At 34.1% G+C, this 128,797-nt stretch overlaps 10 protein-coding genes across 11 annotated transcripts; 5 read left to right on the top strand and 5 right to left on the bottom strand.

Moving 5' to 3' along the window:
- Positions 1 to 18,929: 18,929 nt before the first annotated feature.
- LOC108219612 (transcription factor TEOSINTE BRANCHED 1) lies at positions 18,930 to 21,066 on the bottom strand. The gene is made up of 2 exons (XM_017393134.2): positions 19,393 to 21,066; positions 18,930 to 19,270 (listed from the first exon to the last, which is right to left on the bottom strand). Exon 1 carries the CDS (start codon positions 20,432 to 20,434, stop codon positions 19,394 to 19,396), a length of 1,041 nt encoding a protein of 346 aa, XP_017248623.1. The 5' UTR covers positions 20,435 to 21,066; the 3' UTR covers positions 18,930 to 19,270; position 19,393.
- A 10,374-nt stretch (positions 21,067 to 31,440) lies between these two features.
- LOC108215743 (uncharacterized) lies at positions 31,441 to 38,636 on the top strand. Its single transcript, XM_017388301.2, has 14 exons — positions 31,441 to 31,733; positions 32,845 to 32,935; positions 33,051 to 33,135; positions 33,426 to 33,510; positions 34,915 to 34,984; positions 35,305 to 35,374; positions 36,262 to 36,307; positions 36,418 to 36,664; positions 36,754 to 36,959; positions 37,088 to 37,162; positions 37,608 to 37,677; positions 37,793 to 37,873; positions 38,106 to 38,185; positions 38,282 to 38,636. Exons 1-14 carry the CDS (start codon positions 31,618 to 31,620, stop codon positions 38,358 to 38,360), a joined length of 1,401 nt encoding a protein of 466 aa, XP_017243790.1. The 5' UTR covers positions 31,441 to 31,617; the 3' UTR covers positions 38,361 to 38,636.
- A 4,115-nt stretch (positions 38,637 to 42,751) lies between these two features.
- Positions 42,752 to 47,710, top strand: LOC108219596 (uncharacterized). 2 transcript variants are annotated; one of them, XR_001806591.2, is made up of 5 exons: positions 42,752 to 43,028; positions 43,421 to 45,070; positions 45,731 to 45,923; positions 47,000 to 47,359; positions 47,454 to 47,710. XR_001806591.2 is itself a non-coding variant. In XM_064091936.1 (4 exons), the coding sequence occupies exons 2-4, from the start codon at positions 43,536 to 43,538 to the stop codon at positions 47,210 to 47,212; spliced, it is 1,941 nt and encodes a 646-aa protein (XP_063948006.1). In that variant the 5' UTR covers positions 42,890 to 43,028; positions 43,438 to 43,535; the 3' UTR covers positions 47,213 to 47,359. The 2 variants fall into 2 exon arrangements, 1 of the variants encoding a protein (XP_063948006.1); XM_064091936.1 differs by lacking the exon at positions 47,454 to 47,710 and having other exon boundaries at positions 42,890 to 43,028; positions 43,438 to 45,070.
- Positions 47,711 to 61,686: 13,976 nt separating this feature from the next.
- On the top strand, positions 61,687 to 63,296 carry LOC108217929 (protein PLANT CADMIUM RESISTANCE 4). The gene is made up of 4 exons (XM_017390840.2): positions 61,687 to 62,178; positions 62,475 to 62,546; positions 62,652 to 62,864; positions 63,004 to 63,296. Exons 1-4 carry the CDS (start codon positions 61,749 to 61,751, stop codon positions 63,081 to 63,083), a joined length of 795 nt encoding a protein of 264 aa, XP_017246329.1. The 5' UTR covers positions 61,687 to 61,748; the 3' UTR covers positions 63,084 to 63,296.
- A 327-nt stretch (positions 63,297 to 63,623) lies between these two features.
- On the bottom strand, positions 63,624 to 68,040 carry LOC108216040 (aluminum-activated malate transporter 9). The gene is made up of 6 exons (XM_017388697.2): positions 67,563 to 68,040; positions 66,386 to 66,523; positions 66,012 to 66,281; positions 65,648 to 65,784; positions 65,419 to 65,565; positions 63,624 to 64,446 (listed from the first exon to the last, which is right to left on the bottom strand). Exons 1-6 carry the CDS (start codon positions 67,933 to 67,935, stop codon positions 63,781 to 63,783), a joined length of 1,731 nt encoding a protein of 576 aa, XP_017244186.1. The 5' UTR covers positions 67,936 to 68,040; the 3' UTR covers positions 63,624 to 63,780.
- A 25,737-nt stretch (positions 68,041 to 93,777) lies between these two features.
- LOC135152431 (pollen-specific leucine-rich repeat extensin-like protein 3) lies at positions 93,778 to 97,814 on the bottom strand. Its single transcript, XM_064092740.1, has 2 exons — positions 97,510 to 97,814; positions 93,778 to 95,073 (listed from the first exon to the last, which is right to left on the bottom strand). Exon 2 carries the CDS (start codon positions 94,598 to 94,600, stop codon positions 93,950 to 93,952), a length of 651 nt encoding a protein of 216 aa, XP_063948810.1. The 5' UTR covers positions 94,601 to 95,073; positions 97,510 to 97,814; the 3' UTR covers positions 93,778 to 93,949.
- A 6,033-nt stretch (positions 97,815 to 103,847) lies between these two features.
- Positions 103,848 to 105,906, top strand: LOC108216126 (zinc finger protein CONSTANS-LIKE 16). The gene is made up of 2 exons (XM_017388805.2): positions 103,848 to 105,102; positions 105,368 to 105,906. Exons 1-2 carry the CDS (start codon positions 104,017 to 104,019, stop codon positions 105,608 to 105,610), a joined length of 1,329 nt encoding a protein of 442 aa, XP_017244294.1. The 5' UTR covers positions 103,848 to 104,016; the 3' UTR covers positions 105,611 to 105,906.
- A 1,805-nt stretch (positions 105,907 to 107,711) lies between these two features.
- Positions 107,712 to 112,014, bottom strand: LOC108216418 (NADH dehydrogenase [ubiquinone] 1 beta subcomplex subunit 10-A). Its single transcript, XM_017389174.2, has 3 exons — positions 111,596 to 112,014; positions 111,473 to 111,505; positions 107,712 to 107,948 (listed from the first exon to the last, which is right to left on the bottom strand). Exons 1-2 carry the CDS (start codon positions 111,876 to 111,878, stop codon positions 111,483 to 111,485), a joined length of 306 nt encoding a protein of 101 aa, XP_017244663.1. The 5' UTR covers positions 111,879 to 112,014; the 3' UTR covers positions 107,712 to 107,948; positions 111,473 to 111,482.
- A 5,449-nt stretch (positions 112,015 to 117,463) lies between these two features.
- LOC108216327 (uncharacterized) lies at positions 117,464 to 119,418 on the bottom strand. The gene is made up of 4 exons (XM_017389064.2): positions 119,274 to 119,418; positions 119,003 to 119,175; positions 118,843 to 118,906; positions 117,464 to 118,089 (listed from the first exon to the last, which is right to left on the bottom strand). Exons 2-4 carry the CDS (start codon positions 119,137 to 119,139, stop codon positions 117,811 to 117,813), a joined length of 480 nt encoding a protein of 159 aa, XP_017244553.1. The 5' UTR covers positions 119,140 to 119,175; positions 119,274 to 119,418; the 3' UTR covers positions 117,464 to 117,810.
- A 3,494-nt stretch (positions 119,419 to 122,912) lies between these two features.
- LOC108216434 (cleavage stimulating factor 64) lies at positions 122,913 to 128,462 on the top strand. The gene is made up of 7 exons (XM_017389195.2): positions 122,913 to 123,076; positions 123,176 to 123,253; positions 124,919 to 124,957; positions 125,047 to 125,595; positions 125,676 to 125,759; positions 127,854 to 128,018; positions 128,132 to 128,462. The coding sequence occupies exons 1-7, from the start codon at positions 122,984 to 122,986 to the stop codon at positions 128,255 to 128,257; spliced, it is 1,134 nt and encodes a 377-aa protein (XP_017244684.1). The 5' UTR covers positions 122,913 to 122,983; the 3' UTR covers positions 128,258 to 128,462.
- Positions 128,463 to 128,797: the final 335 nt, after the last annotated feature.

Here is a 128,797-nt window from a genome sequence, read left to right as displayed (position 1 = left end):
CAAGCATGCCATATATTTTTCCTTGACTTTGTGACATAGGAATATCTGAACCCAGATTTCATGTTTAGTACGGCCATCTACCATAGATTGGATGTTTGATTTTTCTCTGGTTTTAATTCTCATATTTTATCTGAACTCGTGGAGCTGTCGTTCACATTACATGTATATACCAGGAAAAAGGATAGACACAAGACTTTAGCCGTCCCACTTGAACATAATAATTTTATGTACTTTTTTTCTACAAATCTAGATTTATAACTGAAAATTTGTAAAATAATGATTTTAAGTCCCGTTTACTTAACTGAAAAAGTTGATCTATATATATATAATTTTCGACTCTTCCACTTATTCAAAAATTTGGTATAAATATAAGTTCAGGCAAAGGCGAAAAAAAAAATTGATTCAAACAGCACGAGGATAGTAAAATATTTATGGCAGTGATTTATGTGCACAGTTTTTGTTCAGGATTGTGTTACTGCAGCGACATCTTCTTGCTGTTTGTTTGACAGGTTACATCTTCTCATTTACTACTACCTTGTTTTCTGGAAAACAATGCAGGAGTATAATATTCTTCATATATCCAAGTTTCCAATAAAGTTGACGTATGTGATTACGGTTTTTCTATGGTGTGCCCATGAGCACACACTAAGCACAAAAATTTATGAATTTAGATGGTTTCTATTGGCTTAGCTTCTTTAATAATAGTGGACCCCCCCTGCAGTTGCAACAACCACACCAATCAAAACTCTCCAATTTTATAAATGTTAGTGCTTAGCATGTGCCCATGGGCACACACTAGATAAACCCATGTGATTATATTTTCATATACTCCTGTATTCATCTGACACGTGTATACAGTAGTATTACTATTTTAATTATATTTTAACCTAATATTCAGTCACACAGACTCTTTGCTGTCTTGTCGACTAGACATTATAAATCTAATAAATATTGTAATGTATTTAATTTTCTTTTTAGTTGAGCAAAAATAAGGAAATTTATTGTCTAAATACAAAATTTGGGAAGCTATTTAGCAAAAAAAATAATTTGGGAAGCTGATAGGACGGTGCTTGGCCATGCATACTGATCAGTTCTTCCAGCATAAAAATGGAGGCAACATACCGTGGCTCCAAAAGAAAGGTACGAGCTTGTTGTTATCATCTACATGTATGCATCTTTAGTTTCAAACTTAATTTGTTGGTAATATAACTTTGTTGGTAATATAACTTTTCTGTTAAATATTGATCACAACACAAATATATAAATATATAGTGCACACATTTATACTTGTTCATGAACAGATCATTAGTATACTTGTGCAGAAGAATAGTTTAATGATGAAGGGTGCCAGTAGTACTGAAGGACATCTAGACGTTACGATCGTATCTACCGTAGATTAGACGTTAATCAAATACAAAAACAAGCGCGAAAGTAAAGAAAACAAAAAATTAACGTGGAAACCCTCAAGAGAGGGAAAAATCATAAATCCACCAATATAAATGTATTACAAAATTGAAGTCGCTTCCTCGCTTAACACTCTTGTATACAAACAACTCAACTTTTGTGCATCTCTCACATAATTCTTTAACTTTTACGATACATAAAACTCATGCAAATAACTATATTTATAGGCAACATAAATATTCTAATCCTAATTTACTTCAAATCCTATTTATCATAATTACCATCTTTATACCTTCTCAAATTAGGATTAACTTATTTAGTAATTCGGGACAGACCTTCACAAATTCTCCCTCGACTTGAATTTCCTAAAACTTCAACTGAATTCGAGAATATATCTTACCTGTTTCTCGGTCTTCATATTCGTGACTCCACCATCTAAACAATAGATGTTCTTCTTGCTCATCATCCCTCGAAGAATCAAACTCTTTCCTTTATACACCTTGTAACTTCGCCCTCGCCCAACGAATTTGTACTCTCGTGATGCCAACACGCTCAAAGACTACAGATTTTTTGATGCATTTGGTATATATACCGTATTAAGAGCTTCCTCTTAATTATCATCATGGAGTTTAAGATAAATAGTTCCAACTCCTTGAACCTCATCTTTTCATTATTCCCCATAACGATATTACCAAGATCTTCATCTGTGCATAAAGCTTCACACGTCGCTCGATCCCTACATACGTGCACAAAATCAGTATAGTCCATCACCCATTATGATTTTTTAATCATCGAATCAGGAATGATATTGGCACTCGCCATAAAAAAACTCTTCATCCTCAATCACATGTGTAGAGTGCGCATCATCAACTTTGTTTTTTTTTCTTTCACCTCTTTAAAAGATCTCAAGTATTATCTAAAGTTTGGACAGAACATCTGCATATCACCCATTTCATCACAATAATTGTTGGAAATTCTGATTATTATAACAACATAGAGGCAGTTATATATCATATTAAACAAGCCAAGGCCAAGCAAGTTTAAACAAAACGCGAAGGTAAAACACATGCATATCAGTGACTGTAAGACAAGAGGAAGGAGAGAAATTGTACCAGTAGCCATAGCCTGAGGCAACGACATGTACAACACAAAAATGACAAGAACAGCTGAGTCGTCAGGCCTTATACGAAGACCTGACTGCTCTTGAAGAGAATATTGCCCCCACCTGCTGCACCGGGGATGCTTGCAACACCTCCTCCAGGATAAAACAGCTCAGAGCTTTGAACTACAGCACCTTCGAAGCTCAACAACGACTAACTCCTCACTCGCCAGAAAACCAACTTCTGAACTGACTGTGTTTGGGAGAGAAAGTAGAGAGGAAGAAGAGAATGTAGGTGTGGTGTGTAAAACTCAGCAACTTAGTCCTCTATTTATACTAGAGGCTAAGTGTAACTGACCACCCAAATTTAATATAAGAATTTAAGCTGCACATTAAAAATAAATCGTAACAGCTGATTTATTATAATGTAACAGCTGATATATATTAATCCACACATTAAACCAGCCGTTTTATATATATATATTTTAATTTCTGAATATATCATCAGTTACAAGTCCAGGTTCATTGTATCTGACTTAGCCCACAATTGTATAATCCGACCCAGTCCAATTGAGCCCAACAGACACAACCCAGCCCAACTGATAAATAAATTCTAATTAAAATATTATATTAAACCAATACGAAATAAAATTCCCCGCCCAGGTCGCCTCGCGTACGCGAGACGCCGAGACATTCGCCCAAATCGCCCTTCGACCCGTCCCGTCCCGTCCCGTGACGTGACGTGCCGAGCCGAGGCGTGGCGGGGCGGGGCGGCGGCGGCGGCGCGCGCGTGGGCTCGTGAGAACACCACGCACCATAACACACCTTAGTAGTTATGCACTACCCATGTGTGTTATACTATATAAAGCCAACACCCCCCTTTATTTCTTTCAATGTGGGACAAACAACATTCTCTTTCAAGCTCTTTCAAGCCACTAACTTCAACTTCATTTCTCTTATGGATTTCCTTAAGAAAATTCTTAAACCCATACATGAAAGTTTAAGTTCTAATATCTAGAAACAACTTCCAATCATTAGATTATGGAATTAACAACAAGAACATAATAAAATTATGAACTTAAAACACCATTTTCTAACAATCCCCCACAAATCCATACAGAAATGCGTTTCAGGTTTCTTATCATGACTTGTTTTTCAGAGTCGGTACCCTTCCGGGTTTGAACCCTCCTAAGTTCTCTACTTCAATGGCTACCGGATTCAGATGGAATGTTTCACCTTGAATCTTAATCCGTTGGGTGTAACCACTTTCCATAGACAACGACAAATCAACGGCTATGGAGCCAATCTACGGCTTTGAGACATTAATGGTCATGTCTCGATCCTGTTCGTCGAATGCTTCAAGGAATAACCCTTTCCTCTAATTGCGACCACACAATTACATTCGCTTAGCTGGGCATCTCTAGAGATATACTGCTAATATCTCGTCTAACGACTTGATCCCATTCAGAGTTTGTAACACTCTTACTATCTTAGCAGTCACAGTACCTTCTAGGTTTACAGGGGATAGACTCAGATACATAAGTATCATCTATGTAGCAAAGGTACTACCAATTCACCCTTACAGCTTGTTATTACCACATTGAATACACTTCGAGGGATCTCCTCTCATGTGTATTGGGTTCCCACTGTTGATGAATTATGATGGGTTGACAGTCCCATCCCCAACCTTGACTTAAGGACTACTGCAGGTTCCAGTCCTTTAGTCAAAGGATCAGCTATATTATTCTGAGTTCCTATGAACTCTATAGCTATAATCCTGTCAGACACTAACCCCCTTATAGACTTAAGTCTAACTTGGATGTGTCTCTTTGTTTTAGCATTATGCTTTTTACTGCTAATCTTGTCAATAGTTGTTCGACTATCACAATGAATAGCAATCGCAGGAAGCGGTCTGCTTACTACTGGTAACGTGGACATAAGCCCATGTAGCCATTCAGCCTCCGTCCCAGTGGCATCAAGTGCACACAACTCAGCCTCAAACGTCGACCGAGTCACAATAGTCTGTCTAGTCGACTTCCAGGATACTGCTCCACCCGCAAGGGTAAACACATATCCAGTCACTCCATTGGAACCAGACTTCTTAGCTATCCAACTTGCATCACTGTACCCTTCAAGTACACCAGGAAACCTCCTGTAGTGTAAACTAAGGTACATTGTGCCTTTCAGATATCTAAGTACTCTATCAAGAGCATCCCAATGAGTTCTGTTTGGACAGCTTGTATATCTAGCCAACTTAGACACAGAATATGAGATATCTGGTCTAGTACAGTTAGCAAGATACTGCAAGCTCCCAATAATCTGAGAATATCTTAACTGAGACACAGGAACTCCAGAAGTATTCTTGACAAGGGCAACTTTAGGATCATAGGGTGTACTAGCGATTCTACACTGTGAATAACCATATTTCTCAAGTATAGATTTCTCTATATAATGAGATTGAGTCAAGGTTATTCCTTCAGTTGACTGAATCAGTTTGATTCCAAGAATCACACTAGCCTCCCCCATATCCTTCATTTCAAAGTGCCTTTTTAAGAATGCTTTTGTCTCGTTAATAATCTCAATATTGGTTCCAAACAATAAGATGTCATCCACATATAGGCATAAGATGACATACTCACTGCCTTTAACTTTGATGTAGACACACTTATCGCTTTCATTAACTTTAAAACTGAATGGCAATACAGTATCATCAAACTTTTTATGCCAATCCCTGGGAGCTTGTTTCAAGCCATAGATGGACTTGATTAACTTACATACTTTCCTTTCATTGCCAGATGCAACAAATCCCTCAGGCTGATCCATATAAATCTCCTCTTCAAGATCACCATGAAGAAAAGCCGTCTTTACATCCATCTGATGGATGATAAGACCATGGACCGAAGCCAATGCTATAAGCATACGGATTGTTACCATCCTAGCAACCGGAGAGTATGTGTCAAAGTAATCAATTCCTTCCTTTTGCTTAAACCCTTTTGCCACCAGTCTAGCTTTGTACTTATCTATTGAGCCGTCAGGGTTTAACTTCCTCTTGAAGACCCACTTGCACCCAATAGTAGAGCACCCAGGAGGGAGATCAACCAACTCCCATGTTCCATTAGAAACAATAGAGTCAATTTCACTCTTTACAGCACCCTTCCAATGTCTAGACTCCGAAGAGTCCATAGCCTGTCGGAAAGTTAAAGGTTCGTCCTCGACATTGTAAGTGATAAAATCACTTCCAAAATCCTTAACTACCTTTGCACGCTTACTTCTCCTTGGTTCCTCTACTTCATTAGGAGTAGAACTACTACCAGGTTCCGCCCCCACATTTGTCATCTTTTCCACATGATCGGGAATAGAACTTGATGTGTGAGTGGGATCCTTATCATAGGTCTCTTGAGGTATACCAGTCTTCATAGGGTAGACATCCTCAAAGAATGTAGCATCACGAAATTCAACTATCGTGTTAGCCACTATACCATCTATGTCAGATTTTATTACTAAAAATCTCATAGCTGTAGTGGTCTCAGGATAGCCCAGAAAGATACAATCAACAGTCTTTGGTCCTAGTTTCTTTCTCTTGTGTTCAGGGACAAGTACCTTAGCAAGGCACCCCCACACACGAAGATACTTAAGACTAGTCATCCTGCCTTTCCATAACTCTAAAGGTGTCTTATCCATGTGTTTCAGAGGAACTCTATTCAAAATATGGCAAGCCGTATTTAGAGCCTCTCCCCACATGTATTTAGGCAACCCAGAGTTAATTAGCATACTATTAATCATATCTTTAAATGTTCTGTTCTTTCGCTCAGCGACCCCATTAGACTCAGGTGTGTATGGTGGAGTAACTTCATGAACTATACCATTGTTTTCACAAAATTCATTAAAGGAGTTACTTGTATACTCACCACCTCTGTCAGATCTCAAACGTTTAAGTACCTTACTAGTTTGTTTTTCTACTTCAGTTTTATATATAATGAATTTACTAAGTGCTTCATCCTTATGTTTAAGTAAATAAACATAACAATATCTACTACTATCATCTATAAAGGTAATGAAGTATCTAAACTGGTCCTTAGTCAACACACCACCAAATTCACAAATATCAGTGTGTACTAAATCTAACAAGTCTGAATCCCTAACAATGTTATGAAAAGGTTTCCTTATTTGTTTAGCTGACACACATACTTGACATTTAGAATTCTTTTCTATGGTATGTTTTGGAATCAACTCTAAGTTCATCATATTCTTAAGAGCACCAAAGTTTAAGTGACCTAGTCTAGCATGCCATAAACTTGAGGATTCAACACAATTCACAGAAGGAAGAATAACATTATTTAATGTACCCAAAACGGGTTCAGCATTAATTACAAATAAACCATTTGACAAGTAACCCTTGCCAAAAAATGTACCAGTGTGAATAAGAACTACTTTATTACATTTGAAGGAAATTTCAAAGCCATTGGAAACTAAACAGCTTCCACTTATTATATTTCTACGCATGTCGGGAACATAATGCACTCTAGTTAGGGATAGAATACGTCCAGAAGGGAACTTCAGATCCACGTTTCCTATTCCATGTACTTGAGCAGCACTAGCATTCCCCATCGTCACTGTCAAGCTATGACTCTGTTGATAAGATACAAATAAACTAATATCAGCACAAATATGCACATTAGCTCCAGTATCTATCAACCATTCATTTGACAGATAGGTAGAAAATAATACAGGGTTGTAGGAAACATACCGGTCTGCGTTGGTTTCAGAAGCCGTGGCCTCACCAACAACCATGTTCACTACAGGCCCACTTGTAGTTGCAAGCACAGCATTCGCTTGTGCTACCACCTCAGCCTTCTTCGCCTTCTTTGTAGGGCAGTCCTTACTCCAGTGCCCAACCTGCCCACAAGACCAACACGGTTTGTTTGCCTTGGGTTTCTTGGCCTTGTCCTTGTCACTCTTAGGTTTATTAGCGCTAACTTTCTTAGCCACACCCTTCCTTTTCTGTCCTACAGTAGCTACATTTACCTTCGAGCTCCCGGCCTCAGTTGGCATCACATGTCCTTGTTTGGACTTGTGTTGTTCTTGAACCGAGATGTCCAGCATAAGGTTGGTCCAGGTGATCTCTCCTTTCTGTCTTTTCAGGGAGAGAGAGAACTCCTCCCAAGACTTCGGAAGCTTTTCAATCACACTCATAACCTTGAACTTTTCAGGGAGGTCCATTCCGGACTCCTTCAAAGCATGCACTATCATCTCGAATTCATGCACTTGCTCAGTCATGGACTTGTTGTCCACCAGCTTGAATTCAAGGAACTTAGCCACAGAATACTTCTCAAGACCCTGAGAGTCAGTATTATGTGTCTGGTCCAGCTTCTCCCATAAGAGTTTTGCAGAATAGGCATCAGAGGAATACACATCAAACAATGTGTTAGTGAGAGCAGCCAGAATGGCCGCCCTGGCCACACCATCCTTCTCAGCCCACTTCGCAAAGCCCTTTACAGTTTCAGCTTTCTCTTGATCCACCACTGGTTTCTCATACTCCACAACAGGCCACAGACCCTTTACAGTCAACCACAATTTCATTCTTTTCTGCCAGCGAGAAAAGCCTACACCACCATTGAACTTCTCTGGCAAGCCAGTTAATTCAACGGCTTGTGGAAAACTGTAAGTGGTCCAATCAATGGCCACCACAGATGCACCAGAACCACTACCACCACCAACAACGGGAACCTCAGTTTCACTCGACATTATGCTAAATAATATATAACAAATATTCTCTTCAAGAATGTTGGAAATTCTGATTATTATAACAACATAGAGGCAGTTATATATCATATTAAACAAGCCAAGGCCAAGCAAGTTTAAACAAAACGCGAAGGTAAAACACATGCATATCAGTGACTGTAAGACAAGAGGAAGGAGAGAAATTGTACCAGTAGCCATAGCCTGAGGCAACGACATGTACAACACAAAAATGACAAGAACAGCTGAGTCGTCAGGCCTTATACGAAGACCTGACTGCTCTTGAAGAGAATATTGCCCCCACCTGCTGCACTGGGGATGCTTGCAACACCTCCTCCAGGATAAAACAGCTCAGAGCTTTGAACTACAGCACCTTCGAAGCTCAACAACGACTAACTCCTCACTCGCCAGAAAACCAACTTCTGAACTGACTGTGTTTGGGAGAGAAAGTAGAGAGGAAGAAGAGAATGTAGGTGTGGTGTGTAAAACTCAGCAACTTAGTCCTCTATTTATACTAGAGGCTAAGTGTAACTGACCACCCAAATTTAATATAAGAATTTAAGCTGCACATTAAAAATAAATCGTAACAGCTGATTTATTATAATGTAACAGCTGATATATATTAATCCACACATTAAACCAGCCGTTTTATATATATATATTTTAATTTCTGAATATATCATCAGTTACAAGTCCAGGTTCATTGTATCTGACTTAGCCCACAATTGTATAATCCGACCCAGTCCAATTGAGCCCAACAGACACAACCCAGCCCAACTGATAAATAAATTCTAATTAAAATATTATATTAAACCAATACGAAATAAAATTCCCCGCCCAGGTCGCCTCGCGTACGCGAGACGCCGAGACATTCGCCCAAATCGCCCTTCGACCCGACCCGTCCCGTCCCGTGACGTGACGTGCCGAGCCGAGCCGAGCCGAGGCGTGGCGGGGCGGGGCGGCGGCGGCGGCGCGCGCGTGGGCTCGTGAGAACACCACGCACCATAACACACCTTAGTAGTTATGCACTACCCATGTGTGTTATACTATATAAAGCCAACACCCCCCTTTATTTCTTTCAATGTGGGACAAACAACATTCTCTTTCAAGCTCTTTCAAGCCACTAACTTCAACTTCATTTCTCTTATGGATTTCCTTAAGAAAATTCTTAAACCCATACATGAAAGTTTAAGTTCTAATATCTAGAAACAACTTCCAATCATTAGATTATGGAATTAACAACAAGAACATAATAAAATTATGAACTTAAAACACCATTTTCTAACAATAATAGCACTCAACAATGCTCATATCCTTCTTATACAGTCGAAATTTACTTCTTCCTTGTGGGTCATTGCGCGTGCAACTCCTCCCTCTTTCACCTTGTTACGACTAAAATTATCTCACTACTTTGAGAAATAACATGCTTTGTCATCCTCTAATTACACATTATCAAGTTCAAGAGACGTCCTCCCTGCTAAAAAGGTCTTCTTGAAATATTTGAAGAACTTCGGTAATGATAACAACAATAAGAGAGCTTGTTCCTCGTCTTTCATCGGCTCATCAATATTCGCCAGATGACATACTAGCTGATTAAAACAACTAATGTGATCATGGAGATTACCTTTTTATCCAGTTTTAACGTGTACAACTCCATCTTCAAATTAAGTCGGTTGGTCAACGACTTCGAAGCGTTTATGCTTGTTAACTTGTCCCATATCTCCTTTGGAGTCGCCTCCTTCAACAAGTTATATCTCATATTGAGTATATAAATATAATTCTTGATTTTTTTATATTAGACTTGCATTTGAATTTGTATTAAGAAAACATGGTTATGATGTAACCAAATTCTTATAGGAATATATTATTTGGAGGCAGTTGTTTTGTGGAGTGGACTAATATTTATTTATAGGACTTTTAGTTCACCCATTAATTAATCACGAATCTAATATATTTTTAATTAGGATTGGGTCTTAAGTATGAGCCTTCCACATGAACAAGTCTAGGTCTAACTAATGTGACATTAATAGGAAGACAACATCAGAACTAAGAGAAGAAAAGAAAACAACCACTTCGAGCAGTTGAATAATGTGACTATTTGTTAAAGATATACATAGTGATAGACTAGCAATTACTGGAGAACAGCCAACTGAAATGGGCGTTAATGCTTTAAAAAACTATTATATAAGTTTTATATGATGAAAATACTCAATATGAAAACATATGTATAATTCTTAAATTATCACAACTGTTGGATTACGATGAATGGAAGGTCATGATGCAAGACTCCTATATACTCCAAACAATTATGGTCTCCATAAAACTTAAGCCGATATAATATATATACATATATAGTTATATGTGAGAGATTAGTAGTAATAAAATCATAGAAATTAGAATATTCAATTTAACATCTCAAATCCTTTTACACGCACTCAAGCACTAACAAAATTAATTGAGAAATCAGTTTACAAGGATTAAAGATTAATTGAGAAATCAGTTTACAAGGATAGAGGCTTGAAAATTATTAATTAATTTGGAATGAAAAGAGAAACATGCTAAGTTTTATAAGGAGTATAAGGACGAAGAGAGAGACGAGAGAATAGTGTGTGAGAGACATAAGATGATGATTGTGGTGTGCGCGCGTGTATTCTATGCGTGTTTGTGTCTATATGGTTGTGGCTGCAAAACCATCACTGCAGCGGTGCTGGAGGTAGAGGGAGAGAGAGACGTAGAAGGAAAAGAAAACAAGGAAGAGATGGATGAGAAAGATAGGAACGATGGGAGAGAGAGAGAAATCAAATGAGAAGGATACGGGAGAGGAAGATAGGATCAATGAGTATTGGTAGACTTAAATATCATAGTTTGATTGATTATATTATCGATAACAATTTTAATAAATAATACAATTTAGGGTGTGGGTTTTTTGCGTTATTATACTTTTGTGTTTGTGTTTTATGTTAGAAGACAAGTCTCGTGTTTTATCTCTGACAAGTTCTATGAGATCTAGGTTTGTGATAGATGAGGTTTAAGGAAAATTTGAAATTCAATTAATATGGCATAGTATAATGTACGATTTGCTGACAAGAAGCTTAGGAAAATGGGAAGATAGTAAGTTACGTGCAGTGTGAGGGTTATCTCTTGCACCATGGATCATCATGAATTTCTTGAGAAGTTGTTTCTCAAGAAGATTTGTTTCGGACTAGAGTTGGAAGAAAATGGAAGGGATCATGTACTATTTTAATGGATAAATCAACTAGATAAATTATTTGGATGATACCAGTGATGTACTTCTAGAGAGGTCAGAGAATCGAGAAAGTAAGGCTCAAGTGACTCGTCGGATGGAAGGGCATGCACTCGTGTTGATGCATGTGATTTTGTAGATGAATATACAGTTGATAAAAAAAAAATAGATTGAAGTCACTAAGTGAAGATTAATGACACTCAGAATTTGTAAGAATGAAACTAGTCGATTCTTATTCGAGGGGATCAGGTATCGGCGAATGGCTGTTTTTGTCTTAATGCCGACCGCTGATTTGATTATATCATATTGTATTCGACAGAAAGGGAGGATTATTAAGTATCGGCCCATTAAAATGATACAATGGACTTGGGTGATCCAAGATATATATGGGTAATAATTGTATGTTTGTATAATTGTTATTATAACATCCCAAACCCGCAACTAGTTGCATACCGGACCCAACAACGTCCCACCACAATTCAGCCCAATAGTGCTAGCAAATTGGTATACATTAGTTATTTGCTTGTGCTTATAAAGGCCCAAATACTCTTTTATATAACCGATGTGGGATGTTACAAACACCCCCTCTTATATGGTCGACGTCCTCGTCGAGTTACAATCAAACTTACGAAACCCGGGCAGTGCCTTGACACTTCCGGCCGTGTAGAGGTCTGATACCATTTATAACATCCCAAACCCGCAACTAGATGCATACCGGACCCAACAACCCACCACAAGTCGGCCCAAAAGTGCTAGCAAATTGGTATACGTTAGTTATTTACTTGTACTTATAAAGGCTCAAATACTCTTTTATCTAACCGATGTGGGATGTTACAGTTATACAATATATATTTTCTTAAAAAAGTAAGTGAAAGATCGTTGGATGTCAACCTACTATGAATGGGATAGTTAGTTGAATTTAAAATATACATATAATATTGATAATGAAATAATATGAATCATTTAAATATACTAAAATGAACTCAATATTGATCATTATCATTGATATGAAACAAAAGTTTTTAGGCGTCGGTTAAATAGAAAAACTGACGCAGTTGGTCTAGTCAGAATAACTTAATGCGTCGGTTAAAGTTAAAACCGACGCTATTGAGTAGTATAAGCCATGGTTCTTCATAGGACCGACGCTGTAAGTGCGACGCTAAAAATCTATTTTGTACTAGTGTAGAAATTACGATTAGAAATGTCATGTGCTTCGTTTCAATAATTTTATATAAAATTGGTTCTGCCTTTGATAATTTTACATGACATGATATATAAGATATAGTATATAAGTGTAACATCATAATCATTTATCGAAGTTATTGTGTTTGAAAATACTTGGACTAGTGTGTGTGTATATATGTTTCAGCTTATTTCGAATGTGACACCAGAGTCAATTCTTGAGAGGTGGGGTTATGAACCAGCTGGCAGATCAGCTATATGAGACTCTAAACTATAATTTTGAGTAATATGTTCAAAAATTTACTCCAACCGAGTCCCTGCTCATACCCTTAACGTTAGGATCCATTTTCCATTCCCTTATAAATAGGTAATCCCTAAATCATTCCTCATTTACTTTTAATGATTAAATATTCAACTCATCTTTTGCACACTCTTTCTCATTTTTTTTGTTATCTTATTGTTAAAAAAATTTTAATTTAATATTATAATAATAATATGGAAGACAAATAGGGATCATTGTTGGAGTTATCAATCAATATAAAATCTCTATTGTTTAGAAATTGAATTATTTATTATATATTTAGGAAACCTCTTTAGAACCGTGCTTGAAATGCAGTAAATATATAGAAGATTGCAGCGCCTATAATCTCTGCTCGTATTCCTTTCATGGAGGAACCACCTCACAAAAATTGAAGGCGAAATCTTGGAGTTATGAGTAAGAATATTCCTATATTTATGCAATAAAACCAAACTAAACGTGCTCTCCTTAAGTATATCTATGCAATGCCGTGTCCAAATCGTTCTCTCCTTGTACCCACGTGATAATCCCAATAAACTGGCAGCGAACGTTAAAGTCCAATAAAACGGCCTCCTAAAAAATCAAACATTTATACATTACTCCCTCCGTCTCAATTTATAACTTCATTTTGGAATAAACACATATTAAGAAAAAAGTTGGTTAGATAGAATTTTATCTCATGTATCATTATTTAATGCATTGATAAGTGAGGATATAGTTGAGTTTCAAAAAAATTACAATAAATATAGGGATTTAGTGCATTGAGAAATGAGAATAATGTTGAGTTCAAAAAAATCACAATTAATATATATGTAGATAAATTTGTATTGAAAGAAGAGAGGGAGAAGTATTTTGGGACAATTTTTTTTTCCAAGACCTATAAATTGAGACGGAAGGAGTAACACAGAATTAAACAAGTATTAATTTGCCGTGTCCATTCGGGCCATTTAGATGAAACCAAGTGTGTTGTCTTATCCCGGAGAGGAGCTATCAAGATAACTTTACTCTTTCTCACAATAAAGTTACTTTCCTAGCCATATAATTTATTGCTAGTTCTCTGCAAGTTCCTTAGGGTTCTCTCATACCCAAGTGAAAAGTGAAAAATGTTTCCTCTAAAATGATAAGATAAACTGTCTTTTACACACACACACTGATCCTTACAAGTCTCTCAAGAGTTGCACAATGAAGAACTAGATAAGATATTAGTATTTATTAATTCTCATTCTTGTAGGGTTCTTATCTATCATTATTTTGATATCATTCTCTTCAGGTTCTTTTAGTTCATAACAGATCTGTGTTCATCGTTTCTACAAAGAATTTCTCTGATCCCTCTAGTTAGGGTTCTTTATTGTGTACTCATCTAGTCTGCCTAGGGCCGGGTTCTTGTTGATATAAGCATAGATGTGTTAGTCAGATGTTCAACTGCAGAGGGAATGAGTAGTTGCTCACAGGGAGTTCAGATTCACAACTCAAACCAAATAACTCAATGACATTATATAGGTCAGATCTGTATACATGAAAATATGAAACATTCTTGCTCTATATTCTTCCTTTTTCTTTTGTGTTTGTGGGATAAGATTGAGAACCCTACAAATCTGTGCCCTAAGCTCTAGATATTCAGTTATTAAATGGGGAATTGGAGATGTAAATCAAGATAGCTCACATAGATATATAATGTATATAATGTATATGTATGTGATTACATATCTTCATGTGCAATATAAATCTGGGTCTGAGATTTAATTAAATTAAGGGTTCATAGATGTTATAACAGCTAAGGTAGTAGCCTATGGTATTTAGCTCTATAAAGTCATGTACTATGTTTTGGAACTAACTAATTTATTCTACTTGAAGTTATAAAAAATTATGTAAGTACTTAATACGTGATCTCAGACCGGATGATCATCATGACCTGCTCACCATTGCATTAATTTATTCAGGGTTTCAGCTTTTTTATAGATAATTAGTGCTAATAGAGTGATTTGCGATGTGTTGGAGTATTGTGGTTAAATTGATAGAGTGGATTGTATTGGGGATGGAGGATATAACTGTATGTTGGTGGGCTTTTTCATGTAACATGGACATATTGTTGGCCGTGTGGGCTGAATGACCAAACCGGCACCGATTTGTTTTTAGATTTGTCCAAAAAAGCCCTGTACTAATAAAAAATTTGTTTAAATAAATTTTCTTTGTTTCCATGACGTGGAATTTGGTTGACACCCGTGCAACACATATGATTAATTGTTCTTGAAACACATATGTGGAATTTGGTCCACTAGTTTTGAGCTATTATGAAACCAGAGAAACTACTACTATTATTTGAGCTTTATATTTGGGACCTTAAATTGTTAGTTCGACATAAGCAATTCTTTTACAAGAGCCATGCATTTACCAGTCTTAAGCTAAGCAACAGTTCATATGAGCTGCAGTCATGAAATCCATCGGTTTCAGAGGCAGTTCCTTTAGCTAGATATGTTATACTTAAACGAAATTGCTAGTTAGGAGTTTTTCTTTTCACGCTTTACTCTGTAATATGGATAAGAATATGGTGTCAACCACTAAACCACTCCATAGCATCTACTCGTGTTTCGCAGGACATTCACACACGATTTCTTGTAATCCATTTTCCATATTGTACTGTTGCTGGTTTTCATATGATGTGAAATCCAAATTGACTAAAATTCTAAGACCTTTTCTTCTAGACTGCTAATATACTTGATCAAAGACATCATTAGAGATTGATTGACAAACTAACCTAGCTCTTGATTCCGTCATTCTCCACCTTGGACCTAGAAATGGATCATAATCTCTTGCTCGTAATGCACAGCATATGATGGCATCGCTTCTACAATGTAATGCCGCGCACAGTAGGTCGTTATGCTTCTACAAACAAATCTGTACGGAGCCAATAATATCATCCCAAACATATGTATATCCACAAATTTTCAGTCTATGTTTGTCCATTAAAGTCCCATCTGTCTCATCCAAAAAGAAGGTGCCTTCCCTTTACGATTGAGGAGCCTTGTCCGTCCCTGTTGGCTACCTCATGCACTAAAGTTTCAGAAAAGATGCCTAAATCATTATGCATAAGAGAGCATGAATTGATATTTTACTTTTATTCGAAAGGTATAATGGATATCTACAAAACTATCTGTCAAAATAAACACCAACCAAGTTTGTAAGTTCATCTTCCAATTACAAAGATGATAGATGCACTACCAATTTGACTAGACTGGTTTTGCATACCCTTATTGGTGCAAATAATTGAGGTAAGCGGATCACAATCCTTAGTTGAATCAATAGATAGGTCTCTCGATCAGTTCTTGTATGATAGTCATGTCTGTAGTTTATCTGAAATCCTAACTTGACAGTCGTTTTATGTTTCTAGTATTACTTCATCCGAAATGACCTTGTTTGAGATGGTGGACAACTCAAATAAAGTTAGACTTGGGAGATAAACTTTATGAATTTGATCTATATTGCCAGAACAGAGGGAGCTCCGTGAAAATTTTGATCATAGACTAACTCAATGATTTTAAGAGATATTTATCCTTGAAGGAAAATTTTAAAGGTCAATATTAAGCAGAACCTGGTCAACTAAGTTCCTAAACATAGTCTTTTTCTGTTCCTCATTTAATATAACTGTAATTGTCTAGAAGTTATGCTGTTGCAATTAACTTCTCATCATAATCTACAAGTCCCCGGATCAAGAGTTAATTTAACAAAGAACTATTGGTTTCTGCATAATGTGGAAAACAAAAATTACAGCACTGCTATTACTGAGGTAGGAGAAAGGGATACATATTGTCAGCCAGATCCGATACTACGATGTATTAAGTTCACAAACTTATCTTATTCATCACTATAATCTTATTTTTATTATAAATGAATTATTCTGTTAGTATACAAGTTTTTTTTTTTTTTTTTTTTTGAAAAGCGATAAATTGGAATTCATTAACATGTACGAGGTGAACTGGCAAATAATTTTTTTAGGAATGACATTGTTGTTATTAATTTTTTTACTTGCACATGGTATTTGACATTATTAATTTCAATGCACGCCTGATTTGAGAAAGTAAATTACCAGCATTATACAGGTTATGAGTATTGATTGATTTCAATTCTCATATACAGTTTTTACAAGTTCCTTACCTGCTACGTCTCTTTTCATTATTTCCCTTTTCAGAATATATGCAAGTCCAGTACCTTTTACATGTGTTTCAGCCAAGCAACTTAATCAATAACTGCAGATGCTTAACTCTCTACTGAAAGTTTGATGAAACAAAAGGAGGTAAGTGACTCTCGTCCCTATTAACACCCCTCTCTATATTCGGTGTAATTATATATAAATTCTCGTTGCTATTTTTTTATATACAACATAGTTAATTAACAAGCATCCTAAATTGAAGCAGTACTTTTAAAAATTCATGTGCATAAATGTCCTTTTTGTTTGCTTTTTATTAGATCAGAAAAGTACAGTTTTTCTTTCTCCCTTATCAATAATATTAGAACTTGAAGAAATGGGGGAGTCATCAAGAAGATCATAAATATAATCCTGTGATGCATTAAGCTCTGAAAGCCTAATTAACCGTCTGTCATGCAAATTCCGGTGCATGAATCTAATCCTCACACTCATAACCTACTTCACTTTTTTAAAGGCAGGAAGGTGCTCAGAATTACTTCTTTTTGAACATTAATGTGTGTAGCAATATTCTCATCTATCCAGTAAGTTGGGGAATTCTGATAGGCGACGAAGCACTCATATCTCGACACATACATAGATATTTGTTGTAGATATTGATTTAAAAAAAATGCCTGACAGGAACATAGAGGTACAAAGTGAGTGTCAAATCTTAGAGTAAAATGACTATTTGAAAGAACCGTGTATCCAGCAACAGAATAGCTAGGACGAATGCTTTCCACTACCGTTTAACATTCACAGAATGACAAATCGGTGAACTTGAGAATTACATTTACGTGATTGGATAAACGCAGTATTTGCAGATAAACATACTGTTTATATAACTTTAATTAATACAGAAACACTCATCTAAAAATTATGACTGTTTAATTTATAACTTCTAGTTTTCCCACTTCTGCAACTGGCGTATTGGCTTAAGAGCCTGTTGCATATATAGGGTAGAAACTGAGGCTATCACATAAAACGAGTTTACATTATTTTGCTCCAAAATGTTCAAAATTATGTTTTCTACCAGCACAATATCAGACTTAAGTATTTTGTATTTTTTTTTAAAAAGCTTTGGTTTTTGGGAATAAAATCACCAACATTTAAGATTTGAATCTACGTTACTACACAAGCACAATTCAGTATCAAAATATATATATTTAATATTAATTAAGGTATATAAAAACTTGTATCTAATCCATAATATCAAGATTGTAGTACTGACCAGGATTTGGCACTACAACTTTCTGTGGTGACCCCTACATGCAAAATCTGCATAGCAATTAGTTTTTAGTTTTCATCTCTATCTTACACTATTAACAGTACTTCATAACTAAGCTTTTTCTCCATATAAAGGTCCACAGATTTCTATAATTGTTTTGAATGATAATTAAGATTAATTAAGATGTTTTAGAAATCAATCTTGGTGCCTTTAATGGACTAGGTTGGTATATATTTCCTATAGTTCACAGCTTGTAACTGTTAGCTAGCTAAATTTAAGTCTTGAAAGCAAACCATATCTATTATCCTGGGGATCTACTCGACTTATTTCCATCTGATCATATCCGTTAGAATGCATCTACTTAATTAGTTGAAACAATTATTGAAAGTTGATATATGGAGCTTGTGATTCAAACGCTTTTGACACTAGTTTCTTTGTTCATTATATTACATATTCTTTTAACTAAAACTCATCAATGATATCATAATTCCATTATCCACACACAATATATAATACAAAAAAAAAAAAAAATACCATAATCCACAATGTGTACAATATTATGCATAAAAACTGTACATGAAATGATTATCATACATCAATTAGAGAGTTATACAAGATTATTAATAGTATATAATAAACAAGAGAAGCTTATGATCATTCTGAACCTGATTAACATTCATGGCTCAAGAAGCTAAATGGCATGAGACTGTAAACACAATTATTACAAACAGTTTCATTCTAAAGCACATATATAGATAGCATATATAATTAACATAACCTCTGCAGTTAAGCCATGTTCTCATCCATGATGAGCTACTCGGGAAAGGACTTGCAGATGATATACCTTCCATGACCAGATTATTACATCCATCAAATCGAAAGTCTGTGATGTGAAGCTGCAAAGAATTCAAAATCTATTCAATGCAAAAGATTTAAGATTATATTGCATAAGATATATATCTCATTATAAGAGTTAGTTTAGTTAAACAAATTAGCATGTTTTAAAATTCTAAAATACCTCACGAAAAATTCCAGAAGTTAATTTGCTGATGATAATTGAAGAGAGCCGATGGACTGCAGCTTCCAGTTTCTAAGTGAGTATTAGCATCACTAATATTAACAATATCCTCTCTAATTCCTTGACTTTGTAGCTGCAGCTTTCGAGCATTTGGCCTATTTCCAGCCTCGACTGGAAGTCGGTCACTATAGTTACTAGTGTTATTATGACTAGGAGCCCTCGGTTCCTCACCGGTTCCAAATGGCCTCCAACTCATTAAGCTGCCTGATTGTTGGACATCAAGCTGCTGCTGCTGCTGCCTTTTCTCCTTAGTTCTTTCCCTCGCTTTCTCTCTAGCCTTTTCCCTCGATTCCTTGGCACGAGGATGAAATGTAGGTTTTCTCACAGATCTAGTCCTCTTCTCCTTTCTGCCAGTGGAAGGCACCCCCTTATCAGAGCTCATAGTCCTCGGTATGGACTCGTCCATCCCAGACACGACATCACAATCTGAAGTCGACAAGGCACTCCCCGTGACTAAACTAGAGCCTTTGTTTATATGTGGAAACCTCTCAGCCAGTTCTTTGATGGCAATTTTCGAATGCTGAATCAGCCATTCCACAGTCTTACTAGCCTTATCAAAGCCCAGCAAATCCTGCAGCCAAAAAAACTTTCGAGCAACCTCAAGGGACAGCCTCATTCTCCGGTCCCTAGGCCCATGAGCCGTGTTGATCTTGCTGTGCCTATCTTTCTTACACATTTTCTTTCTCACAACTACCTGATCAGGTAGCTTCACATTGACATCAATTAGGCTAGGCTTCTCCGTGTTCCCGGTCACAGAAACATTATTCGTCTCTACCATGCCTTGATAATTAGTCTCGCATAAAATAGCCTGCAGATGCTGCGAGTAAATCGCCTCATCTTCGTAAAGATTAAACGGAGAAGACGAATGAAAGAAGCAAGATGAAGAGGAGGCCGAGAGATCTTGGATTCCTAGAGCCGAGTTAAAGTCATTCTCTGTAAAAGCAGGTGTATTTACACTTACATAGCCGTCTGATGGATACATACTATTAATTAGCTGTAATAATCTTTTAAAAGTTGCACTGTGAAAGGTACATTACAGCTCAAACATGTAACATGTTGATTCAAAGAACCCAACCAAACTATTTGAAAAAAGATCTGAGCTTGCATGCGTGAATGAGTACTAGCCGATAAAATTCTCCAGCTTTTTAAGGCGAAATAGGGTAGTGGTTGTACTCGTTGTGCCTGAGAGTGACCCACAAAACCCAAATGCACTGAATACTCAAATTTGAGAAATGGGTATGTTCACTTCATTGTATGCATGTGTGGTTGGGGAAGAAGAGATAATGAAGGACTAGGGCGATGAACTTAGCTGAAAAAATGGAGGCATGTTTTGTAAATATTTGCGGAATCTTGAGGTGCGGCATCTATTTAAGAAAAAGGATTATAAGCTGGTTTGGGACCATGAAAAAGAAAGACTCGGCTGTATCATGGGAAGTGAGTGGATAGGAAGCACTTGTTCAGTTGTTCTTGTGCCACTTCACGTGATGGCAGGCGACAACTTTGACAATGGAGTACAAAGCTTTTACTTTGATAGCAACCATTGCACTAGTTTGTTAATCATCATCACCATGAAATTACGACAACCAAAGCTTAATTCTTCGGCTCCCACGCTGTTTTGGAGGGACTGGCTGATCGATAAAGACCAGTGACACAATGATCTAATTGCATTTTCATCTCCATTTATAGTAGTATTTTGGTCCATCAATTTGCCACTATAGCCTTGGCTGTACAAAATTACAATTATAATTTAAATTGAATGAAAAATATGTATTGGACTTTTGCGAGGAAAAAAAGAAGAAGAAGAGGTCGTGATTAAGCCTAACTGAGCCGCTTAAAGTAGGTATTGTGTTATGCGTTTTCAAGTTTTGGTCCATGAAGATTAGCTTACTTGCATAATCTAATAGTTTGTACTATGTCGAATTTATTTGCATAAGCTGATATATGTTATAGATTTCAATGAAACGTGATACTTACACCTAAATTAAAAGTGTCGATTAAAAAGAGAATAAATAATCGTCCCCTCTAAACTAACCAACAAATGAATGAACGAACTTAGGAAACTCACTTTACGTGTTAAAAATTGTCGTTTTTCAACTTAGGAAAATCAAATGAGTTAGACCAACGATCCAAATATTCCTGGACTTTTTAAGGAGAAACTATGTTGTCCATACATTTGGTCGGAATACAATGAACATATATATGATGGCGGTTCTCTTGATTTGCACCGGTTAAACACGTACGGTTGGTTTTGCAGCAACCGATTAGCTTAGTATGCAATAGGACGAGGTACTTTAATTTTAATTTTGCTGAATTTAATCAAAGTAAATCAGCAATTTAATTGCCCAAAAGTTTATTTTTTCGAACGCAGCTCCGATATCTCGTCACTAAACTGTGGTTCAAAACCGACTACTCTCTGACGATCATTTATACGAATACAATGAACCAAAAAATAAATTGAAATACAAAAAATGCAAAATATGTTCTTTTCGTTCTTTTTTCCTGAGATTATTTCACGACTCCCCTTTAAGTCACACTAAGTTCATAGCTTCGCTCTACAAAATTTAGCAGTAACATTTTATGAGGATTTGGTAACTTAACAGTAACGCTTTCACTTTTGTAATACAAACATAATGTTACATGGTCTGCTTGTAGGCATGTATAACCCTAGAGACAAAGGACAATTATTTCACCCGAGGAGATAAAATTCAACAGTAGTGAGAGCAGGCCTGCCCTTTGTAGCCATGACCTAATTTTTCTTTTGACCAAGATTATTACTAGAGCTATATGCATGTCTCTTTCACTAAAAAGGGAAACCCTCTCACTTAACTTGTCTCTCTTTCCATGTCCACAATCCAAGCTCCAACTATTAACTACTAATCAACCACTGGGTTTTCTTCTATTATCTCTTGGTTTCTTTCTGATTATGCATATCTTGACATCAATATGACTCATGTGGTACTTAAAAGGGTGTATGCGCGGACACCTACATCGATCTTATAAGACTCAGAACCCAAAATTCAAGTCTAAACTAAGTTCTGATATCATATCAAATAACATAGTTACACTCTTATTCTTAATATAAGGGTATCTTATAAGAGCTTGGAATCCGAAACTCAAATTTAAATCGAGTTCGAGTTCTGATATCATGTCAAGTAATCGCTTGACTCATTTGAAAGCCTTAATAAAATCTTATATTAATTATTCTAACAAACACATAACAACCGATTAATAAGCGAGGTAAATATGTTACATGGTTGAGTGTTTCGGATGTCGATTTATGTGAACAAGGTTGGGGAAGCCACACATGCTTCTCCTGATTTTATCGATATACCGAGAACCTTTTAAACACGGAATAGATTCCGAACTGCCTATACATTCCATGGAGACTTTTCTCAACGCACCCACAGTTTATTTCCATATATACATGCTGCTCTTTCATCTCTCCAACTTGATAGTACACATAGACATCATTAATCTCTCATCCGTTTGTCTGATCCATATGCGTGCCCTAGACTTGTCAATACTTTAAGACAGCCTTCTCTTTCATTTATTATCACAACTTTACAAGCAAGGACCACAAGATACATGTACATATGTGTCTGATTGTGAGATGCTGCTAGGAAAATGAGATAAGTTTATGCAGATAGTGTGGATCCATCATGCCCATATAAGGGTGCGTGATAATGAGACCATAGAAACCCTAAATAGTGCTTTCATTTCACTTACTTTAATTTGTCCTCGCTACCTAGCGTGCTTTCTGTTCTTCAAACTTCATTTTCTATCAGGCTTAATTGTCATCCCCTCCATACATATCTAGACTTGATAAGAGCAAGCATGACTAATAGTAGAAACATTGCGGATTCGTTTATAATTCAGACTCGGATATTATATGGATATGAATTAGACTATCGTATATAGGGGATGAACCAACTTCCCTAAGTAGCATCTGTTTGGTGACATTGTAGTACGCTGCTTTATTCATGACCGTCTTCTTTTTGCCGTCGAATATGACTCATCAAGACTTAAAGGGTCATCTTCACAAGCCATTTTTAGGTTTCTTATTTCTGCAATTAATATTTAATATCGAAATTGCTCAAAAAAAAACTATTTAATATCGAAAAGCACTTGTTCTATGTGCTGTTACAAAAATAGATGATATAAAAATAAAAGAAATTTGCAAGGATTATTCATATTTTCAGATTTATTTTCAAAAATCCGATGAAATATGTATTATACGAGATTTAAAAACAATTGTTTTTATAATTACAATTGAAGTTTCATATATATATTATACGGTATATTTGGAGAAAAAATGACAACTGAGATGTTTTTGAAAAAAGTTTAAAACTAAATTAAAGAGTGACACACAAAATGCCTTCTAACTTGCCTTCCGCTATACTTACAAATCTTGTGTACACTATTTACAAAAACTTACCAGAAAAGTTCTCTCTATCAACTTATGGGTCCTCTCACTTTGAAAGATGATCTTAAGAGGTATGTGTAATTCATGTGTGTGTTTAGACATGGATGATCTAGTATGATTCGTGTGAAATAAAGGGCCTCAAGATAATATATCAATCACAAGTATTTGCGGTATAAATTTTCAATTCCTTTCAGAATTAATCACCTCATGATGTCATCCCCACAATATGTATAATCGGACCTGCTGTTTCAGCTGATTAAATTCTCCTATAAAACTCAATTTCATACAAAGTGCACAAAACCTTATCGTTATGGTATAAGCTCAAAAGGTCAAATAAGTAACGAAAATCTACACGTCTTTCCAAATGTGGTAAGGTATCTTTTAAGTGCCACAATTTGCAACTGGCCTCTGTGCTGTTCATACAAAGAAAAAACTATTCATGTCCACAAACGCTTCAAAACTTCCAAATTGCCTAGATTCCGGGTAATTACTTGAGTTTTCAATTAGGGCAGCTATGACAGGAAATGTGCCTAGCTAATTTAAACAGGGTAATGCCTGTTAGGTTCCTTTTAACCGCAGAGAGGACACATGTATAAAAAGTGTTTGAATTATCTTATCTTTCAAATAAATCCAATTTATTTTCAGAAAAAAATAGAAAAATATACTCCTTCCTAAAATTAATCCTTTATTTTTATCAAGCAATGAATATAAAACACTTTATATTTAAGACTTATTAAACACTTTTTAAATATTTATTTCTGGAAAAATACATAATCATAAAATTAAGCTTTTATTTTTATAAGCACTTCCCCGCCAAACAGTCACATAAATACATAAACAAAAAGCTCATGCCATTTATAATTCAAATGAAGGTCGCTGGACATGTCAAATGTCTTTATATAATATGCATGTTTTTGAACACATATAATCCTTCTGAGCTAGCTGTATAGATGGATAATTATGCAGTTTGATGATCTTTTGTAAATATGGAGTACAAGACGTTTTCCTGATCTTAAATCTTAATTCTCTGAGTATGCAATTGAGTACGGTGAAAATCGGATTTTAAGGTCCAGAAAATCATTTATTAAGACTTAAGAGTTATTAAGGGCTAGACAGAAGTTTCGAAATCAAAGCTAGGGTAAATGTAGCCGAGGATTTTTGTCGTTATTGTCTTATTTAATTGTCTACTTCTAGACGAATTATTCCAAAAGTGTGAAGATGATTGTATTCTTCTAGTTCTATGATCTAGAGAAGAACTTGATGTATTACTCATATAATTTATCATGGTGAATTGTTTGGGTGGACTACGGTCCCGTGGTTTTTACTCCTTACGTTGAGAGAGTTTTTCACATATAATTTTTGTTGTCTTGTGTATTGTTATTGTTATTGTTATTTTACTATTTTGTTTCATCGAAGGTCCGTGAAAGTAGGAATAAGTTTGTCCAACGAAGTTTAATTCCGCACGTAGTTGTTATCGTTGTGGTCACTTATCGCATCAGATTGACATAAGAGTTTGGTTGTTTTTTGAACAATTGTTTGAATTATGGAAACAAATACAAGTAGAATTGTTAATTTGAATGGTCCAAATTATTATGTTTGGAAGGAAATATTATCGACCTAATTTTGTTACAGAGACGCCTACAAATAAAATAGAGGTGGAGTGGACTATTTTGCATCGATGGGTTTGTGGGTATATACAATACTAGGTGAATGATAATTTTTTGAACCATATTAGTAGAGAGATTCATGCACGTACTTTGTGGAACAAGCTCAAGCAACTCTATGCTCGAAAGACGGGAAATAATAAGTTGTATTTGATTAAATAGTTGATGTCTCTAAGATATATATCAGGATGATCCAGTGATTCTTTCCAATCGACTTCTTTTATGATTTCATTGGAAATCATATAAAGACAATTTTTATTTAATATAGCTATTTGTGCAAGTATTTTACGATTAAGAAGCACCTGTTTCTTATATAGGGCATGTATTAATCTACTATAACTATAGGATACTCCCATTTCACAAATTACTGCGTTTATTCGAGTGATCCACAAACGGTGAAAATTTTGCTTTTGCTTATCCCTATCCCGAACTACGATTTCTAATCACTTGAATGCACACTCCAAGGAATTATGAATCAGCTTGCTGGAATGGGTATCAATTTTGAAGATGAGATACAATGATGTTGTCTTCTGGGTATTTTACCAGATTCTTCGGAGACATTTAGGATGTCTTTGTCGAACTCAGCTCGAGATGGTGTTATCGATATCGAACTAGCTAAGAGTAGTATTTTGAATGAGAATAGAGTAGTACTAGAGATAAGTATTCTAATGTTGAGTGCTATCATTGTGGTAAGAAGGGACATACGAACAAGTTCTATATTGTAGAAAATTGAAGCGAGAAAATAGAAAGAGTTCAGACAACAATCATACGAAAACTAACAATAGTAATGATAGTTATATGGTGATTGCTACAACTGATGAACATCTAATCTCTTATGATAGAGATATTTTAACCTCGCATAAGATGATTTGAGTTGGGCTATAATAGTGGTGCATGCTTCGTGTCATATTACGTCAAGAAGGGACTTCTTTATATCCTATACTTCTGATGATTTTGAAGATATTAAAATGGGTAACAATGACATATCAAAAGTTCTTAGCGTCGGGGATATATGTCTGAAATTTGACACGGGCATGAAGTTATTTTTTCATGATGTGAAGTACGTGCCAGATATGTAAATGAATTTATTTCAACAGGCCTTCTTGATGATGAAGGGTATGTTAGCAACTTTGGTAATGGTTAATGGAATCACACTTATGGGTCTTCAGTTGTTGAAAGCGGAAAGATTTGTCCAAAATTATATATGACACAAACTAAAATCTCTAATAGCAATATTGTCAACGCTGCGGAGAATGTTGATATGATTGATTTATGACATAAGAGACTTTCTCACATGACGGAAAAAAGAATGAATATGCTATCGAAGAAAAGGGTAATATCTGGTTTGACTGATATATATTTGAAAAGGTATTCTCACTGTGTGGTAGGTAAACAAAACATAATTTCTTTTAAGAGTTGTCCCCCTTCTCGTAGAGAGCATATACTTGACTAGGTGCATTACGATTTTTGTGGTCCCATACATGAAAACCCAAACTAATGATTTTTCATTATATTATGTTACATTCATCGATGATCAATTAAGGAAGTTGTAGGTTTATACTTTGAAGACTAAAAATGAAGTATTATATGTGTTTAAGCATTAATTTTCAGGTTTTAGTTGAGAGACAGACCAAGAAGAAACTGAAGTGTATCCGGACCGGTTGTCAATGTATCATGGACTTATTTCACATATTGTTTCAGCACCTTGATTATAGTTTCAATAACTTTGTTCAAATTATGTGGATAATATTTTGTAGATCCTGAAATTTTGAGTATTGTTATGTTAACTGACTGGTGCAAGTTTCCACTGTATGAAGCTAAAAAGGAGGATGCAGATTGCAAAAGCTCTAAATAAATGGCTTCTGTATATAATGGTTTGCTGGACATAGTGACTTTTAGAATAATAAGATTCCTCAGATGCCCTGTGATCTTATTTGTAACATAATACGAGTTGCATATGATTAGGACTGTAGTCAATACTTAAATTCAAAATAGGTATTTGGATTAACACTTTTCTTCCCGTCTATTAATATAGACTATAAATCCAATACACCCGTCCTTAAATTTGTCAATATTGTTGATTGCTTGGGCTGATTGCTGCTAGCATTTCTGTATAAAATGCTGAACTTAATGTTAGAAAATTTTAGCTACTTCTATATAATAATTTAGCTACTTTTGACCTGCTAGACAAGAAATTGTGTTTAAAAATAAATGCAACAGGCTCATATGCAGTCTTCTAATGTGCAATAGAGACAGATTTTGGGGGATTACAGCGAACGTACAATGGCTAATCCAAGTCCATCGGAGATTCAGCAACTGCGAACTGCAACAGTATCAGCACATGGTGGAGGCTGAGCAAGTAGTAGAATTTGAGTTCATCAACTCATGATATGATTGCATTTCAATATTCTTCCTTCTTATCTCAATAATCAATCTACCACTGCTAACCTGCATACCAAATTTTGGGGACTAATACTCCTTTGAGATTATCATCTCCAGTGCAGTGGACATGAAATATGCAAAGACTATTCATACACCATTAAATGAACCATGATATCTAAACTTAAGTTATAAAACATTGCAACCTCACTACAAATCCCCCAATCCCCATACCAATTTGTCCACACTCATAAATACATCATTTGATACAACAAATTGCTAAAAGAGAACAAGTGCTAAACTGGTTAGATTGTGGATTATATATATGCAGACCATTAGGTCAAGAAAAAGCTAATAATCAGGAAAGAAGTGAATATTTACTTTACACAATAACAAGAACATATGTTGTATAATTTCATAACAAAACAAAGACAATCATAAAATTAAATACAAAATGATCAATACCAGAACTAATAGAACTAATATGGACCAAGACATCTAAAAAGTTCATCAAAATCTCGAGCTGGACACAACCCAACAGTTACCATTCTCTAACCTGCATATCAAAGACCAAAAGTAAGCTCAAATAAAAACCATACCATACTTCTGCAAAAAGTAAAAGTAAAAGTATTTATTTCTGCAGAAAGTCTAATGAACACACATACTTAATTACTTCTGTCCACCATGTTTCTGCCACAAGTGCTCTACAAGGTCATTTTGGAGTTGAAGCACCTTTATCTCTAATTCGACGGTGAACTTACATGACTCCATGAAAGCGCTTGTTTGCTCACGAAAAATTGAGATGGATGGAGTTCCATCATATGCCTCATAATCACAATCTAAATTTTGAAGATCCCTTTTATCTTCAACAATCATGTTGTGCATAATTATACATGCCAACATAATATATGTTTGAGGGCGTTAATGTCTGAATAACGAACTAGTCCACAACCTATAGCAAATCTATTTTGAATTATCACGAAAGCACGTTCAACGTCTTTTCTTATGGACTCTTGCATTTGAACAAAATATTTTTTCCCCTTGAAGAGCTGATATTGTCTTGACAAAAGTTGGATACGGGGGATATATTCCGTCAGAAAGATAGTATCCCATAGTATAATCATGGTCATTGATGAATGACGCGGTGATTAAATACTGAGCTTCCATGACAGATGACATTGAGACTGTTTCTTTGGCGATTGGATTCTGCAAATTGGCCACAACAATAATCATTTCTTCCTCCTTGTCTTCTTCTTCAAGCAAATATGCAATGATGCCTTGAGGATCCATGATGAGAGAAGTCAATTTACAAAATGCTATGTGAACTGATGAAAATATTACGTTAAGATAATTGATAACTGACCGTCGCCGTTTGTAAATCTTCAGAATACATCACTGTAGTCTACCAAAATAAAACTTAGTTTTCACAAAATATTTTAATAATATATTTCTAATTCATTTACAAGTTTAATGATGTATCTTAATAGTGTCTTACGACAGTTTATTTCATTAATATCTTGAAGTTATTTGTTTTTTAGTTTGTGAATTATCAATATTAACATATAAATCAAGTTAGTGATATTACACATTATTAGTTATTATTTGATTTGTACAAATTTGAATTTGAATCATTGTTACAAACTTACAGTGACGCCCAATATGAATAAAATATGAAATAAAGAAAAGATCTAAAAAGTATTGTTAGAGTTTACACTCTTAATTTCGTATTAAATTGCTAAGAGTCACATTGTTTATACTCCCTCCGTGATCCCCTTTTACATGTCCATTTTGATTTTCAAGAATTCAAATTGACCAATTTTTAATTGAACATTATAAATTATTTGTACGTTATTTTTCAAATCTGAAAGTTGCATCCAAAAATATAAAATTACTTTCTAATGATATAATTTTTTTCCAATTACATGATACATGTAAATTTCAGTCAAAATATAGTTTAGTTTGACCGGTCAAAAGTGAAAATGAACATCTAAAAGAGAGGTATTATATTTAAGAAGCAATTAGGAATCTCTCGAAGATGCTCTAAGTTATTTTGTATTTAAGCATTTTTTAATATACATTTACCTTATTTTTGTTTTGATCAGCTTATTATTGCTTTAAGAAAATCGAAATCCTTATCCAATCGTTGAATGGAATTGGTTCAAGGAATCGAAGGTTCATTAAAATCAAATAAATATTTTATACTCGAATGATCAATCGGCTTACAAAAAGTTAATTTGAATAGATTGAAATCGGGTCGTGTTAATTCGGCCGGGTACATCCCTCCCACACATGATAGATTCATATTCAAGGATCAATTACATCCCATAAGTATGTAAAATATAATTTCCTATTAAAATAACATTAAAATTGTACTATGATATAACCATAAGCTGTCCTCACCTCAGGGCTGTCGGACTAAACAATGCTGCCACTGTCGCAAAAATAATACTGTGGAGTCTTTGTTTTGTACTACATCCCAAATATTTTTGGTTTTTGAAACTATTTGACATTGTTTAATAATATAAGAGTCTAACGGTGATTTGTTTTTTTAAATAAGATAATTTTAGGATAACAAAAAAATGAAAAAATTATACGCATTAACTTAATATAGCATAACATGTATAATATAGATATATAAGGATGTAATTTGACTTTAAAATAAATATTTAATTTTGAACTTATCTTGAAATAAAATTTTAACTATCATCAAAATATCAAATTCTGAAAAAATATTATGTAATTTGAAATTGCTTTTATGAATTCCCGACTTCCTACGAAAATTTAGACAAAGAAGGGGTTTCCATTAAAATATTGAAGAAATAAAAAGAAGACATTGAAACATAAATCTTGACCAAACAGAGCGTTACTTTTAGAGCTGTTTAACGAACCGAGCTGTTCGCGAACAAACTCGGCTCGGCTCGTTAAGAGCTCGTTCGGCTCGGCTCGTTAAGCTAACGAGCTCGAGCTCGAACACAAAAAATTGTTCGTTAAGAAAACGAGCTCGAGCCGAGCTTTTAGTATGTTCGGCTCGAGCTCGGCTCGAACTCGTTCGGCTCAAGCTCGGCTCGTTAAAGCTCGAAAAAAAGCAATATTTTCATAATAATTTCGTAATATATATATGCTATTGAACGCCGAATTCAACATATAATATATCAAATCAACCATGAGAATATCAACTATAATATGGTACCATCAAAACATACTAAAATTTTTATTTGGCTTGCTATTTTAAGAGTAAAGTAGCGGTTTGGCCTTATTTTTCTCTGGCTCGGCTCGGCTCGGCTCGACTCGACTCGGCTCGTATTTGTTCGTGAACAAGCTCGTGTTCGGCTCGTTAGTTATCGAACTCGAGCTCGAACACACTTTTTTGTTCGATAAGAAAGCTCGGCTCGGCTCGGTTCGATAGGAAAAAATTTAAAGCTCGGCTCGACTCGGTCAAAACTCGACTCGGCTCGGTTCGTGAACAACCCTAGTTACTTTGGCGTAAAGATTAAGTTTGAGATACAGCGAAATCAAAATCCGAACATAGCAAAAGCCATTAAATTGCTTTGTTTTTGTACGTAAACATTATCTCTAATGGAGCCCACCAACTTAAATTAAAAACCCGTTCTTTTACTTTTTTGCTCATCTCTTTGTTCATTCCCTTGAAAACCCAGATTAACAAGGCAATTATTTGTTGAATTTTGGAAGAATTGAATCATGAACTGGCGAGCAATTGCTGGGTCACTACAAATCTTGGGTGCCCATTTTTTTCTTTTCAGTTTTACTGTCTTGCTGGTTGCTAAGCTCGATCACTACGTCTTCTACTCTTGGTGGTGGGTATTTTTTTTCTTTTTCTGTTCATCTTATTTAAATATTAAATTTGCAATTGTTACATGAATATTTTTCAGTTATGTTTTGATTTTCATCTGGGTTTGTTTAATTGTTGGATATCAGTAATTTGATTCAGTTTTTCATTGAATTGATCGTAGATTAGTAAAGATATGTCAATTTTGTATGATGGTCTGTTGATTGTTTTACGTTTCAATACTATTACAGCTGAAATTGGATTGTGTAAGTGTCATTTTGGGAAGGAGAATGAAAATTCAATTTTTTCCTAATCATCTTTGTAACCTGTATGTTATGTTCTTTTTTATTAAGGATAAGGGGTAAAGAAATTTATGCAACTTTAGGTTCAAGATTAGTATCCTCATCATTCGATTTCAGTTTAGGCTCGAGTGGTTCTATTGTTTATCCTCATCGAGTGGTTCTATTGTTTATCCTCATCGAGTGGTTCTATTGTTTATTGAGCTTTCTACAACTGGAAGGCGGAAGCCACTATTTTCACTGCTTCTGTAATATTCATAGAAAGAGGAATTAAGTGGAATTATTTTTGGAAGGCATGTTTTGTATAATTTTGAAGAGGGTGGAAAGGGAGATGGGTAGTGTTAAATATTACACTAAATTCACTGCTTTTACATTTTAAATGCTGATATTTATAAGAAGAATTGTTGAGGAAGTACAAGATTTAAGGTTTTTCATTAAATATTATTGATTTTCATTAGTCTATATTATTGCTGAAACACAAAATACAGCACTTCCTATTGGCTCTATTTATGTAAAGTTGGATGGCCTGTTCCATTCTGTCAAGTGAATCTTGAAGTCGAATATTGTATGATTTCATTAGCTATATATATCTATACACATGGCTTTTTGGTTGCTACCGCAGTCAGTTATTTAGAGGTGAGGAGTCGTTGCTAGCTGAGTTCATTTAATAATGTCTGGCTAGATTCTCTGTCCGTGACTTGAATACTTGAACTTGCTATGCATATACTTTTCGGTGTCATATAATACAGCATCCAGCCTCTCTGCATATATTCTCAGTCCTGTACTCATCCCCCAACCCACAATCAGCACAGTTTTCATTTAGTTGTCGTTAATGTGCAGGATAATTTTCGTCCCACTTTGGCTATTCCATGCAGTTGTTGCTCGCGGAAGATTCTCATTACCTGCTCCCTCAGTTCCACATGATCGCCATGTATGGCATTTTGCCTCTCGACTCCTTTTTGGTTCTGATTTATTAAGCTGATGGATTATGGATTTGCCCACCGTACAACCAACATGATATAATTTGTTTTTTCCTCTTTTTCCAGTGGGCACCATGCCATGCCGTTGTTGCAACACCTTTGCTGATTGCATTCGAGCTTCTTCTCTGTATATATCTTGAGAGCTTGTATGGTATGCAAGGATCTATCATAGCGATGTTCTGTTCTAGCAGAGTTGATGATTTAGCAGTTTTAATCTTATTGTTCTTTTTGCTTGTCCGTGGTTCTTGTTTATTGTAATACTTGGCTCTGCTCCGAACTTAAAAATAAATTTGTCCCCGGATGAAAAACATATCACCACCAAATTATTCTGTTACAACCAGTATATCTTTACCATAATTGCATAAATATGTATTCCTGTGAAAAGTAATGTTTACCTTACCGACACCTTGTTTTTGCTAATTAACTATTTTCTTTTTGCAGTCAACAAATTTGCAGCTGTAAGCTTAAAGATTGTCTTTCTTCCGCTGTTAGCATTTGAGATAATTATCCTCATTGACAACTTCAGGTATCAATACTCACATAATTTACTCCTCGACTATGTTACTTAGTGTAGTCACAACACCTTTATATATCATATGGCGTGTTATCATAATCTATCCCAATCAGTTCTCACACTATTTATCCCCCGTTATCTTCTGATGGAAAAAGTTCATTCTGTTGAATACCATATTCGATTATGGATGATTAATAAAATAGTTTTTACCTGTGTATTATAGAAGTTACAAGAATCTTAATAGAAGATTTTTCGTACTCCCTCCGCCCCCTTTCACCTGTCTATTTCAAAAATAAAATTTGTCCCTTGGTAGATGTCCTTAACTTCATTCAGAACAAATATGTGTAGATTTCCAAATTAGAGCAACGTTTACTAGTTTCAAGGTTTGACTCAGCTTAGTTTTATCATCAGCTTTTAATGTAATAAATCAAGAGCATATATTGGAAAAAAATGATCTAACTACCGTTCTCTTAATATGCATAAAATTTTCATGAGAGACTTGTAAAATGGGATGGAGTTGGTAATTCATATATTGAATTTTGAGAGGCCAAACTATTAACTAGGGTTGACGCTTTTTTTTTTTTTACAAACAAATGATTTTATTAAGACGAAACGCTTAACGAGACAGATGCTAAAACCCAGCCGGGACAAATCCCCGAACTGTCAACTACAATCTGATTGTGAAACAAAGAACAAACTAAACAAGTAGTCGTTTTGTTTTCAGATCGCTTAACACATAGAATATTCATATTCTTTGATCTAAAAAGTATTACAATGATATCTCGAGCAATCCAACCTACATCAGTTATGAAACTAGTAGCATCGCAATTGACCTTCACATAAGCATCATCGGTAGCCCAATGTTCAGAACATTAGTCAATTCAACAGATCCTGGAGCACCAAACGTCACCAAATGTGGGTTGACGCTTGTTAATCTTAAAGATAAATTGCAATAGTTTCTTTTGGTAGTGGGAGTTCCTCACTGTAATTCTGTGCCTGGATGCTATCTATTTGTCTCATGATTTTACATGTTGGGCCTCGTTTTCTCTGAGTTTTATTTGATATTTTCATTTCTCATCTCCTTGAGAGCTTTGCTGGAAATTATGTGACATGCCTCCACTGAGATTGAAATCTCGACCCCTATTAGCGAAGAGGAGAGGGGTATATGTGAATAGTGAGTTTGTCTTTCGTGATAAATGTTTAAAGGAAAGATTTTTTGTATCTCATTTAAGTAAAGAAGCAGAAACAAATTATGAATAATATTAATGACAGTAATAGCAGAGATGGTCACGCTTCATGAGAACACATTGAGAAGATGTTGTTGTGGAGCAGTTATACTTAGTAAATCAGCCATTTAGTTTGAAATTTGTTTTACCTCATGGAAAACTTGAATTATTTATCTTCTGTTGTGTTCAGAATGTGCAAGGCTTTATTACCAGGTGACGATGATAGCATGAGCGATGAAGCAATATGGGAGACACTTCCGGTAAGAGTTCTCTAAACTAATTAATCATGAATTTTGCATGTCAATTCTTGTTCATGGATGATTTGCATTTCTGTTTTTCTACTTTCTTCTGTTTTGCTACTTTCTTTGTATCCTTTCCTTCCCTTTCTTTTTGTCATGCCACGCACAACTTAAATGGTTTTGAGGTCTATAATATGTACTACTACTATCTTATATGCCTACAAGTATCTTGACTACTTAAAATTAAGACTCATTTGCAATGCATTCTAAAATGAAATGTAACCTTTTAGGTATCAATAAGATAAACGCTGAACAACTCTGATTTTTTATTTTTTTTTTAGCATTTCTGGGTGGCCATCTCCATGGTTTTCTTTGTTGCGGCTACAGTCTTTACTCTCCTGAAGCTCAATGGTAACTCTCCCTTTTGATCCAGTAGTTTGCGCTGGATTTGTAATATTAGTGTATGGAATATTTTATTATGAGCCAAATCACATATTTCAGTTTAATTTATACTTTTGTTTGACTACAAAATCTATCATTCTTATTCTGTCACTCGTATCAGTTTTCTCCCTGTTTAATATTCTTGTTGTAACTGAACCAGTGATAGATCTGCATATATAGAAACTTGGAATGAAAACCGGTCTGAGAACTTGCTAGGGTCCACATTATAGTTTATAGATGAAGTACACATATAATATGGTAAATACAGATTTCTCTAGTTAGTATTGTGATAATATTTTAAGTGAATTAGTGAATGCAGTGTTTCGTTTCAGTTTTAAACTTTATTTGTTCAAACCTTTTGTATGTAAATATTATATTCTGTTCCATAAGGCTTGATGCAAAAACTGAACTTGTTTAGACTAGTAATATTACTGCACCTCACTGGTCAATTATAGGTCTCTAAAGTAGAAACTCACATATCGGGAAGTGAACACTGTACCAAGAGAAAGGACAGTGTATACAATATTTGTCATGTGACAAATAAATTACCTAGTATATTCTTTTTCTTGAAGTATATTATTTGAACAATATTTTGCTGAGTGGCCAATCCCTCTTCTCTTAATATAAGCTTCTCTTTTAAAAGATTTTATAAACCTGTGGTTTTTATGTAGAGCAAGGCATGAATCTTTTTCTTGATTAAAAAAAATGATCCTTCAGTTACAATTTTGGTTCCCTAATATTTATCTTTTTATTATACATCTAAAAAGTATGTTTGTACTTAAGTGCATAAATTTCCTTTGTAATTTTGACCTTTTACTTATGGGATGATCTGATGGCTTTTGTATTATATATTGCAGGTGATGTGGGTGCTCTAGGCTGGTGGGATCTATTTATAAATTTTGGGTACTCCTCAAATGCTATGAATGTCATGTTGATTTGGAAATTTCATTAGATATTCTCTTACTGTCCTGAGCAGAAATCAATGAGCACAAACTTTTTTCCCTATTTTGCAGAATTGCACAATGCTTTGCGTTTCTTGTTTGTACCAAGTGGTCCAATCCTATGATTCATAGAGCGTCATACACTCAGGAAGCCAGCTCATCTTCTTCTGCAATTCGGTACCTTGACTGGAACAGTGGCTTGGTGGTGCTTCCAGACGATCAGTCACAAGATGGAATTTGTACTCTGCCCGACATTGGGGGCCATATTATGAAGATTCCCATCATAGTTTTTCAAGTTCTTCTTTGTATGCATTTGGAGGTAATACCTGTGTTGTCATATGGCTGTCATCTGACATGATCTGTTCCTGGGATGAGATGCATTAACAGTTAAGTTATTTTGAGTTTCAGGGACAGCCTGCTGGTGCTAGAGATATCCCTCTTCCAGCTCTCTTCTCTCCTCTTTTTCTACTGCAAGGAGCTGGACTCCTCTTTGCCACCTCTAGATTTGTGGAGAGACTTGTACTTTTGCTGCGTGGTGGCACTGCTACTGGAAGATATTTTGTGTTTTCTTCTAAAGTTCAGGAATGCTTTGGTTTCCTGAATCACGGCTCCAGGTATATCTTGGTCATGCTTCCAGACTAACTGGAAAAAAAAAAAACTTTTACCTTGATTCTGACAGTTGGATGTGATGTTTGATATATATATATTAGTTTATTGACTTTCTGACCATATCTGCAATCAGGCTATTGGGTTGGTGGTCAATTGATGAAGGAAGTCGAGAAGAACATGCACGACTTTTCCAAAACGGGGCCTCTGGGTATGTACATATTGTAATTTAACCATCAAGATATCTTCACACTGCTTTAGTTATTTCTGGGTGTTCAAGCTTTTGATCTTCGGTCCTTGATCTGTGGATGTATGTCGTTGAATTAAAATTAAATATGTAACTTTTGTGGCTGAAAAACAGCTACAAGGAATATAAGAGACCCTAAACATAGAAGTATGTGCATTCTTTTGTTGGAAGATGAATGTCAATTATTATATGTTCTTTATTCAAGGCTTGCTTCTTGAAACTATGATATATTATTTACCAACTCCTCTATATGCATTTTCTTCTTAAGCGTCGCATATGTGCTTTAGCCTTTATGCCATTATATTTGGCTGAAGCTATATCCGTTATTAGGAGGTTCTGTTGTTACGTAATAAGGGGGTTCTGTTGTTGCATTTATTCTGATGTTCATGTGATTTCTGTACCTATGTAGTTATGACACTTTCTGTGGTTATCCGCCTGAAATAGTTAAGAAGATGCCCAAGAAGGACCTTGCTGAGGAGGTGATTGTAATATTTACTTAATGCCAAATACCCATTTGCTCTCATCATGACTAATTTAGGATTTGACTACATCTTTTTTTAGTAATCGAGTACACCGTACTTGTTTTAAATGCAGGTTTGGAGACTTCAAGCTGCACTTGGTGAGCAAACAGAAATTACAAAATTCAGCCAGCAGGAGTACGAAAGACTTCAAAATGTAAGTTCTTACTCGTTTAGAAACACACATTCAGGGATATTTGCAATATTGCTAGACACCACAGTTAATGATCCTAAACAAAGATTGTGTCTTTAGAATTTTTGTGTCATCTACTAAATCTAGGTGTAAATATCATTAAAAGCTGGTTTTTCTATGCTTGGCAAGTGTTGATATCTACTAAATAGTTAACTTTACACTAATAAACAGTATTTGTTTATATGCAATTGGCTAGGAAAAAGTTCTATGCAGGGTTTGTTTTGAGGGAGAGATAAGCGTAGTCCTCATTCCATGTCGACATCGCATCCTGTGCAGGTACGTCCATCTTCCTTAGTGCCACTATGTTTCAGAAACTTCTCGGATACTTCCACCCCTCATTTCTGACATCAATAATCTTTATTTTTGGTGCAGCAACTGCTCAGAAAGATGTAAAAAGTGCCCTATTTGCCGTATTGTTATTGAGGAACGTTTGCCCGTTTACGATGTCTAGATGTAAATATTAATCCAACTGATATTTACTTGTAACTGAAATTCACAGTAAAGGTTAGATATCGTTGCAAAAAATCATTGCACACTTCTGACTGCAGTTTTTAGAGAAGGAGTGTTGTTGGTCTTAAGAGACATGATGATTTTAGAGATAGTTGTGCTGTACAAATACTAAGATAAGTTCCTGCTGTAAATATGCATTGCACAGCTGCACTATCGGCTTTCTTCGATGTGGATTATGGAAAGTTAGTAAATATTAATATAGCTTTCTTCAGTCTCATAGACATATATTTATCTTGCATTCTGGCTGTTGATGAAGGTTATGAAGCTTGACATTGCTTAATTGTTGCTTAATCACTGACGAGCGCGACTGCTCGAGCTTTCAAGCTCTTTTCTGCTCAACCAAGTCTTTTAGGGTTTTAATTTCACTTTTAAGTACCCAACCAAGTCTTATAGGGGATTTATTTCAGAAGCTTTATTTCACTTTTAAGTCAATTGGCACCTTACTAGGAGAGCTGAAAGCCTGAATCTGGGCTACTAAGATCTAATTGAGGTCAGAGCTCGAGTTGAATACATATTCAAAAAGATCCTTACATGCAAATTGAAGAAGACATTCAATATTAGGATGTCACTGCATTAAGTCATCGTAACTGTTTTTTTTTTTTTTTTTTTTTGAAACAAAATGCAAAAGGATTGCATCTACAAATAATGGTAGTCGGTGAATGATTACACAAAAAGGTCACATTAGTTGGCTCACCTCTTGATATGCGTCTGTCCTTGACGGCCGAATGAAAAACAAATTTGTTTATAAATTTCTCAACTATGTATACTTCTGAATGCAAAAATAGTTTTGATGAAAAGTCAAAGATAGCGGAACTGCCGGTTTATCTTTGAGTTTAATGCATCCTTTTATTTCGACTAAATGCATTTTATATCCAATAATTTATGATAAACACTTTGCTTCCTTAATTTCAAAACCCGCTTCATTTTGAAATCTTTAGACACTTCTCCGTCATGATTTGACCAATACAATTGTCTAATTTTTAGTTATTTCATATTAAAAAAAAAATTATTTGCATTTTGCATCTTTTAGGTTTCAGTTGAATGCACTATGGATCCCGTAGTTTTACTTATATAATCATGAGTTAATTACACTTTGTAACCTTAGATTTGCTTCAAACGCAGTTTAGTACCTGAATCTTAAAACGTGGCAATATGCACCCTACACTTAACATTCTCGTGCAAGTTGTAACTCCTAGTCGCTATTCAGTCCAAATCTGCCGTTAACTTTAAATATTTGAGAGGTAAGAGTGTGTATATTAGTTTCTAATAGCTACTTTACCGCATGTGACTCCTCAAAAGTTATGTATTATATTTTGAACATACACAACGATGTAAGAAAATTTAAAATAATTTTTAAAATATGTATCTAGATTTAGAATATGATTTTTTTTTACATAAACGATGTAACTTATTTTAAAATAAATACATATTTTTAAAATTATTTTAATTTTTTTACATCGTTGTGTGTGTTCAGAAATAATTTCAAAATACAATACATAAACTTTGAGGGGTCACGGGGGTTAAGTAGCTCTTAGAAACTAATATACACACTGTTACCTCTCAAACAGTTAAAGTTAACGACAAATTTAGACGGAATAGTGATTAGGGGTTACAATTTGTAAGATAGCATGTTGAAAAAGAAACAATTAAGCTGCACTTTCTTTCAACTGATCAACAATTGGCTGATAAATATCTTTACCAAACCTTTACCTGAATATATTTTCAATAAATTGGCGAATAAATTTGGAATAATTAGTTTTAAGGATGTGTGTGAGTCAAGTATACAAAAATACTGACAAGCATCATATACTGACAAACAAAGAATTCTGACAAAATTCTGATGATTGATGCTATCAGTTACCAATGAAGCAGGAATACTAATGAAAGCGAAACCATGATGTTTTTGATATACTAACGACAGATCTTTCAATGAATTGCTGAATAAATTTGTGCTGGTTTTCATGATTATGATTATTAAAATCTACTAATACTAACATTTGTTATTTTAAGTAGTTTATTTGCAGCACTTATGTTACAAGATTGACAGCTTTAATGTTATTAATCAACTGTGTGCAACTTTCTAGGCTAAAGTTACCGTGGAACACACCCGCTAATTATACAATGCACAAATCAGGTATTGACACATGTCAAACCACAATTGAACTCTTTAACAAAACATATCAGTTTTCAAAATTCGTTACACTTTCTGATCATTTAACTTCATCTTCTTCACTCTTGCTCTATACTCTTTACAACTAAATCATAATCTTTAAAATCCTATTTCTCAAATTTTTCTCATAAAATGGCGGCTTCATCTTTCGTTAATGCAAGATACATGATTCGTAGCTTCAACTTTGTCACCAATAATTTATGTTCTCCTTTTAATCATTTTAATCTTCTAAAATAATTCCATATCATCCAAGACTCCCTCGCTAGCAGCCTTGTAAGCTATGTTCTCACTAAAGTTACAAGAGTCACTTTTAAATCTATTATGTAGGTTTGAAGGACTATTGTCTATATAAGGGATGATAATGGTAAGCCTCGACTGACTTTGAAGTACAATCAAGATAAACATGTTATCACCTTTGACACTATGGAGGATGCCCTCATCTCCCAAAAATGAGAAATCAAACCCAAACTAATCTTTTCAATTCTGAGCTCCCATATTTCCTCCAATTTCTGGCCTACAATGGTGATGCCAGATTGGAACTCTATATAGGTTCCAAGTTAAGGAGTGGAATTTGTTCTTTGACTGTATCAATAGATGCTTCCTGCTGAACAAAGTCTCCAATTTTGATGCTCTGTCATAAAGATCTCTAATTTGAGTTTCTCTAATCCATATAAGGAGATGCAATTGTTCAAATACAAACTACTAAAATACAAATCAAGAAAAACTATACTTAAACGACATCATCCACCCCCTATATGTCATCACCCACCTAGAGCCCACACTCGCCCTCACTTAATCCACCCCGGGCCGGCCTCACTGAGGCTCCGCACAGGCCCTAGATAGGCTCTCTACCATGATCCCACTAGGCCTCACCATGATCCCACTAGGCCCCACTATGATCCACTTAGACCTCATCTAGGCCTATCTCAGGGTCCATCCGAGTCCATATATATATATATATATAGACAAAGGTTATATGGAGTTCCATTTTTTTTGGAGTCCTTGGAGTCCTAATCCCGACCCTACATTCTATCCTCATCCAAGGGCTGTCTTTTAATCAATTTTTTAATTTATTTAAATGAGTAACTATAATATCTATCAATATTTGAGCGCATGTCTAGTGTGTTTGACCGATTTTTCACATCTGTACCGAGATTGCAGCAGTAGTTACGTTGTTTGCAGAGTTTGTGGGGAAGGAAATATACCACTTATGTTCTGCACTAATACTGATATGCAGGACATGTGTCTTGCTATTAAATTAATTTTTTTTTGATTGATGTTCTGCACTAATACTAATATGCTCATGATTGATGCAGGACTTATGTTCTGTACTAATACTGATATGCTCATGATCGATGTTCAGCTTGAATGAATACTCTGCCGAGTGCGAATCGGAACCCTAGTTTCGCCCCGCTTAACAGATTTGCTTTATAATGTAGTGCAGAACATCGTCTCACAGGATCGAGTAACTGCAGGATATCAGCCACGCTTGATTTCAAAGTCGTAACTGCTGAGCCAAATATTCGTGCCTTTAACAGAAAAGGAGATAAGAACGGTTGTTTTAGACTTATTATAGAGTTTTTTTAAATTAAAAAACATAAACTACTAATATTCTATGAGCAGTAGGATTAGAACATGATCCAACGGTGATGAAGGGGGACTCCAAGGACTCTAAAATAGTGGGTTTCTAAGGAGCCCAACTCTCTCTCTCTCTATATATATATATATATATATATATATATATATATATATTAATAAAATTAATATTTGTGTTAGGATAATTTATACAGATTTGAAAATTAATTTTTAAAAATAATTTAAAGTATCTAATATTTAGAATTTTTTTCAAATATTCCTGAAAATTGTTTTTTTTTTTCAAATATAATATTCCACTATATATACAATCTTTATCGGAAGTGTTATTATGAAAAATAAAATCGGAAGTGTTACAAAATGAAAATGAGTTACATTCATATATTTGAAAATAAATTTACGAATGTAGATATTTTCAAAATTCTCATATTTTTATTCATTCGAATCATCTAACTAAAATAAAATATATTTTCTTTGTTTATATCATCCCAAAAACAAAACACGTCATAAATTACCATTCTCTATGAAAAGGAAAGCTCATAAAAATGAATTCAGCTATGTTTCCCTGTAATGAAATTAGCAAAAGGGAAATGAAGAATTAACGGAAAGTGGAATTGATGTAGAAAGTGTTGGTTTGAGAAAGGAAAAGAAAATAGAGAGACCCTCTTGTTCAATATCCCCCGAATTGATTTCAAATCATTATCCAAATTATAATCCAGAAATACATATTCATCGACTACTTTTATTAATACCCAAAACCCACTTTTTTTTCTATCCATTTCTGCCCATTGTTGCTCGATCTAGATTGGTTTTTGCTGTTTTTTTCTTCTGGCTTCTTGATTTCAGGTGATTTTCTTCATACCCATTGTTTATATTTGTGAAATATATCCTGAATTTGATTTTGTAGCTATTGTAATTCTTAAGTGATTCTTGCAATGTGTTAGTTTCTTGGTTGGTAGATTAGTGCAATGTTTCTGATATCTGTGAATCTTGTAAATGATGAAAGTTATCAAGATTCTGTCTTGTTGGTGTTTATAATGTGCTTGCTTGTAGTAAGTTTATGATTTTCCCCCAAATCTCTGGCTTCAAATTCTGGCTTTTTTGAATATTTTAGTGCCAAACTAAGAATCTTTATGCTTTTTTCTTTGTTTTGAGCATCCTAGTTTGCCTTGTTTTTTTCGAGTTTGAATGATATCTACCTGACTGCTATTGCGTTTTTATTACATTTGTTTGTGTAGATTGATTGGTTAAATAGGTGCTTTTGAAGTGTTTCGGCTGACGAGGGACATAAGGAGGCCGATACCGACAAGAATGTTCTCTTTGTAAATGCTACTTGGTGTCGGCTAGCTAGAAATGAGCCGGTCTCCGTCATTGTCTTTGAAGTCTGTACCAAACTTGAGTGTTGACCCGAAATCATTTGATCAATGGGCTGTTGCCTTTTGTATCATTAGATTTGACCTTGAACAGGGGCAGTTAATTGAAGATTGCTATCCACCTGGTTGTCTTAGTCAAGAAGAGGAACTTGAAGTCGCTTTTAATTCATTTCCTGATTCTGTTTCCCAACACCATAACCGATCAAGCATTCATGATTGCATTTTTTTCTTTCGAATTAAGAGGAGAACTTCTGGAGTGGTGCTTGAGACCTCTTCGAAGGGTAGGGGTAAAAATACAAGGTATTTGTATGGTTTCGTATTTAATAGGCAGAGACATGATGAAAGGCTAAAGCGAGGTGGTGAGCAGAAGTCAGTAGTGATTTTGTCTCATAGTCCTTATTCTAGTGTTTTTAGACCTTTGCTACAAATCATGGGTCCTTTGTTTTTTGACATTGGTAAGAAAGCCCTTGATAATGTTGCTTCTTTTGTATCAAAATGGCCTAATCCTCTACCAGGTCAACTGATGGATCTTCCTATTGGAAATGCAACACTTAAAGTGAACTTGCCACCTGCACATAGCTTGCCTTTAGACGGTGAGGTGTTGTTTGAAGAATCTGCTTCTTCAATGGCTCCGCTTCTTCCTACTAACCAATCAGTTCCACAGGGTCTTTTTCACGACTCTGATCTCTTTGGTACATTTAAGGGCCTCCTATTGCAGCTTTGGGTACTATGGGAATTGTTACTTATTGGTGAGCCCATTCTTATAATAGCGCCAACACCTCCTCAGTGCTGTGAGGCAGTTGCTAGTCTCGTTAGTTTAGTAGCCCCGCTTCTTTTGAGTGTTGATTTTAGGCCTTACTTCACCATTCATGACCCTGCATTTGCCCAATTAAACTCACTACAAGAAGGGGATGTTTTTCCTCCAATGATTCTGGGTGTCACAAACCTCTTCTTCTTGAAATCTCTGCGTAATATCCCTCATACTGTTTCTGTTGGAAGTCCTGCTCCTAATTCAAGTCGCCCTAGTCTAGCTCCAAGGGCCTCAATTGGCAGCGTGCCTGCTAGACTTGATGCCTTTGGTCTTCAACAATCCCTAAAGAAGTTTTCCCCTTCAAGTTTGTTAAACGCTGTTAAGTTGAGGAGAGATGGTCCACTTTGCCTGATGACAGAACACAAAGAAGCATTCTGGACAACTTACACAGCAATCACAAAGCCAGACACTTCTGTCTTGAACAGACTAGTTGATGCTGGTTTGTCACCACGGGTAGAGGAGTCAATGTCGGTTGTTAATAATGAGATACTACGTCGTCATTTCCTGGAGCTTACTACCAACTTTCTGGCTCCCTTTGGCCGATATTTTAGAGCTTTTGCACCTTCTGAAGGAGTATCTCCATTCGTTGACCCCCCTCCTCTCCCTCAGTTCAATGACGATGATTTCCTTGGAAGTTTATCAGCAAGAGGTCCTGGAAAGTTTTTGTCAAAGCGAATGAGATCAAATTGGCTTGAGCTATACAGGTATATGATTTCTCCTCAAAATTTAATTCTGCCGATTATCCTGTTCTGATTATGTACTACACACACAGAGCCTAATATTAATAGTAACCATCTAAAGTCAAAAGCCATTGCATATTTACTAATATTGTTGTATGCTTTTAATAGTTAATTAATATCTCTCAATTTCTAGACATAAAGTTTAATATACATTGCAGTTCATCTTGAATCGAACAGAAACATCATTTTGGTTTGTTTGTGTAAACTGTTCGTTTTAACTTTGTAGTAATAGGAAAGCGACTTTGTCATTGTAAATATGTATACATATGTTCTTAAAATTATTAATATTAATCTGAATGATGGTTTTGAATTATATAAAAACCCAAAAACCCGAAACAGACAAATGGTTAACTGAATCGGAAAAAACCGTTTGAGACGGTTTGGTTATGGTTTTAAGGTAAAAACCGAACCGAACCAAAATACACGGTCCGTTAACAGTTTCAGCTGGAAACCAAGCCAAATCGACCCCTGCTCATCTCTATGTTTCACTGTTGCAGAATTTTGTAGTTCAATGTTCCTCCAACTATTTTTAGACCCAATTTTCTTTCCATTGTTATCCTCGCTTTAGTAATTTCATAGCACTAGTATGTTTCTAAGAGCATCTTATATTACGTTAAAGTGCAGGCGGTTTTTAAGGGGTCACAACTTTAGGCCATGGTTTGAAAGGAAACGTACTGTCGCAGAGCAAGAACAGCATAAACTATGGAGACAAGCAAGGATAAAATCTGACATATATCAATACATAAATAGAATGTCTGAATTGGAAGTTGTTGATTCCTTTAATGCTACAGAGAGGCATCTTATTCAAGAAGAACAGGCAAGTATGCTGGTGAACTGCATTCGTAATATGTTTTGTATGCTTGAATGATGTTAAGTATGCGTACTTGCATCACTTACAAGTGCTATTGCCCCCCTACCCTTTTAGAAGAGGTGGAGGGGCCAAGTCTTGCCAAAGGCATAGTAGGTCATAGGTACTATATAACATATCAGATTTCTCTATATCAAAACCCTTCAATACTTATGAAAATTGATTGTGCATGGTCGTCTTCTTTGCTCCATTTCCATGTCCTTAACTCATCAAAAATAACATCTCTTGATATGATGAAGTCCTTGGTGTCAGGCTTGTATACCCTACTGCCTTTAGATTCATATAATTTATCACTGTAGCCAATAAGGATACATTGTTATGTTTCTCGTCAAGCTCTTCTCTGTCTCGAGAATGGATCAGATGATATGCCACACATCCAAATACTGCTGCATGTATATTAGTGGTATCAGAGATGATTTTAGATGCATACATCCAAATACTGCTGCTTGTATATTAGTGGGAGAGATGTAGTACATGAAAATGGGATGCATGAACCTGCATAATATTTTCTAAAATTTTCTTACTTTCTAACAGGATCTACTTGGCAGCTTCTTATAATTCCTATGATTCTGAAAATTCAAATGCGTCTGCATGAAAATATTGTGCAAGTTATTGCCTGAACTGGCAATTTTGATTACTAGTTAAAATGAAATGAGAAATAGGTCTACTGTGATCTAATAATCTTAGTGGAAAACTGGGTAGAGGACCATGATTCACTCCTGAGTTTAGAAAGACATACATTGATTATTACATTGCCAAGACAGACCAACTTTTCCTCAATATATCAACTGAGAAAGAACAAGAGCAAAACGTGGGACATATTAGTGTCAGAGTTTATATACGGGCACAATATATATTTGGTGAGAGAGTAAACAATGAGAAGGACCGCCAGGTTTACATTCAGTGAATTTCCATGAAGTTGTTAATATAACGCTAATATCGGTCAATTTAATGTTCTCTGTTTCTTGTATTGGTTTTTATTTGTCTACATCTTCTAAATTTTAACAATCTTCTCCATGAAACAGTCTGGGAATGCCGATGAGGACTCCTTAGCGACTTGTCAAAAGCTGAGGGGAGATTTGAAGGCGGTATTTAACATTCTTCCAAAAGATATGCATCAGCTTCTGCTTATGAACCCCGAAAGGGCAGCTCTCCTGCAAGATACACTTGAAGAAGGATTAAGGGAACATCCTTCTGCGCAAGCTGGGTTGCGCAACTCTTCCACTCCACCGAGATGACATTAAAATTGTGGCTACCAATTAGGTTGTATTTGTGTAAAGCAAAGTTTCTTTTCCTGCTTGAGATGGAGTTGGTATCATTTCACAGCCTTAATTTATCTTCGGTTAGGGGCTAATCTCCTTGCATCCATACATGTGTTGTACTAGGTCAGTAACTATATTCCACATCTATATTCTTATCAGTACAAATATTTGTTTTGAGCAATAATTCATTTATGCATGCTTGACTTTCTCTCTCCAGAAAATGCAAACCGAAAAAAGAAGAGTAAAAGAAAGATATTCAGCATCAATAGAGCTTCACCTGAAACTTAATTTCCGAGAAGTCTCTCCCCAGTTGTATCAAAAAGTATAATTGCGGTTGTATCAAATTCCTTTGAGAACTGTTGTAATCATATCATGACAGTTTCTGACAATGTCATTGTTGTTTTTTTTTTTTAAATTTTTACCAGCATTTTGATAATTATAGCAAATATAAGGAACTTTAGATTTTTAGTTTTATGTTTGCTTAGGGAAGAGCAGCTTTTTAGGGGAACGAATGAGCGTAGGACTTGCTTACAAAGAATAGCCTAGAAAAATTCCTCTGTAATCCTTGTCGCAAATATTCTATGTTGCAAAGCCGTGTGAGAATGCTCTGTATTCTCTTTACAATAGTAGATTTGTGGATTATAACTAGGTTGGTAATGGAGTGACGAGTAACTTGGATTATCAGTTGGAATGTTAGTTGACTGCTGTTAAACAAGACTCGGATGCTGATAAACCACTTCAACTTTAGAATCAGATCAATTATGTGATTCTAATGCCAAGATAGAGGAATCGACTGGGAAAGTTTAGTATGGGAATATACTGATGGTGGTCAACAACGGAGAGATCTTGCCTCTTTGAATGATAAATATTTGTGAAAGGCTATCTGAGAAGCATATTCACAAACCTCAATCCGTTCTCTACTTATCAGAGCAAAAGAATGAAGTAAACGGGAGATGTACTTCTAGAATTAAACTTACGGTTGGAAACAAGAATAAGAAGCTCTAGACGGTAAAATTTGATTATCCATATGTGGCTGGGTATATAATTGAAGATGGTCTTTCAAACCTATGTAACGAGGAGGTGTTTCTTTCTGAACTGATACGAATGCTAGCTCAAACCTAGGCAAAGAGGTGTTGCTGCATCCAGAACTGCATTGAATGTTAGACATTTGTCTATCATTAAATAATTTTGAAGAAAGAATTAACTTCATTGAGCCGGGAGATTATGTGCACAACAACCCTTATCAATCTATTAGATTGACGAATCTATTGAGGAGTTTAAGGAATAAGAAGTCCTTCATGGTAAAATTTAGGGCCGAGCATCTGGTTCGGTTAACCGAATACCGAACTGAAATTACCGAAATATTTCGGTTCGGTTAACCGAACCGAAATATTTCGATTTTTAATTCGGTTATGGATTTCTGGCTATTTCGGTATTTCGGTTTTTTCGGTTTTTTTACCGAATTAACCGAATAACCAAAATATTTAAAATAAAAATATATATATATTATATATATAAAAATTTATTTTCTTAATAAATTTTAATATCTTATATGGTATATATACCATATTTGAAAACTGAAAACCCACTTACACTAATCTAGTTCAATTAAAACTAGCACCTCGATGGCTCGCCTCAACTGAGTCTGACGAGACCTCACCCACTCACCAGCACGGCAACATCTTTACCACTCAGTAGTTTACATCAAAGATGCACAGACTAAACTAAAAGTCTGTTCTTTTTAGAGATGGCAAAATTTCCCGAACCGACAGATACTCGACCGAACCGATCCGAATGGTTTTTACCGAACCCGATTTTTATGATTTGGTTCCGGGTTTGGTGTTTATTTTTAAAAATCGGTTGAATTTGGTACGGGTTTGGTTTTTAGGCCAACTGAACCGAGACCGACCCGAATATCCGAAACTCAATTCGAATCCGAACCAAACCGAAACCCGACCGAACTCGATATTATAAATTTATCGTATACCATTATACCCCCCCCCACACACACACACATATATATATATATATATATATATATATATATATATATATATATCATATTTACATAACAAATAGTCCTTATCACAAGATGAAAAGATATGTGTAAAAAAAATAAATATATTGCTATCTTTTTTAATAATTATTTATCACGTATTCAAATATTGAATATGATACAAATTTATTTATAAATGCTAGATACTTATCTTTTTATAATAAAATAAACATAATATAGGATTAAATAATATTCTTAAAAGGAAAAGTATTATCAAATATTTTGTTCAACTAAATAAATAAAATAAAATCCACACAATTTTATATTAGAACATAATGCTTTATTTTCTTGTGTATAGCAATCAACCTACATTTATTTTTAATAAGCTGAATTAATATAAGATTGTTAAGAAGCTGTATTAATAACACTTAACTAATACTTAAAAAAATGAAGCTTCTTTTTCAATTAAGAATCATTGTAATTGCTAATTTGATCATGTATGTTTTGTAATAATTTGAGGATATGTTAATTGTTGAATAAAAGACTTGTTTATGAACCTATATTTTAATAATTGTTTATATAATTTTCGGTTTCGGTTAAAACCGAACCGAACCGAAAACAGTGGTTTGGGTTTGGTTTTTGAACTTCGGGTTTCGATTTGGTTCGGTTCGGGTTCGGTTCGGGTTCGGTTTTGAAAAACCGAACTATACCCACTGATTGTCATCCCTAGTTCTTTTCACTTGTAATCTCTGTTTTTTCCCTGTGACAAAAAAAAATCTCTATTTTTTTGCTAGTCATTTTTACAATCTGTGTTCCATCACAGCGGATTCAAATAATACGGAGCTGAGCTTGAGATTATTTTCTTTTTATGTTTTTCCCATTATTTTTATGAATTTTCTCCATTATTTTTGTGATTTTAGTTCACTATTGTAAAATTTCGGTTTTTTATTTTGGTATTCGGTTTTACCCAAAATTAAAAATTCGATTCGGTAAAATAACCGAATTAAATTCAGTTGACTATTCGATTATGGTTTTTGAGCTTATTAGGTATTTCGGTTATTTTGGTATTCGGTAATTCGGTTCGGTTTTTACCGAATACTCAGCCCTAGTAAAATTTGATAATTCATGTGTTTGGTATAAACCTGCACATAGAAGTGTTGCTATTTTCTGGGATTAATTTGAACGTCAAGCGTTAGATAATTTTGGAGGAAGATTTAATGACTTTTATGATATAAATGTCTCGGGGTTGAAATCAATCCATCATTAATGACTCTTATGGTATAAATGTCAAATCTACAAACTCTTCAGATCTCATATATTTATAAATATTGTTGTAATTCAATATTTTTCTGATCATCATCAAATAATACACGTTCCCCATACGATGGAAAAAAGTTAATTAAAAAATCAAAAGGAAATCAAGAAAATGAAAAAGTTTGTGGGGCCTAGGAATGAATCTAGAGCTGGACTTTGATGATGGTTATAAGGATGGACAAGCCTTCGAGCAAAAGATGACATTCGACGTACTTGTGATGCCCCGCCCAAGAGAGAGACCCTAGAAGTGTGAGGTCTAATAAGATCGTGGCGGGGCCTAGTAGGGCTCTTAGAGTCTGGAGTCTATATGAGGCTTGTTGAGAATTTTGATGAGTCTTATGTGGGTCTATTGAGTGTGGTCGTGGAAGGGTCTAAGAATGTGTATACTAGAAGGGTGTGAAAAGGTATAATAGCTGATTAACGAATTTAATGTAATTTACTAACTCAGCTCGCTGACTGTAATAAAGCACTGATGCATATGTCTTACTGAATAAACCAACAACTAAAGATGGAAATCTGAAATATAATGCAGTACAGAAATAGTGAACATAAATATCAAGCAATGAAAAACACAATCAAATTTTAGTCAGGTTCGACCCCTAATCCCCTACGGTCTACGTCCTGGTACCTTACTAAAACGGTAAGAGAATATATTATTGATCTTTAAACAAAATCACGATGACAAGATACAATAATATAACTCCCTTAACCCAACTGCTGAAAACAACTTGTTGAACCTGTTGTTCTTAGCACTGAACTTTAGAATCTTTGTTCCTATAGTCGACTATCAGCAAGTCAACATTACACATAGAACAATACAAGAAGATGAATTAAATTACAACTCAATGACTACGGATTCTTATATGCTCTAATTAATTAGTGGGAAAAAACATTTGTTGCTCTATCTTTAGCAAGGAAAATATTTGGCAACTGGTAATTGTTATTCTCAAATGTCATAAATGATTAAAAAATTTATAGATATTAAAATCAAATGTGGAAAGATACTTATTTAGTAGGGAAATGCTAGGGCAGGGCTATCAATATTTTAAAATATGTTCAAGAACAAAAAATATTGATGTTCGATATCATAGTTGAATGTTAATGTGGAATAAGGTGAGAATTTTTTGTCTCCAAAATATCAGCAAGCATACATTTTCACTGAGCCTTTATGAGAAGAAATATTTAACATAATATGAAGGAAACTTGGTATGTCCAATTTTTGACATCAAGCTGATTAAGGTTTAAAATCCAACTCCACATACTCATAATAATCGATGCGTGTTAAGATTATATTGGTTATTTCTTTATAATATATATTTAGATATAATCATTGATCAAATATGGTCAAATATATATATATATATATATATATATATATATATATATATATATATATGTGTGTGTGTGTGTGTGTGTGTGTGTGTGTGTGTGTGTGTGTTATAATCAAGCCGAAAAATAAGAAAAGTGTTTGAATTCATGCTGATGATGACCATGTAATTGCATCAATTCAAGTTGATAGTAGTGATGAAGATCCTTAAAAATATGAGTCTGGTGAGATTACTATCATGGTCGGGAAAAAGAATTCCATGATTTTGATTTTTGAGGTATTTAAGGATCGATATCTACTTTTCTTTATGAGAAGACACAAATTTATCCTAAGATATTTATTATTATTTTTTTCATACAGCTAGTGTTGTTAAGTTGTCTACTAATCTAGGGTTGGGTTCATTTCATGTTGATACCCTTAGCATTTTTTATCCAAATTACAACATAAATTTTATGTAGATTTACTATTTATTAATATTGAATTTTAATGTCATTTATTCATGAAGTATAAATTGTGTTGACCGAGTTGGTTTTAATTTCAGTTCTAGGAATCGATAGTTTGTCGAGTGTTTGTGCGTACACTATAAAGAGGCCCAAATAATTCAGGAATTTTCATCGTTTGCTCAATTAGAAATGCAATTAATCTGAGTTTCTTGGACCACTATTTTTTTCAGAATCTACATTGAAAACATTTATCATAGTGTTGGTGATAGATCACGATTAACAATATAAAATGTGGTAGTTGTTGGAACGTTGTCTTATGGTTAGGAATTGGATAATTGAGACTTGATTTTAGAGACTAAGATGGATGTTCATAAAGGGAGTCTGTCAACACGTATCACATATGATTGTCTTCTTACTCAAATCTTCACGTAGTATAGTATTGAGTAATAAGATCCAAAAAATGAGTAGTTTAGGACTACTTTGATTTTAAAAGTTAGGAGCAATAATCTCTCAAGATACATATATGTGAAAATATTTATCAAACTGAAGCACCAACTATTTTAGTTTCAACTCAAATGCATATTCAATATCAATATATTAGGCTTAGGATTAAGGATCTCAAGAAGAATTATTGACGGATCAAGGATATGGTTTTGATAAAAAAAAAAAAGAAGAATCTTTCCCTAAAGAGCATGATCATTGCTTATATGACTTGGTGGATGTAGCGGCGAATGAGTCTTGAGAGACTCATGGGAACAATAAACAGATAGTTGGTGAGTCTCCATGAAAGCCAAAAGATGCAGTTTTGAAGAACATAAATTCTCAACAAAGAGAATAACTATACTCTAGACTTAAACTATTTCTGCTATCTTTGAGGAATAATGAGATCTGATTTAGAAGTTGATGGATTTTATGATGTGGTTGTTTTTGTGTAAGACATTTTCTAAATTTCCGGTTACTTTTTATGTGTTTTTGGATATTTGGTCTTGTTTTGGATATTTTATCTTGTTCAAGATATTTTTATTTGATGTGGATTATATTGTTAGAATTATTATCTATCACGAATATAAGATATTCACAGAGTATATTTTCCTAAATATTTTTAAGTAATCATCAAAAGGGGGAGATTCACATTCCTGTGAATCTTGATGATGAATGTTAGATAGATTATGTGGTATATTTATAATATTATAGGAAGTTTCTATATGCTCGACCAACTTTGTTTTTCAGAGTTCGAAAATTATTTAAATTCTAGCATTATAGGGTGTGAAGGTGTTTCATGAGCTAACAAATATTAGACTTTTAATACGAGTTTCCGGGAAATATTTTAGGGATTACTCCTGTAAGAACGTTACCGATATACATATAATGTGTGTGTACATATATGTGTGTGGGGGGGGGGGGGGGGGGGGCGCCCGCGCGCGTGTGTATAAATGAGCTCATATTCTTATCTTTTTTGTATTTATACGTCCTAAATTATAGTTGTTTTATTTTATTTCTTTATCAAACTCTTTCTTATTTATTTTTTAACAAAAGTGGGTCGATGCTTTAATTGAAACATATGAAGGACGAATCAACAAAGAGGCCTTGATGACCATCATGCATGAGTTGGATAAAGGAGCTATAAATAACGGGAACACCGTGCAAAATATCCATATAAAAAAAGATTCAGGTTTAAAAGATATGGATTAGCATGATTGGCACACTTGAGGTGGATGAGAGGGAATCAAGGTTTTGATGGGAAGACATATGCTCAAGACCCACTCAATATAGAAATGAAGCAAAGATCGGGCCCAAAGATTCCATAAGCAGCATCAACTGTTAATCGCACGAGCGAACGGATAAACAACTAACTCCAACTAGGATGAATCAAATTCAGTTAATTCAAACTCAATCTCCATCTAATAATGCTGTGATAACTCGTGCAAATGGTTAAATCGAGAATGTCTTGATGATCCATACCATGAAAGCGACAAGAAAACCTCGTAATTATATATACTATCTGGCCTCCAACACGACCCCTGACGTTAACATTCAGAACTTTTTTGGGATAAGAGTTGTTAATGTCAATAGTATGAAAAAACTTGTTTCTTATCTTGATGGAAGGCAATTCTACATACCTAGGCCTAGGCAATTCCACATTTATCGATTATAGAATTCTTAGGGAGGTTTAATATTGAGAAGTGTATATTTTTAATTTTTAGCTTGGTAAGGCCTAGGCTCTTGGCTGATACTTCCAGAGATACTGTTTATCAATTGCTTTACAAGTGGGATCAAGGTTCAGTCACTTTTGGGATTACATGAAGATCATGTTCTTAACTCAATTCCAAGCAAAAGTTAAGTACAAACCTCTAATCACCGCTCTGGCTTATATCAAGCACAAAGAAAGGGAACCTTTGTATGATTATTTCAAAAGCTTCAACTCGAGATCCTATTACGTGTAAGGAGCTAAAGATGTGACTTTGAAGAGATTTTTAGTTACAAGTCTAAGAGTGGGATCAAAATTTTGAATATATAAAAAATGAAATGATCTAGAGTCGTTGGCCGACATTGTATGATTGAGGATATGCTTATAAGAATGTGAAACAATATCTGGCTAAAAACAAGAATAAGACTAAAGACTCCCTATAGGCCCAGAATAAGAAAAATGATAGTTATTTTGGTGTAGATTGTAGATGTCTGGTTTGGAATTAATTCAATTAGTTTAACACAAATACATACTCGAAGAGATAAATGTCATTTCCCATATAAGCTTGTGTCAAATTAGTAGGGATGATGAGGTTCTAAAACAATAAAGTCTTAGGCCAATAAAGGTCGGGGATAAGGTTTTAATAAAGGTCGTACATGGAATGAAGTTTTTAATTCATCGGGATCTTTGAAGGCAATTAAAAAGGAGCTTATAAAATTAAAGATGCTCTATAATTATGAATATTATACGTTAATCCCATTTAATCTTATACGTTATTTATTTCAATGCTCTTATAAAATATAGTTCTGTAACTTCTATTTAAGATTTTTTTTCAGAATAAAAATTTAACATCCAAATTTTTAGTTAAAAAAAATGCAAAATCCTAAAAATAAGTTGCACAACTATACTTTACAGGAGTAATAAAGTGCATGCCGCGTCTCCGTCACCCAATGTATACTATCGAGAGGCGGGGAGGAGTATATATTTGTCATCTAGATTTCATAATTTTGATATGTACAAATTTCATAAATTAAGAAAAAAGCATCTCTCCAATTTGAGATATATTTGGGGTTAGTCAATTTGTTACCCACACACACACTATATAATATATACAAACATATACATACATACATACATAAATAACTCAATGATGTGAAGAGACAAGCCAAGTCGTCTTGAGCGTTATTTTATAATAAATATGAAAAGAAAAAAGAAAAGAGCATATAAGAACTTGAAAAAAAATACTAGCTACTTTGTGACAAAAATATTTGTCATTTTTCACTTAACCGCAATGGAAAACAAACAATAATTATCACTCAATTACTATTAGCTTATTATACATACATCAAGATTTTAATGATGTTATATAATGGTGGTAAATATATCAAAATTTTATTAATGTTACATAAAACAAATTATACAAATAAAACAACTATGTGTAGAATTTTTTTCAAACAAAAAATATTAAATTTGTGATTTGTTAGATTAAGGCATGATGGTAGGAAAATTTCACCCCATTTGAACGATTTTGATATTAAGATAGTTTCATGTGAAACTGAGGCAAATACGCTTATCAAGTTAAAGCATGAACACACATACAATTTTAAGGAATGGTGTGAAATAGATCAAAATAGGGATATAGATGTTTAGTACAGACAATAATACACTAAAATAGAATTACACTTCAATTTTACAAGGATACCATATATCATAATCTTAAAAGACATCAAACAAGACTTCTATTTTACAAGGATAACGGATAACAAAATCTTAAAAGATATTAAATAGACAGTAATTATCTTAGGTGTAATCTTTTTAAGCATCTTTGACTTCAATCCAACTCTCGACATCTTAAAATACAAGAAGGAACCAGATCAAATGGAAATCAAATGGGGTGTGTGCATGTATACTCAGTAGATTCCCAGATTTTCATTTCATCTTCCAAGCCTATGTAGGAGTTATGGTCAGGTGTAAGATTAAAGTTGTCCTCCACAACCTCCTCCTCCTGCATATTGACATTGATAGAGCCATCATCTTCTATCTCCATCATTTCAATATCATCAACATCTTTTGTTGAAATTTTCGTATTAATTTCTTGTTTACTGGTCTCTTCCATACAAGGTTCATCTATCTTTAAATTTTGCACCATGTCGATGATATCCCCTTCTTCCATCCGCGTGGCTTGATTCTTTGCCATTGTTTCTTGATCGGATTGTTGGAGCATCATCATTGGAGTTTCCTTAAAGGGTTCCATATCTGCAAAAGAGTAAAATAAAATTAGTGTATTATTTAATTGATTGACATGAGGGAAAAGAGATTTACAAGTAGTATAGATGAATGGGAGAACACACTTGCACAGAAATTGGGGAAGTACAAAATGAGGGGATGTAAAATTTCTCTTTAAGGGTCTTTATAAGTTATTGAAAAAAGTAGAAGCCTTGTTGGATTTAGTTTAATAGATTTAATAAATGAAATGGATACTTTTAAAAATTGGAGAAACTTATTAAGTGTTTTCTATAGATAAAATAGAGATATTATAAAGTAATAAAAGAACACTAAAGATAAGAAATGTGACATTGTGATACAAATATGGTGAAACCAGACTAATTAATAACCTACTATAATTTTGTTATTTTGACCTAAAAATAGAAGAGTTGTTAATATCCGGCTAAGTGAGTAATAATTTAACTTTACATTTCTAGTTTAAATGAATTATATTGTCGGATCTATTTATAAAATTCTCATTGAACATTGTTTTAAGGAGAGATAAGTATAACTCATCCATATCATAAAACAAACAAGTAGGTAAGTTAGGACTACTTACAAATATCGTTCAAACATATGCATTAAAAAAATTAAATTTTGTACCTAAAAATTGAAAAGATCATGCATGTAGTTTTGTATTTATATCCACCTCATTTATGGAATTAAATGTGTGTTAAATCAGCAGTTTGTGTTGTGGGTCCCCTGATGTCACGACTAAAGGATTAACATGAATTAGTTTATATGAAGCTTCTCTAGAAAGTTCCCATTGAGCGATACATTTTTACTCATTAACTAATATATTATTCAATCCCATATATCATATATTTTGTCTCATATTGAATTTAAAATTTTATGCTACTGATATTTAGGAACCATTTGTTAAAACTGAATGACAACTTATCGACTATAAGAATCTCATCGTAGACCTGAACAATGAATGACTATTTGCTTGAGAAAAAGTAAGTTTTATGAATAACATTCAAGATGTACATTTGAGTTATAAGCTCCATTTCAAACAACAATATGTGAAGATATTTTATATCCACTCGTGGTCGAGATGTTTGCGGAGTTATCCATATACAATATAAAAGGCAAATGATCTTTGTTACGTAATTAGATTGGTTCTTTCCCTTTTATTTGTTAACAAATGATCATTTATAATAATTAAAACAAAATTTTAAAATCCAATTAAGTACTCATCTTTTCTATTTTTCATATAAAGTAATATCATGTCTCGAATAACAGGTCACCCCAATTCATTATTCACTAATATATATATTTAGAGAGAAAATAGCGTAAAGATATTACAACTATGAGTATAATTCTCTAATATATCATCACACTTCTTCTGTAGTTGGTGATAGTTGTATTTTCACCAAAACATACTTTAAATATTTTGACCCACTATTAGTTTCAAATTTTTACCCACTATTTCTATTAGAAATACTTTGTAGTAATAGGCTTACATATATTTCCTTGAATTCGCTCCAAAAAATTTGGGCATTCGATTGAATAGTGCAGGGGAATTTACATCTCAATATTTTAATGATTATTGTATGTCGATTTGGATTGAAGTGGAACATTTTGTTGCCCACGCACACTCAAAATGGTCTAGCTGAGTCTTTCATTAAAAGGCTACAACTAATTACGAGACCATTACTTATGAAAACAAATTTACCAAATTCTGCATGGGGACATGCAATTTAACATGCGACTTCTTTAATTCGGTTAAGACCGACATCTTATCATAAATATTCTCTAATGGAACTAGTAAATGGTCAAGAACAAAATATCTCTCACTTGAAAATTTTTGGTGCGCAGTTTATGCTCCAATATCTCCTCCTCTACGAACAAAAAGGGACCTCAAAGAAGATTAGGGGTATATGTTGGATTTGATTCTCCCTCGATTATTAAATATTTGGAGCTCATGACCTGTGACTTGTTCAAGGTAAGAATTGTCGATTGTCAGTTTGATGAGACAGTTTTTCCTGCATTAGAGGGAGATAAGACAAAATTTGAAATATAAAAGCAAGAAATTATGGAATGCGGTATCCCTGTCTCATTATGATCCTCGCACAAATCAATGTGAACTTGAAGTTCAAAAGATTATCCACCTACAAGAAGTCGCGTATAGATTGCCTGATGTATTTAAGGATGTCAAGACTGTGACAAAGTCACATATATATACCCGTTGCCAATGTTCACAAAAGCACTTCCTACATCTTCCTTCGAGAAGTTAGTTGAAACAACCCGGGTCAAATCCTGAGTCTTTTTTGAAAACGGGTCAAGTCCCGAAATCCGAATCCGAAATAAACTGGCCCAACTACAACAACTTGGGTAATCCACAAGTCCACCACAGGCCCTCAAAAGATCATCATTTGTTGGTGCAATTGGTAGTAGTACTTATGCTTATAAACTGAACTAAAGTCTCCACACTCCTCGATGTGGGACTGGGATGTTACAAACTCCCCCACTTAAATTCCTGACGTCCTTTTCAGGCCGAAACGGATAGCCCATAGACCCAGATCGAACTTCTCTAGCCATTGTGGGATAATACCGGCTGGCTTTGTGTCCCCGCCTCCGGATCTCTGTCCATTGCGGGATAATACCACCAGCCTTCGTGTCCCCATCTCCGGCAACTTGACGAATCAAGCTTTCGAGAGCCTGCTCTGAATACCATATGAAACAACCCGGGTCAAATCCCGAGTTTTTTTTGAAAAGGGGTCAAGTCCCGAAATCCGAATCCGAAAATAAGCCGAAATAAACTGGCTGAACTGCAACAACTTGGATAATCCACAAGCCCACCGCAGGTCCCCAAAAGATCATGATTTGTTGGTGCAATTGGTAGTAGTACTTATGCTTATAAACTGAACTAAAGTTTTCACACTCTTCGATGTGGGACTGGGGTGTTACATTGGTACACATGATTGTGATGCATACATTTCGAGATCTATGTTGAATTTCATAGTCATGTTAAGATGAGGAGGAGATATAACTTTATCACACGTGTAACACATGTGCTCTTTTTCCTTCACTGGGATTTTTCCTACAGGGTTTTTCCTAATACAGTTTTAAAGAGGTATGATGTTTGTACGTATCATCCAAGGGAGAGTGTTATATATTTAATTAGTAAACTAGAATAATCCATACACCAACTTTTGAGCTTTCATCTTCGTCTAACTTAAACCTTAAACTTTACAACTCCATGTCTCTTAACTTTACAAATACATATAACTTCTACCTTGTCAACTTATAAATAGACCTTACTTGACTTTGTAAGCGATACAAGATTAATCAAATATATTATTCTTTGTATTCTATATGCTCTCTATATAGTATAATCTATATTAGTAGGTAACAAGTAATTTATGCTAATTCTTGAAATTTGATTTCAAAAAATATGAGAAATCAATTTAATTAATAATTTATAATATTTCATTATTATTATACTAGGTCTTACGACTAATTATAAGTTATAAATTATAATGAATTTGTCAAAATTTATTAAAACTAAAGGTTATATATTTGTTTATAAGAAGTCTTTTGCTTATAAGTGAAAATTTATATTTTTGTTAAACTTTTTAGAGAAGTAATAACGCCTAAAACCAACCTGAACTAAAACTTTCGAACTTATTCCATAAAAATTTCATGTGCAAAATGAAATTCATAGAATATAATTGAGTAATTTAAAGGAAACTGAGCAGTAACTTGTTTGAGATTACATATATAAATATCATTATTAGCACATCTATCACAATATCTTAAGTTACAAAAATGTCATAGTTGGCTTTTGTTAATTGCATATACAAGTATCTTAAATCTGCTCATCTGCCCATTTTGATGCAAGTCAAGTAAACGGCAAAAACCGCGTGGTCAACCTGGAATGTCTATATCATTGTGATACTGTCTCAATGTCAACTCCTTAAAGTCTAACAGATTCTCTTTCTCGAGCCGTATTTTAATGTGAATTTCTAAGGGGGTTGGTGCTCTCCTTTCGATCTCGAGCAACTAGCTATTTGCAATTTCAATTCTCTGCGGTATGTTAAAATAAATCAATTTATGCCAAATGAAACTTTCGAATCATTTATGTTTAAAACACAGTTGCTACAAAATTTAATAGAAAATTAGAACTATGTCAAGATGTGCTATATAATGTTGTAGTTATATTTACATTACAGAAAGAAAAATTAAAATACAATACCATAAGGATTATAACTAACACTAATTTAACGCAAAATACAGATTGTTTTATATTTATCACTTCAGTTCAAAGAAAACTAAATAATGTAGTAGGTTTTTTTCTAGCATAAACCTTATATATAAATGAATATAGTTTTCACTGGATTTTAGGAAATTAAATTTAGAGAAATATTTAAACTGATATTTTAAGTGATTGTATGTAAGATTCAAATTTTAATGAATTGTATCTCATTTCTATTTAAGATGCATTCTAGATAAAATATCGCAGAATTAACGTAGTGTTTTAAAATTTCAAATGAGATTTCAAAAGGCATAAAAGATCCTCAACAATCTTCTTTTTGAAATTTCAATCTAGCACACCTCTAAAATAAACATGAAATCTACTTCTTCATTGACGGGATTTTTCAAATTACTATTCTTCGTATAATATAAATATAGGAGTACCACATATGTTCACTGTATTCGATATAAATATTTCACTAGAAGTAGTCTGACAACCTAACCTATATACCAAGTCTTACGCGCTGGATATAATTGCTGTGCAATATGTACGTCGACACACAATTACGGCGGAAAAAAACAAAAACAAAAATCGATATAATAATATTTCATGCCCCTTATTTTCCACACCACTTGTATCGTACATGCAGTCGACAATTGACATTAGAAACTGCAAAATTGTACGTTACCTTTTCCCTATAAAAACAAAGCTTTTGAACCATAAGTGATACTCTAACTCATTTCCCTCTTGAGTTTCCAGTAATTTACATTGTCAAACCATGGGTCGTCCCGAGGAAGAGATGCAAGATCAACAAGGCGATGAGCAGCAGCATCAGCCATATGGTCAAGAATACTATAACCATCAAGAAAATCCAAATGTTGAATTTACGCCACCACCAACATATCCTCCACCAACTCCACCAGCACAATATCAAAATGAGCCACAATATCAGATGCCTCAGCCTCCTCAGTTCCAGCCATTTAATCAAAATCCACCTCAGCCTCCGCAGCTCCAAGCATTTAATCAGAATCAGCCAGGGTATCCGCCGCCTCAGCAGCCTTCATCGCAGTATGCAGGGTATAATCAAAATCCAGCACAGATGGGTCAATCGCCTCGACCAGCTGTAGGCTATCCTCAGATGCAAGTCAATGTTGGTACTGAGAATTGGAATAGCGAGTTGTTTGGATGTCTGGAGGATCCACAAAATGGTAAGTAAATTCTACTATGTGTGTACATGATCAATTCATGCAAATTTTAAATCAGCTAATAGCCTGTTCAAAAACTTGAATTTCATCTGAAATCCTGAATTTGAGCAAATGACATGTTTGGATACAAAAGAAAAAGTTGGATTTAAATTTCATTTGAAATCCAAGACATTGAAATACTAGTATAAAACAAATAATTTGAAATGACACCTCAAAACATGTCATTTAAAATTTGAAATGAAATAAATGTTCCGAAACACAATCTTAATTAATTCACCTTTCTGTTGCATGCATTTCAGCTCTAATCACAGCATTCTTTCCATGTGTGACATTTGGACAAATCGCGGAGATAGTTGACAATGGCCATTCTTGTAAGCTTTCTACACACATGAGGGACAGATATCAATAAGTTCCAAAATTTTCTCTTGTAATGATTATGAATACTGAAATGATAAATGTAAATGAAATATGTACAGCATGCACAACCCAGGGAGTGCTATATGGCGCCGCACTGGTCTGCTTAGGGATGCCTTGCTTGGTTTCATGTTCTTATCGAACCAAGCTGAGAAGCCGATATGAATTGATGGAAACTCCTGCCCCAGATTGGTTTACTCATTGCTTCTGTGAGCCCTGTGCTCTTTGCCAAGAATACAGAGAGCTTCGCCACAGAGGATTCGACCCCTCTATAGGTATTATTCTGCAAAGCTTGCTGGGTGAATTGCCGAATCATATTTGTTGAGATTCATTCTCGCTAAAAAAAACATTTAGTAGACTAGAACACAATTTGATGTTATTCCATTTTGTTTATCATGTGCCTTGTTCTTGTAGGATGGCAGGGGAACTTGGCCTTGCAGGAGCGGAACTATCCAATGAAACCACCGGCCAGCCCAGGGATGATGCACAGATAGATTAACTTAATCCCATTGGATCTCCTTGTTCAAATTAAAGTTTGAATTTTGGATATTAATATTTGTTAATACCAATTATTTGTTGCTTATTCTGGAGTGTGTTCATTTTAAACTAAATTATTCTGAATGTAAGTGCCTTTTATATTTACTTTTTTTTTTTTTGCAATGTAAGTTTATATTTGTATAATTAATGTATTATATTTATTTCGGAGATATGATAAGAACAGTTGACGCAAAGTGTGTTGCACAATTATGTTCAGAAGTCAAGTATTACTGTTTCCTCTTAAGACAAATAAAATACCCTCGGTGCTCGAGGATTGCACGTATTTTAAAGCTCGTACAAAATATAAATTTTTAATTTTTTTCTTGAACGAAAATTTTAAAATCCAAAATTTTATTCAAAAATAAAAAGTTTGAAAAGTAAATTATGAAGATGTATACTTCAACAAAAAATTTAAGTGTCAAGTAATTAAAAAAAGCTGTATGGAGGATGAAATCGTGAAAGTATGAATGCTTAATAACTTGCACAGTCAACGCATAGAAAACTAAAGTAAATCTTCTTGAAATTAGATGGCATCTGACAGCTTTGCTATATATGGTTGGCCTTTAGAGTTAAATCCTGTACTATGTTCAAAGTTCTACAAATATATATTCAACTACCACTGACAGCAAGCCATCAATGTCTAGACACCATTTGTTAAACTAGTAAGCAGTCTTCTCTTTTCTTATATTTGAAAAACCTACAAAACCTGCTCCACAAGCTCATAACTTCTACTTCTGCAACTGCCTCATCACTAGGTTCCTTGAAGTTAGCTTTGATGCTCAACTCTTCGAATGAATCAACAAGATTTTGGAGCCTTGCAACAAACTCAATCAAAAGCGATGCAAACGTTGCCAAAGACAACACGCTAGCACTCTCATACGTCTTCGATTTTTCTTGGTTTGTAGCTGCAGAACTGTTTTTACTGAAGGTTTCGCTTGTGTTAGATTTGTCATCCACGTTAGATTTGCTAAAATCCCAGTTCCCCTGGAGTGAGCTAAGATCTAGCACAGTTTCACTGCGAGACTTGTATTCTGGAAATCTTTTTTCGTCACAATCTGTTGTTTGAAAATCTTCAGGATCTTCTAGTACTATTGTTGGTCTTCCAATTTCCCAGCTTTCAGAATTGACGAGAAGGTATGACTTTTGATCAATCTTTTTCTGCAAGTTCTCTGCTGCTTCATGCACTTCTTCAAGTATATCCACCATTCCTAACTTCTCCATCTTTTTTAACTTTTTTCCAATCTCACGTAATACTTTGGCACCTGCAGTACCTGTCTTCTGCAGTTCATCGCGAAAAACTAGTCTTCTCTCAGCAGGAGCCTACATAAAAGTGAATACAATAATGTTCAGTAGATGACCATGTCAATGACAAAAACGCTTACTAAGATATTAAAAAAAAATATCCTAATAGAATATATAGCTGGACACAGGAAAGGAAGATATTGCGGGTAGAACAATATCATGTATCATGGCTTTGCATATCAAGATCGTACACCTTATTATTCAACTCAATTGGATACTGCATACTAAATAGATGACCACGCTAATTTAAAAAATAATTGCAAAGATATTAAAAGTTATCCTAAAAAGTTAGATAGCACGACACATGAAAGGAAAAAATTGCAAGTGTATCATGGCTTTGTAATTAAAAAGATAGTACAGACCTTATTATTTAACTCAACTGGACATAATGAATGATAAATGATAAAAATAAAATAATCAAATAAGTAAAGAATTAGATTGAAGTTTTAAGGGGGGATTATATATCAAGTAGATGACTGATTGCATTCAAATATATCATGTTAATGTTAGTCCCTAATTGCAAATCTGAGTCACTTTGGTCACTGACTTCTTACAACTGTACAAAACATTTGAGTAAAAATATTTGTTAACGGCCAATATGTGTGACCTGTCTTTGCAACGTTCCTCTTGCTGACCTGTGACTGATGCGGCTTGCAACAGCCATCTTCCATGATATCTATATACAGAACATATATAAAAGGTCGACTCACTAGAATCTCAAGTCCTATAACAGTGTAAAGTTCTTACAAGTTCAGATGTTTGAGCAAACAGAACTATATAAAAGAGAGCTCATTGAACAGCAGGTCACCGGTGTGAAAAACTCTGTGTAAATATCTCGAAGCGTAGAATCCAGAATGTGAACTTAAGAAGATAACTACTTTGACCGTCATTCACTAGTCTCTTGATTTCATGCATATCACATATTGAGTGTCATCCATTTATTCAAGAGAAGCGTCTAACTAGAGAAATAACAGAGAAAAAGTATATAACCTGTATTTCAGAGAGAATACATCCATGCAATGCCATGACCATGAATGCACAATGCCTTAACGAGCCACCGACTTTGACATAGTTTTTCCAGGGGTAATTAAGCGTTTTGTAAGGACCATGAGGCGGCTCCCATATAGCAAAACCCAACTGTATATATGCATTAAGTTTTTCAAACAACCATTTAAATTGTGCGAGTGAAAGTAACAAATGGTAATCAGCAGATAATTACCAGAGAATCTTCTTGGCTGGTAGACTCCACAGCTGATCTGTAGCCACTATACACTGGATCGTCAGAAGCTTGGTAAGTAAGAATTTTTGAAGGAATCCTCTTGTACTCAACACAATGAAGATAACCACTGATACATCCTGAGAAGAAAATCTAAGAAATTAGCAAAAAATCACAAGTGACAAAAGATACCAATTGCTATCTAGTCAATCTTTATTTAAGTATCTTTGCCTTTATTTACTTTTAAAGGAGTTAATCACGGTATAATCTACTTTCGGAAAAGCAAAGACGAATATGGCAGAAGCGCCAAAAGTTTTTAGCAAAAATCCTTATCCGCCAAATGTAAGATAGTTATGAGTCAATAAACCTTCCAAAGAGTCAGCAACACGTGCAAAGTTCTTTGCCACCAAATTGTGCAGATCCTCCCCAGCCCAAATAGGGTAGATGCAGATATTAACCACCAAACTTACACCAGCCCCCAATGCAATGAGCAAGAATCGGGTTACTGCTGTATGTAAAAAATCTCCCTTCTGATATCCGGATACCATGATAAAACAATATGTCAATAAGAAGACCCTGAAACCATATTCGTACGGCTTGAATGTGGGGTACAGTTTTGCGTAAGTGGTGCAAAAACCTAATAAGCAAAAGTATCACACAGAAGAAAAATAATATTTAGTGAGAAACTAATTCAAATTCAAGTCACATTGGAGACAAAAATATGCCAGAAACAATTATTACCTATAACAAATACGCTGACAATAACAACAGATTCTTCCCAGTCTCCGGCCAATTCACATAAATGTGCCGTCCCAAGGGCAAGCCCCCCAGCTGATAGTGTCCCCAATCCACGATTAAATCCTTTGCTTAAGGTTGCACCTGCAATAGAACATAGCCACAAGATTAAAAAAGATATATATTACATGACTACACATCCACATTTATAAAGAATTGTGGAATGTTATGGAAAACCCATAATTTACAGTATCTTCCACATGTTATACATTACAAGTTTTGGATTCGTAATCATAAAATCAGTCGCTAACAAACAACGATACTGTCCCACTAGTTTATACTGTCGGAGAGAAAGGTAGTTAGCAGTTATTATGTAATATAAAACCTATAATCCAAAAAGGTAACAGAAGAACATTATTTAGAATCTCCTGCCTCACTATTTAAATTTTACATATTACCTTAACCATATGACAAAATCGAATTAAAAGTTGTCGGTAATGTTCACGTAACCACCATGCTTAACCAACCAAGTTTCTTCAGGATTTGTAATATAAACACATAACATGATATACATATGAAGTACTTTTTATCTCTGTAAGGCTTAGGTTGAGTTGGTAATTTAACATCATATGAGAGCTCTTTGACCCAGAAGTCTAAAAATCCAATCAAGGGAACCCCAATATTCTTAAAATTAAATTTGGACAGTAAAGTTGAATATTTTTCCCGGAAAAAGCTCCTCGAGCTCCATTTTACGTGCTAGAAAAAACAGGATTTTGGAGAGTAACCATATCAAAATATAAAACAAGATTTACATGGCAAGTCAGTGTCCCAACAGCTTAAGATTTTTGTAGAGTTGGTAGCCAAACATTTAATACTGAAGTCGGTGATAAGTCGTGCTGACACGAACCAACCATCAATGCTATTTTTGCAAGATAATTGTCCATAAAATATAGTACAAGAACCGTGATTATGGCTCACGGGTGAGTCAAGCGAGAGATTTGAAGCACTGAGAACTACTTCTATATAAACTCCAATTACAATCCATCAATACACATGAAAACAACATAACCCCCAATTATGCAATCAATGTGTTATAAGTAAACATAGCAATAAATTAACAAGACTGATCAAACAAGTGACAACTACCAAGAATAACAAAACATAAAAGGGTTCAGAGACATACCAATACTGAACTCAAATACAACAACAACAGTGAGTATAGCCCAAACAGAGTGAGAACTGAGTTCCTTAATGGGTTCTTTCCAGAAAATCAAGAAAGATATAAGCACCAAAGCCAAGCCCATTTTCGCAGAGAAGACAATCTTTCTCGGATCAGCCCGACCCATCTCAAAACCTTTAACACCAACATCTTTTAATTTCTTCCAAAAGTTTACAACTTTTTTAGTACCAAAACCCTTGTCTTCTTGTTCTATATTGTTGTTTATGTACAACCCAGTTGATGAAATTTCTGAAGAGCTCTTTTTACCAGATAACAATTTCACAAGCTCTCTTCTTTCTGCAAAAGTGTGCCTAAAGGACCCTAATTTAGCAGCCATGGCAGAAGTTTACAACCAGAAAGAACCCCCAAACTTAAATAACAACAAATATTAGATTGAACTCATATACAATTATACAGGTATACTACATGAAATATTTTATTATTATGTGATCTTAAATAGACACAACACGAATCCTTGTACCCCGTACAGTCGTACGTATCGTAAGCCTTGTCACGCCTGTCTCCACTTAGATTTGGGCCGACGCTATCTCAACCTGATTTTGGTCCAAATCTTCGTCCTAGATGCGAGAGGTGATTTGGTCCGAATTATATTTGAAATTTATATATTAATAATTTATTTTACTACATATTAATATGGATATTTTAATTATCTTGTAAAAAATTAAATTAATATAGAATTTATATATTATAAATATTACAATTAGACAAGGAAAATTAATTTTAAATCAACTAAAAGAAAAATAACAAATATTAAATACTTCTTTGAATTGATACATTATTCCCCCAATAATCATTTAATACATTATTAAAAATGTGTTGTGAGCTTTTTTATTTTGTGTTTTTTGTTTTTTTTGAGAAATTATCTAAATTAGATATGCATATCGATCTTTAATGTAATTATATTTCACTCTTTTTCATATACAAAATTAGGTAAAAAGTATTAAATATATCTTATAATAATTTCATATTTTATATTAATTTATAATTAATCAATTGATTATTTATATAAAATATAAAAGGTGTAATATTTTATTATCTAAAATATTAATCAAGTTATTTTATATATTCAATAAAATTATGTTCCTAATTTTTCAAATTTCTCAAAAGTATACATTTTAAAATTATGTTTTTCTCTCGTAATGATGAAATCGGTGACCACTCGATAATATATCTGTAATCTTATACCTTTTTAGTATAAAGTTTAAAAACCGACATTGATTAACATATTATTATTGATTTCATTGTATACAAAGTCGAACTGAGTTGAGATAAAACATGAGATAAGAAAGTTATCAAATTTATTAATCAGATTATTCATATACTCCCTCCGTCCCTGTTTATCTGTCCACTTTGAAAGTAAAAATTTGTCCCTATTTATCTGTCCATTTATACTTTCAAAACTAATTTAATGATAGTTTTTCAAATATATCTCTATAATTTCAATTTTCAAGGCTTGACTTATTTAAAACTTGGTTGAATTCATGTTTTCAAGACATAAAGTAGGGGTATTCCACCATTTTCAAGATATTAATTAGAAGTATTTAATGAAAAAGTTTATACAATCAATTATTCCTTGGTATGCGTTTTTTTCCCAAAATGGACAGATAAAAAGGGACGGAGGGAGTATTAGTTATCTGGGTTAGTTATGCTTTCGGTTGTTGATTATAAATAATCAACTAAGATAAATTAAAATCTTCCAGCACTCCAATAAAATAATAAATATTCCTACAACTTTCGAAAGTCTTTGTACTTTGTTTATCAACACGACTGATGTCTGCTATTGTGATCGGCAATAGACTTTAACATTCATTGATAATCTGATTCTTCGTAATTCACAGAATTCATAACTTTACCATTCCACTTGGTGATGTCTTCATAGAATTCATAACTTTACAATTCCACTTAGTGATGTCTTCATAAATATCTATGCACTGATATATTTTGCTTTGGCGTACACTAAAATCTTTTAAGTATTTAGACAACGGCTTCGTCTGTGGGTGGGGGATTTAAAAAATGGGTTTGTCTGGTGTGTGTCCATGATCACATGCTAAACTCTAAATTCTACTCCCTCTGTCCCAGTCAATTGTATACACGCTTTTTAAGGCGCTTATAAAACATAGTTCTACAACTTATTTTTAAGATTTTCTTTTTTTGTATAAAAGTATAAATGTTATATTTTTATACAGAAAAAGAAAATCTTAAAAATAATTTATAGAACTATATTATATTGAAGCATTAAAGTCCGTGCCGCGCCCCCGTCCCCCAATGTATACTATTGATTGGGACGGAGGGAGTATAAATTTGGTGGATTTTTATTGATGTGGTTGGTGAATTTGCAGAGAGTCCACCATTATAAAGAAATAGAAACCAATCAAAATCTACCAAACTTATAGAATTTGGTACTTCGTGTGCCCATGGAAAAACCATTAAAAAATTTGCTGAGATTGTTTTGAGGTTAAAGCCAAGAATTCTCATAATCAAAGGTAAGCTACTTTTCTTTCTAATGATTAATTCCTTTCTATAATTATTTTAGTGAAGCTAGTAGATAATTTTAATTTGATAGTGATAATCTATGTGCTTGATTCTCTATATTCCTAAGTGATTAAATATGTGGGCTCCAAAATTTTATCTTACAAATCATGTTAAGTAGGGCTAGCATTCGGTTCGGTTAATCGAATACCAAACCAAAATTACCGAAATATTTTGGTTTTTAATTTGGTTATGATTTTTTTGTGTATTTCAGTATTTCGGTTTTTTTACCGAATTAACCGAAAACTGAATAAACGAAATATTTAAATAAAAAATATATATTATATGAAGTACATAAAAGTTTATTTTTTAATACAATAAAACACACTCACCGGTGACCAGGCATCATTCACTTCATTAGTTCATTATCTTAATTAATTTCTACTTCTGTCTTCTGGGTTTCGATGTTTCGACGACATCTCCGCCTAGCATCTTCTTCCCCGGCATTTTCTTTACCCACTTAATTCACAGACATCATCTTCTTCTTTTGTTCTTCATCATCGATTAAGGTATGTATAACTGAATACTAGTTGAATCTCAAACTCTATTTTTGGAGAAATTAGTGGAACTCGTTAATTTGTGGTGTTAATTTGTCTTCATGGGTCCTTGGAGTGATTTAATAGTGTAAATGATATAGTGATGTTGGTTGCTTGCCTCCCAAATTTTTTTCTCCATTATTTTCATAATTTTAGTCACTGTATATGATATTGATTTTTTTTTCGGTATTCGGCTTCAATCGAAATACAAATTTCTGTTCGACAGATTGAATCCGGTTCACTCTTCGGTTCGGTAAATACAAATTCGCTTCGGTATTTACCGAATAATCAGCCTAATGTTAAGTATGGCATTTAAAGTGTGATATGAGATTATTGTTATATTTTGTATTGGTACAATAATGGTAAAGTTAAAATTGGTAGAATTAAGAGAAAGAGATATAAGAAAATTATTGTTGGGTTTGATTTTGAATATGCTGGAAATTGAAAGGAGGCGGGGGAGGGAACCACCACCATTTCCTCCAAAAATCGTCACAACTGATGTCTTGAACTCGGAAGGTGAGGTGTCAAATTGCTTGATACGGAGTTCATGAGATTGCAGCGAAACCAATATTGAAAGTATCTGAATCTTTTGATTCTTCAATAACCAAAATAACATGCTCAAATTTTCGATTCATGTTACGAAGATTTTTTTCATCAAGACTCATTTATTCGGTTTTCTTCACCATTTACACAAAGTTAATTAACAAACAAAATTCTTTGATTATAATATTCCTCCACCTTTTCACTAACCTTCATGTTAACTAAATAAAACTCACCAATTAAAACTTGCATTCTCATCTTTTTTACCTTTTTTTCACCTTTGTATGCCTCGTTAAGGATGTTCAATGCCTACTTTCATATTGATGTTAAATTCTCTCAGAACTTACTTCATCTACCGCTTGATAAATAAATTATATTGCCTCCTTGTTCATCTTTCGATTCTTTTTCAAAGTGTATAATTGTTGTGGTGAGAAATTGGTTTGATTCGCCAGTTCTTCGTATCCATTTTTCACAATCTGCCAGAGATCTTGAGAACCATACAACTGTTTTATTTGGATACTCAGATGGCTGTAGTTCTTTCCCGTCGAATGAAGGAGTTGAGGTATGTATTGCTATTATTGGAAGCAACGTCCAACATTTAATAGTTGGAGGTTTGCAAATGATGAAGATCATTTCATTAGTAAGTAGTGAAATTTCTTCTATATTTTGTATGTCTTCATTGAAATAGCAGTTTAATTGAACTTGTCTTCCCATAAAGATTTGATACATGTGATAACATCTATACAAGGGAATCCACCAGTAGATTATACCGTTCTAGCCAGTTAAAATTAGAAAATAACCGTAGGCTAAAGTATTTGTCTATTGATTATTGCAATTACAAAGGAACGTCTAGTTCTCAACACACAATTTATTTTAACGAAAGAAAATTATCTTAGAGGGCAACTAAGCATAAAAGGTACAGGGAAGTATCCGTCAACACTCAAAAGGAATGCATCATCTTTATGGAAATTCAAATGGGTTGAATCCTTGAAATTCATCCCAAGTCATGTTAAAGTTCTTCTGCACATACTCTGGATCAACAACGTCATTGATGGAGATATCATATGTTTCATCATGTGGAGAAAAGTAAGGATGATAGTCATTAGCAAAAGCTACTCTGGAGCTGTTAGCTGGAATTCCATTTTTTTGGTCAGAAGCTATTTCGGAACTGGTTGCTGGTGAATCAACCTTCTTCAGTCCATCAGCCAAGGACTTATCAGTATCCTGATCATTCTTTCGCCACCCAATTGCCTGAGAAACAATAGAAAATTAACCTCATTGCATCTAATACTAAGAGATGAGTAACCATAAGATAATCTTACAAGTGATGCCTGTCGTAGCACTTACAAATCTTGAGGTTTCATGATCTTTGTAAATTTTGATATAGTCGCCTTCTTTTACTCCGTGCTCTTGTATGTATTCCTCTGAACAAAACAGATTGCCAAATCCTTATGTTATTATTAAAAAGATATTACTAGAAAGTTGGCCCTCTAATAATTTTTCACGTAATTAAATTGGAAAACAAGGATCCCACTACAAGAAAAAGGGTTCATAAACCAGCGGAAAAATGGTCAGAAATGGCCCTGACGGTCTTTAGATATCTCTGGAGAACAATCTTGGGCAACAACCATGAAAAATAAAGCTCTGGCCCTTTACTTATATATAATTGTTAACACGATTGTCCTTCACCAGGGTATAGTTGTTTACAAAAAACCAAGGAAACAAAATTGTCATAAGCAGTACATAAATTACCATAAAGACAGACTCACCAGTCCCTTCAAGTACATACGTTTTGCTAGCACCCTTTGTCCAACTCCTGCACCAGGCAAAAGATAAATGTGTGAGCACTGATCACTGATCACTGATCACTGATCACAGGCTCCGACTTACCTAGCTAGGTTGCTCCGACTGAGCACAAAGATTCAGGGCTAATGTCAATACCAATATATATGTTACAATTAATAATATAAACCTTTTCAAGTAGAATTATAAATCTTAAAAACTAATTAACCGACAGCCACTTGATTAATAAGTTCAATACTATCTCTATACGAAAAAGATGGTATTTTTCAAGGAACACTTTCGACTTCAGGAATGGTGAGGAACCTAATTAAGAATGTCCACACTTTCGCAGCTGCCATATCATCCATAAAATAAAAGCATGCTCTAGTAGCCGTTTCTGGAAAAAGAATCTCCCCGTATGCCTGTGGAAAACACATGTAGCAGAAATTAGGGTCACGATTTTTAAATGTTACCGATATAAAGATTTTTATGACTGTAAGCCAGTAACAATAATACCTTGGGTATAATGATGCGGTGCTGTCTTCCTTCTACATCACTACGGGTTAGCTTTTTCTCAAATTGAAGCTCTACCATGGATTCATTGACCTCCTACAAGAATGTTAATGATAATACCATTGAAACATACTAAAAAATTGTAAGAACATAGAAAAACAAACATCAAAATAATTTAATCAAATTGTAAACAATTTGCTTTCCCCAGATTTCATTATAATGTAAACTTAAATCAGAAATAATAATTAAGAGGCACCACATATTAGACAGAGCTTTTGAACGCAGCAAACTCACTGAATCTCTATCCATAATTTGTTTAACAATTTAAAAATCATAGTTTTAGTTCATCTTCTGTATTTAGCCCATGAATAAAAAGTAAGAAGCAATCATATCTGGTCCTTACACGGGGGACTGGAGCTTCGGGCATCAAAACTCTGGCCTTCCTCTTCTTGTTCAGGGAGCCGCTGCAATTGCTTGTGTCCGTGCCACTGGAATTTGAGAGAATAGCAGTTGCATTTTCTTGATCACCAGCCATTCTTGATCAATTACCTAGTGTTGAGGCAGGAATTTAATAATCAACAAGTTTGAAGTTACTGGGTGGAATTAAGATCTAAGGGAGGGGGAGAGCCGAAGAGGCTGAGATGGTATGACATGGCTTCCCACATAAGCACAGAGTTGCCAACACAAACACGTAGATGCATGGCTTGTCATGTACTGGGAGGGAGTGTCAGCAGGTCAGTTACTACGGCGGACCCTTTTGGAATGAAAAAAAAAAGCATACATTTTGACGTCATAAGAACGTTACAATTTACAAAGAGATGCCATGCAGAAGAGAGAGACGCAGGCAATACACACTTATCAAGAACTTTTTATTCAAGTTTGACGGTATACGTTTAGGGGTAGTATTTCAGTAGAATAGTGCTAGCTGCTAGGTGTAAATGATTATGTACAGAAAATTTGGATGTGGCAATAGTTACGGTGAGTTTTAATTGGGTTGGTAAATAAAAAGGGTCAATTCAATTAAAACCCACCAGTTACATATCATTATGTACAAATTTTTGTACACAAATATGTACGCCAAGTATTTTTCATTTTAATATATGAAAATGAGTAGTGCTATGTGCACATAATTGTGTACAAAATTTTTGTACATAATGATGTGGCAAGTGACGTGGTGGATTTTAATTGGGGTTGTTGATATAAATGCAGGAGGCCATCCAATTAAAACCCACCACATATCATCATGTCCATGTTTTTGTACACAATTATGTGCACCAAACATTTTCCCATGAAAATAGGCGGCTAGAAGCATCAAAACTGCGTGAATGCACAAAAGCTGAGTTACTTCACTGTGTTCACGAGACAAACAAAAAGGGTTAATTATTTGATTGGGCATTCACTTCACACCAATATATCATACGGGGCAATCTTGAATTTTCGATCTTATTTGAAACACTATTTTCAAAAATTGTATCAGTGTTAAAAGTAAAAAGCTAAATTCAAAAACAAATCGACAGCTTGAGAAGTGTTACTCATGGGGATTTAACACAGTAGGCTATAGAGATTATGTAGGTACGATTAATTGAATTTCTGAGTCCAAAAAATGGCTATATATAGATTATTAGAATTCTTTATAACCCATCTCTTCCATCATCAATTTTACCCATTTTTTGGACGCGGAAATTTAATTAATTGTACCTACATAATCTCTATAGCCTACTGTGTTAAAGACCTATGAGTAACACTTCTTAAACTGTCGATTTGTCATGAAATTTAACGTTTTAATTTTAAGACTGATACAATTTCTGAAAAACGATGTTTCAAATGAGACCGAAAATTCGAGAGTGCCCCGGATGATATATTGGTGTGAAGTGAGTGCCTAATTAGATAATTAACCCAAAAATTACATTACTGCTTTGACTTGTTTTGACGTACCTAGAAGTCATTAGTTTAATGCTATTAATATACCATTTATACCTAAAGAAATTATATTATTATTATTGGTTGCCCGTCCTTAAAATAAAACCACTGAGTTCTAATGCAAAATCCTAAATTTTAAATAAATTTTTCGGGTCTAAATCTAAGTACATATTTTTTAATCGTTGTGTGTGTTCAAAAATAATTTTAAAATATAATACATAAATATTGACATTTTTTGCATGTGAAGTCCTGCTGCACAACCTTAACTAATACAGAAAATAAGGTAAGGGTTCTATGGGTTTTCTCTCTAACGGTTCTCTCTTGAACATGACCCTATTATTATTACTACTAACTCATGACCCGTGTCAAGTCTGGAAATAACTTTTATTTTTAATTTATTATTTATTATAATTTTAATATTTTTTATTTAGTTACATTTTCATCTTCTTAAAATATTTATTTACATTATTATTGTTTAAGTGTAAATTTTTTTATTGCCACTGACCATATTTCAATTTTAAGTTTTTTAAAAAATTACATATTATGACAAAAATTTATTTCAAAAAAGAAAGGTAAAATGAAAAATTTTATTTTAATAAAATAATTATGTTGTTATGATTTTAAAAGAGATAAAAAAAATTCATCAGTAACGAATATAAGTTTTTATAGAAACTCAACCTGTAGAATCTATTGGGTAGTTTTTGAATTGAAATATTTTACGAAACAAGGAAACACACGCGGGGAGGCCTTTGAATAAGCACTGAACCATGAAGTAATGACCAATGCACCAAGCATCGGGTATTAATTGACAACAGGGATTGATCCCTACATCGACTAGAAGTACAGGAATAAAGGGATGAAGAGGAAACCTAAGTTCAGCTAGTAAAGCATCGTTATATATAAACAAATTCTAAAAATCCCACTAACAAGTCCTATCCCCGGATTCGGCTAAGACTAGGGAGTAAGACTCGGGAAAGTTATCTTATGGTTCTGTGATTAAGGGAATCGAAGATCCAGCCTCTGGGGTAGTGAGTGTGGAGGAATCACCTTTGTAGTGGTCGCTACGATGACCTGACTAATGGGTGGGAATCACCTTTGTAGTGGTCGCTACGATGACCTGACTAATGGGTGGATCCTGAGTAAAGGGTGGTGTTTATGTTCCAGTATCCTCTCCAAATGATTGAATATGAATTTCTAAGCTTAATGATCTCCGTGATCTCGTCATGGTTGTCGTCTTTTTCTTCAGACGCGTCAAATGTTGAGGATAAAAAAGTGTGGGGGTGAATTTCATGCTTTGACTACTCTCGTGTATCGAAACTAGAACAATCCTAACGAGATGCCCTGTGTATCTTTATCGGGATAAATAATCAAGTCATATACGTAATTCTAATTTTTTGGGATAGAAACCTTTCTATAAATATCTCAAGTTTTAGAGATAGATTAGATTTACGTGTTAGAGTTTGTAATAGGATAAAAATGATATCTTTCATTATTATCCTGAGTTGTTAATGATTATCCAGGATTCTTGATAGTCATCTATGAAAAGTTAGAATCCGTCTAGAAATCTGAAGTTCTGATCTTTCTAAGAGACTCCTAATTTGATTCCGAATATGAACCCTGATAGGGCTGGGGGCTCGTGCCTTGGGATTCGACAACCTACAAACCTCAAACATGGACGTCAAGGGCTTTTACTTAGCCTTAATTAATTAATTACGAATTTCATTAACAAATATTAACAAATCATGTTTCAAGCACTTATCGACAGGTTTCATTCTCTATATATAGACTATCTAATTCTGGGGGAAATATTACCACAACGATCACAGTATAAGTAGGCAATAATCTCTTCAAGAATAGCCAGGACTTGTTCTGAGTTCCTGACGGCTTAGTTGTTCATATATTAGTATTTTGTGCACGGTTATAGTTATGATGAACGATCCCTTTTTCTACTATAATCGTTATTATAGTCCCTTATTAACTTATTCCCAAACGCGAAAGTGGGCTTCTGCTTAAGTAAGAGTGTTTGGCAAAATATTTGAAGCACTTATACTTAGTTTTGAGAAGGTCTAAAAAATGCTTGCTTTGCTAACTTTTTCTGAAGTGCAGCTTCTTGTAAGCTTCTTAATAAAGCTCTGTTTATATGAATTGTCCATAATTATATGCTTGCATGACATACAAAACACAATGATCATTATCTAAAGATATCCTTAAAATTAAAGTTGGTAGCCTATCCCAAGTCAATCTATACTTTAACAATGAAATTCGTTTTCTCGTAAAGTTAGTTACAAGAAATTTAAATAATAAAAGGTTTTGTATTATCATAATTTGAATAATAAAAGTCTTTTATTATTGTAATTTATTTATTTAAATAAAACAAAACAAAATTATATTATAATATTATTAAACTTTATTAATTAATTATAAATCAAGTTATTCAAACACTATATAATTATAAGTTATCATATCCAATCACTTATAATCCACTCTTCACTTTAAATAATAAATCACTTTTTTTAAGTCCGATGAACAGCCTCATTATGTGGCGCTTTCTTTTTCCAGCTTGGAGCATTAAAATCTTAGCGCAGGCCTTGTATAGTTGTGTCCTTTCTTCAGCGAGTCCTGCCCTACCGACAAGAACATTTGCACAGTCTAAATTCATGCTGGTTGTTAGCAGATTCATCATTCAATCATGATATTTTGAATTGTGCACTTGACCTTTTCAAGACAAATTTACATGTGAGGAGCACAATATTTCATGTGCTTGTCACCCCACTTTTTCTCCTTTTTATGTTCTGCCAGACGCTAATAATTCTGTTAGTTTAAAATATACTTCCTCCCTCCATAGTCCATACCTCTCATTGTATTACTTTTTGGCATGATTTCTATGCTCATTTAAAATATATTTTTATAATATATTTTTAATTTTTTTTCTTCTGAATAAAAATTTGATGTTTAAATTTTTATTCAAAAAAAATAAATTTAAAAAAAAATTATAAAACTATACTTTATATGAGCCTCGAAATGCGTGCAAACAGTATACATAAACTACTGAGAGGAGAGGGACGGAGGGAGTAAGTCCTTGATTTTCTGATATATATTTTTAAAATTTTGAACCGTATAACTATTATCTATTAAATATCTATGAATAAGAATATATGATTAATATTATAATTTAAATAATAAAAATTTTAAGAATAATTATTTTAGTTATACGACTACAACAGATAAATTTTTATACGAAAAAATCAAACGACGACCTATATTTTAAAACAGATAGGGTATTAGAAAATTAATGATAACATTTGAGCGATATATGATATGTTAATATATCATTTGTAAGAGATTATGCAATGTATAAATAATATATTAATTTAAAGATATATAATTTCAAAACAACAAAGAGGAAATTATTAAAAGTATTATTATAAAAATAGATGTTGAATTAATCAGTTTAAAGATTGAAAAGGAGTATATACTCTTTTTTTTTTTGACAGAGAAGAGGAGTATATACTTTTTCCATTAGATCCTTGCAGTTCGATTTTCACCAAGCATAAGTCTAAAACATAATAAAGGTAGAATTGTCATAAACAAATATAACAAAGGAGTGGCATACATGAATAATTAGCATCAACAGATGTGAGTTAATCACTATTAATCTCGCCGTCCGGGAGAGAATTCAAGTCCAAGACCAAATTAGCATCGCCTACTTTAACCTCAACCTTTGCTTCATGTAGAACCGGTAATTCTGTTGCTGGAAAAATAACATCACCGTCGTTGTTAGCGTTAGCACTTTTGCTACTCTTCAAATACTTCGCCGTGACGCGCATGCGGTTCAATATGGTAAAGAACTCGTCTACTTCCTCCTCCGTGGGCGGTGGAGTTGTTGTTGTTGTTGTCGTTGTTGTTATCGTTGTCGTGGCCTCTTTCTTATGCCGTCTAGTATTACCGTCAACGTTGCCGGACCTTGATTTCTTTCGTTTTCTCTGGCTGCCATCCATGGCAAGAAATTTTCTGTTATATTATTGTAACGCGGAAGGAGAAATAAATATGGGTACGAGGCTCTTGCTTTGTTGTTTCACTACTTTATTCTTGGTTTCGTTAATATAATACTCCTAGTTGGGAGGTCTTTTTAATACTGAAAGCCGATAGCTTTCAACCGTTGGATGAGACGATTCAATGACATCACCGTCGGCTGAAAAGTGACCTCATCAGATGATATCATTATACGTGAGTTATAAAGAGTCACCACCCACTAACAACCCCCACCAGTGGAATTTGTTTATCTTCTCTTTAAAATTAGAATTAAACTTTCATTGATTGACAATAACAGTTTGAATGTAGGAGTTTTCTGAGAAGAGTGTGTATTTGTCAGAAGAGTTTGAACCAATATTCTTCGGGTGAATTTAAAATAAATGCTTTTTACTTAAAAATAAAGATACGAAACGAAATAGAAGTTAGTAATAAGTTAAGATTTATAGGTGATTAGGATTAAAGTGTTTGGAAAACAAGCGAAAGTAATGAAACAAAAATTAGAATTCTAAACTTGTTATAGGTACTTCTAGACTTTTTAACAAACGGGTATGAATAAGGGGTCGTTTGGTTCGAAGAGTGGTATCGGGTTGGAATGAGGAATCGGGTTAAGCTGGTATGGGTTTGAGGTATCATATATGATATCATGTGTTTGGTTGAGTGCTGGAATCAATATATGCAATTTTTATAAAAAATAAGTTATTAATTTATATTAATTGAAAAAATTAATAAAATTATTATTGTTATATATTTTTGCATCATTGATTTAATTTTGTATAAAACATTAATATTTGATTACTTAAATAGAGACAAAAAAAATCAAAAATGAATGGATACCCATACCTCCATCTCATACCCACCTCCCCACCTAGGTATCAAAAACTCATACCTTGTGGGTTTAAGGTATGGGTTTGAGATTATATTTTTATCAACCAAACACCAGGTATGGGTTTGGAATGGACAAACCCCATACCTGATTCCACATATCCATGAACCAAACGACCCCTAAGTGTTTTTAACTTATAAACCCCAAAAGCGGGACTTTTAAACCTGACCAAACACCCCCCAAAATTTGTTTTGTTCCCAGTAATTTTTTGGCTCAAATTCTGTATATTCCCTAATTTCCGCGTTCAATTCTACACGCTTTTTTACACTGCTCAACACGCACCTTAATGTTCCTTTTAAAGACAGTCTCAGTAACTTATTTTAAGATTTTTTTTCTAAATAAAAGTTTAGATGTTAAATTTTTATTCAGAAAAAAATCTAAAAATAAGTTACAAAACTAAACTTTACGGAAGCATTAAAGTATGTGTCGACTGTCGCGTACCTGTCCACTAATATATACTACTAAGAGGATAAAGAGAGTATTATTTTTGAAAATTTAAACGCGTTATTTTATTCCAACTTTGATTTTTGATTAGGATAGTGTACATAGGACTCTCCTTTTTCTAGCCGGTTTTCGAGCTTCGATCAGTTTTCACCAGTGGAAAGTTCAATTCAGTTTTTTTTTTGTTTTGATTTATTTTTGTGTTTTTTAATTATACTCCTCAATATCTATTCTTGAATGTTAGATCTGTTGAATTTTCAAAATTTTGATTTGATGATAAATCAATTGGGATGAGTAAATGACGAGTCATGCGACTATAATTCAGTTTTAATTGTATTCGTAGTCTACATTTATTTATATTCGGTAAGTTAACGATCATGTGAATTGACCCAGGATAATTATATGAGTTCAAAATCTTTTGTCTTAGTTGTTTTCAATATATTTGTCGTAGTTGTCCTTTGTAACGGGATATATATTTTTTTAATTGATTTTGTGATTCGTTTATAGTTATATACATATAAGACATTGTTGTAACTTGTGTTATAGGCTTTTTGCGTCTTCAGTTTCACTATTGTGTTTCTTTGAAGGTAGTGTCATAGTTGACAGCTTTCTAATCATATATTACGATTTTGTTTTGTCGTTAATTAACGATTATGTCTTTTGATGACTTTGTTTTCGTGCTTGATATAAATTATTAACGACTATGTCTTTTGATGACTTTGTTTTCGTGCTTGATATAAGTCTTTGTTCTTGATTCCTTTTTTCTTTCTTCCTTTTTTTTTTCTCCTTCTTTATTTTCGTTCCTTCCTCCTTTTTTCTTTTTCTCTATATCATTTTTCCTTTCCACAGAATTTGTGTCTTTCATATCGGTTTTCTTTTCAATCATTAAAATTTTATTGACTAAATTTTCGGGACCATCTCTACAAGACTTTTAGTTAGTCAATAGAATTTGTTGAATGAAAATTCTCCTTTTCTTTTTAGTTCCGCGAATTTTTTCTTTTTCGAGTGTTTTTTCAAACATCAAAATTTTGTATCTAAATTTATATGGGACGTGTCGCCGGCATGGCCTCTGATTAGATGAAGGATTTTCATGTATGAAACAAACTCTTCTGATCCTTTCGATATTGTATTTTGATATAATTTGTTGACGTGAAAGTCTTATGATAAAGAAAAGGACGGCCTGCATATAGAAATCCAAAATATAAGTCACCAAAAAATACTCGAGAAATTGTATTAGATAAAAAAAGGCAAGTATTCGAGTAAATTTTATTTTAAATCAGATTAATATTACTATACTGAGTGATTTATAAGTTGTGATAGTGTCATTTGTAAAGTTTAGCTTTCATGGGATAAAATTATCCCCTCTATAAAGTTTCAGTAAGTTTTGGTGGGACAAAATAATATTTTTATATATAATATTACAATATTTGTAATAGTAGATAATGTTTTAGTTATAATTAAAAGACTCATTAAAACCTGTTTTTATTAAGAAAGCCCGCAGACCCAAATATTGACCAACCACACTTTTAATAGGTCATTTCTAATAATATCGTAAAATATATTTAACAATGTTGAATAAGTTCATATTGTTAAGTATATTAAACGGTTAATTAAAAATTGGCCCAAAAAATTTATGTTTAATGAGAACGTTGAAATTTTTTGAATTATAAAAAAAGGTTTTTTTTTTTTTTTTTTTTGACAGAATTATAAAAAAAGGTTGAATTATAAAAAAAGGAAAAGAACCATTAAATCATGTTATAAATTAAGAAGACTTATGAATTAAGAAGGTCTGCACGCCCAAATACAAGGCAAAATTATAATGTTTCAGTTTCAATAGTATAGTATAGATTTCTTACTTATAATTTAAATTCGCAAAATGACAAACATAATTTGACTTTAAGTTTTATAAATTAAAATTAAACATGTGCATTTTAGAAGATTTAGGATATTTTGAAATTGTACGTGGTGTGTTTTAAATCGATAATTATTAAAATTCAATGTATACATTCACCGATTTAGATTTGCATGATAGGATAGGGAGATAAAACGAATGTGCAGGACAAATATCTGCAGCCCTTCGATGTGTAAAATATGGATAGTTGTGATTAAGTCTCTAAAGCCTCCAAAAAATATGGTCTTCATAGAACTTTCTTTTATATATATATATATATATATATATATATATATATATATATATATATATATATATATATATTTAGTTGTTTTAAAATTTAGATTGGTTCGATTTTTTTTCGGATCGATTTCTAGTTATAATCGGAACCGAATAACGGTTTCGGGTTTGGTTATTAAATTTTCGGTTTCGGTTCAATTTTATATGGTTCGACTTTTAGCGGTTTCGATTTTATTCGGTTTTTTCTCACACCTAGTATTATATATAAAATAAATATAAATATTAAATATATATTAAGAGAAGTTTTTAATTAAAATAATAAATTGATATATGCAAATCCAAAAAATGATAAAATTTTGTGAATTAATAGGATGAAAAATCACTAAGACACGAGATAATCGGTATAGGGGATAGGAAGTAGTGGAGGATAGAGATAACTAGTGGAATACAAAAATAAAATGAAAGAAAAAATTCATAATGAAAATATTAAGAAGATATTTGAAAAATGAAATATAATAAAAAAAATATTATGATAAAATTATCCCTATAATATCTCTATGAGACTCTTTGTATGAAGAAAAAAGAAAATCGTTGATTTAAATAAAATTGTTATAAAACTCTCAGAGTTTGTTTATAAAACTTAAGTTATTATTCTCTTTTCTCCCGTACATGATCTTATTATTAATAAAAGAAAAAGGCCATCATCCTATACATAAAAAAGAAGATCAATTTGTCAAAAAAAAAAAAAGATCAAGAAACAATCAGTCACGGGAGCAGCAGTTATTCTATGGTACCGGGAGGAGATGCACGCGCAAAACTTAAATCCCAGAAGTAACAAAGTGTAGCATGCATAACTGGAATTAATTTTTTATAATTTCAAAATATTTAATATGTTCAATGCTCACCTATATACTCTAAACACATAGTATGATAATATAATCAACATATAAAATAATAAAAATGATCGCTTTCACCTAACAGTGGATTGTTAGTCAATCAAAACACATAAACAAATAGTTCGGCATAGAGAACTAGTGCTCCGACGTGAAGCTGCCTCGAAGTTGCTCTCATCATTTACTCCCTCCGTCCCACTAGGTTCTTTTACAGTTTCCTTATTTGGCCGTCCCACCCATTTCTTTACATTACAAAACTTTCCTAAAATAGTTAATGGGTCCCACCACTTTCCCACTTTTCCTCCCTTTTCACACTATTTTTACTCCACTATCTCTCTTTTATATATTAAAAATCAGTGGGTCCCACCACTTCACCCACTTTTTTTTCTCTTTTTTACTACTTTATACATATTTCTTAACCTCCCTGCCCAAACCCAATGTAAAGAATTGGGTGGGACGGAGGGAGTACTTTTTTAGTTTTTCTGCGTCCATTTACCTTTTCATACCAACACGTGTATGAGCCAAAATTGATTTTCTAAAGCGCATTTGACAGTATAGTTCTGTTTAATTAAAGACATTGCAAGTGCGTTGTTTGGTAGAAGATTTCTTGCTTTACTTTATGTCTAAATAATAGGAGAGTTGGACCAAAATAATTTTATTTTCTTTAATGATTTTTACTTGACCAAACGGCTACCATCCGTTTGGGTCCGCATATAATAATTTTAGAAAGACAACAAAATATAAAAGATTTAAAAGATACTACTATAGTGCATGGCAATAGTGCTTATAAGTTTTAGACTTTTAGTAGAAGTAAGAGTGGTAGAATCCCAAATTACGGCATATTACAAAATATCAGTTACGTTTGAGTAATTTCTGGGCTTAAAGGAAGAGATGTACGGGGCCGTTAGGTGTTTAACTTAAAAAAGTGACATATTGCTTAAAATAAAGAAGAGAATAATACGTGATAAGTAAACTTAATTTATAAGTTATCAAAAGTGTTTGGATAACTTCACTTATAAATCAATTGAGTGTTTGGTAATTTAAATTTATAAATTAGAAAAAAAATTCAAATTATAAAAATACAAGAAACATTATTAATAAATAAAATTTATTACATATTAAAAATTTAAAAACTTCATAAAAATGCAAATCACGAAAAAAAAGCTCAAAAAAACTACCATTTCTAACTTCCAACTTCTGACTTAAAAAGGCTGAAAAGTCACTCCCAACTTATGCATCCAATTACGCATGTAAATAAGCTTAGCTCAATTTATATAAAAAAAAAAGTGGGAAGTTATGTGGCGCCCTCCAAACCCGGGTCAGAAGTTTGGGGTCCACACCATAATATAACCTGTATTTAATAAAATAATATATGCAGTGACCCTTAACTGTCCATGGATCGCAACAGGTTAAAGTATAAAACAAGCCACCGCATAACTTTATTTATTACAAACCCAAATCCCAAATATAAATTCAATTCTTACAAGCTTACATAATGTTCGCATCTCGAAACTCAAACAGTACATATATAAAAACCAAGTGCTGCTGATAGCGCTCTCCATCGCTCAGCCTGGAATCCTGGCCTTACCACTAGCCTGAGGGTCATCGCTACCAACCTTCTCTGCTTTCACTGGAAAGAACATAGAGTTTCGCAAGAGTGAGCTAACAAGCTCAGCAAGTATAACAATATCCATGTAAACATTTATCAAAAGGTGATGGAAATCAGTATTTAAGAGAATCAATCTCAATATCAAAGTTTCTTTTTAGAATTTCAATTAGAATTGGATATTAATTTTTATTTTTAAAAACCAAAGGTTAGGCTGCTGATCAGTCAGACACTAACCCCGAGCAGGCCCCGCCATGCTCGTTTACTGGATCCAAGGCACACATTGGCCTAAAGCGACCACTCATCTGGTCTGACCATTCATTTGGTCCATTTAAGAAAAACTATCCAATTCTATTATGAATCAGGATGAATAACAATATAATGCAATAAACAGAATCATTAAGAACATAATTAAACTTTGAAATAGAACAGAATTCAATTCATAAGCATCTTTAAAGATATTCTGGCATAATGATCAAAATAATTTCATGAGTCAAAGGATCAGATGTGGCATATCTGGATTTCAAATGAAACAGTAGTCATGGTTTGTATGAAAGAAGGATTTTGGTTTCATTAAAGTATTCACATGTCAAAAGGTGGTTTCAAATCCAAGAAAATTAGGTTACTAAAAAGGAATAAAAATTGTAAGGTGTATGGTATTCCAGATAAAATTGAATTCCAGTCAATTGGTTGAGATATCAAGGGTGTGCCAAAACATTGGAATGGGGTTTATATGGTATTTATTCAAAAATCTCGAAGTTTGAAGGTTTACAATTGAATAAGGTTTCAAAATAGGTATCAAAGAATCCAATTAAGGGTTCAAGTATCAATGAATGAATAGTTCAAGTGGTAGTTAAGGAATCTGGTTGATGGATCAAGAATCAATGAGTCAAACAATTCATAATATGGCTCGATCAATGTCAGAAGTGAATTAGAAAGCTCACCAAGCAATCACATTAAGGATCATATCTATATAATTGAAGGAAAGTATCAAGGAAACTTGCCTTATACTGACGATTTCACATCTCAATCACTCCTGCTCGATATACTATTCTATATCCACTTGCTTTTCCCCCTTTATTACGCCTCGCTTCTCTGCTAATCATCACAACTAATTATCAATATGTGATCTCATATTATTCTCATCATCTTACATTCAAAACGAGCTTCTATCTACCCTTCGTTTCACCCAAATCCGATTTACGGATCAAAAGATATGTCAAAAACAATGTTATATCAATCACGTAGACACATAACATGTCAATCAGATAGCATATAGCACATATCACATAAAATATTTAATAAAATATATTTTTCAAAAGAAGTTTGAAGTCAAACGGATTTTTCTGGTATTTATTATGAATTTTTAAACATTTTTCGGAATTAAAACGGGTCAAAGAATCATTTTATAAATAAATAATCAATTTTGAATACCCGAAATCAAGTCCGAACTCATTTGAAATCAATTAACGAGCTTCAATCATATTTTAAAATAATATTTTAAAGCTCGAAACTATTTTTCGGAATTTTAAAGTCATTTAAAAATATTTAAAATAATTAAATCTAATTAATAAATCAATTAAAATCAATTAATAATTAATTAAAACAATTAATCAATTAATAATTAAATTAATTGACTAATTATTATAATTAATTACTAATTAAAATTAATTAATAAATTAAATCAGATTTATTTTTAAATTAATAAATAATTAAAAACAATTTTTGAAATTAAAATACTTAATTTTCGAAATAAAAATTAAATCAATAAAACTTTTGAAAGATTTTGAGAGTTTAAGGTTTAAATCGTAAGTTTGAAAACCTTCAGGGTGACTTAATTGCAAAAATTAAAACCTGGGGAAGTAATTGCATCTTCTCTGAAAGTTGGGGGGTCAAACCGTAGTTTGACCCTCCGGTCACCACCTCCGGTCGCACTTCGCCGGCGTTCTGCCGGATTTACACCACGCCGCCCAGAACACCTTCGAAAGGTGCAGATCTATTGTATTTACTCCCAGGAATCCATTGGTACTTTCAGACTTACCAACGGTTGAGCCGTTTGGCCGGAATAAACGCCGGAAAATCGACGCCGCCGTCGAGCTTCAAAACTCCGGCGAGATCGATTCCGGGGTCACACAGCCACACGACCACCACCTACAGCTTCCTCTCTTCGTGCTCTTTCTAATGGTACTAACCACACATCCCCTAGCTTCCTAGATTACAAACGCCCAAATTTCAATTTAGAACATTCAAACGTTCATAAACCCTAATTGTTCAATTCGAAATTTAACCTCAAAATTAACTATGTTATTGAACTCCAAATCAAGCATATGATATACCAAAATGATCAGGATAAGATTATCTACCACATACAATCATCAAATCACACAAACAACTTCAAAATCAAAAAGCCCTAATTTAAGCCTATTTATTTCGAATTTAAAACTCAAAATCCACACCCACCTGATGTTGCTGCACTGATTTTGATGCTAGATTATGATTCTACTTGTTAAAACCTTCAATTTGAGCCCTTGAACGTCAAAATCCGAGTCCGATAACGCGTCCAAATCCTCGTTTGAATCTCAAGAACACGAAGAACTCTCTCGGGAATTTCTCGGTTTTAACTGGTTTTATGATTTTCGTAATAAAATAAAGTACAGTTAAGTATATTTATACTTATGAAAAATTAGTACCCCTTTGGATCATATATGGCATGAAAATACACTGTTTAATAGCTTTATACTAATAAAACGGGTCCAATCGGTACCGGTTTTCGAGATAATCATCAAAACAGGGCTTTTTAATCCGTCATTAGTACGCGGGTCCCACTGTCATTATGACAAGATAAGGATGAATATAAAATATTGTATTTCACGTTTATCGAGACAACTAGATAATTATCTAATACCGAAAAACTCCGCCGGACCGGCTCCGGAACAAACCGTACTCCGGATCGAAAAAGTCAAAACATGAAAAGTGTCCGGAATGTTCAAATTAAGCTAAAGGTGAATTTTGTTGAAATTTTCGGGAAGTAAAATCTCGGTACCGTTGTAGGTTGACGGTTTTCAAAGAAATCAAAATAATTAATAATTAATTAAAATATACATAATTAAATCCATAAATCCAATATAAAATCATCTGACAATACATAAATCGATATGAAAATATCTAAATAAGCTATATTTTGTACTGAACATATAAAAATTGATATTCCTCAAATTTAATCAAAAATACATAACTAAATTAATAAAACAGGAACCAATTAATTCACAGAAATTCATATAAAATTCATATAATATTCATTAATCAGTCAAATAATTACACAGATAATCCCAGATGTTACATCCTCCCCCCCTTAAAAGGATTCTGTCCTCAGAATCACTTAGGTGAACAAATGAGGGTACTTTTCACGCATATCACTTTCTAATTCCCAGGTTGATTCTTCAACCTTTGGGTTTCTCCACAACACTCTTACTAATTTCACTACCTTGTTTCTTAACACCTTCTCTTTTCTATCTAGGATTTCCACTGGCATTTCTACATACGATAAATCCGTCTCGAGTTCTACTGGCTCATATTCTATCACATGCTTTGAATCTGAATTATACTTCTTGAGCATCGATACATGAAAGACGTTATGAATGTGCTCCATTTGCGGGGGTAACGCCAATTCGTACGCTACTTTGCCTACACGTCTCAAAATTTCAAATGGCCCCACGTATCGGGGACTAAGCTTGCCTTTCTTTCCGAATCTGGAGAGTCCTTTCCATGGTGACACCTTCAGTAACACTGCTTCTCCGTCTTCAAATTCCACGTTCTTCCGGAATTGATCTGCATAATTTCGTTGACGACTCTGTGCTGCAATTAGTCGTTTCTGAATAATTTCAACTACTTCCTTTGTTTGTTGTACTAATTCCGGTCCAAGTACTTTGCGTTCTCCGACTTCATCCCAGTATACTGGTGATCGACATTTACGTCCATAAAGAGCTTCATAAGGAGGCATCCCAATACTTGCGTGATAACTATTATTGTATGCAAATTCCACTAAAGGTAGATGCTCGTCCCAATTGCCTTTGAAATCGATTGCGCAAACACGTAGCATGTCTTCGATCGTCTGAATCGTTCTCTCACTTTGGCCGTCTGTTTGTGGATGATATGCCGTACTCATATTCAATTTAGTGCCCAAGCATTCTTGAAAACTTTTCCAAAATCTCGAATTAAATCTTGGATCTCTATCTGATACAATAGATACGGGGACTCCATGACGAACGACAATCTCTTTCAAGTACATATGAACTAGTTTATCCAAAGAGAATCTCTCATTAATCGGCAGAAAATGCGCTGACTTGGTTAGTCTATCTACTATAACCCAAATGGCATCATGGTTTGCTTTAGTCCTTGGTAATCCTACAATGAAATCCATAGCAATATGTTCCCACTTCCATTCTGGAATCTCTAAAGGTTGCAATAATCCACTTGGTCTCTGGTGTTCTGCTTTCACTTTTTGACACGTATAACATTTACTTACCCATTCTGCAATCTCTCTTTTCATGTCTGGCCACCAATAATTCTCCTTTAAATCTCTATACATTTTAGTGCTGCCTGGATGAATTGAATACTTAGAATTGTGTGCTTCCTGCAAGATGTCATTCTTTAATTCTGTTACCGGTGGAATCCATATCCTGGAAGAAAACCTAAGAATCCCTTGATCATCTTTCTGTGTACATAACTCTTCTCCCACTAGCTTGTTTACATCCTGATCCATTACCTCTTCCTGACACTTCTTAATCTTCTCTAATAGCTCTGGTTGGAAGGTCATGGTATACATCGCTATCTTTGATGGTTCATGCATTCTTACCTCAATTTCCAACTTTTGGAATTCTTTATACAACTCCTCTGGCACAGTTAATACATTTAATCTTTCCTTTCTACTTAAAGCATCCGCTACAACATTGGCTTTTCCTGGATGATACTTAATCGTACAATCATAATCCTTAATCAACTCTAACCATCTCCTTTGTCTCATGTTCAACTCCTTCTGAGTAAAGATGTACTTTAAACTTTTATGATCTGTATAAATCTCACATCTTTCTCCGTACAGATAATGTCTCCATATTTTCAATGCAAATACAATAGCCGCTAACTCCAGGTCGTGAGTGGGGTACTTTTGTTCATGAGGTTTAAGTTGTCTAGACGCATACGCAATAACTTTATCATGCTGCATCAATACACATCCTAATCCTTTATACGAGGCATCACTATAAATCACAAAATTCCCTTGATCATCTGGAAGAGACAATACTGGTGCTGACACTAATCTCTTCTTCAATTCCTGAAAACTTTCCTCACACTTCTCATTCCATATGAACTTCTCATTCTTTCTAGTTAACTTAGTCAGTGGGGTTGCAATTCTTGAGAAATCCTGTACAAATCTTCTATAATAACCTGCTAATCCCAAGAAACTCCTGATCTCTGTAGGGGTCTTTGGTCTTTCCCAATTCATTATAGCTTCAATCTTTGCTGGATCTACCTTGATTCCTTCACGACTCACTATGTGTCCTAGAAATTGAACTTCTCGTAACCAAAATTCACATTTAGAAAACTTTGCATACAATTTCTCCTTTCTTAATATCTCTAAGGCTGTCCTTAAATGTTCTGCATGCTCCTCAGATGTCTTAGAATATATCAAAATATCATCTATAAAAACAATCACAAACTTGTCCAAATACTTCTTAAAGACTCTATTCATTAAATCCATAAAGGCTGCTGGTGCATTCGTTAATCCAAAAGCCATCACTAAAAATTCATAGTGACCGTACCTTGTTCTAAAAGCTGTTTTAGGTATATCCTCAGATTTGATCTTAAGCTGATGGTATCCTGACCTAAGGTCAATCTTAGAGAAATACTCTGCTCCTTTCAACTGGTCAAACAAGTCATCAATACGGGGTAAAGGATATTTATTCTTGATAGTAAGCTTATTAAGCTCTCTGTAATCTATACATAACCTCATACTTCCATCCTTCTTCTTTACAAACAACACTGGTGCTCCCCATGGGGATACACTAGGTCTGATCACTCCTTTCTCCAATAACTCTTGTAATTGTTTTGCCAATTCTTTCATTTCTACTGGTGCCATCCTATACGGGGCTTTGGATATTGGCTCCGTTCCAGGTGCTAAGTCAATTGCAAATTCTATCTCTCTATCTGGAGGAAGTCCTGGTAACTCATCCGGAAACACATCTGGAAATTCATTCACTACTGGAATATTTTCAAGTTTTACTGGTTCCTGACTTTTATCAATTACATAAGCAATATAGGCTTCGCATCCTTGTCGTAACATTCTCTTTGCTTGGATCATGGTTAAAAACTTCTTTACTTGCTTTTGTCCTCTAAACGTTATTACCTTGTCCTCTGGTGTCATTAATATTACCTTCTTATTTTTACAATCTATCTGCGCACTATGTTTAGACAACCAATCCATCCCTAGGATTACATCAAACTCCCCCAACTTGAAAGGTATCAAGTCGGCATAAAACTTATTTCCTAAAATCTCAATTTCACAATCAGGGCAAACTCGATTAACAGAAATACGATCCTGATTAGCTAGTTCTACATTCATAACCTCATTCAACAATTCAACCGGACAATTCAACTTATCAACAAAAGCTTGAGAAATAAATGATCTAGTGGCTCCAGAATCAATTAACACCTTGGCATTTATAGAGTTTACATTAAGCGTACCTGTCACCACATCGGCATCCTGAATAGCATCCTTCATTGAAATATCAAAGACTCTTGCCCTAGGAGGTTCATTCATTTCTGGAACAGTTCCCATGATTCTAAGTGCATTGCTAACAGGGGCTGGTGTCTTGCAGTCCTTAGCCATGTGTCCTGGCTTTCCACATTTAAAACATGTATATCCTATAGCTGAAGTCTTACTTGTTGAGCCTCTATTGGTCTGATCCTTTATCACTGGCTGATTCTGACATTCTCTAGAGTAGTGTCCTTTCTGGTTGCATTTAAAACATACCACATTTAGTTTGTTACATACCCCTCCATGTCTCTTGCCACATGTTTGACATTCTGGCATTGAAGACCTTTGCTGATTGGCCTGACTTCCCGCAAGAAAACGTCCTCCTTGTCCACCACTGGCTATCCTCTTAAAATTAGGATTTCCTCCTGCTTGAAACTTTCCTTTCTTCTGAAACTTCCCTTGATGGGTTGATCCTCCTCTATTGTCTGACTTTCTCTTCTTATCCTCTTTAGACTTCTGAAACAACTCATTCTCAGCCTCTGCAATCATTGCTTTCTCAACCACTGCCGCATACGTTTCCAATTGCAAAATAGCTAACTTGCTTCTAATCCAAGGCTTCAAACCTTGTTGGAACCTTTTTGCTTTCTGCCTATCTGTCTCTACATAAGTTGGCACAAACCTAGCCAATTCTGCAAACTTATTCTCATATTCAACCACAGACATATTTCCTTGTTTCAGCTCTAAAAAGTTCAACTCCATTTGGTCCTGAAGAAACCTAGGAAAATACTTTTCTAAAAACACTTCCTTAAACCTCTCCCAGGTAATCTCAACTGTACCTTCCATATTCTTCACAGATTCCCACCAATACGTTGCTTCATTCTTTAAGTAATGACTGGCAAACTTTGTTTTCTGATTCTCACTTGCTGGAACTAATTCAAAACACTTTTCCATTTCTTTTAGCCATGTTTGGGCTGCAACAGGATCTGCTGAGCCCTTAAACTCTGGAGGGTTAACTGCCTGAAAAGTTTTAAAAGTTACCCTAGGATTCTCTTGATGTTGCTGTTGTCGGGTAAGATGAGCAGTTTGTTGAGCCAAAATTTGAATCAGTTGGGCCACAGCAGGATCTACTGGGCCTATGTTGACATTCTGGTTATCATTGTTATCATTGATGCTGTTGGTGCCTTCAGGATCACTGTTGACACGAGTATGTCTTGTTGGAATCATTCTGTAAAGAAGAAACAATTCACTTAGTCGTTTTGAATCAAATTTTCTTTTTTTTTTTTTTATAAAAGGTTTTTAAGGAAACATAATTATATATTTTTGAAAACATTTTTGAAATTGTTTAACTAAATAAATTGCATGCTTCTTTACAGAATGTAAAACAATAAAAGAAAGGTTGCAATATTATCACATGAGTTTATGATCGGTACTGAAAGTAAAGTAAAGTAAAGCAAGTGCGATAAAGTAAAGGACAAGACTGAAAAGTAAAAGATGCTGATATATATAAGTCAGTGCTGGAGATACAAGCGTCAAGCGCTTTATCAAAAGTAAAGTACACAACAGCAACAACAAGGCTATCCAGTCAACTCAGCTAGTCTATATACATGTCAAAATCTGCTGATGATCATAACCACATACACATCATCTGGCCAGCTCCGCTAGTCTATATGTACATGTCAAAATCTGCTGACCTGATACACTACTCACTATGCTGCATCATACACACTACTCACTATAGTACTGATCATTTCCAACATCTGATACACTCCAGACCTAGGGAAAGTCTGGTCCTCCGATAACGTCCAGCCGCTCCAAGACCCAACGAGCCCAGTCTATAATATCTCCAGGGGTACCAAGTGGTGCGGTGATCCCACATAACCTCTCTACTGCCTCTGTCCTAAAAGCACGTATCTCCTCTCTCAGCTGTCGCTCTGCCCTGCTAGGGTCTAACTCCCCCATCGCCTGTGTCAACTCACTAATCTGGCCCAATAGCTCCTCTCTCTGCATCAGAAGTGCCTGATAATAGTGATAGGGTACTGAAAGAGGGGAATGCGGATAAGAGGGTCCGACACCTGAAAATCCTGAAGACTCATGCTCTGGTGGGGGTCCACGGATAGGAGGTCGTACAATGGGAGCAGGTGGGGGCATCTCAGGTGCAGGTGGGGGTATAGCCCTAAGTGGTATAGCTGCAATAGGGGTCTGTCCACTGTGAGGGTATCCAGGTGGACGTGAAGGTCCAGCTACAGGTGGGGGTGTAAGTGCCCTGGGTGGAGATATAGGTACAACTCCTGGACGGGGTGGAAGTCCCTCAACTGTCGACTCTGAATGATCAGAATGAACCGGGGTACTGGGGCCTGACATGCCTGATAGTCTGAGAATCAACATGAACAAACACGTATGAGAATCTGCATCCACTACCAACATCAATCCTAAATCTATTACGAGTAATTCTCAACCTCTCAACGTTCTATCTACCTATCACTCATTTCTAATCTTAAACTTCTACCCAACCTAACAATCTAGGCTTGTTTCATTAACTTAAACCTGTCGCTCTGATACCAACCTGTGGCGCCCTCCAAACCCGGGTCAGAAGTTTGGGGTCCACACCATAATATAACCTGTATTTAATAAAATAATATATGCAGTGACCCTTAACTGTCCATGGATCGCAACAGGTTAAAGTATAAAACAAGCCACCGCATAACTTTATTTATTACAAACCCAAATCCCAAATATAAATTCAATTCTTACAAGCTTACATAATGTTCGCATCTCGAAACTCAAACAGTACATATATAAAAACCAAGTGCTGCTGATAGCGCTCTCCATCGCTCAGCCTGGAATCCTGGCCTTACCACTAGCCTGAGGGTCATCGCTACCAACCTTCTCTGCTTTCACTGGAAAGAACATAGAGTTTCGCAAGAGTGAGCTAACAAGCTCAGCAAGTATAACAATATCCATGTAAACATTTATCAAAAGGTGATGGAAATCAGTATTTAAGAGAATCAATCTCAATATCAAAGTTTCTTTTTAGAATTTCAATTAGAATTGGATATTAATTTTTATTTTTAAAAACCAAAGGTTAGGCTGCTGATCAGTCAGACACTAACCCCGAGCAGGCCCCGCCATGCTCGTTTACTGGATCCAAGGCACACATTGGCCTAAAGCGACCACTCATCTGGTCTGACCATTCATTTGGTCCATTTAAGAAAAACTATCCAATTCTATTATGAATCAGGATGAATAACAATATAATGCAATAAACAGAATCATTAAGAACATAATTAAACTTTGAAATAGAACAGAATTCAATTCATAAGCATCTTTAAAGATATTCTGGCATAATGATCAAAATAATTTCATGAGTCAAAGGATCAGATGTGGCATATCTGGATTTCAAATGAAACAGTAGTCATGGTTTGTATGAAAGAAGGATTTTGGTTTCATTAAAGTATTCACATGTCAAAAGGTGGTTTCAAATCCAAGAAAATTAGGTTACTAAAAAGGAATAAAAATTGTAAGGTGTATGGTATTCCAGATAAAATTGAATTCCAGTCAATTGGTTGAGATATCAAGGGTGTGCCAAAACATTGGAATGGGGTTTATATGGTATTTATTCAAAAATCTCGAAGTTTGAAGGTTTACAATTGAATAAGGTTTCAAAATAGGTATCAAAGAATCCAATTAAGGGTTCAAGTATCAATGAATGAATAGTTCAAGTGGTAGTTAAGGAATCTGGTTGATGGATCAAGAATCAATGAGTCAAACAATTCATAATATGGCTCGATCAATGTCAGAAGTGAATTAGAAAGCTCACCAAGCAATCACATTAAGGATCATATCTATATAATTGAAGGAAAGTATCAAGGAAACTTGCCTTATACTGACGATTTCACATCTCAATCACTCCTGCTCGATATACTATTCTATATCCACTTGCTTTTCCCCCTTTATTACGCCTCGCTTCTCTGCTAATCATCACAACTAATTATCAATATGTGATCTCATATTATTCTCATCATCTTACATTCAAAACGAGCTTCTATCTACCCTTCGTTTCACCCAAATCCGATTTACGGATCAAAAGATATGTCAAAAACAATGTTATATCAATCACGTAGACACATAACATGTCAATCAGATAGCATATAGCACATATCACATAAAATATTTAATAAAATATATTTTTCAAAAGAAGTTTGAAGTCAAACGGATTTTTCTGGTATTTATTATGAATTTTTAAACATTTTTCGGAATTAAAACGGGTCAAAGAATCATTTTATAAATAAATAATCAATTTTGAATACCCGAAATCAAGTCCGAACTCATTTGAAATCAATTAACGAGCTTCAATCATATTTTAAAATAATATTTTAAAGCTCGAAACTATTTTTCGGAATTTTAAAGTCATTTAAAAATATTTAAAATAATTAAATCTAATTAATAAATCAATTAAAATCAATTAATAATTAATTAAAACAATTAATCAATTAATAATTAAATTAATTGACTAATTATTATAATTAATTACTAATTAAAATTAATTAATAAATTAAATCAGATTTATTTTTAAATTAATAAATAATTAAAAACAATTTTTGAAATTAAAATACTTAATTTTCGAAATAAAAATTAAATCAATAAAACTTTTGAAAGATTTTGAGAGTTTAAGGTTTAAATCGTAAGTTTGAAAACCTTCAGGGTGACTTAATTGCAAAAATTAAAACCTGGGGAAGTAATTGCATCTTCTCTGAAAGTTGGGGGGTCAAACCGTAGTTTGACCCTCCGGTCACCACCTCCGGTCGCACTTCGCCGGCGTTCTGCCGGATTTACACCACGCCGCCCAGAACACCTTCGAAAGGTGCAGATCTATTGTATTTACTCCCAGGAATCCATTGGTACTTTCAGACTTACCAACGGTTGAGCCGTTTGGCCGGAATAAACGCCGGAAAATCGACGCCGCCGTCGAGCTTCAAAACTCCGGCGAGATCGATTCCGGGGTCACACAGCCACACGACCACCACCTACAGCTTCCTCTCTTCGTGCTCTTTCTAATGGTACTAACCACACATCCCCTAGCTTCCTAGATTACAAACGCCCAAATTTCAATTTAGAACATTCAAACGTTCATAAACCCTAATTGTTCAATTCGAAATTTAACCTCAAAATTAACTATGTTATTGAACTCCAAATCAAGCATATGATATACCAAAATGATCAGGATAAGATTATCTACCACATACAATCATCAAATCACACAAACAACTTCAAAATCAAAAAGCCCTAATTTAAGCCTATTTATTTCGAATTTAAAACTCAAAATCCACACCCACCTGATGTTGCTGCACTGATTTTGATGCTAGATTATGATTCTACTTGTTAAAACCTTCAATTTGAGCCCTTGAACGTCAAAATCCGAGTCCGATAACGCGTCCAAATCCTCGTTTGAATCTCAAGAACACGAAGAACTCTCTCGGGAATTTCTCGGTTTTAACTGGTTTTATGATTTTCGTAATAAAATAAAGTACAGTTAAGTATATTTATACTTATGAAAAATTAGTACCCCTTTGGATCATATATGGCATGAAAATACACTGTTTAATAGCTTTATACTAATAAAACGGGTCCAATCGGTACCGGTTTTCGAGATAATCATCAAAACAGGGCTTTTTAATCCGTCATTAGTACGCGGGTCCCACTGTCATTATGACAAGATAAGGATGAATATAAAATATTGTATTTCACGTTTATCGAGACAACTAGATAATTATCTAATACCGAAAAACTCCGCCGGACCGGCTCCGGAACAAACCGTACTCCGGATCGAAAAAGTCAAAACATGAAAAGTGTCCGGAATGTTCAAATTAAGCTAAAGGTGAATTTTGTTGAAATTTTCGGGAAGTAAAATCTCGGTACCGTTGTAGGTTGACGGTTTTCAAAGAAATCAAAATAATTAATAATTAATTAAAATATACATAATTAAATCCATAAATCCAATATAAAATCATCTGACAATACATAAATCGATATGAAAATATCTAAATAAGCTATATTTTGTACTGAACATATAAAAATTGATATTCCTCAAATTTAATCAAAAATACATAACTAAATTAATAAAACAGGAACCAATTAATTCACAGAAATTCATATAAAATTCATATAATATTCATTAATCAGTCAAATAATTACACAGATAATCCCAGATGTTACAAGTTAGGTGTTCCACAACACCCACATATACCTCAGCACAATTGCTTCAAGAAGCCAGGGTATCGTTTGTATTACTCCACTCGAATATCGTATGTTATGTTTCGTTTCTGTTCAGCATAATGTCTATTGTTTAGGATGTTTTGCACCCTTGTGATTTTGCTTGTAATTACGAGTAATAATGTAATCTAGTGGTGATAGATCGACTGATTATGGTTGTTTGTATATAGAGTTTGTCGTATTTGTTGCCTCGTGAGTATTAGTTACTTCCTCCGTCTCATGATACCGGAAACTTTTCCAGTTTACTTTTATAACGCTTGCTAATACGCGTTTTTGGGCGTTAATATTTTTAATTTCGTATTGAAATTAAATATAAAAATTTCATCGTAGTTAGGTACTTATAAATACGAATCTAACAAGATCACTCATGACTATATTTAGTCTTATAAATTAGACCTAAATTAATAATTTATCTCATGTTATGAATAATACCGACATATCAAACGAGAAACGTAAATAGAAACCGAGGGAGTACTTGTTACAGCATCTTCAATGCTAGATTTGGTCAATGGAGAACCTATAGGGCAGAGATGATGGCTGGGACGAGCTAGAGAGGTTAAATGCATGTCAGAGGTGTCAATCTGTTGAGAAATGGTGATGAGTTATGTGACCAGGTTTAAATAAAGAAAGCTGATGCCAGAGAAGGCAAGAAATGTGGATATTGATGTCCCAGAAGGTCAATACTCCCAGAAGGTTAATACTCCGTCCGTCTCTTAATGCTTTTCATGTTTGCCAACACACATTTTCAATTATTAATATTTTTAATTTCGTATTAGTATTAAAATAAAAATTTCACCGTATTAAACTACTAATAAATATGAATCCAACAAGATCACTCGTGACTATATTTGGTCTTATAGATTATACGTAAATTAATAATTTGTCTCATGTTATGAACACTTCCGACATATTAAAGGGGAAAAGTATAAAGATCCAAAGGGAGTATAAGTTTTTAGAAGAGCGGATCCAAGGAAAAGTCATTTTGTTCTTTGTGATCGATCCATCACTGATGTTATAGATATGTCAAAATGTTGTACAGAGAGAGTTTTATCGTCAAAAGTTTGAATTGTGCTTCAAAAGTCTAAACTATGCTTCAAAGTTTTTGGTGATATGGTATAACTTATAGAGTAGTGCCAAGTGTAGAAAATTATGTGCCGAAAATTTGTACATAATGATGTGGCAATTATTATGATAATTTTTAATTGGGGTTGTTGATGTAAATACAAGAGACACATTTCAATTAAAAACCACCACATGTCATTATCTACAAAATTTTGTACACATTTATGTGCACCAAGCATTTTCCTAACTTATATTGTAGGAAGCATGGTTGTGACACCCAGATACTGCATTGCCACCGGATGCACTGTATTGCATTACGCACCGGATGCGGTGTTGATGCGATGGGGCGCTTGGGTGTGCCTATAAGTCCGTACGTAGTGTAGCATATTCCGGTGTATCGGGTCGGGTATTTAAAGGATGCAGGAAAGGCATATTTTATAATATTGCAATCATCTTCTCTTCCTTTTCTCCCCTCTTACTTTCCTCTTCTTTTCCTTTTCACTCATCTCCTCTTATGTAGTTCGTATATATGTGTATGGCTAAGCCTGTATATATAAATGTATTTCTATACTCGTAGACAATGGGTAAGATAATCTGTATATAGGTGTCTTTTTATATGTATGTATAATTATATATATATATATATATATATATATATATATATATATACAAATATTATATTTGCTTATAATTGAATAAGTGCCCTGTGCAGTGAGCATGATACGATGATGAACTTATGCATGTGATTATTTGGTTCAATATGAATATTGCTATTTATTTTATTAATTTATTATATATATAATATTTATTTTATTTTCTTAAATTATTGTATCCCCACACTTGAATCTCATTTCTTTTTTTTTTCTTTGCCGAACTCTCATATCCCTGTACCCGCATCCGGCTTGTGCTTCATAGCTTATATTTGAACAATCTACTGCCCATCGTAAAGTGTAAAGCTCGGCTACCAAGAGGCAAAAGGCGGGAGGCATCGAGCTCTTTTATCTCATATAGTCGATTTGAAAGTTTAAAAGCGCTCATCAATTCTCATATTTTATTATATTAAATAGTTTTTCAATGATATGCCCATGAACACATGCTAAACACCAAATTCTATATTTTTAATTTATTTTGATTGGCTCCTACTTCTCAATAATGGTGGACTCCCTGCATATACAACAACCATACCACTCAAAATGAGCTAAATGCATAGAATTTATTTCTTACCATGTGCCCATAAGCACACACTAGACAAATCGTATATTATATACCAGGGATATCGGCAGTAATTGTGAATTCAACTTCTATTGTATGCCCGTAGGCCGTAAAAGTCATTGAACGCCCTATAGTTTAAGAAAAGAGCTAGTAACACCCGATGTTCATAAGTCAATGGCACCGTGGATGAAATATGAATTGAGAAAATATCTAACAACAATAAGGGTGATTGATGTGGAATTTTCATAAGATAACTATAATCTGATGTTTAACACCTCCTTTGAAAAGTTTTAAGATATTCTGCAATAGAGCAGCATCATTTAGCACTTCCAGATTGTTCATCCAAAAATCTGAACTGCAAAAATGAAAGTCTGATGTGTTCCAGATTCTGATTCTAATGTGATGGCAATGAAATTGCAATGAATGCCATCAGCATTGCTATTCAAAACAAAACAGCCTCTGCGTTGAAATGGTACCGAATGTATATAAGTCGCCACTCTCGCCAGAGTGGAGCTATTGCAAGAGTAAGCCACCACTGTATGCTGAATTTTGGTACACCTCATATTTATATATAGATAAAGTATAAAAGCTTAGTGCCCTGTAATCTCTAACTCCATACAAATCTGCTGAAGCCTTAAACAGCATAGAAATAGGATGATCGATCCAGCCGGTCATTAAGTGTCAGTTCTTCTGCAATTACTTGCTTCTCCTTTTCTTATACGTTACGAGCTGCCTCCTGCCGGTAGCCTTAAATCTCATATTTGGCACAATTGATATTTCTGTTTGATTTGATGACTGGTAAAATAAAGATTTTAGTTCTCTTGCAAAAAGGATGACAATTGAGAGGTGTTTTCACTTTTCATAAGTCGTCACTAAAACCGTGATATCACGATGCCTACTTGTTCTAGAGACTCCGGCATGTATCTTTGGCTTACATAATTACATTGCATGATCGTATTTAGCTTTGTTTCTCCGGTAGTGGCATAGCAGAAGCAGCCCAGAAAGGTCTTATATAGTATACATGCGACTAACTCCTCGTGCATGAAACTTCTCCTGTTCATTAAGTGTCCGTGCTTTCTCAAAATTCTTAAGAATATCCGTCTTGATATTTTCTATACATTCATATCTCCAATATCGTGATATTTATAAAACGGTCTTTATAATGTGTGCCCAAGGGCACACAATAAGCACCAACTTTCATGAAAATAGCTTGTTTTGATTGGTGGAATTGATGTGAATGCAGGGGGCCATTTACATTTATTATCCATCCACCAATCAAAAGCTAGTATTCTCATGGATGTTAGTGACTATTGTGTGCCCTTGGGCACACCATAGAAAATTCGTTTATAAAATTATACATATACTTGAACCGCCTTGTGGGATATTATGAGCGCATAACTAAAGACGAATGACAATTGGCAAAGTGATATATTATCGGGTAAACTTCAAAACTGTAGCCAAAATTTACGCCGATTTTCAAATTGTTTGCCAGAATTCCATATTAAATTGCATTCGACATAGAAAGATTTACGGGTCATCTTCTCAAGTCTATGATAAACTATAATCAATATAGATTCATAGGAAACCTGTAAATGTAAGAGTTTAATCAAAAATTAATCCATCTCAGATAGATTTAATATATCATTATCTCTATGTTAGAGCATCCAATATATATCCATAATTTCTTTTCAACTAACATATTACAAATTCTAATTCCCATATTTATTGTGCATACAAAATCAATAACACGGTGATAATCCATCATTTGACAACAGCCGGAAAAGCTCCTCATTTACCACTGACAAATTTTATCATGAAAATGTGAACGTATCTTAAAATCTTTCAGAAAAAAGTGATGTTACTATTATAGTATTATAAAAAAAAAGTATTTCAAGATCTACATGCACGAAAGATATTTGTAAAATATACCAAAAAAAGATATTTATACATTCAGTTGACAAATAAAAGATATTTGTACATTTATGTTGTGGAGACACGGTGATTGCCCATACACCAGGCACGTTCAGTTTTTGACACATTCTCAATGTCAGCATCGCTTGTGGGTTCCCATATACACTTAACCTTAGTGTCATGTTGAAGCCCATCTTTTTTCCTTGAGATCCTAAAAATCCCTGTAAGACCTACCTGATAGAGAGTGTTATTGCTAATCCGGCCATGATTAGCGTGGTGTCAGAATTATATGGTGTGACCCTCTTCGAAGTCTCCCTGTTGAAGTTAAATAAATGGATTGCGGGCGATTTTGGGTGTTGGCCCTAAATGAAGGTTTCTATTGTCATCTTTTGAAAAAATGGCTCCAACTGTCACTTCAAAACGCAACTTCGTGTTGCGTTTGCAAAAACGCAATTTGAAGTTGCGGTTTTCGGCTGAAAACGCAACTTCAGAGAATCAAAACATAACACGAAATTACGTTTTGAAGTGATAGTCAAGACCATTTTCCCAAAAATGACATTGAGGCCATTTATCATAAAATAGCGACGTTTGGGACCATTTTTCGCGATTTTTGGCACCCTCTTGACACCTCTCGAATCAAAATTATATATCATCTATTCTTGTTTTATAGTATTTATTTAGTTAATATTTTGTTGGTAATGTAATTGGGTGGAGGTTGTTAAAACAAGGCTCGCGTCCACTAATGCATCTACTCACCCACAGGCCTCAGTACCACAGCATTGGCAACTAAGTAACAGAGTTCTTGAGAGTCGGCGAATAATGCAATGAAAAAGACCAGCTGGGACCATAGGACTTAAAATGTATGAATCAAAATAACAAGGTGCAAATGAATATTGGGGACCAGTTATTATATGGGAAGTTTGAAGTTGTAACAGGAATTATTGAACATCCTCATACAAAAGGCCATCCACATCTTCCTTAAGTCTCGAAACAGACAGTGAAGGGATGAAAGACAAGATGGATAGGCCCCCCATAAATGGCCACAACTGCTATGGCCTAGTACCAAATCCAAATCTTTAGGCTCTTGGCCAATGGGGGCGTCGCGTTTGCGATTGAGTTCAGAAGTTGAGCCAATCAGGGATCAGATATGAGCACATCCAAATTTTGAAGTGGCTCTTGTTTGTTTTTACCTGTTAGTTACCACCAAAAGTTGCATGGACTCGAAACCTCGAGTCTCAGACAGTACCTAGTGTATGGTAAAAGCGCTCCAAGTGGGTCTCAATCTCGGTCTACTTATAACAATTATTGTACTAGTGGTGTCTATTGCACAGGCCACTCTCGATTTTCTTGAATGAGCTTGCGTTTTTGGTAAAGTCCTTTACAATATGACAGCTTCTGAATTTATTACTAATTTTTTACCAATGAATACAGAGAGAAAAACCGCGAATGCTGTTGGGGGCAAGACTGCGAGGGCTTGTGATAGCTGTTTGCGTAAAAGGGCTCGATGGTACTGTGCTGCAGATGATGCATTTCTTTGTCAGGTGTGTGATTCGCTGGTGCATTCTGCTAACCAGTTGGCAAGTCGGCATGATAGGGTTCGACTCAAGACGGCCTCGTTTAAGCAGTCTGAGTCGACGTCTGGTGATGATTTGGTACCGGCTTGGCAGGGGTTCACGCGTAAGGCAAGAACCCCGAGGCATACTAAGCCGGGACTGAATAGCCATTTTAAAGACAAGGAGAGGATCATAAACACGTCTTCTCTTGTCCCGAAGATGGGGAGTGAAGAAGTGTCTGAGGAGGATGAGACAGAGGCACAGCTTCTGTATCGCGTTCCAATTTTTGATCCATTTGCTGCTGAGCTTTGTAATGTGTCCACTGAAGTAGAGAACCTACTTGTGGATGATTGTAAATCTGAGCCCGTCATTAATCATAATGAGCTAAATGCGTTTTTATCTTCTAATGATGGAAATGAAGGAGCTTGTGACTTGGACAATCTTCCGCTTTTTCTCCCATCTGAAATGGAGCTTGAGGAGTTTGCTGCTGACGTTGAGACCTTATTGGGAAAAGGGTTCGATGAGGAGTCATGCGGAATTGAGGCATTAGGGCTTATTGAATGCAAAGAAGAGAATGTTACTGAAAACAATTTTCAAGGAAGTGGAGTAAAAGTTGAAGATGAAGAGCAAGCAATCATAGCTTCTCATTTCGATCCTGGACTGGATGGATCAGCAGAGACCATAGATTGGGACTTTGACTATGATTCACCGATGACCGGTGAAGAGCACGAGGAGGTAAAGGTTGAGGTCGTGGCGCCTAGTGAGACAACAAACAGCGACGCTAAAGAAGGGGGAAAGAAAATGTTTTTGAGGCTTAACTACGATGAAGTCATTACTTCTTGGGACAACAAAGGATGTCCATGGACGTCTGGAGTCCGGCCTGAGTTTAATCCTGACGATTGCTGGACTGACTTCATGGTACATTTATTCTTTCATATCTAAATCAATTTGCAATGATTAGAACTTAAATGTAATAATCTGATTCGATTGACATTAACAGTAGATAATGAAGTACGCTACTATGTCCTATTCTTGTCAAATTAAAATTTCCATTTTTCGCGCAATTTTAACTTCTATTTGAATTGAAGTGACTGTCAATGATTAAAATTTAATTTTTATTTTATTTAAATTTGATGATTTATATAAGTGACGCTAAAAAACCTCTGTGTCTCGTATATTTCAGGGGCTGTATGCTCCGAGCACTCAACAGCCTTATGGAAGTGAAGGAGGACGGAATGATGGTGGACGAGAAGCCAGAGTGTCGAGGTACAGAGAGAAGAGGAGGACAAGACTGTTTTCGAAGAAGATAAGATATGAAGTCAGAAAGTTAAATGCGGAGAAAAGACCAAGAATGAAAGGCCGTTTTGTGAAGAGGACATCATTTGCAGGAGGATCTGCAGCTTTACCATACCAGATAAACAAATAATACGAGATCACTTCTATTGATCACTAGTCTGTGATCAGTTCTTAATTATGAATTAATCAACCTCCTAGTTTGCTTGTTTTTCTTTTGGCAAAATTGGATGACTTCAGTTAGGATATAATATGAGATCAATAATATGTTTTATCGCGTAAAAACGTAGATGACCTTCAATGTTTGTTTTTGTTTTTGTACTTAAATGTACGTACAGCTTAAAGCATAGCATTCTATCCAGCTGCTTTTGAATATTGATGTATGTAAAATTTAAAATTTATATGTAAAATAGATTTCTCTTGACACTACTGTTGGGACTGAGAACCTTTCATTGTTTGTGTTTTAGATTTGGTGTTTTATGTATTCTTCTGGTACTTAACTTTTATGTTTAGCTATTCCTTAAAAGTCACACAAATTTAACTTTTACACAATCTTGGGTATAGATAAATGACAGAATCTTAAAGGATTATGCTCAGGCTTATTTGTCCGTCTGTAGTGTTTGATCATTGTTCTTGTGCCTAGTTTAATGACACATGATGTGACTACAGCAGAGCAGTTTAAAATAAACCCGAAAGTTCCCATTTTCAGCAAGCGTAGTTATGTTCGATAGAAAATTCAGTATTTGGATAGAATTTGCGATGAGACCAGTCTCTGTTCATGTCTGATTGATCCTTACTTGTATGCCAGACAGTCCCCTATATATACATCCTTAGTTATCCCTAGCTTTTTACGCAAGTGCAGATGCTTTTCCCTCGAGATCCCACTAGGCAATTTTTAAAACACTTGCTACAACTGCGTAAAGCTCAGAAACAATAGCTGACCTGAAGAAGACAAAGGGAAAGAGATGCCTGGGAAGAAGTTTACGATGCCAGAGATTTGCGTATAAATATTCTACGCGAACTAGAAGTGTACAACGCGTTCTAGCCTCTACTGCATATCTGTGTGTTACCTTGTTACTTGTGTGTGGCTAATGAGCTCTATTCAGAACAATACTGAGGGGTGGGGAGCGGATAGAGCTGTCATCTCATGCACTTGGTTAAGCTTAGTATTTTCTTTGTTATGTGAATGGAGTTTTGGAAAGTTAAGTCTAGCCAGTTGCATGATGTGAGAGCAACTCCGTCCGCATACTTTTCCCACTTATTGGACTGAAGGGAGCTCAAGTGGATACATTGATATCAAAGTTGCACTAGAGCCAGGCCAATGCTCATTGCAAAAAAGTTATAGTTGCTATAATATGGCAAAAGAAAAACTGTATTTCGATGTTAAAATAAAACTTGCAGTTCACTTGATTCATTGGTTTTCCATCGTGAGTGAGGTGTAGTCGGAGGGGAACCTGCAAAACCATGCCTGACCAGGGGTGGTAGTGAGGTGTAGTCGGAGGGGAACCTGCAAAACCATGCCTGACCAGGGGTGGTTGCTGTCAAGCACCTCCGATGTAAGGGTAAGTAGCCGACTGATGATACATCCCGGGGAGTATATAGGTTCAGAATATGTTTCTCTGTAATATTTGTTCTTGTTTCTAAGTTCTGTCTTATGATCTTAGTGAATCAGCCAGTCATGAAAGGGACAAAGACCTTCAGTCCTGCATTATGGCATCAGTAAAAAAGCTAAACTGATTGCAATCCGAGGTGATAATGGCATAACAAGATTAATGGGCTGCTTTCAAGAACACACTTGATAGAATTGCTTGTGGAAGTCCGCTTGAGACATGCTCAGTGTGCGACCAGCACTGCACTGCTGCATCTTTATCATATTCAATTTTAAAGCTACCAACTAATTCACAAATAAATATCTGAGAGACATTTGCAACATAAAATCCTAGTCCTGTTAGGCAATTACGATTACCATTCACAAAACTAAAACTCTACAGATATGTACTAAATGCAGGAACAATTCTGTTCACAAGACCACACGTCAAGCTCAGCTCAAGAGCATAGCTCCAATATCGTTTAGAAGACCAAGTTCGAAACACAGTAACTCCATTTGAAAATAGCGAGAGGGTGTCTTGTAAGTTGATGTTATTCTTTAAGCTAAGGTTTTCATTCAAAATGACAGTAAGCTAAAGTTGACGATGTTTTTGAAACTGTTTGCAACCAGATCAGTAGCAAATATGTTATCAGAAAGCTTATTTATCACCTTGTATCCACGTGTCCATTGTTTGAATCACATTCACAAGTCAGAAAGATTAAACTCAAAGCCGACATCATCCAGAATTCAGAACAAATAGATCTACAAGAGAATTTAGTTTTTTGACATAAAGCAAAGAAACCAAACTATGCGATCAGCTCGTGCAATATCTGTTTTTTTGCCCTTTATACATGTAAGCTGTTCTCAACATATCCAGTAGCACCTGCAAGAAAGAATAACTTGCATCACCATATTGATATAATACATCATATCTGCAAAATAACATTGTGCACCTAGTTTGCGGAGTGTATATTACATCTAACATTGATCAGAAATGTATGACAAGTGTCGACATAGGATGCAAAAATATACAAAAGGTAGGAATATGAGCATCATTTCCATACTAGTAAAAGGAACAAAAGACTATGATATGAATTAGATTCCAACGAGGTTTCGAAACCATGTCTTGTAGCAGTTTCATTTCCATACATCAAAACAATTAACTGCGGAATCAGTGTGCATCAATAAAACAAATTATTTAAAGGACAGTATTAACGGATGGATAAGCTGATTGAAAATAGCTAACGGATTCAAAGAATGATATACAACTCATTAGACTATAAAGGCCACAAGTCAAAGCTTAATAATAGTTTAGGCCAAAATATAAGGTTCAATATGTTGCTGCCAGTCTGCTTCTGTTGTTAATTCAACATTTTACATACACTAGTGTCATGCATTTTCTACGTATGACCGTATGAACAGTCAATAAATCCCACAATAATACGCTCCTCAAATTTTTTTTATGCACATATTAGATCTTCAATTAGGTGCCATACAAGTGCAGCCATATAACTAATTTGCAGCTAATAGTAGTAACACTAGAATGTAATAGATAACTTAACAGTAATATATCAAAGCTTCTTTTAGAACTAAGACTGTTTCTTGTTGGATTTTTTTATGTGCACAGAGATATATTAGGCGGCTGATTCTACAGAGAATTCTAATTTTAAGCAGAGACAATAGTTAAGCAGGATCTTCAGCCTCCATTGTTTTGATGTGACCACAAGTTCTTTGAAACTAAAAACAAGTTACTTTAGTTCATAAAAATAAAATAAAAATAAAAACAAGTTACTTTGTCTAATTGCATGATTTTAGAATTTAACAAAGTAATTGTATACAGAGTAACTTATAGTTGCTCTAAATTTAAGCAGCCCACTTGCCTAGCCTACCCATGGTAACGGTAACTGCAAGTCACTTGGTTCTTTTAGTTAAAAATTAAAGTTACCTATATTTACTTATGAAACATTTCATCTACCTAGAAACTATAAAATGCAACTTATTTAAGGAAAAGTTCTGGTTCCTTTTGTAACTACAAAGATTACAAAACAAAGGAAGCCTTTATCAACTTTGATTGGAAGTCAGATTTAACTAAAATTCAATAAAATCCAACAGGTATGCCCGATTACTATATATAACCTTTTAGAATTTTACAAAATCCACTATTCTTTAAAATGCTTTATGCTTGTAACCGGACTTCCTATGGGTATGCCAGATTCCTATCTATACTATACTATTATAACCAGAATGGGGTATAATTGGTTGTCCGATTACTATATATAACCTTTTAGAATCCTACAAAATCCACTATTCTTTGAAATGCTTCATGCTTGTAACCGGAATTCCAATAGGTATGCCAGATTCCTATCTATACTATATATTATAACCGGGGGTATAATTGGTTGGTATCGTACTTTGGTTAACACAATGTCCATAATGAATCAAACAATTTGAACCTGTCCTTGGCTGATAGAAACACTTACTTTAAGTCATACTCCAATTCTAAAACGATTTCCTACCCCAATCATTCTAAACATGCAAATTTTTATTTAAATGATAAAAAAATTTTGAACTATCCTTAACTTTTACAAACACTCTTTTCAATTCACATTCCAACTCTAAAACGATTTCTTACGCCAACTAACTCTAAACATGCAAATATTTCTTTAAACAATCTGAATAGACAATACCTTATCTTAACAGCTACAACCACTCACTTTAACTCAAACTTCAACCAGATATGGTTTTTTTTTAGATCTACTAATTCCATATATATTTTTAAATATACAAACATTTCTTTAAATAAAATAATTTTTCGATATTCATTAATTAAATAATTAGTTTAATTGTCCTTAACAACCGTAAACATCCACTCTAACTCACACTACAACTAAAAAAATGATTTTTTTACACAAACCAATTCCAAATAAACAAATTTTTCAAATTATTTATCACATTCTTTTCAAATATTTATGAAGAAAGTCGTGCAATTATCTTTCACTGACATCCAAATCATAACTACCCACAATAATAGTAATAATAATACACAAATTGATATAGGTAAATTTTGTAATAGACATAAATTTAAACCAAACAAATTTTTTTTGAATTATACTCTCTCCGTCTCTCCAATTGTTTACATTAGACCAATTGTTTACATTGGAGGCTAAGGGTTTGATATGCATTTTAAGTCTCTTACAAATTATAGTTTCACAAATTATTTTAAACTTTTTTTTTCCTGAATAAAAGTTTAATATTTAAATTTTTATACTAAACCAAATTTTTTTAAAATAAGTTATGTAAGTATATTTTATATACACCTAAAAATGAGTGTCGAGTAGTGAAAAAATTGTAAAAAAATGGGTGGGAAGAAGGGAGTATAACATATATATATATATATATATATATATATATATATATATATATATATATATATATTGATTAAAATATTTAAAATTTATATTAATTATATGTTAGCCCGAGCACGAGTTAAAAGCTAGTATACATATAGAAACCATTTAGCATTCTACTCAATCTACTTTCTTACAAAATGCTTAAAAGTTATATATCAAATTACTTTAAATAATGCTAGTTACTAACAGACTCTGATTCGAAAGGGGGGGAGTTGTTATATATTATATTTTCATCACGACAGTATATAAGCGAAACAGTTTCTATACCACCATATCTTTGAGAACTTTTTGAATCCTAGTAATATACCAGCGGATTGTTAAATGGGAAGAATTGGACTCTTAATTGTATACTTGTATATATCCAGCTCCCCACCCCCATAATCATCACGACTTTCATCGACACATGGTGGCATGATAGATAACAAATTCAATGTATAAGTGAAAACCTTCTAGGACTATCAGAGCTTCTGTTATGTTATTTTGAATTTTCTCCACATTTGTACATACGAATTGGTTAATCCATCTTGAAAACCATCCTTGCCCCAAAAAAAACGAAAAGTTACTCTAATTCTATAATTCCTTTTTTCAAGCTTCCCAATTTAGAGTTCACACTACTATAAAAAGTTCAAATCTTTCCTTCAGAAAACTAAAAAAGAGTTTCCATTAACACAGTTTCAATAATCAACTCAACATCATATAGCAAAAACACAATTAGAACAATCACGACAAAATCTGAAAATAGGAACCCTAATTTTATAACAAAAATGTCCTCCACAGCAACCTTACGAACTTCCAAACATCAAGAAACACAACATTTAATCAAAAAATAGCAAGAACACGACACAGACCAAAAAGGGGTTAAAGTTACCACAGACATAAAGTTCCGATTTTTCATTCAAAGAACTAATAAAGAGCTGCAATAAACACATTTCGATAACCACTTTAACTATATAAAAACACAGTTAAAAATCCCCTAATTCACAAAACCAAATTTTACCTCCGCAAAATCACTCCACAGCAACCTTAGGACCTGCCAAAAATAAAAAATAAAAACCCATTAAATCAATCAACAACCATAAAAAATATGAAGAAAAAGCCAAAAAGGGGGTTTTCTACAGACCATGTTGATCAGGATGACGACCATCTTTTCCCCAACCAATCCCACGAGTAGAATCCATGTATTGTTGAACAAGATGCCTACATTTCTGAAGATGATTAACCCCCTCTATCCTATAACACCAACGGAGCTTCTCACGAATGATCTTTGATGTCTCTATGTCTATCCATTTCTCTCTCACTATGTGTTCTCGCATCTCAAGCATTGCAACTGGGTCCTTGTATGGATTCTCCGGGTCAAAATCTGGCGGGGATTCATCGAACTCTACGGTCTTCTTCCGACCCATTTCTTTCTCTCCTCTCTCTGGCTTTCTCGCTGCAGAAAATAGAAAGCGGAGATTTGTGAGTGTGAAGACTTTGTAGTTATTAAGAATTCTGAAGTGTCCCCTAAACGTTCGTAAACATACAGAAATAACCCGATTTTGTACAAAGTATTATTATTTCTCTACAAGGAAAAATATTAAAGGTTGTAATAAATAATACTCCTTTCATCCCTTTAATTATTTACATTGGGAACGGAAGCTCAACCCGCATTTTAATTTTTTTAAAAATTATAGTTTGATAAATTATTTTAAATCTTATTTTCTTCTGAATAAAAATTATGTGATTAAATTTTTATATAAGATAAAAATAATAATAAATTATAAATCTATACTTTATCGGAGTATTAAAATACGTGTCGCTTAAAATCTCAGACCAAAAGTGAAGTGATCGAACTTTTTTCAACAGCTTCCATTCCAATGCCACTATCCCACCGGAAGTAACTCATCCTTCGTGGCCCTGATACCGAAAACCCTCCGAGCTATCTCGCCCTCGAACTTCAAACCCACAAGTCTAATGCATTGATGAAGCTTCTTGCCAAGTGCTACATCCAGATTAAGATCGTATTTGGAAATTAGAGGTTTAGAGTGAAATTAAAAGTTTGAGATGTTTTAGAATTTTGAGGTGTTTTGAAGTTAGAGGTTTGAAGTGAAATTATGTGTTTAATTTAAAAATAAGATGTTTGATAGTTAGTAGATTGAAATAGTAGTTTGACGTCAAAAAGATTAATTTTCAAAAAACTATTTTCAGAAGATTTTTGGATTAGAGGTTTTGGTATGTGTCATAAAAAGCTAATCAAACAACTATTTACTAAGAGCATTTTCAACCATATAAAACCCTTAGCTAAAAGGTGGGTTGGCTTACCAAATATAAAAAATATAGCCAACTTGTTGAAAAAAAACGCTCAATGTTGTCTATAATTTTAGCCAACCTCATATAGATGGCTATATTTGTTGATCCGTGTAAGAAATCTGTAGGCAGATTACACATCATTTATTACCCTAGTGAACTGATATATTCTATTTTAACAATCCAAAATATTAATAACATACTATTTTAAATTATAGCTAACCAATATAGGCAATACCATTAAAGTATAATGTCTTACCGGTTCAACAAATTTAACATAATGTCTTACAGGTCCAACTAGTTGAGAATCCGCGCGTTGCGGCGGCCTATAAAAATTATATTAATGATCCAATATTAATATTTATAGAATAAAATAATTTTATGACTGTCTATAAAAAGTATATTAATGTTTCAAGTTAATATTTGTACGATTAAATAAATTTATATTATAAAATTCTCGATGTAATACAAATACTAATATATAAAATTGCAAAATTGGACTATAATTCATGGTGAAAAAATGACAATAAATTTATACACGTAAATAACAATTTAAAGCGTGACGAATCTTAAAATTTTATTTTTTTTTGGAAAAGTAATCATGTTCTTACATTGTCACCTTCCTCTAATTTTTTTAGATTGATTGTGCACAAAAACATTTAACTTAAATATAACTACCATCTTAAAAGTTGCTTGAACGGAGCAAACATATAATGCATGAATAATTTTTTCATGTATACAAAGTAAATAATATAAAAATTAACAACAACAAACATGTCCGATGAACAAAACTTTCCATAAATAATCTGTCTTTCCCATAATTGAATAATCTGAAACAAAATCAGATTAAAACTTTCAAGATACTATATTCCATAAATAATCTGAAACAAAATTGAAACAAAATCAGATTCTGAAACTTGCTTCTAATATACCCGAAACTAAAAAAGGTAGTTCTAATTTTTAATATTTTTCATCCAAAAATTCCAGAAAATTAAAAAAATAAAACGGAGCGATGTGAGAGGCGCCAAGATACTATATTCCATAAATAATCTGTCTTTCCCATAATTGAATAATCTGAAACAAAATCATATTAAAACTTTCAAGATACTATATTCCATAAATAATCTGAAACAAAATTGAAACAAAATCAGATTCTGAAACTTGCTTCTAATATACCCGAAACTAAAAAAGGTAGTTCTAATTTTTAATATTTTTCATCCAAAAATTTCAGAAAATTAGAAAAATAAAACGGAGCGATGTGAGAAGCGCCACCTACACGCCCCTCGTTTCTCCTTTATATAAGTATATTGACTTCTAATATACCCGAAACTAAAAAAGGTAGTTCTAATTTTTAATATTTTTCATCCAAAAATTTCAGAAAATTAGAAAAATAAAACGGAGCGATGTGAGAGGCGCCACCTACACGCCCCTCGTTTCTCCTTTATATAAGTATATTGATATTGATTGATTGATTTAGCCAACGATTATATTCAACGCTGTTGGAGATGCTCTATACAGTTTTATAAAAAAAATTACTAATTCAATCTGCTAGTCGAAACAACTAATTCAAATTTGCTAATCAAAACATCTAATTCAATTTTCAAACTGCTAATTTCTAGACTGGGCCACAAAGAGCGTACGAAGAATCAAATCAGCCCAAATTTATCACAAGCGAGATATACTAGTGGGCTCCGTGAGTGGCATATACAGGATGTTTGGTTGGGTCTAACCTAGGGCAGAAAAATTCAATCTAAATGGATACTCGACCGTTTCGACCCGAATGGATTTTACCGAACTCGATTTTTTGGATTTGGATTAGATTTTTAGACCCGAATGCGTTTGGATTTGGATTTGGATATCAGGTATTCCGTATCGTAACCCGACCCGAAATCCGAATCCAATCCGAACCCGATCCAAACCCGAAACCCCAAAAAAAATCCAAATGTGTGTGTGTGTTTATGTATATGTACAGAGTATACTAATATACTTTTCTTCAATTCCAAATATACTAAATTTTGTTTATAATATATATATATATATATATGTAAAGTGTGAATGTATATATTCTTGGGTTATAGTGTCATTTTTTTAACTAATGAATTACTTTAAAATTTCATACTCCATATAGTGAAGATTTGTGTTTAGAAATTATTAAATACGGTTCGAGATTTTATTAATGTGTGATACTTTATTTTTAGTGTAGTTTAATTTTAAATATAATAAAATTCAAGGTCGAAAAAATTAAAAATAATATTTTTTCAATACTACTTACATTTCGGGATTCGGGTTTTGGATAAACCCGAACAAACCCGAACTTGATCTGAAACCCGTGGATTTGGATTTGGATTTGGATTTGATATGTGAAACTCGATTGGATATGGATATGGATTTTAAAAATAATTTGAATTTGAATATCTCAGATATCCGAACCGATCCGCCCCGTTTCTATCCCTAATCTAACCTAAGAGCCTTAACAAGAAGAGAGAATCATGAAGTGCAGTCATTACTCAAGAAACAAGAAACAAAACCCCCTGTTTCGGTTTTAAAAACCGAACCGCCGGATTAGTTGCGGTTTCAAAAACCTCGGATCGGTTCCAGGCGATTCGGTTTCGGTTTTAAAATCGTAAGAAACAAAAAAAAACAAAAAATATACTTTTAAACTGAATAAATAAAATGTTATTAAAGTAATTAATTTCCCGTTTGTGTTTACAGAACTAAATCTTTCAAATAAGCTCATGAAGAAGTTTGATCATAATAAAACGTATAGCCCTCGATCATGCATTCTGTTTCAATCCATAGTTATCAATTCATTGCAAATTCCAAATGTGTTCACTGTTTAGCTTCATTACATGTGTATACTTTCTAGTATTTTAAACATAAATTTTTGCTTCACCTTCAAAAATATTGATATGTTGCTTGTAATAATATTCTTATTCTTTAGAATTTCTTAATTATCATATAATTGTATGCATTATTGCATATATTTTTGAGGTTGAGAAAATCTCAATGTTTTAACAACTTAAGATTGGGGGATCTTAGATTATAATCGGTTTGGTTCTGTTCGGTAATAACCTAAAATCGAAACCGCAATTATTATAATCGGTTCGGTTTTTAAATTTTCGGTTTCGGTTCGGTTTCGTTTTATACGATTCAATTTTTATCAGTTTTTAGCGGTTTTGGTTCGGTTTCGGTTTTAATTCGGTTTCTTGCTCATCGTGCTCATGAGTCACCCAAGTGCAACCAAATTATTTAGCTTAAATGAAAAGGAAGCAATGTGTTAACTACATGCCCAAACATGATGTACAATAATGTAGCATTACACAACATGTAGTGTAATATTATTACGCACACGCTCCTCAGACCAGATCTAGCAGGCAGCATACTTCTGAAGATTTAAAATTCAAGTGGCCTGACACTCATAAAGTCCATAACAAATTCTGGCTTCATTATATTAAACATTTATACATAGGCTACGTACACACACTTAGACTTATTTCTATATCAAAAGTATTCTTTGCACAAGTTGCTATTGCTTCCAATGTGTGCCCCTTCAGGCTGCCTGAGGCCTCCTGGTTTACATCATCATCTTATTTCTGCAGATGCTAGATGCACCACCTCTCATTTTATTTCTCAGACACCTCTCCGAAAAACGGTCCAAGTTTTAAGTTTTCTGATCAAATGATACCCCTTACCAGAAAGACAAAATATTACAAGGACCTTAATGACCGAAAAAATGGGCATTTAGTTTTTCAAAAATTTGTCGTAAACCCCTTTTTTCAGGAAATATATCATTTTTGAAACCTGAGACTTCAGAGTTGTATCAGAATTTTCAACATATGTAAGCTGCAATTCCAGTTTCATCAATCAAAAGTAATTCTACAAATATTACTACTAATAAAATTATTAATAAAGAAATTGATTAGTTAAATCAATGTCATTTTCGCCTTCTTAATGTGACCCCTAGTGTTCAACTGAATCAAACACACCTTGTTCGGTGCAGAGATTCCTAACCTTTTGTGTTGCAAAAATCTTTGTCAACCACACAAATTTTCATACTAATCCACATCCCAAACATAGTCCACTACACCTTGACTCAGCAATTACAGGGCGGCCAATGCCCCCACCACACTCAACTTTATAAATTTTGTTGATGTGCCAAAACAGCTATTCAATTCAACAGCTGCCATTGAACAAAACTACAAAAACCATTCGGCATTTCAACAAAATACTCCACTCCTTCACCTTTCAAATGAATAACCTTCACTTTTGAACCCCACAGCCCTTCCCTTTTTCCAGAAAGTCCATGTATAGCCCACTTGGACATTTTAACAAACCAAAATATCAAACATTTTTCGACATTACCCTACACCACTAAAGATATTATGAACAAAAGGACAGTAATACAAGCGCGCAAACACGCACACGATTATAACAATAAGAAAAGATATGAACATGCGATAACCCCAACAAGTGGAGCTTTGTCTACCCGAAAGGTATGGACATGGAATGACATTGGTCATATGCAGAATAAACAAGCAAAGTATCCAAGATATGACGCCAACAAGATGAAATTTACAATGGTTACAAGGTCTACTTTATAAACTATCACAAATTGAAGACTATCATGCTGCCTATAATCTATACAGTTCTTCTGATGAAGTGTCAGCACGAAAAGAAAGGGAAAAGCTTTCAAGGAAAACTGTGAAAAAGCGTATCCACCTTGCCCTGAATTACAATTACAAAGGACAAGACTGATAACAAACTCAAGTAGCAAAAACTCTCCAAAGGCTCCAAACATTTGCCTAGACCAAAATCTAACCTACAGAGAGCTTTCGCAATTATTTAAATTAGACTCAACCTTCTTTCAAAACCTAAAGGTTACATCTGAAATTTACCCTTTTGGTTTGTTATACCACAAAATGGAGTAAAATGATTTAACATTTGATACTTTATATGTACACAATACTAAACATAGTACCTCTCTTCCGCAAATCTCCCCTCAGTGATTTATCACCCTGCCTTTGGGGATACTTGAATAGATATATGTTTCTATGCTACAACAGAAATGCTGCAGTTGTTTCCGCGACAGTTAAAACCTTCGATCCTAACTGCAGCTGGCTTTTGCCCAAATTTGGCTCGAGCACATCCCCCGTTATTATGCTGGGATGATGGTGAGGTTTCAGAAATTGGCGAAAATGAACCGGACGTGGTATTCCCAAAGTGAACATCTTGGACCACTGGGTTCGATGCCCGACTTGGTGGTGATCCCATGAAAAACGGCGGCGAGGAAGCTAGCTGATGATTGCTATTTTCAACGCCATAGCTTCCCTATTAAACGACAAAAGAATCAACCAAATTAATCACAACTTTATTACAATAAATGCATATCCACGGAATGCACCCATTAGTGAACATGTTAATTTATGTGTCAAGAAAGAAACTGAAGCTAGACGTCATATAATGATTAGTAACGACAAGTCCACCTCAACAACTCTGGTGATTGTAGTTCAAATCTCTGACGTTGTCAAAAACTAGTTAACCATATGTACTCATTTATCAACAAACATCCAAAACCAAATACTTCATCTTCGAAATTATAGAAAGAAATACCCCCGACGCTGTAAACATTATCAGAAGACTAGATGATGATAAAACCTTCCACAATCAGACTGATAAATTTAGTTATCCCTGCAAGCACAACATAAACCCTATACTCACAACCTTCATATCTTTAGCTATGTCTTTAACTACTCTTGTATAACTGCAAGCAAATAAAGAAATAATCTTTCTGAAAGGAGCATGAATTGCAAATTCACCTATTTTTATCAAAAAAATCAATCCAAAAAGAGACTAATTCAAGATTCAATTCTTCCCCCAAACTCAAGATTCAGCCTGTTCCAAAATTTTGTTTCAGATTTTTCCCCCAAAATACAAGATTCAACTTTCCCATATAAAAAAATTACAGAACACTCCATCCTTCTGCATATCACAAAAATCAAAACTTTACACATAAACACATACACACACACCATAACCATATCATATACATAACGCATATTGAAAACAAAAAAGATAATATACCTTGTTGAGAAACAAGTCCAGAAGCTCTGACCCAGCTCCTGAGTCACAATTTTCCACTTGATAACTACACCCCACATAACAAAATCACATCTTTAGAATTTCAAAATCAATCAAACCCAAAGAAAAAAAAAAACACCCATGATTAAAAAAAGACACATACCTCGACAAATTGAAGAGACTAACACGCCTAGGCTTAGGACAAACAACACCACTGGAACCATTTCTCGTCATCATCAAATAATCCCCAGAAGAACCAAACCCTTCACTGTTATCAACATATACACATCTGTTCATCATCTTTTTTTTCTCTGGGAGATCCACACAAGCAACCCCCTTTAAAACAAACATAGAAACATCATTAATATCATACAAAAACATGTGTTGTTTAACTATAAATACATGGTATGTATGTATAGTTCAAGAATACTTACTTGGTCTGAATAAATGGAGCTGTTGTGGGTATGATACAAAGAGAAAGGGAGATAAGAGGAGCGGTGTATTTATATAAACAGTGCGTGTAAATGTGTGTGTGGCGTGTGGCAAATAGGCAAGGGGTATGCTAGAATCACAGGTGAGTGTTGTATATATAGGTAAGATTTTTGGAGTTTATTTTATTATTTATGGTTTCGAATAAATATTAAAATATTATTGTGTTGTCCTCGTTTGCGAGATCGCATCGCATCTAGTCATCTACTCCCTCCGCATCTAGTTCTTACTTTCTTGTACCTACTAAAAAATACAATACGTTTCCTTTTGAACGTGCATGTGTCAGTGATTGACCAGAATATTTTTCGAAAATATTTAGTATAATTTCAAGAATTGTAAATTCTCCCTTAGTTGTTGAATAAAAATAAGGAAAAAGAGCGAATATTTACTTTTTCTTGTTTCAGTCACGTAATTATATATATATTTTTAATTTTTACAGATAATCTAAGTTCCGATACGAGTACTTGGTATTCAATATAATTCAATAAGGTATCGAAATCTCCATGGAACAATTATCTCAAAAAAGGGATATGTTCGTGATAGGGTTCGGAACCTCTTTAGGAATTAACGGTCAGTTGTTAGAGCATCTCCGTCCATCTAAAATCCTTGGCTAAAAGATGAGTTGACATATTTAAAATAAAAAAATTTAGCCAACAGTTCCAAAAACTCAACTTCAACCATGCTCAGGTGTTGTCTATAAATCCTATGAATGGCTAAATTTGTCGAACCTGTAAGAAAATTTGTAGGAAAATTGCACATCATTTATTACCATATTGAATTGATATATTCTATTTTAACAATTTAAAATATTAATAACATACTATTTTTAAATTATAGCCAACCAATATAACCAATACCATTGAAGCAAAATGTCTTACAGGTTCAGCAAATTTAACATAATGTCTTACAGATCCAATTTAGCCAACGATTATAGCCAACACCGTATGTTATTAATATTTTAAATTGTTAAAATTGAATATATCAGTTTAATATGGTAACAAATGATGTGCAATCTTCCTACAGATTTCTTACAGACTTGTAAAGGTTCGACAAATTTAGCCATCCATAAGAGGTTGGCTAAAATTATAGACAACAGGTTCACGTGGTTGGAGTGCTATTTTTTCAGGACGTTGGCTATATTTTTTAATTTTGGAATGCCAACTCAGTTTTTAGCCAAGGGCTTTGTATGGTTGGAGATGCTCTTACCGGATTAAATTAGATATTTTGACTAGCTGATTTAAATAGATGTTTTGACTAACGAATTGAATTAGCGGTTTCTTTTAAAATTGTTTGATAAATAGCTATTTGATTAGTTTTTTTATGACACAATCAAAACTTTTAATCCAAAAAACTTCTCAAAGTAGTTTTTTGTTGAACCCAAATATCTGTTTTAATCCGCTAACTACCAAACATTAATATTAACAGAGTAAAATGGTCAAACCTCTGAAACAATCGTCCTGTCGTATTTTACTTTTATCTGACCAGTGACCATCTTATCTTTTTAGGACGCACTTTGATAGTCTGGTACAAGAAAGATAGTTGATGTTTCGTCTTTTTTTAGTTGTCAGATTTCTAATTATAATAGTTAGATTGATTAATTTTTGATCAAAAATTGTTCTTATATTACAAATTGAAAATTATATATTAAAATAGATTAAAATTTATTTCCGATGACATTTATTTTATTTTATTAATTGATAAAATATTAATAAATTTCGGTTAAATTTTGATCAATTTGACAGGTCAAAAGTCAAACGTTACGACTAAAAAGGACGTAGGGAGTATAACTTAAAATGTCAACTTCCCTTATAATCCATTTCTTTACTTTAAGCAATAAGCCATATATTTTAAATTAAGCCAAACAGTCCTTTAGTAACTTCTAACTTTAAATTAGTTTCCGATTTAAATCTACCATAGACGGCTTCTAACTTATCACACAGACAAAAATTTTCCGGCTTAGGTAGTGTTTGACATTACTGTTGCACACATCAATCGTAGCTTTTTGCTGAAAAACATGTTAAAAACTGTTTGGTAAATCTAAAAATAGCTTTTCCGAACAGCAGCTTTTAGCTAAAAAGTTGTTTTTTGAATAAGCAGGTGCTCTCATGCTTTTGGAAAAAGCTGCTCTTCAGCTTTTGCAGAAAATTGTTATAGATTTCACTATCAAACCTCACCGAAAATATTATTTTTTATATTATAAATTCAAAATAAGCACGTATCAAAAAACTTACCAAACAGTTATTTGATTCTTACAACAACACTTTTTTACCGACACCTTTTTTTACAGCACAACAATTTGTAACAGCACTCCCAAACAGACCCTTAAAGTCGAAAATAGCTTAAAATACGGGCTTAACATAAAAGGGATGTATTCAAGTGGGATTTAAAAGGATGTTTTTTGTATATGAATTTTAATGAATTGTATCTGATTTTGATTTTGTGTGGATTCTTGATAAAATGTCACGAAGTTGATATAGGTTTTTGACAAGATTTCCAAAAATTTAAAATACATCGAAGAATCCTACAAAATCCATCATTTTATGAATTCTAAAAAAAAATCCGTTAATATTTGAATATCATCAAATTTTAATAGATTTCAAACAATCCTAATTAAATACTATTGGATTTTAAAGTATAATTTAAAATCTTAATTAAATACTGCCGATTTTGCTGCATAATTTAAAATTTTCAATTGAACATTCCAAGATTTTGATATAATTTTTAAAAATCCGAGTTGAATATTTTCAGATTTTATTAATAATTTCGTTTTTTTTTTTTTGCAATTGAATACATCCCGATCAATGCTAGTCATAAATTATACTCCTTCCGTCCCATTTTATGTGACCTCATTTCTTTTTTGGGATGTTCCAAAAAGAATGAACCTATAATACTTACTATTTTTGAACACTACTTTTCAATATTACACCCATTATCTCTATATTTTATACTCTCTTTTTATTAAATAAACACTATTACACCCACTACTTTTCTCCACTATCTCAAATCTATTTATTAAATATTGATAGGTTTCACCACTTTACCCACTTTTCAACTACATTTACTACATTTTTTCTAATCTCTCTGAAAGTCAAACCAGTCCATGAAAGTCAAACCAGCTCACATAAAATGGGACGAAGTGAACAATGGTCAAAATGTTCAACTTACTAAATTGTACTCCCTCCGTCCCAATGATTTATATACATTGGGATTGGACACGGAGACTAAGAAAAAGTGTAAGAAATGAGTAAAGTTAAATGAAAAGTGGGTAAAGTGGTGGGACCCATTTATTTTAAATAATAGATTTGAGATAGTGGATGAAAGTAGTGGGTGTAATAGTGTTTTAATTACTGTATAATAGAATGGAGATAGTGGAAGAATGTGGTGGGTGTGACAGTGTTTTATATTGTAACAAGTTGCTATTTTGGGAATGTATAGAAATGATGAGACATCCCAAAAAGGAAACTGTATAGAATTGACTGGGACGGAGGGAATAAACGGTAATTTTAAAACATTTCAATGATTGGTTTAACTTTACGATGCGTCAAATAACACATGCTTTTAATTTTTCTAATTAAATATTAATTTTGTTTTATACAAGTGCGAAGTGCCTGAGAAATATTAGCCCCCGTTTGCAGGCTGCAGCAGCGAATAGAGAATGGCGGAGACGCAGCTCGGCGGCGTGGAAATATCGGAAGGCATTGCCGGAATGTCTAAAAATGAGCTTTACCACATCATGTCTCAGATGAAGGTACCCCATCTTCTATTCTCCCTTAACTTTCTTTATATGTTTCTTAGTAATTCATGTTAAACTAATATACACATACATACATTCTTGTGTTTTATATAGGCATTGATTGAAAAAAATCAGAAACAAGCCAGAGACATTCTTGTTTCTAGTCCTTCATTAACTCGCAATCTCTTTCAGGTTCCCCCGCCCCTCTCTCTCGCCCCCCCTCCCCCCCCGCTCTCTCTCTCCCCCTCCCCCCCCCCCTCTCTCTCTCTCTCTCTCTCTCTCTCGGTATATGAGTGTATGTGCAAGCTAGCGTTTCAAACATTTCTTGAACTTTTGATTTTGTGTATTATTATGTTTTTGGGTGTGTTTTTCAGTCTGTGTGTGTTTCAATTATAAAAGGGGTTAATTATCAAATTGGGCACTAACTTCACACCAATATATCATCCGGGACACTCTCAAATTTTCGATCTCATTTGAAACATCGTTTTCAGAAATTGTATCGGTCTTAAAAATAAAACATTAAATTTAAAAACAAATCGACAGTTTGAGAAGCGTTACTCATGGTGCTTTGATTGAATAGGCTGTAGAGATTATGTAGGTACGATTAATTTAATTTTTACGTTCAAAAAATGGGTAAAATTTATGGTGGAAGAGATATGTTATGAAAGACCCTAATAATCCATATATAGCCATTTTCTTGACGCAGAAATTCAATTAATCGTGCCTACATAATCTCTATAGCCTATTGTGTTAAAACCCCATGAGTAACACTTCTCGTACCGTTGATTTGTTTTCAAATTTAACTTTTTATTTTTAAGACTGATACAATTTCTGAAAACGGTGTTTCAAATGAGACCGAAAATTTGAGAGTATCCAAGATGATATATTTGTGTGAAGTAAGTGCCCAATTAGATAATTAACCCATTATAAAAGTGATAGTAGAGTTCAAATAAAGGGCTTGGAGTTTAGAAAGGCCACATTAGAATACTTTTGTTAATGCGGGCTATAACATGTTTCTTACAAACGTGAAGATTATGTCAAAATATTGTAGTAGAATAGTTTTTATGCAAATTTAAGTTGCAGAGTATTGATTTTGTAATGATATTATTTTCTTATATAATGTTAACGGTAGAGATTGATTGATTATTTTTTGTTAAAAAATGAATGATCCAAATCACTAAATCATCTGAAAACTTGCATATTTATTTATTTTTACCGGATATTTACATCCTTGAATTTTAATTAGATGTACAAATATTGAATTTGAGGCGCACTAGTGGAAAACTTTTCCACTGTGACCTTAGATACTCTTTTCATTAAAATAAATATCCTTTTTCATGTGACAATTTCTCATAGAGCATAGTTGATTATTTTTCTTCATAGTTATAGGTGATATCTTTATTTATACGTGTCTTCTTTCTTTTTTTTAAATAAATATAACATGCAATGTATGATGATTTTTAAGTATCTTGTGGCATTTGATTATCATGAAAGATTGTGTAGGAACAACACAAATTTTAAAAAATTAGTCAACAAAAAGTAATGTCGTGGAACCACGAGGAATGAGTGTTTTTAGAGCTTTGAATGCACGATGTTATGTTAAAAAAAATCACCTATAAACAATCGTAGCTACTCAAATTTCTGTCAAACTGTTCTAGATTTGGTATTTTCCTATAAAATTAAGTGGGGTGCAGGACTTCATTTTTTTGTCTAATTTTATAACATGAATTTTTAGCTATAAAACCATTTCGAATTTAAACAGGAGTGCTCTGTGTATAATTTACATTATATACAATACTTTCTTTGTAGTGACTCATTGAACTATGTTAGTCCTAACTTTATTTTTATCTGCTTTAGGCACAGATAATGCTTGGAATGGTAAAGCCTGCTGAAGTGGTATGTTAGTTTAAGTTACTACTTAAAAAACTTCTAGGATTTCCTGTTTGCTTAGCATTAGAATTCAAAACAACTTCACTTTTGCTTAGATTCAAGGCATTCCACAAGCATCACAGAATTCTCGGGAACCATCAAAATCATCTCAGCAATCTGATGTCGAGGCAACTTCAACAAAAGATGGTCAAGTTGATGTAGAGGATCAAAGAAGTGCATGCGAGGCACAAGATACTACAATTAAACCACAACAAAAACAAACTATAATGCCATTGCCATCCTCTGCTACTCCTTCTTTAAGCGTTCAATCCCAAACTCAACCATCACATCCTTTACAATCATGGCAGCAGCCTATGGAGCATGTAAGTTTTGAAGCAACAGCAGTATCGCTATCGCAACCCCCTCAGGTTCAAAATTTCCATCCTGCAATTCAAGCGGCTACACATCACACCCCAACTCAGTCACAACAACCATTACACATTAGTGGTATATCCCACATGCAGCTCCAACCACCATCGCAACCACAACAAATATCACCTTTCAATCCAGCATTTTGTCATCAAACTCACTCTCAAATGGGACTAAATGGAGGTTTGCAGCAACCTGGTGCACCTCAGATGCATCATGCACGACCCATGTTTCATGTAAGGAGTTTGTAGTTACAGTGTTAACGTTCGCACAATCGATATTTTAGAACAATGTTAACTAATTATAGATAATTTAGTCAGGGCATCAACATCTGGCTACCATGGGGCCTTTGCTTTCTCAGGGACATCCAATACCTACTCACCAACCAACTTCATACCAGGTATGCTTTTTTTTTTCGAGGATGCTCTTTGTTACTATTTTATACGAGGGCTACAAAGTGTAGTGTAAAGTTTTTCACATTTTAGTACTAGAATTGTATGTATCTGCCAAATCTCTGATTACAGCTTATTTTAAAACCTTGATCTTTACTTTAAAATTGGAAGGAAGATCTAGATGAAGGGAGAAGCCACCCATTTGAAGCCAGGATTTTCCCTAGGTGGTTTAATTAGATATATCTATAATCTATTATATGTGTTCTGTATGTATTTGTATAACTAGACGCCATGATTCTCTACATTACATGTAAATTGTTAAAAAATGGTGACTTTGTAATGCATGGTAACACTTTTTTAGTAGCCTATGGCTTTAACATGACAGTAAATGAAGTATAAAACTAATTTTCCCCAGGCGTGATTTCATAGCCCTCTATAAGCACAGGTCTGCCTTGCTTTTTTCTGAGCCAAACTATTGTTCTAAATTATCGAATGCAAACTAAGATGCCTTTTACATTTAAACATTTTAATTTTTTTTTTGTTAAACCGCTCAAACTACCCTTAAAACACGACGAATAAGATACTGCGATTTCAGAAATTGTGCTGAATGCTCATTGCAATTCTAGGAAGAATCACAGTTTCGGTTCCCATTTATAGAATCCTCTAACCTGCAAATTTGTGATGTTAGTTTTCCTTCTGATACCAAGCATCACTTCATGGGTGTAATTGTAGTAGTTGCTTTATTTGAAACTAGTTGTCATTTTAAGTAAACCGCATCTTACCTTGTAGCTGTGCTATTTACAGTTATGATTATATCTTTTGAAAAAAATTTAAATGAATTGTCAGCATACAAGTAATGATTTAAGAAGTAACATGTTTACACTTGTATGCTCTCTCTTCCAGTCTTGAATTGTTCATTTTCATTGCAATTGTGTAGACTAGTGATTTGTGTTCTTACTTTCAGTGTATTCTTCGCGTGTACATGAGCGTATACATAAAAATAAGATGATCTACAAAGTATCTCTTAAAATATTATTATTTAATAATTAGACTTTAGTTTCACTCTGTTATCTGATTGCACCTGTAATAGTGCTTCCTAGAAAATTATCAGGATGAATATCACATTCATCATTTGTTTGGTTCAAATATATCAAAGGAGTTTCTCATTTCAAAATTTACTCAATTTGGTCAATAATTTGAATTTTTTTTATCAAGTTAACCATCTTGCAGTGACTAAATTAATACGAAATTTTGAAATTTTAATGACTAAGTTGATACATATTTTCAAACTGGTGACCATATTGAGTCAATTTTAAAATAAGTGACTACTTTGATATATTGAACGAAATGAATAATGAACTGATATTTATCCCGAATATTATCTGCCTTGCGTACCATTACCTGTTGTGGTGCAAATGGTAAACTATATTGGTGGTCCTCTTGATATATTTTTTTGATAATTTCTTTTGATTTATTATCTGATGATTAGAAATTGACTTTCATTTATCTTCGGTATTCAATGGCATCTGCAGTATTGCGGCTTGGTGTCCCTGCTGCCTTAGGTATTAGCCTGTCTCTTAATGGTGCAAATGGTGCCACCTCTGACTGCAGCAGTCTCCTATTTAGGAACCATAGCACAAATTAGCAGTCTCCTATTTAGGAACCCTATTCCACAAATTAGTTCAAGTTACATTTTATACAAGTAGCAGAGGATTATCCTAAAATGTTTATCTCTAAACTAATTAGCTGTTGGTGGATGGTATGACAAGAAAATTCTGTTATGGTACTAAAATTGGTTTAAATGTTAATTTATACTAGTAATTCTCATAAAAGGATCAATGTTTGCATGGAAAACTTCTCCTTGTCTAGATATAGGACTCTCTTCAAACAAACTTGTAAGGAAGTAAAAACTAGAATGGCCTGCAGTTAAGCGGGAGCAGCATTGATTGCTGGAGCCTGCAATTTATCAGATGACTTCATTGATAGTCTTATTTGGTTGCTTAATGTGGACAACATAAGAAACAGAAAATGTTACAAGCCTGGACATGTTGGTTTCTAAGACCTGAAATGTAACATGGGCTAATGCTGTTTCATTCTTTTAGGGAGGAACTCCACATATACGGACGGAAATTAATCAAGTGCAAGCAGATAGAGGACCTCCTTGGATAACTGGCGCAAGGGACCCAACAGGAACACCACTTTTACCAGGAATTCCGCATTATGGCTTCCAGATTGGTACTGGCAGTCACCCACCTCGTCCCCAACCGGTAATATACCCACTCATTAACAGGAAAATGTTAATGAACAATCTTTAAACAGAATATGTAGTTCTGCTGTTTACCTCGACTCTCTGCTAACTCTAGTTTTGGAAATCTCGCAGCTAAGTCCTGGCATGGAAACAGCACTACTTCAGCAGGTCATGAGCCTGACACCTCAGCAAATTAATCTCCTCCCTGCAGACCAAAGAAATCAGGTGCTTCAGCTCCAGATGGCACTGCGCCAGTGAGGGAGTTCTTGATTGTTAGATTTTAATATGATATCCATAGATATATCATCTTGCTATACAATTTAGATTTAGTATTACAGCACACTAAGATCAGAGCAGAAATCTTTACATTATTGTTCTTTTGTGCATTACTGCATACTTGCAAATTGTGATAATTGAGTTTTCAAGTTACATTATGAATACAGAGTTATTGACTGCTTATGTTGCTCATCTATTTGCCATGGGGATTTGACATTTGAAATTTGCTCTAAGGGTGAATATGAGATTGTGTGGGTAGGTATCGAATAATATTTTTTATTGCGTTCCTAATGATATTTACAAATTAAAAGTGTAGGAGAAAATTCAGAAGTGTGGAGCATAGTTCGATGGTGTGTTATTATTTACTACTAATAAGTTATTAGTAATAAAAAGTTTAGTAAACAAATAAAAAATTTGAAAAAAAAAACAAATAAAAATTTGAAAATAAATAGGAAAAATGGATTTTTTTTTTGTCACCCAACTTATTGTGTGTTTAGAAACTTATCATCAAACTATAACCTT

The sequence above is a fragment of the Daucus carota genome, chromosome 4 (genome assembly GCF_001625215.2).
Source record: "Daucus carota subsp. sativus chromosome 4, DH1 v3.0, whole genome shotgun sequence".
Taxonomy (NCBI): Eukaryota; Viridiplantae; Streptophyta; class Magnoliopsida; order Apiales; family Apiaceae; genus Daucus; species Daucus carota.
Note: the sequence above shows the minus strand (reverse complement) of the source record. Positions and strands in the feature narration are given on the sequence as shown.

Bases quoted from the DNA above. Each gene is read 5' to 3' on its own strand.
- LOC108219612 (XM_017393134.2), bottom strand. From the start codon at position 20,434: ATGTATCCATCAGACGGCTATGTAAGTGTAAATACACCTGCTTTTACA.
- LOC108215743 (XM_017388301.2), top strand. From the start codon at position 31,618: ATGAACTGGCGAGCAATTGCTGGGTCACTACAAATCTTGGGTGCCCAT. The intron at 31,734-32,844 runs GTGGGTATTTTT...GTTAATGTGCAG, and splicing joins TACGTCTTCTACTCTTGGTG to GATAATTTTCGTCCCACTTT. The intron at 33,511-34,914 runs GTATCAATACTC...TGTTGTGTTCAG, and splicing joins ATCCTCATTGACAACTTCAG to AATGTGCAAGGCTTTATTAC.
- LOC108219596 (XM_064091936.1), top strand. From the start codon at position 43,536: ATGAGCCGGTCTCCGTCATTGTCTTTGAAGTCTGTACCAAACTTGAGT. The intron at 45,071-45,730 runs GTATATGATTTC...GTTAAAGTGCAG, and splicing joins AATTGGCTTGAGCTATACAG to GCGGTTTTTAAGGGGTCACA. The intron at 45,924-46,999 runs GCAAGTATGCTG...TCCATGAAACAG, and splicing joins ATCTTATTCAAGAAGAACAG to TCTGGGAATGCCGATGAGGA.
- LOC108217929 (XM_017390840.2), top strand. From the start codon at position 61,749: ATGGGTCGTCCCGAGGAAGAGATGCAAGATCAACAAGGCGATGAGCAG. The intron at 62,179-62,474 runs GTAAGTAAATTC...CATGCATTTCAG, and splicing joins TCTGGAGGATCCACAAAATG to CTCTAATCACAGCATTCTTT. The intron at 62,865-63,003 runs GTATTATTCTGC...TTGTTCTTGTAG, and splicing joins AGGATTCGACCCCTCTATAG to GATGGCAGGGGAACTTGGCC.
- LOC108216040 (XM_017388697.2), bottom strand. From the start codon at position 67,935: ATGGCTGCTAAATTAGGGTCCTTTAGGCACACTTTTGCAGAAAGAAGA. The intron at 66,524-67,562 runs GTATGTCTCTGA...GTTCTATTGCAG, and splicing joins TGTATTTGAGTTCAGTATTG to GTGCAACCTTAAGCAAAGGA. The intron at 65,566-65,647 runs GTAATTATCTGC...GCATATATACAG, and splicing joins CCAGCCAAGAAGATTCTCTG to TTGGGTTTTGCTATATGGGA.
- LOC135152431 (XM_064092740.1), bottom strand. From the start codon at position 94,600: ATGTTGGTAGTGGATGCAGATTCTCATACGTGTTTGTTCATGTTGATT.
- LOC108216126 (XM_017388805.2), top strand. From the start codon at position 104,017: ATGACAGCTTCTGAATTTATTACTAATTTTTTACCAATGAATACAGAG. The intron at 105,103-105,367 runs GTACATTTATTC...CGTATATTTCAG, and splicing joins ATTGCTGGACTGACTTCATG to GGGCTGTATGCTCCGAGCAC.
- LOC108216418 (XM_017389174.2), bottom strand. From the start codon at position 111,878: ATGGGTCGGAAGAAGACCGTAGAGTTCGATGAATCCCCGCCAGATTTT. The intron at 111,506-111,595 runs GTCTGTAGAAAA...TATTTTTGGCAG, and splicing joins TCGTCATCCTGATCAACATG to GTCCTAAGGTTGCTGTGGAG.
- LOC108216327 (XM_017389064.2), bottom strand. From the start codon at position 119,139: ATGATGAACAGATGTGTATATGTTGATAACAGTGAAGGGTTTGGTTCT. The intron at 118,907-119,002 runs GTATGTGTCTTT...TGTGGGGTGTAG, and splicing joins AGTCTCTTCAATTTGTCGAG to TTATCAAGTGGAAAATTGTG. The intron at 118,090-118,842 runs GTATATTATCTT...GTCGTTTAATAG, and splicing joins TGGACTTGTTTCTCAACAAG to GGAAGCTATGGCGTTGAAAA.
- LOC108216434 (XM_017389195.2), top strand. From the start codon at position 122,984: ATGGCGGAGACGCAGCTCGGCGGCGTGGAAATATCGGAAGGCATTGCC. The intron at 125,596-125,675 runs GTAAGGAGTTTG...TAGATAATTTAG, and splicing joins ATGCACGACCCATGTTTCAT to TCAGGGCATCAACATCTGGC. The intron at 125,760-127,853 runs GTATGCTTTTTT...TCATTCTTTTAG, and splicing joins ACCAACCAACTTCATACCAG to GGAGGAACTCCACATATACG.